The sequence below is a fragment of the Columba livia genome, chromosome 1 (assembly GCF_036013475.1).
Source record: "Columba livia isolate bColLiv1 breed racing homer chromosome 1, bColLiv1.pat.W.v2, whole genome shotgun sequence".
In the NCBI taxonomy this organism is placed as follows: Eukaryota; Metazoa; Chordata; class Aves; order Columbiformes; family Columbidae; genus Columba; species Columba livia.
Genome location: NC_088602.1, coordinates 69,544,289 through 69,682,619, shown reverse-complemented (window position 1 = coordinate 69,682,619; position 138,331 = coordinate 69,544,289). Strand labels below are relative to the sequence as shown.

The 138,331-nt window shown below is 41.2% G+C and overlaps 6 protein-coding genes across 13 annotated transcripts; 1 reads left to right on the top strand and 5 right to left on the bottom strand.

Annotated features, from left to right (window-relative positions):
* Nucleotides 1-20,609: 20,609 nt before the first annotated feature.
* Nucleotides 20,610-54,565, bottom strand: CIP2A (cellular inhibitor of PP2A). The gene is made up of 21 exons (XM_005514572.3): nt 54,274-54,565; nt 52,656-52,803; nt 51,444-51,556; nt 43,745-43,839; nt 43,005-43,101; nt 42,600-42,722; nt 42,302-42,447; nt 41,503-41,578; nt 40,138-40,365; nt 39,464-39,623; nt 38,476-38,617; nt 37,670-37,769; nt 36,698-36,816; nt 31,478-31,670; nt 28,372-28,446; nt 28,181-28,291; nt 27,507-27,703; nt 25,842-25,955; nt 23,802-23,884; nt 23,189-23,328; nt 20,610-22,126 (listed from the first exon to the last, which is right to left on the bottom strand). Exons 1-21 carry the CDS (start codon nt 54,373-54,375, stop codon nt 21,956-21,958), a joined length of 2,733 nt encoding a protein of 910 aa, XP_005514629.2. The 5' UTR covers nt 54,376-54,565; the 3' UTR covers nt 20,610-21,955.
* A 26-nt stretch (nt 54,566-54,591) lies between these two features.
* Nucleotides 54,592-99,566, top strand: LIPT1 (lipoyltransferase 1). Of its 5 annotated transcripts, none has more exons than XR_010469793.1 (4): nt 54,592-54,809; nt 90,573-91,848; nt 92,209-92,309; nt 94,114-94,796. XR_010469793.1 is itself a non-coding variant. In XM_065049886.1 (4 exons), exon 4 carries the CDS (start codon nt 98,359-98,361, stop codon nt 99,478-99,480), a length of 1,122 nt encoding a protein of 373 aa, XP_064905958.1. In that variant the 5' UTR covers nt 54,592-54,809; nt 90,573-91,848; nt 92,209-92,309; nt 98,103-98,358; the 3' UTR covers nt 99,481-99,566. The 5 variants fall into 5 exon arrangements, 4 of the variants coding, with proteins under 4 accessions (XP_064905958.1, XP_064905959.1, XP_064905957.1 ...); XM_065049886.1 differs by lacking the exon at nt 94,114-94,796 and adding an exon at nt 98,103-99,566; XM_065049887.1 differs by lacking the exons at nt 92,209-92,309; nt 94,114-94,796 and adding an exon at nt 98,103-99,566.
* On the bottom strand, nt 55,471-94,120 carry TSGA10 (testis specific 10). Of its 4 annotated transcripts, none has more exons than XM_065049878.1 (18): nt 93,893-94,120; nt 85,718-85,927; nt 84,956-85,021; nt 83,398-83,598; nt 82,748-82,903; nt 82,231-82,404; nt 81,980-82,057; nt 79,154-79,305; nt 77,619-77,734; nt 72,675-72,829; nt 71,404-71,459; nt 71,006-71,174; nt 68,598-68,708; nt 67,868-68,053; nt 66,378-66,580; nt 65,513-65,617; nt 61,801-61,935; nt 55,471-58,922 (listed from the first exon to the last, which is right to left on the bottom strand). In XM_065049878.1, exons 2-18 carry the CDS (start codon nt 85,880-85,882, stop codon nt 58,898-58,900), a joined length of 2,253 nt encoding a protein of 750 aa, XP_064905950.1. In that variant the 5' UTR covers nt 85,883-85,927; nt 93,893-94,120; the 3' UTR covers nt 55,471-58,897. The 4 variants fall into 4 exon arrangements, with proteins under 4 accessions (XP_064905950.1, XP_064905948.1, XP_064905952.1 ...); XM_065049876.1 differs by lacking the exon at nt 93,893-94,120 and adding an exon at nt 89,408-89,863; XM_065049880.1 differs by lacking the exon at nt 93,893-94,120 and adding an exon at nt 89,515-89,649.
* Nucleotides 99,567-103,226: 3,660 nt separating the features above from the next.
* On the bottom strand, nt 103,227-107,348 carry MITD1 (microtubule interacting and trafficking domain containing 1). The gene is made up of 7 exons (XM_005504675.3): nt 106,960-107,348; nt 106,671-106,772; nt 106,422-106,558; nt 106,253-106,339; nt 105,489-105,604; nt 105,074-105,134; nt 103,227-104,991 (listed from the first exon to the last, which is right to left on the bottom strand). Exons 1-7 carry the CDS (start codon nt 107,204-107,206, stop codon nt 104,896-104,898), a joined length of 846 nt encoding a protein of 281 aa, XP_005504732.3. The 5' UTR covers nt 107,207-107,348; the 3' UTR covers nt 103,227-104,895.
* A 7,319-nt stretch (nt 107,349-114,667) lies between these two features.
* LOC102084219 (lysozyme g) lies at nt 114,668-119,761 on the bottom strand. The gene is made up of 5 exons (XM_005504654.4): nt 119,558-119,761; nt 118,816-118,905; nt 118,007-118,203; nt 116,062-116,200; nt 114,668-115,268 (listed from the first exon to the last, which is right to left on the bottom strand). The coding sequence occupies exons 1-5, from the start codon at nt 119,562-119,564 to the stop codon at nt 115,135-115,137; spliced, it is 567 nt and encodes a 188-aa protein (XP_005504711.1). The 5' UTR covers nt 119,565-119,761; the 3' UTR covers nt 114,668-115,134.
* A 7,854-nt stretch (nt 119,762-127,615) lies between these two features.
* Nucleotides 127,616-131,237, bottom strand: LOC102084028 (lysozyme g). Its single transcript, XM_005504653.3, has 6 exons — nt 131,108-131,237; nt 130,548-130,621; nt 130,071-130,172; nt 129,612-129,808; nt 129,350-129,488; nt 127,616-128,328 (listed from the first exon to the last, which is right to left on the bottom strand). Exons 2-6 carry the CDS (start codon nt 130,579-130,581, stop codon nt 128,195-128,197), a joined length of 606 nt encoding a protein of 201 aa, XP_005504710.1. The 5' UTR covers nt 130,582-130,621; nt 131,108-131,237; the 3' UTR covers nt 127,616-128,194.
* Between the last annotated feature and the right edge of the window lie 7,094 nt (nt 131,238-138,331).

Below are 138,331 nucleotides of genomic sequence, written 5' to 3'. Positions count from 1 at the left end.
CATGGCCTTTTGGGGAGGATGGGGGGTGGGCTAGGGGGTTGGTGGAAATTAAGTCTATTGAGATGTAACACCTCCAGAAAACAAAAATCAAATTTATTGCACAAGGTGCATGTGATTTTAAAGGAAATTTGGTTATGTGAACCAAACAGCCTTCAAGGAACAAAGCAAGGATGAGAGTTCTCACATCCCAGTCAAGTACCTTAAATCCCTTTCTTGGGACACAGAGTATAAAAGCCAAGCCTATAGGCTTAGGTTTGGGATATGCAGGTGTTCCCCAGTTTACAAGCAAGGCAAGACAGTAAAGAAACTTAAGAATATATTGACTCTGTCTGAAAAGTGAATCACAGATAACGAACAAAGTAGGCATCAATTATAGTGAGTATTTTGCTTCAGGAAACTCATTTATAAGACCGAGCTTAGGCAATGCCTGGCCTTCTTATTGTAAACTAATTTTTCCTATAAAACAAGCACCATAAGTAACTCAGGTCTCATTTCATTTCAGCCCATAAATAGCAAAACAACTGACACATCCAGATTGATTTGCTTTTACCAGCATGGGTTGATATATATAAGTTCCCTTTGGTTTTAGCACAAACTGAATATAAAAGCACAAAGGAAAATAAATATTGTGGATAATGCCTGTTGGCCACAAGGGAAGACAATATATTAGGGCTTTAGAGAACTCAGTTCCAAGGAAACAAGTGGGAGCCAGAAGGGAGCTTATCCACAGCTTCATCAAATTCTTAGATAGCCGCAGGAGCAAGTGGTTTGGTTTATGACCAGGCAAAAAGAAAAATATATACTGCATCTGCTATTTTTAAAGCTGTTGTGCTGATGACTGGACAGTGACAGGTTGCACAGACAAAGTAGGTTTTTAAGAAACAGAGGGCTTTATGGAAGTGATGGGCTTAAAGACAGGAGATTGATGCGGCAGATCTGACAATCCAAGTGCTTTAGTGACCTGGTATTTTTAGCTTTTGGGGAATGCAACCAAGAGACAGAGAATCACTGCTGCTTTGCTAAGAGATATGCCCACCTCCAGACAGGCTTAAGTTGAGGAGAGAGCCCTCTGCTAAATCTAGGGGTGAGGTTTTCGGTCCTGGTCTGGATACATCTCTGAAAGGAACTGGATCTCCAGCTAAACAGCAGTGGTGTGTGTGATGCTCCAGCGCTCGGCTGACTCTCTTGCTCTTCTCACTCATTTCCTTAAACCAGAATTGCCTCCCACCCACCCCAGCCTGCTGCTTTGGAGGTGCTCAGTGCCCCACAGCATGGATGTATGCTGGTGTCTGATCTAATTTTCCATCTGACAAAAAAGAAAATAGAGCTAGTGATCCAGCTGCTTGAGTGAACAGTGAGTGAGTGTGTAAAGCTCAAGCAGATGCTGCTGATCACATAATTTGAAAGAAGGTGAATTACATCCATCACCCAGATTTATGGATGCTTGTTAATATGCTGTGAAGACTGGGAATGTGATTATTTAATCCCATGAGGGTATAATGCACTGATACTCTCTCCCTCCTGCTCTTTGCCTACAATGCCAGTAGCTTTACTTCTAAACACAATATTCCTATTACCACCTACTTTGCTTAGAAAGCATCTTTTTACAAATATTCTGTTTTCACTTACATTTCTTCTTCTGCTCTGCAAATATTCAGCTTTCATCAGTCCTGCAGGAACACCACAATCTCACTCCCACACCTCCCTTTTATTTTTTGGGGGCTGTAAACAACCATTTCCACAGCTGATACCAATACAATTTCACTGCTTGTGTCCCTTAGAAAGGGACACGGCCAGCACTGATTCAAACATTATCATTTTTTTTTCCTTGCTAGCCTGATGTGAATTGGCATTGCACATGTTATTCTTGCCTTTCTAGAGTTTATTTGCTTAGTCTTGATATGAACTAGGTTTGCAGCACATTTCCCCCAGATTAAATTTGTAACAGTGACAACCAAAGACATTTGTCTCTTGCAGGGGCTACTTTTAGAAAGGTTAATGCTGGTCACTGTTTCTAGGGAAACAAGGGACTTTGATAAGAAGCCCTTGTGACTAAGCTATTTTTAACAACATTACACTTTGGAAAGGAATGCAATAACATTTATCAGTTCTAGACACAGATAGTGTCAATATTGTAGTCTTATATAGAAAAGTTGGCACCTGGGATATGTAAAAACCCTGTTATGAACCCTCTCTATTTTCTTAGAAAAAAGGTCAGGCATCTGTGTTTTGACAAAAGCTGGCCTTTAAACTTAATAAAATGTGCACTGTAATAATCTGGCACTCCTGAAAAATAAGATCAATGAGATAGGACGCTAGTTCAAGATATAGATGCTTGTAGGGATCCTCTGAACTGCTCCATAAGCAAGCAGAAGGACTATCCTTCTGCCAAATGCATATAAGTGACTATCTAAAGAGACTGAGAACCAATTATTTACCTCGGGGTTTCTTTGGTCACTGGCCCCTGCTGCTCTTGCAGTCTCCGTTTAAAGGACAAGTGGGAAAGAGCCAAAATTATCTAGTTGGATGGTCTTTGAAATAAAAAGGTCACCCACATGGAAATAGTTTCAGCAGGAGAAAAATGTGGATGTTGTACCCAGCAGCAAATCCTGGACCATTCTCTACCAGTGGATGTGTTTTCTCTTGTGAGGCATCATGGTTTAATTCTTCAAGTTGCTGATGCCCCAAAGAGAAATTGGAGGAGGAGAGAAGCTCAGCTTTAAAAATAGTAGCACTGTGCTACATCTCTAAAAGATAAGAAAATCTGCACTGAATGGTACATTTAAAATGTGTTTGTGACAGCTGATTTGCATTATTAGAACTAGAGATTTTCAGGTTTCTGCAAGCCTTTGCAGAAACCCTTGCTGCAGTTCACATGGCAGGTAGTGGACATGAGTGTCTGCGACCTGAGGAGGTATCAGGAGCTTCTGTTCATGCTCCTTTCAGAATCATAATTTAAAACAGTTTCTTCCACTTAAGTCTTCACTGATAGCTACTGCGTGGTGTGATAGCATGGAGGAAGTTTAAATTTCTCTATGGAAAGCATCTGCTTTCATGCAAACATGCCAGGGGAAATAATTTCTAAGCCGCCAAAAATGTTTCAAGTGCCTTTTAAGCCGCAGAAATCCATGATCTATTGCCGCCAGTATGCAGACCCTTTAAACAGAACATCTCTTCCCGCTTCGAACGGCTTGAAATCACCAGTGACCGCGGAGAATTAAGGCAGAAAACCGCAGAAGGAGACGAGTCCTGTGTGATGAGGCACCAGCACCCTCCCCTCCTCACCCGGGCTGGGATAATGAACATTTCAGAGCTGTCACTGCTGCCTCTCCCTTGCTGACATTCGATCATTACGGTATCTTAAGAACGCTCGAATAGGTCGGGGTTTTAATGGGAGGGCTCGGCTTCTGGGAGCGAAGACTGACAGCGCTTTGAGAGGAGATTAACAGCACTGATAAATCAATCGCAAACTGACTCACAGCCCTCAGCAAAATAGGACGGTGAAAGTGGTAAAAAGTGAGAGCCTAATTAAATAAATGGTCTCAGCATTTTGGCTTTGTAGATGTACCGGAGAAGGGAAAGAAGGTTTTTGTCATGTGCCTTCTCACTCTTGTCTCTCTTTTCTCTCCAGATACTGACATTCCCCCATCCCCTCTGTGAAAAGTTTTCAGTCTCCAATAATCTTGAGCATCCCACCCTGCCCGTCAGGTCAGAGGGTACATAATGGCACATTTCCAAAATTACTGCACATCCTCATTGCCATTGCAAGTTTTGGGTTCCCCTCCCACCCTGCCACTAAACTGCTCTGCATTATCCATAAGCACTGGGCAAAGGCAGGGAGTTAAAAGCCCTAATAATGCATGTAAGTAGTTCAGGTTCATCTTTTCACTATTCATCAACTAAGCATTTATTTGCACGGTACGTCATCAGAACTACATAGCCCATTCACCAATTCGATTATGCCCTTCTGAAGCTAATAATCAGAAGTATTTTAGCCTTGATCAATGCAGAAAAGGAAAAGCCATAAACATCTCTCTAGGGTTCCTATTACGCAATCTGGCTTCAAAGACAGGGTACTTCATTACCCCTGCTTCAGTCTGTGGCTGTAATGCACTCCCTCTGCTCAAGCAGCCTGAAAACCACATTTCCATTTCAATAAGCGGCATTGCCCTAAAATACTCCTCGGCCTTCAGACACAACATATTCTAGTTCCCAGTGCAAGATAATTAGCCTTTCTTTGCATCTTTTGCATTTCAGCTTTGAGGATTCAGAGCCCACCTTTCAGGTGTGGGCAGAGCTGGGTACAGCCCACACTGATCACCTGGATTTACTGCTGTAGATGTTTCTTTTTCCGAAGAAATGGGGCAGGGGGAAGGAAAACATTGATGCCTTTTTAAACCAAGAAATTTTTCAAGTTTTTGCTTCTGTAACTCTCTAAGTCACAACTCAACTTTCTGTCAAGGATTGCATGCTGTCTTGTGTTTACCTTATGCCAAATGCAAAATGCTAAAAATGCAGCGACAGTTTAATTGGTGAGATAATTTCCACATGGGGATACTATATTAACATTGCAAGCACCAACAGAATAAACCCAGCGTGACTGGCATGATGTAAAATAGCAAGAAGGCACTGCAGGAGCCAAACTGTGTGAGTTTTTCAGCATTTATGTTCTGTAGGCAAAACCAAGACACTTTCTTTGCAAGCACAGCTACTATGGTCTGGTCACCTCTGCCAGGAGACTCAGTCAGCAAAGCTCCTTGAAAAAATAATCCCAGGGGGCTTTTTGTTTTGTTTGGGTTGTTTGTTTTGATTTTGGTTTGGTCTTGTTTTTAAAATCTGTTTCCAGAGGTATTACTTTCTACTATGAGCCTAAAAAAGCTTATTGTTTCTCACATGTTCTGATTTGATGCTGGTCAGTCAAATTTAGATGTCTCCAAAAATGGACATGACATCCTTCTCTCTAGCAGAAGTGTTCTGGAGCAACTGGCTGGTGTGTGCATTTAAGTGTATATATATATATATATATATATATTTATATATATGCATGTATATATATAAACACACATACATATTTACATGTCTGAGTGTACATCTATACAGATATAGATACATACAAGTATATAGATTTATATATGTGCAAACAAGTTTATTTTCTAACCTCTCTCCTCCCAGCTGTGATCCTCTGTGCTTACAGCTTCATACTAGGCAAAATGTACTTTTTCCCTTGAAGACCTGCTGAAGTGATTGTGCGAACAGGCTCTGTACTGCAGCCAAACTGTGGTGGACTCCAACAGCACTGCTGCACTCCCCCCATTCCCTGCACCCAGCTCCTCCTCCCCAGGCTCAGCAGCAGTGAGACACAGAGGCTGATGGCAGCCTCACATTTTGGCAGCCGAAATCCTGCCACCAGCAACATCCCTGCAGCACTCCAGGATCAGCCTCTTTTCTGCACAGGGTATTTCGGTTTTGCAGGATGAGCTCATCACGTCTAACCCCAGATTAGTTTCTGAGAAGGCATGGCAGGGTGATATTAGAAAGGGGTGAGCTGCAGCAAGCCAGGCTGCTGCAGAGTCTCTCTGCTTCAGCACTGTTTGGGGAGAGGTAAGGGAGAGAGGGCTGGGGGGACCACAGCGAGTAAAAGCCATGGTAGACCAACCAGAGAAACTCACAGAAGAAACTTCACACTTTGAAGAAAGGCTCTGCTATGTGTCTCGACCAAAACCCACAGAGAGAACATCACCAAGACTGGCCAGGCATTGCCTTTGCAGAGGAGGATGCCTTTGGCCCAACAGCCAGCAGCAGCTGAGATTTCCAGTGAGGTTACAGGCACAACTCCCTTTAGAGTCACACTAACTCCCCAGCAGCAGCTAATGATGTTGTTAAAAAAATTATTTTAATTTTTTTTTTTGTAATTGAATTACCTATTGTCTTTACAGGAGGAAAAAAAAAAAAAAAAAGAAGGAGATTATATTCCTGAAGCTTATTGCACAAAGCCGAAGTATCTGCCACATACACAGTTTTAGGCACTTTGGTCTCACACAATAATCTAGAAAAGAAAATGGAAAAAGGAAATGAAATAACATATTTGGTATGATGTTGCAAAGCTATGTTGCTGCAGAAACACTGAACAAGAATGGGAAGTATACCCTGCCTTAGTGGGGGCCTCTGAAGCTTTACTTTCCATGCTGTTGAGCTACCAGTATTTAAACACCAAATAATTCATTTGACAGGACCACTGGCTCAGTTCAAAACTCACTCAACAGAAAACCTCAGGTTTTGATCTATCCAGCCTTGCCCATAGAAACTAAAAGGCTGAGGGAGCTGGGTCTCTAGCTTGGAGGAGACTGAGGAGTGACCTCATTAATGTTTACAGATATGTAAAGGGTGAGTGTCACTAGGATGGAGCCAGGCTCTTCTTGGTGACAACCAATGATAGGACAAGGGGTAGTGGGTTCAAACTGGAACACAAAAAGTTCCACTTAAATTTGAGAAGAAACTTCTCCGTGAGGGTGACAGAACACTGGAACAGGCTGCCCAGGGAGGTTGTGGAGTCTCCTGCTCTAGAGACATTCAAGATCTGCCTGGACGCCTTCCTGTGTAACCTCATCTAAGTGTTCCTGCTCCGACAGGGGGATTGGACTAGATGATCTTTTGAGGTCTCTTCCAGTCCCTAACATTCTGTGATTCTGTGAAACTTCTCACCCGCAGCTCCATTTATTCAAACCTATTCACCAAAAGAACATTTTGGAATAGTCTTGATTGAAGAGCTGTTGCTGTGCTGCCCTGTGCATGCAGGTGGTTATTCATCTCACCTCTCTAGACGCTGTTCTGCAGGTCTGGTGCCTCTGCCTTGCCCCTGCGAGGGGAGAGAATGGAATCCTAACAATAACTCCTGCAGGGCTACAAAATAACATTTTTATTTACATAGCTATAGAAAGATATATATCATATTTTTAAAAATCATCACTGATGTTTTTCAGAGGATCCAAATTTACAGCAGAAGACTTAGGGGCAAAATTTAACACAGAACTTTGACAAAATCATGGGCTATTTTTTGGGGTATGAAAATATGCTATGGAAAAAAAGAAAAAGCTCTATTTCTAAAGTTGGATTATGCTGCCTGTTGGCTTTCAGGATATCCTGGTCCTGGTGGAAACTCTGGTTTTCCTTATTGTACTGCAGTTTATGAATAGGGATTTTCCAGAGCAGAAATATCTCTCCGCCCATCTTCACCCAAATGTGCACTAGAACCGCAGAGCTTAAGTTGCAGATGGTTTCCATTGCAGTGCCAGCATGGTCTGGATACCTACATTCACCATTATTGACACAGCTTCCTACTTCAAGATCTGCAATGCACACATCCTCAAGGGAAAGGAGGAAAACAAACAAACAAACAAATGAAGCACTGATAAAGAAATTACTGGCACCTTTCTAGGAAAGGGAAGCTGATTAAGGCAAAGGTAGGGGCTACATCCGTATAAACAACGAGGCCTTTAATTCGCACTGCTTTCTCTGAGTGGACTTGCAAAGCTGATGACCTTCAAAGAGGGTCTAAGCAGTGTGTTCATGATAACGCTATTGGACCAGGAAAACCCACCAGGCAATAGGGCTGTAATAGTTCGACAGCACCCTGGGAGTCAGAATCCCACTTTTCTCCATGGGGAGAAGGGCTTCTCACCAGATGAGTTGTCTCTTTCACATTTACTTGGTTTATAAAGTAGGAAGCTTACCTGTGTGAAAACTAGTGGCAAGTTGGTTTTGCCTGACCAGTTTCTGAATCAAGAACAAGAGGGGCAGATTTAAATACTGAAAGTATAAGGAGCAATAGCACTAAGAGGTACTATTGGTCAAAACAGAACAGGTAGATACATTCAGAGATAACAGCAATGCCCATTATGTTTCAAGTTACATCTCAGGGAAATTTGGCTTGCTCTTCATTGGACATTTTAGCTCCTTGCAGCAATCAGAAAACTATCCTGAATATACCTGAACTACTTGCAGTTTTCTGTTGCCGCACAGCATGCCTGTGCTTTGGCATGAAAAAAGAGCATGTTAACTGGAGTACGAGACCAATCAGTAGCATCTATCTCAATGAGGGAAAGAATCAGAAACCAAACATACAGATCCATTCCCCAGAAATCATAAACCAAACACTGTTTAAGACTGAATCCAACAGTGGTCACCAATTCTGTCCCATACCCATGCAATGCAGACAGGTCTTACTGATTTGATCACAATGTACACATACATAAAGATCAAAGAAAAAAAACAACCAGACAAACAAACCAACCCAAATACTCCCTCTTAACCAGAAAAGACATAGACTTTCAAGACTACAGCTTCAAGATAAGTTTTAGCAAGCATTGAAAAACAAGTATGAATGAGCACTTTTGTACAGCTTATGGAAAGAAGGTTGCAAAAGGACTGAAATGAAATCTTCCATTCTTTTCCTATTCCCTGTACCACAGCCTGTTTATTAGCAGTAACAACGTGTGACATGTCACACGGGGCTCTGCTGAGCTCCAGACCTCTGGCACTAAATCACTGATAAAGCCGTAACATGGAAAAAAGGGCCGTCCAAGTCCCTTCACCACAGCCAGGCTCTGGGAGTCAGCAATGCCTGCCATAATCCAGCTATCTCCATTAAGTGTCTTGCACCACCGTTATCAGAACCAGAAGCTAAAAGGTACCAAGCAAAGGAAAGATATTTTTGCACAGGGCTCTTTGACTGGACAGGGTTCCCATCCGACTTCTACTGTCCAGCTCAGCAGCCACGGGCTTAGCGAGGACACAGAAGCTGCTCATAAGGGTCTGCTGTCAAAAAGTAAGCCAAATAACAGACATTCAACCATTCCTTAACATACTGATACCATGTAGTTTTCCTTAGCATCACCTCCTTTCTGTCCCCACCCTCAAATAAGGACAAGATTATCTAGGAGCCAGCCCGTAATCTCGCACCACACCATTCTTTTTTTGGACTTGGGGGAAGCGCACAGCCGAAGGAGAGCACCAGGAAAGCTTGTCACACGTGGCTGTGCATTTGCAAAACAAAACACAAGCGTATATGGGCAAGAAAGAATAATTAGCCAATGCTGTTTCAATCTTACTCCTCCTTTATTCATTGCTGTCTTCAAAGACACCTCCTTCCTCCCCCAAAATAAACCCCCCCACTGAAACAACAAGATGGACACATCACCTTGGATATTTTAACAACCTGACAAAACATATTAAGCACTGACACCCAATTCATCATTCTCAAGATCCAGCACTTGTCACATCTATCAGAATTTCTTTAGACACCTGAAATACCAAAAAATGGAGTCTAGCACTTGCTAAGAGAGTATCTTCCCAGCCATAAAGGATTAGGGCCCCCAAACAAAAGCAAAGGTGAAAATTCTATGTGAACTTATGAGAGGAACAGATCATTAGTATTAAAAAAGTAAACACACAGAGGATATACTATCCTGCTGCGCCAATGGCATTTCCCATCAGCCAGTCTAAGTAAATCCAGCCCTGTATTTATGTGCAACTTGAAGAAAAATACTGACTAAGGACAGAATTACAGTTAGGAATATGATAAGGGTGCCATTACCCTCAAACCAAATATCACTGATCCAGGAGAGTAAGAGATTATATAAAAAGAAAATCAACTAAATTGAAATACGAAACATTCAGTTAAGGAGTTCAAAAAGTCTTCATGTTGCTGTATAGTGAGGACAGACTGTGAATAAGGCATCTGAGTGTTTGTATTCCTACAAGCTTTTTTAAAGCTGATTCCACCTTTCTGAAGCCATTGAATGAGTCATCACCAGCATCCATTCATTTTAACAAGCTTTTCTTTTTTTTCTTTTCTCGCCTTCAGGAAGTTCTCATTTCCAAATTACTACATGGAGACCGAGGTAGAAGCACCAGCTGGGGCTCCTGCACAAGATTTCTGGCCTTCTGTAGGAGCAAGGTGCTAAACAGCAGAGCACCAGCTGAAGGGCAGAGCTACTGGAGAAGCACAAGACAAGCAGTAGTTGCCAGTCCTCCAGGGACTTGCACCTATTTTGTGTGACTGCAGCCTCACAAAGCAGCCTGTTCCACTCACAGGTTTGCCTTTAATTTGCTGTAGAAAAGCTGTATTAGGGCTTTATTTATTTTTAAACATCCAAAGGAATGGTGTGAAGATCTTACTTTCCGAATGCTGCCAGCTCCAGACTTCTGGTGATCTCTGTGGTTGTGCCTCAGCCTCACCAGCTGGCAAGGTTTCAGTGTTACCACGGACACTTCAAGCAGAAACATGCAATCCACTCAACCACTAAGCTGTTTAAACTTTAAAGGCTAGAGCTAAGTGACACAGTTAATTCACCAATGAAAGTCTATGTGTGCCCTGTCTCCTCCATAAGATTGGCATTTCAGCCACGGCAGAAGGCTGGTAATAAGTTGCATTATCTCTGATATCATGGTGGACTTATTTAAGAATTTTTAGCCTGGCTGTATTCCGTATGCAAAATTAAATACAGTCATTGCTAACAACTTGGCTTAATTATCAGCTGATTTCTTCGTATACAGGTGGACAGAAGATTTCCATTATTTTTAATTATATGCAAAGTTCCAAGTGTCTGTTTTATTCCATTAAGATCATTCAGAACTCAGTAAAACCCACAAAAGCTTAATTATTTAAATGACATCTTTTAATTACTTTGAACTCGGGCTAATTAAAAGATCTGCAGATTGCAACAATCTAGTCCATTTTCACAAAAAGCAAGCCTTTACTTCTGCAGCAAATATGCTCCATTTTCCATTCAGAAGAAAGATCCTGTCCTATTTTAAGAGTAAAAACCTCCTCAGCCTGAACAGCAGAATTACAGCTGACAGCAGGTAAAAGAAGTTCTCTGTCAGTTTGGGCTCTAAGCTACAAACAGTCTGTTGAGAACACCCAAGTCCAGTGCTCTGACTTGCATGAAAATCCAGGCCCTGAAGACAGGAACAAGAACTTCAGCTGGAGCCTTTGGTGGTAACAAACAGCCTTGGCACAATCCCTGTCACCTGCCACATGTTTACCTGTTTTATCAGCACTGTGTAATTGGGGAAACCAACACCCAGCTCTGACAGCCACCCTGCAACAAAGTAAGGCAAACTGTATTTGCTGGGTACCCCACAGAAATGCCAGCTTCGGTAGATGACTTTAAAAAAAGGAAAATAAAATATTTTACTTTAAGACTGTGACCAATGAAAACAAGGCTTGTGGTTTTGCTATAGATCTCTCCCCACCTACAGCCACTTCTACCCTCACCCATCAATTCCAATGACTTTTGACAGAGGGAAAGTGACTCTGGTGACGGTCCCACAAGTCAGTACCTGGCTAGAAGCTGGACTCTGACACCAGCATGGGCAGAAGTTGCTTTTCTCACATTCTGTACACCAGACCCAGGGCAAACAAGCACCTCCATAATTTCTGAGGCAGCATCACGATGTGCTGGTTCCACCCCAGTGAAACAACCTCCCCAGGGACAGGGTGGAGCCCCCATCAGTGCACATTTTAAAAATGCGATTGGACAGGATGCTAGATAGTCTCATCTAGGCTCCCTCACCCACAAAATGTTGGACCGGGTGATCTTTCAAGGTCCCTTCCAACCTGGGCCATTCTACCATCACTAGGGGCACAGAGGCGAGGAAACTGAGGGCACTTTTGCATAAACAAAGCAAGGGCTTAAGCGGGAGGAAAGACCCAATCCCACAGTGCACAAGCTTTGCTGCCTTCAGTGTGCACTGCTTTAAGTATATGAAATTCACCAAGTCTTTGACTGGCATGAACAAAGTTGGATTTTCAGCACAACACCTTCACACAGCTGCTGGCATTGAGCTTCCTTCATATACAAATACGGTTAATGTACACAGCGATTGTCGGCTTGATTTCTCCCTTTAGAGTGAGTCATGCACATAGCCATAGTAACCAGCTTCTGCCACTGAGTCTTCCTTCTTTTCTGGAGTAAATTTATTTATGCATGGATCTGGGAAGAGGCATTTACATTTCTCCTGGTTGGAAGAGTGAGGGAGACCTGGCTCCGCAGTTCTGCAACACGCTGCAGAAATGACATGGAGTGACCTTGGTTATTGTTCTGTCAGTGGTTTTCCAGCATGTCACATGCGTCTGTTACCCACTTATCGACCCACTTGAGTCTATATAAATCAGCCAATATTCTCTTTGCTAAACAGGGTTATTAAAAATGCAACATTGCATGCAGTAATATCTCCAAACAAATTTAGCAGTCAAGGTATTAATAGTTTTAGGGTGCTGGAAAACCATTTTCAATGAGTTCATGGAGTTTCACAGCAAAACGGGTTTGTAGCTAGCATTCACATTGGCATTTTGCCTGCCTAAAGGAGCTTGAATGTGAGGACATTCAGCTTTTGATGTTCTAAAGATACAAACATGTCAGAGCCTTTAACACAAGATAACAAAATCCAATTTCACTGCCTAGATCAGGCTTTTTAAGTGCTGCTACCTGAGTGCTCAACACAAGTCCTAGATCTGATTTAAGCTTTATCCCTTTCTAGCTGGGTAAAAATAAACACATCTTTGTTACCCTTTATGGAGACAAAAACATTGCAAAGAAGGAAGTACATGTGTACTGTGAAGAAGTGAGCCAAGCAGCAAAGACTACCCCAAAAGGACATGCAGCAAGTACTACTTTAGTTGTTGAGCTGTTTATAGTAAATAGTGGTGTTTATATATAAAATGAATTATTCAGATGGTAGCTTGGACTACAGACCTGTGCCTGGAAGAAGGAAGCATCCTATCTCCTTCCCCAGAAAGGAGATTATAGAGACCTTGGCATAGAAAAATACGTAGAGACTAAGAAAAAGCACAAAGCTACTGTGATTTTTCTCTTCTACTGGTACACAGTGCCTTACTGAGTGAAAGGGAAGCTAGCCATGTGCATGAACTGTGGAAAGCAACTTATTTTAGGCAGCAGTAAAACAGGTTTGACCTAAATTGCTGAGCTTAACTTTACCTTGGGCTATGCACAAGTGTAAAAGTTACCAGAGCCCAGCTGGCATCATGTAAACCCACTGAATCCCTTACCTTATGCCTAAATTGTGAGGCATCATTGTAACTATGTAACAAAAAAAATACCAGTTTTTAATCAGTAGCATGAATGGACAAGGTTTAATATTTCAGTCCAACAAAGTTGTCATCCAAACACATTTCCTTGTTAGATTTGCCTGGGACTGACCATGTTTAATGAGTCTGGGAGAAATCCAGGAAAATGTTATCACTGGACAACAGACAGAAACTAATGCCAGACCTCAGCTACCTGATTTAAAATTTTTATCACACTTCGACACTGCAGTGAATGGAAAATACTTCTCAAAGATTATCACCACTCCTCCTGTCTCTCCTCTAATCACTTTCTACCTTAAGTTCTGAGAAAATGAAGAATTTTGGGGAGGTTGTGTTGGAGGGGACACTCCAGTTTCTGTAACACATGCCATCCCATGCTTACTAGCATGTGGGGCAAAAGACACTACTATGTCCTGCCTATCCTCGGCTGTAGTGTAATAGTTTTTTTTAAATTGCACATATCACACATGATGGTAACATTCTTACTGAATTTAAACACTTATATTTTAAACCCTTTCCCTTCTAACCTGAGACTTATTGACATAAAACGTCAGTTTTATCTCAACAGGATATAAAGATAGAGGAGGCTTAACAGGTATCAGCCTCCTATCAAACAGTGAATTCATCTCCTGGAGAACCTCCATACCTCAGAACTTGCACTCGCTTGGCATCAGCCAAAAGGCTTTTCATCATCCAGCAGTGGTTGTTTGCAATCCTCCTCGTGTGCAGATGTGGTAAGCTAATAGAATTGTATCTGCAGTTTAGGTCTAGCTTCTCTCCTTTCTTCTCACCAGCTCATGAATAAACATGACAGTTTATCATCAGGCCTTGAGTAGTTAGATTTATAATAAACATGGCTGGGGAGCTGGAGGGAAAGGGGGAAGCAAAAAGCGTCACTTGAGTACTACAGGCTCCAGAAATAGAAGTAAAATTGGAGGCTGTGCGACCTCGCTCCAGCACCTGTGTGCCTAAGCGCTCTGCTTCCAGTGATGTGATTAGATGCTATTTTATCCCTGGGGGCTCTGCCTCATTCTGCATATGAGATAGGCCTGCGTGGGGGGAAGGCAAAGTCAGGTGGTGAAGAAGACACTGCTATCTGCATGTCCCTTTTCACTCTGTTGCAGAAACTGCCTTCTGTGAGTCAGAACTGGGAAAAGAGAGATGATTTTAAGATTTGAGTAACTGCTTGCTGCATTAGTATGCCAGGAAGCTTCATCACAAAGTACCTGGTAAGCAAAGTAAATGGTAACCAAGCCATTTACACCAACCTTTAGACTGGAAACAACTATAGTTTTTTGTTTGTTTGTTTGTTTTCTGTGCAACTGGGTTGAAATCCTCTGATTTGCACAGAAATGCTGAGTGGAAGCACACGAAAGTACTGACTGCCAGGGCTGCAGCCAAAGCCACCAGAAATCATTATTTGGAGCTATAGAATGCAGATTTGTTCAAGTGCGCATACAGTGTTATGGAGTAACAAAGAGGCTTTCAACTTTTCGTATAAGGACCCCAAAAATTAGCAGTTGACCCCAATTTGCATCTTGATTCTCTTTTGGTAACATAAAGGTCTTTTCTAACCAAAAGGATTCTGATTCTAAGATCATTGAGTCCAACCGTTAACGTAACACTGCCAAGTCCACCCCTAAACCATGTCCCTAAGAACCTCATCTGTATCTTCTAAACACCTCCAGGGATAGTGATTCCACCAGCTCCCTGGGCAGCCTGTTCCAACGCCTGACAACCCTTTCCAGGAAGTTTTTTCTAATATCAAATCTATTATTTTTGGAATAATAAATACTGTAGAATTTGGATGTGCATGGTAACTGTATGTAGATACCATAATGATAAGTACCGCATGGAAGTGAATGGGTGAGAAAGGGCCTAAATGTTAGATACTTTACCTTCATCTGTTTCATACCTACATATTGGCAAAGGTGCTTCACGTGTACAGAAGCGTTCGAGCACCGAGGAACAGCACTACGTGCTTGAGCAGTCACGAGCTGCAGCCGTGTTCTGCTCAGGCAGGGAGAGGCAGGAACAACCTCTGTCCTGGCACCCAGAGAGCTGAGTAGCCTGTTCCCTCTCAGAGGAAAAAACAGCCACCTTGCAGGGCGGTGTGCCACAGCCAGCCCAAAGACTGTGCTCTGTAACAGCACCGTGCCTGAAAATACACAGCACTTCAGCCACAGACAGTAAATAGGTAAAGGAGTGACAACGGCCTCACACAGACACAATGGTGCTGTTCCCCAGCATATTAACATCCCCATGCCCCCAATAAAAACAACTTCTGCTCTTGCCAGTGAAAGGCAATAAAGGTATTTACTCGGTTTTTGCAGAACACAAGCAAGGCAACAGCACAATACCTTGAAGCATAATCTAAAGAGCTTTTCTGTGTTGAAGCAAACCATAAAACATACTGAAATGAACACAATAGCTCTCCAAGATTTCCCTCTGCCTTAGAAAGCCACAACAAAAGAAGTTGTATTGATTCACCTCATCTTGAATATAAGAAAGAAAATTAAAGGCTTCTTTTAAAACCTAGATTCACTTGCAATTGCTAGATACATGATAAAAATAACCCAAAGACATTTGTATAAGCTTTACCCTCAAGAGATAAAAAGAGAAACAATTAAGGTACTTGATATGACACATAAGCAAACAGAAATGGCTCCTGAATATGGCTCCCACCCTCCAACAAAGATTAAACAAAATATATTGTAACTGAGCAGCACTGGATTTTTTTTTTTTTCCCCTGAGGCTTATCATAAGCCTCTGGATTTTAAAATTACAATAGCCTTATATTTTCTTCAAAGGTTATAGGACTTTCTGGCAGTACTGAAAAAACAAACTGAAATGCAACACTTGAGTATCGGTATAAGCAAATAATATAGCCAGATAGTTTATTCTGGAGTAAAACTGAGCCAAAACGACAGCTGCTTGCTTAGAAAATTAGTTTTTAATAACTTAATACAGTGCAAAACCCTAAAACACATAGATAGCTCAGTTACTTAACTATTAGAGTATTTGCTCTCTCATGTATAGGCTTAGCTATGTATGGGTAAATCAAGGACTAGTTGTCTCTGCTGTGTGGGAGATCCCAGCAGAATGAGGCGCTTGTTCTCCATGCAGAGATAACCTTTTCAAAGATGTACTTTAACCTAAAGGAATAGGATCCTACAGGATTTAATCAGTGCCTATTAAGTGACAACCCACAGACTGGAGTTAGAACAGACTCTGTATCTCGAGCCAGTCACATTAAAAGAATACCACAGTTAGCTATTATACTGCAGTAGCTTAGCCAAGGAAATCTGGGATTTTTCCACTCCTACCAACTTCTTTAGGATCTGGTGACACATTCCCAAATATGCTTCAATGTCTTTTGTGCCATCTTCCTTCCTGACCCCAATATACTAAAGGTTTTCCATCACCTGCTTTCCTCAAGGTTGGGCAAAGGCTCAGCTATCAGTGTAACAATTTCAAATTCAGTTTTACAAATGTAACACCATGTATGTTTGATACAACCAAGTTGAAGGCTTCCTATCGCCATTAAAACTCCTTGCCTAGCCTGTGGTAAATTTTGCCCATGCAGTCCATCTTTCAAGCAGGGCCAGAGCCTGCACTGCAAGATAGAAGTTCTGTGGCAGGTGAACCCAGATTTCATTCATCCCAGACGGGTGCATGACCCCCAAACACTATCTTCTTTGTTTGTTTGCCCAGTCAACATTAAGAATACATAAGGCTAAAGGAGAAAGTTGCTGCCCCACCAGTTTTGTGACATTGTTTTCCCTTTTTGGTGTTTTTTTCCAAGCCTTCTGTTTGGAAGGGAAGATGCTCACAGAAGGAAAATGCAGCATGCATTGATGTCCTTACGCATTCCTCCTGGAAAAATGGGATAGCAGGGCAAACACCACAGAAGTTTTAATAGAGATACTCCAGTAGAGTCGTGTATTTCTGTTTGTTATGAGCAAAACAGCTAGTGTTTGCTCAAAACCCGTTATTGTTGGGCTACGTTGGGTTAGGAAGACAGACTGTAAACATATCATATAAGGGCTCCCATAATTTCCAATCTTCCATTTTCAGACAAAAAGCTAAAAACCACTAAAAAATCCCAACCAAAAAAACTAATCCAACCCAACCCAAACCCCACTTTCTAGACTCAAATGTGCATTGACAGTTCAGGTGGAAAGCCACACAGGCATAGAAGGAGACACGGACAGTTTCTAATCCCATGCACATGACACTAATGCTGAGTGTGTAACACAAGCATGGCTCCAGCTGGCTGCTCCCCCTGCTTCCCCTCTACAAGAGTCATCATCGTAAGACAAGATATTCCAGCTGACCAGTGGCTCTTCAGTCAAGACCATCACTTAACACCAGGTCAAAGGGCAACGTGTCAGAAGGGACACAAGGTTGTTCCTGAGGAAGAGTTTAACACGTTGCAGCTATGAGAACCTCAGGCATAGCAGATTCAAACACAAGCTGGACATAAAAACGAGGATCATACTACCTTGTTATTTCTGTTCTGAAGTGGTGCTTTGACAGAGGTACCTAATTTTTCCAGCAGTGACAAGAATAATCCAGACTGCCATTCAAGAGGTGGGGAAGCACCTCGCCCTGGTTGTCAGGCACGGTCTGGGACTCCCAGGATATTTACATCAACAGCTGCACGATTTTCATTGTGGCATAATTCAGCCTTAACTAGTTCTCATTTCTATGTACTCCTAGGAAAGCAGCCAATTTAGATTGGGCTGGGGTAGAAAGAGATGAGTGTGTCACTGGGGATATAATGCTAGCAGGCTGTTCCCAATTCCATCACGCTGCAGAAGGGAAATTGGTGAGAAGGAGCTGGGAAGGAGGCCTGTTTCAGATGGTGAACAAATCTGAAGATTTCAAAAGTAACCAGATGGGAACGCATGGAGGAGTTTATTTATATATAAACCAACTTTGCAAGGTTGAAAGCATTTTTTGTGAAATAAGTACTTGCTTAAAAATACTTGATCTCTGGCTGCTAACAATAAACTAAAAAAAGGCAGCAGAAAATTTCTCACGTCTTCACAAGAATGCTTAAACTGAACCTACAAGGTTGGGTGTCACAGTTTCAGTGGAGTTAGTCCCATTTTTGACCTGCCCTTACTCCAGAAAACTGCACTGCTAGAGCATTCCTGAAGAACTAGATACCTCTGAATTAAGAAATTTGTAAGCATAAATAGGACATAAATCCTTGCAAGCAGTTAACACTACAGAATCTGTAGCATAAGTGGTTTTTAGACTTATTTACTCAAATTTACATTTTGTTTATGCCATCTCTAAATAAATCCTATTACGCACAATCAGTACTAAATGCTTCCTGAAAAATCTATCAACAATCGTATCAGCTGTTCAATACATTGCCTGTTTGAAACAGGCTTACTTACCAGCACTTACATTTAGCATCACTTTCTACAGCAGGGCCACACTTTGAGTTTGCAAAGCTTGCAAGTCCTAGCACTTGTGCAGATTGTTAAATTCATCCCGAAGTTAAGAAAATTCCAGCCAAAGTTCCACAAGCCTGGGAGGAAAGGGATTTTTGCCTACATTAAGTTGCATGTGCTAGCACAAATAACACAGCGTAGATATTTTAGCCACAACAGTAAAAAAAAAGTAGTTATGTCTTGTTTATAACAGGGATAAGCATAGCGGGAGGACAATGACAGTATGGGAATTGGTTCAGGAAAAGCTTCATTTTCCATCTTCTGTGCAAGCAAGGATGATAAATTGCCCCTAATTCAAAAGTTAGAGTTCAGTTCCAGAGTCTGTTTTATCCCAGAGGTGGGAAAGACTCCACTGCTAGACCCAAAGAGCACACAAAAAAAGCTTCCTAATTTGACTTTGACAGAGACTCCACCAAGCAAGAACAAGCAGTAGGCACTGTCACTTGGAATCAGTAGTGAAAGAGAGGTGGAGAGCTGCAGAAGTAGGGGAAAATGAAAGCCTAAAATAAACCACCAGCAGGCAAGTGGCAAAAAAAAAAATAATCAAAGAATACAGAATTGAGACCAAAGAGACAGGGAGTGGTAAGATGAAGACAATATACAACAGATGATCAATTGAAGAGTATTAACTCCAAACTGTTTACTATCTCATTATTGCCCCAAAAATACACAAAAATTAACTGGAGAGCACAGAAAACACACACTACAGAAAGAGAAATACTGTTTTTACAGCATGATTTAAACAACGTACAAAGCTATATAGAGCCACACGCTGAATGGAGCTTCCTCTAGATTATGCAGAATAAAATGCAGCTACTTTCAGATAAGAAGTACTGGAATACCCAATATCAAGACGCAAGGTTGCTTAGAACTGACAGCTCAAGAGGATCTGCAGTTGTAAAACAGGCCATTAACAAACTGACATAATACACAGATAATTAAAAATTGACTCTATTGAAGAGCAATTGGTTGCGCTGGCGCCAGCTACTCTCTGCACTAAATGGGGGAGCCTGTAGGGAAAGAAAAAGTCCAATATCATACTGGATACAGTGTGCAGCAAGAATATTAAAACTGCACAGGGAACCTTTTTACAGAACTATTTTCAACACTGATAACATCAAGGCACCTAAAAGCAAAACCCCAGAATACAGTTATTTCTCTGCATGAAATAAGTGTAGAAGTCCACAGGGTTTCCACAGTGAAAAGAGCTATATGTTTTGAACAAAATTTAAACAGACATCAATTTATTTGCTAGTTCCATTAGCTGCTATTCATTACCAATTGAAAAAGCACTGCCAGGAAAGCACGCAGAAATGCTGTCGAAGTAGCTTGATGTGTCCATGCATTCATTTGCTGTGCAACCCAGCAGAGTTCAGCAGCCCTTGGCTTAGAACACCATACTGAAGCAGCACATTTTTCCAGGAGAAAAAAAAAACCAAACCAAACCATCAATATTTATACACCATGCTTATTACTGTGGATTTTCTCACATAAACTCCAAATATTTGATTACTGTTTTCTGGGAACACGAACCTTATTACCGCATAACCTTACTCTGGTGAGCAACTTGATGTTTTTACCCTCATTTCACCATTTGGAAACAAAGTCAGACCAGCAGTTAACAGTTTAATTAGCAACATGCAGGACATTTCCTACTTGGATTTCTTTACATGAGCAGTTTCTGGCAGAAAGGAAGTTAATCACATTTACTTACCCTTTCCTCATGACCAGGAGACTTGAACAGAAATCAACCCACATCTGCAAATTTACTTTGACACTAAAATTCCTTAACCCCTTAGACTGAAGTAAAATAGTCTATGGTTAATGAAGCTTTCTTTCCCAACTGAGTTGCAAAACACTAACAAATCCCCTCACCTTGGCACTTCCGGTGAAACTTTTTACCCTCCTAAACAGTGGCTGTATTTTATGCCAAAAGACAACCAAACCACATGTATTTTGTGCAAAGTTGGCAGTCATCCCTATAATTTACCTCACCTGAGAGAATACATAAACCACCAGAAACAGAGCAATTACTATGTTGTGGGTTTTTTTATTGCCCGCATCTTCAGAGACAAGAACAATGTCTATAAATCTTACCTATGGTTAACTTATAAAAAAATATATTTCAGGAACATGTTAAAATAGATACAATTCATCTGATGTTGTATAATTGCAATAGAATGTACAAGGCTGTACTTAGACATGAGTTGAATAGATTTGGTAAGAAACATCTCTTACACAACTGAAAAACAAAGAATCTCAGTATTTAAAATCTAGCCATTATGAATTATATACAAATGAAGGCAGTAATGCTACAGAAAAAGATATATTAGATCACCCAGAACTCTAGCAGTCCTATCAAAATACAGGTAATAATGAAATAATTCTGCCAAATGCTAGAAGACATGTTATTTATGTCCCCTGTAAACTAAGGACAGTGTTCTACCACTCAAAAACATGCATCAAATCCTAGTAATAATCTTTAAATGAAAGTACATTTAAAAAAAATACCAAAGTATTTATACTATGAATGGTATTTGTTATCCTGTTCATGTACAGCAGAAAATGACAATGCTGACAACAGCTAGCATGCACCAGACAGGACTGTCAAAAAAAGTGCAGATCTTTTTCAAAGAATGAAAGGAAGTGTTGTAGGATTAGGAAAGTATTATCTAGTTTTTAAGAAATATTTGTACATTCATGTATTTCATTTTAGCACGCTTTCCCTAATTGATGCTATTTCCTAAGAAGTCATTCAGCTGTGGTGTTCTACTTGCTCAGATTCAGATATCTTCATAATTAGAAATACCTCCACATATTTGCTACATGAAGTGCTTGCACCAACACACAGATAAACACGGCTTCCAATGTAACATGTTCTAATTGATATAATACATTTTATTTTGATGTTTGTACCTTAGACATCAGGAAGTAAGACTACACAAATAATAAGCGTATGCAGAAGAGTCAAAATTAACAAGATGAAACTATAAAAGCGCTTAACCTACTAAGCACACAGTTTGCCTGACAGTCAATAGAAGAATACACAGACAAAAAAGATGACAGTGCTATTTTGTATTATGTTTCCCTATATGTACACTTAGAAAGTTTAGCCACCAAAAAAAGTTGCATTTAGCTCCCAATACAGATGATAATAGTTCTACCAAGACCATCAGAAGATCTCTTTGCTATACAGTAGCTCAGTTTTTTCAGATCAAATCTTCCACAATTACTACTTTTTCTTCTCAATTGATAGCTAAGCTACTTTAATTTTCTTTTTTTTTTTTAAGCCAGATAGTATGCTAGCTTCAAGTTTAAAAATCTTTAAATATATTCATACACATCTACAAAATACTAAAACCTCAACAACAGAGCCCTACAAAGAGAGGTTCACTGTTTCTGTACTTAACTTCCCAGCACTTAGACTGTGAATCATTGCAATCATATTGGCGTGTCTGTTCAGTTCTTCCTTCTGTAGTTTTACAAGCGCTTCTTTTTCTTCCAAGCGTCCTTCCAACTGGGATTTTTGAACTTCTAGAGAAGATGCCTGCAGAAACAAACAAAATGTTATCATTTATTTCATTAGCAACTGAAAAACATACACAATACAGTGAAAGCTAAGTGGCCTGCTGGTCAATTTAAGGAAGTAATTAAACAGCACAGTTTTAATTTTAAAAGCTTATTTCAGAAATATCTTTCTCAGCTATACATTTGGTGCAAATGAATGATTAAAGCTACTGCCACATTTCAAAACATTAAATACCATGGGAAAGCACCAACTCCCACATTATCATTGTCCTATTAAACAGAAGTGTTCACAGTTAAGCCATCCACGTTTCATTTCAAGCCCCACACCAGTAAATATTTACCAAGAACAAGGGAAATATTTGCTATACAGCAGATAATATTGCCTGGAGAGATTAGCCTTTGCTTCCAGGGAATGGAAATACAGGAAGTGCTTTGCCGGTCTGCACATTTTGTGACTGCTGATCAGTTTGCATGTACAATGAATCTGTGCCTTGGGACTTTACCAGCAAGGACATACAGGCTGTACTAAAGTTTTGAGGATTTTGTTTTGGTTCTTTTGGTTTTTTTAGGCATTGCCTGGTTAACTCTGTTTTGAAAAAAGACGCTGTTTTTCTTAGAGATAGAAATAGATATTTTATCAGAATTTCAAAGATCAAAAAGAAAATCAGATGCATTTTGGTGTGTACATATGTAGCACTGACACCTTAATTGAGGACGCAAGAAAGGGCAGAAAGCAAGCCAATCCACATTTTACAGCAGTCAAAGCTAATGAAAAGGCGTCTCTTATTTAATATTGTACTACAATTGTGTTCTGGCTTGTTGTTGTTGTTGTTTTTCCCCCAAACGTTACATACTCACACACTATGCCTCAGAGCCTGACTGACTTCTTTTCTCCAAAATGTAAGCTCAGCTACTCAAAAGGTATACAATTAAAGCTGAGAGAATTTTTTCTTGTCTACTGCATAGACTGCTCTAGTTTCTTTAGCCACTTTATTACTGAAATTTTGATTTACCAGCTTGAGCAGTTCTATAGCTATCTACAATTCTGGTCTCTAGAATGCAGCTGCAAATAATTTCTTACCTTGATACTCAGTTCTTTCCTTCCTTGTTCCGTCTTACTTAATTCCTTTCTCAGAATATCTATTGTTTGTTCCATATCTGTTTTTTCTTTCTGCTGAGTTTTCAGTTTCTCTTCCAGAACTTTTATTTTCTGTTGCAAGGCTTAAGAAAACAAATACATCAAAAGATGAGTTGCCAAACTTAGAAAAGAGATACTGCATTGCCTAAGAAACAAGCGGTTTTTTTAGACTCTGCATGGCTGCTCATAACTGAATTACTGAGTAGTGCCACCTAGTGATAAGTTTCAGTGGTTGCATACAGTAATTTGCAGAAGAGTTAAGTTCTTTTAATTTGCAGTTCCTACAGAAAATAGTTCTAATGGACATGCTGACTGACACATGATGCTGTGCAGAGATTAAGTGAAATCCATATAGTTTGGGAAATCACGTTTATGTATCCTTTCAAGAAAATAAAAATCGATATTTGCTTCGTTCAGCTATTACGTATCCCTGGCTAACTTTAAGATTTACAAGTTACTTAGTAAGATATAGCCGCTTATCCAGAGCACATAACAACAACATCTAGTTGATCCAGTTAATTCTGTAGGTTCAGTGACCTTTAGGTGAGTGACTTACTTGCTATTTTGTCATCTCTCTCCTGTAGCTGTTGCTGTAATTCTTTTATGTGACCTTCAGTTTCTACCAACTGTGCAGCAGTCCTAAAATTGCAGAGGAATAAATTTTAACTATCAAAGTGAGATATGCCACCGTTTTTTTGTCCTAAGAAACTAGCATGATTTTTGTATCATTTCCAATTGCTGTCAGGAGCTTCATATCAACAACCTTATGAATTTGTGGGCTCTGAGTAGAGACAGATTTATTTTTTTTTCCATTTCCCCCCCCACCATGAAACAGTAATTTCCATTCTCTGATCACAGACATATAGTAAAAAGGTTCATACGTGGAGATTAAACACCAGAAACTGTTGCTTTTGATTACAGCCACAAAGCATTCAGAATACCATGATAGAACTTGAAATTGTCATTCAACCCAAGTCAAAATTCACTGTCATTAGTGACTGGGGAGGCTCAGGTTTTAGCTTTTAGTATGCTCCTGAAGTGACAATACCATTAGGAAAATCTGTTTAGGTCATCATCCATGCAAGCACATCTATGCATAAAGGTTTTCCAATACCATTCTGAACATCTTCCAGATTGTCACACAACATTCAGAGGGAAAAAAACAAAACAAACCCATCAACCAACCAACCAACCACCACCACAGTTTAGAAGATTGCCATAGCTCATAATAGGTCTGCCACAATCCTCCCTAATTAGGATAACATTTAGTTTCCAGCATCATTTAGTATATATAGGTACTGTCTTCTACCAGTATTATAGCTGTAACCAGAGCACTTCATACTCCGTGAAGCTAATTTGCTTTTTCTTCTACTAGTTAGCTTAATTTCTAAGGCGTATTCCCTCTGCCACTTGCCTTGAGTAGTGGCATCTACTGTCACTCTTGTTTACTTATTTGTCCACTTCCTATCTACCAGTTTCTAAGCTGCAGCCTCTAGCAAGAGATGAGGGGAGTATATTTGCATGGTCTCCATTTTATTCGTGGCAATTCAAGGATACCTAAATAATAACTGCTCCCCTGACCTGCCTTTAAAAAGGAGCAGCTTTCATCAGAATACCTCCCCAACTACACTGAGCTGCATATTACACCAGTGAAAGCAAGTATCTGAATTTATTCAGTAGCAAACCAATGTATTGGTAAGAAAATTTTTCCAGTTGAATCAAAACTCAAGGCAGTGACTTGGATTGCTCTGATTACTGACAAGGCAAGAGCCTGGAAGGATGAAGTGAACTTTGCAAGTAAAACCAAGAATAACATTTTATTTCTAAACTGAATACAAGGGCTGGTTATGAGCATATTTTAAAGATATCTTCTGCAAAATTAGGTATTAAACAACATTTTTCAAATCGGAACCCTATTCCCTTAGTTACATTGGTGAAAAGTACATCAGACCTCTATTTTTAACCATCCAGAAGGAAAAAAATATAGTTGGTCCTCAAGAAGACATAAGTAATGCTAGTTTTATGGTTGAGGAATGACATTTTATACCACAGACTGAATAGCAACTATCACTATTTCTAATATAATTTTTAAATGTATTAATACAGTGGCGTTGGTTTTGTTGTGTTTTTTTTTGTTGTTGTTGTTTTTGTGGGTTTTTTGTTTGTTTGTTTGTTTTGTTTTTCTTTTTATTTTCTGATCTGACAACTTTACAAAGAAACCTTGCAGGTTATAAGGAAATACGTGAAAATCTTTGGGTGAAAACAGCATTTAAGAATTCAACAATGTAAGATGCACCTCCCTCCTCCCCCACATGCACCCAAGAATTGGGTCACCTTCATGACCTACTTCCTACTGTCATTGAAGTCTGTGGGTATTCCCCACCACCACCAACCAATACAGGAGCAAGCCACTGAAGTCACTACCACAAATTTTAGTCTTAACATACACATATAAAGCAACCTGAAGCATCTTTCCCTTCCTCTAATTCCATTTCTTAGATGTTACTTAAAGCACAATTGAAAATTTGAGACTGAAGTGCTATTTAGGCTTACTGTTCATCTTCAATTTGCTTTAAAAAGACTGAATTGAGCTTACCTGTCATTCTGCTGCTTGAGTGATTCATTTAGTTTCTTCATTGTTTCCATTTGTTTATTTAGTGAATTGTATGTAATCTGTAGGTCTTTATATTGTCTTTCAGTTGTTTCATACCTACAAATGAATTGGGGGGTTATGGTTGAAACATAAGTGCTTTTGAAAAGCTTTTACTTTAGTAGTTTGTCAAATAAACATACTTGGCATTATTTGTGCAATCATCCCACTCAAGCTAAAAGGTGCTTTGGAGGGGAAGACAGAGGGAGTTGGTCGAGGACTTTTGGTGGTAGTTTGTCTGGGTATTTTGTTTTAAATGAACATACTTGGGGTGGAGGGAGAACACCAATACAAAACCAAAATCAAACCAAGCTTTGGTGGCTCCCTTACATATCCTTATTTATTAACAACCAGAAGCAACCTTCCTCCAATAGAAATTTCTTAGGAACTGCTAAAACATACAGATGCCTTTAGAAATTTGACATATACAAACTGTTATAAATTAGCTATTTGCAGTCATCTTTTAGGGACCCTTTGAGTCAGTCTATGATCTCCAGTTGTCTGGTGATACTAAAAACTGAACAGACTGAAGACAATGCAATGTGCAATTAATACAAGTTTATGAGGTAGGTCTCATGCCCTAGGCGAATGTTTTCCTACCAAAAGGAAAATTCTCTGCCCTGCTGTCAATTTTATGATTTTTTTTTTTTTAAGAAACCCCATATTTAAAATGTGCACATTATTTAGAAAGCAAGTTTTTGCTTTATAAAGAATCAGACAGCTATTTTATTCCTACTTTGGAGAATTTACTGTTATATACTAGATGCACTTCCACAGTGACCATACTAGCTACTTACTCAAGAAATCTGATAATGGACAAAAGTCTTACACGTTTTTCCTCCCTCAATAAATCCCTTATTGGCAGCAGTATGCCTTAAAAATTGTCTAATATGTCTGCTCCCATCATTAAGCAAGAAACCTGCTCTAAAGTTTTACCAGTTGCTTTGCCTTGCTGACACCTAGTGATGAGACCAATCCATGGCAGTGGAAAAGCCAAGGCTCTTTTAAGCCTTTATTCTTCCAAAGCATATTTTTATAGTTCAAATCCTTATGTACTTTTTAGGTCTCACATGTCCTTTTTCAGCTTGAGATGCCAAAGAAATAATGCTTATAAATAATTCAGGACACACACAGTGCTTCCTTCCTTCCTACCTTACTTTTACTTAGTTGCAGTCAAATCTCCTACAGAAGTTACCAAAGATGCAAGCTCCTGCCTTATACAGACATACTGTACTGACTGTTTCTCCAGACTATTTATAGCATGTTGTCAAGACAACATATAAGATCAAAGAAAAAAAGCCAAGAGTATGGTATAATACTAATAGAAAATAAGTGTTGTTATTTCCATTTCTTAGAGAACAATGTTCCCTTTCCTACACAGTTCATGCTAGTTCCTGAACTGGACCTTCAACATCTACAAGTTTACAGTTCTCACTCCATTTAACATATTAACTTCTAGAATGGCTTAAGTTAATCTCACTGACAAGCATACAGAAAAAAGAAATCACTTAAAAACATGAAGTAGCATGTAATGTTGCCCTTATAATGTGTTTAGCCCAGGAAAGGGCTTTATCACACTTTGAATATGAAGTATTTGCTTAGAGATCTTACCTCTGAAGAAGATCGACAGAGGATTTTTTCAGTATTTCATGTTCTTCAGCAACTGTTTGCAGTCTCCTGTTGTGTTGAAAGAGCTGTTCAATATCAGTCTGTGCTCTTTCAGATTCTACCTGCTGAGCTTTCAGCAAATCATTAAGTTCTTCATTTTTTCGTTCTGCATCCTTCAACATTGCAGCAAGAGTTCTTGCCTTTGAGTGGAAAGATACGCCCCATCAAAAAAAACAATTTACAATTACAGGCAATTCTGTTTCACAAGTCACTTTGTAATATGCATATTTGAAGCCATACATCTAAGAGTAAAACGCCATCAGCTACATTAAGAAATTGATTTCTCTCACCTAATATTAACTACAAATTAATTTGTTTACTCTAAATTCCTTTAGCTGCCTTTATAGACAGTGTGAGGGTAAAAGGAAGAAAAAAGTGAAAGATAATACATTTTAGGTATGGATTTAGTAATCTGCAGCCCAATCTTTATTATAACCTTAGAATGCAAAGGAAAATAAGATGTTTACAGTGAAAAATCAAGACTGCTCTAAAGTGCAAGCATAGCACACAGCTAAGCAGTATGAAGTTTCCACACATGCAATCACAGCTGAATCTCCCCAGCCAGTTTTTTACTCAGCCCTACCCCAGAGTCCCAGAATGAAGCTTCTGCTACTTACCTCAGACTCAGCCTGTGCTCTCTGACATCGGTACTGAGCCATCAGCCTGTCAGCCTGGGCAAGAGCCAGCGCCTTTGCTTCCAAAAGGTCTTGCAGCCTGCTTTCTTTAGACTGTACATAAGAACATTTTTCATTAACATTTTCTGAATGTAGAGGCAGCAATGTACCCATTCACATTAGGTCATACTCACTGCTAATGCTGACAGTTTCTGCTCATAGACATCCATTATGTCAGATACCCTCATATCAGTGATTGGCTCCTTCATCTGTGGAAATATTTTCCAATTACCAACACTGTAAATTAGTATTTACTTAGACAGGTAACATGTGCCTAAAGAGCTGAGTAGTTTTGTGAGCTCCACCTGTCTACTAGCTTTTCAAGTTCTTATTTTTATATCTGAGATTATCTGCTCAAAGGCATCCACCTGACTCTTGCAGAAAATCTGTGAAAAATTGAACTATTTAGGCTGAATAGGATTCAACTGCATAAGACTATCAGTCCAGCACTATGAAAAAATAACATCACCACTCTAAAGTGGTTCCCTTTGGTCTCATCTTTGCTGGAGAATTAGCAATTCCCTCATAGGACACCTAAAGTAATTTGCCCTAATATTAACAGCATGAAACACACACAGCTAAAAATTCTTCTTCATACTCTGTGGCCTTCTCACAACACACAGATTATCAGACAAGCCCCAGGAAAGTTGTTCTGAAAGGATACTATCCAGAACAGAACTTGTTATGTTAAGCCATTGATTTAGCAGAGAAAATTTATTTACCATATATGGCACAAGTCCTAGGTGTTTATTTGCAGATGACACCAAGCTGAGTGGTACAGCTGACACACCTGAGGGACAGGATGCCATCCAGAGGGGCCTGGACAAGCTCAAGAAGCAGGCCCATGCAAACCTCATGAGGTTCAAAGCTAAGTGCAAGGTCCTGCATCTGGACTAGGGCAACCCCCAATATCAATACGGCTCGGGGATGAAGGAATTGAGAGCAGTCCTGCAGAGAAGGACTTGGGGGTGCTGGTGGATGAAAAGCTGGTCATGAGCCAGTAATGTGCGCTTGCAGCCCAGAAAACCAACTGTATCCTGGGCTGCATCAAAAGGAGCGTGGCCAGCAGGTTGAGGGAGGTGATTCTGCCCCGCTGCTCTGCTCTGGTGAGACCCCACCTGGAGTCCTGTGTCCAGCTCTGGAGCCCTCACCACAGGAAAGACATGGACCTGCTGGAGAGGGGCCAGAGGAGGCCACAAAAATGATCAGAGGGCTGGAACAGCTCTGCTGTGAGGACAGGCTGAGAGAGCTGGGGTTGTTCAGCCTGGAGAAGAGGAGGCTCCAGGGAGACCTTATTGCAACCTTTCAATAAGTGAAGGAGGCTTCTAAGAAAGATGGAGACAGACATTTTAGCAGGGCCTGTTATGACAGGACAAGGGGTAATAGTTTTAACCTAAAAGAGGGGAGATGCAGACCAGCTGTAAGGAAGAAACTTCTTATAGTGGTGGTGAAACACTGGCCCAGGTTGCCCAGAGAGGTGGGAGATGCCCCATCCCTGGAGACATTCCAGGCCAGGCTGGACGGGGCTCTGAGCAACCTGATCTAGTTGCAGATGTCCCTGCTCATTGCAAGGGGGTCGGACTGGATGACCTTTAAAGGTCTCTTCCAACCCAAACTATTGCATGATTCTATAATTAAAACGTATGCCCTAGTCAAGTGACAGAGCTACTTGTTGATTTCAGGATATTTTTTCTTCGGCAATGTTACTGTAACACCTGTTTTGAACATCTGTTCATATATGCTGATGTGCAACCAAGTAATTGCTATCCCAGCTGTTCATACAATGAACACCTACTGAAAAGCTACCATCTCCGCAACATTTTGAACCATTATGTAAGTTCTGGTTTTTTTTTTTTTTTTTTGCATATTAACAGTAGCCTCCACATAGCTCCAGTTTATTTTATTGTCTGCAAGCACTTCAACTCTACATTCTTTTTAGATATTAGTACTACAGGAAAAGCTTCTACAAGTTTCCTTCACACTCTCTGCACAGTAATACTGCTAGAAGCATTTTCTCAATTACATTTTTACACACACTTGAGCTTCACACAACATAAGGAACACACAGAGATGAAGTACTGAACTTTAAGTGAATGTGAATATTGATTTTTTAATGGAAAGTTCTACTAATTAGAAGGTCTAAGAAAAGATTCAGTCAACAATTTATCAACAACTTTCTCCCCTCAATAATCAAAGCAGCTTTACAATCTGTCACATTACTGGAAGCTGCTACACCAGTGCTGTTATGCACCTGCCTACATTAATACATGCACAGCAGTGCACCTACAGACTCTCACATTCAGTCCTGAAAAAGATGATCAGTGGAGGCATACAGTAGCAGAGCACAAAGTAACACAATGAAGATTCATTTGACCTTTCCTCAGTATTATTCTAGCAGCTGACCGGAACTGGTAGCTTACCAAGATTCATTCTTATAATTTACAACAAAGAGAGGAGGGTTGCAAAGATAAGATTGAAGGCAATGCCACTCACACATATCAAGTCATTATCAGGCGCTTTCTGTTCATTTTCTCAATTTGCATACTGTCCAGCCAAAAGAAAATAGAAGCAACAATCCATCACTCAGTCTAAAGCAGCTACAAAGCAACTAACTTGCTTTGAACAGAGAAAGAGGAAATATATTCAGTATCTAACAGTATGGCCCACAAAGCAGCACATTGTATGTGGTGCCTGTTTGGGTGTCTCATTCACAAAGCACGTTGCCATAAAAACTTCCTTCTGAAGTAATAACAGCACCTTTCCAAGAAGGCCACAAAAACTGAACTGCAAATGCTAAAGAGTCAAGAAAAGGAAAATGTTTGTATGCCCATTTTGGCATAAAAGAAATGCACTATGCCCTTACAAAGCACCTTATGACCTCTGTTTCATCACAGGCTATCTCTTAGGAAGCAGGGAAGGAGGTTCCTTGTATGTGTCCCAGCAAACCTAGGCAGTTGCAACTACATCTGACAACTGCCTCCGCATCTGACAGCTAGAAGACTGTGAGCAACCCCACTGGGAAAGGGATCTCAATAAGGAACAGCCCGGCTTCTGATGTAACTCTAACTGTAACTGAATTCTGCTTAGGAGCTTAGTAAAAGGAACACATTCTAAACAGGCAGGAACGTAAACTGAATTCAACTGATATATGTGCTATAGCTTGACACTTGGATTTTAATTTCCACGCACCCCAGTAACAAAGTGTCAAATATTTAGTAACAGTATATAAATTCTACTAACCTCTAGTCCAGAGTGGAGTTTTTGTATTAATTCCTGAATATTCGAAGTTGTGAATGCATCACTTGAAGGACAGGATGAAGAGCATCTCACTGAAGTAACATTGGTCACAGTTGACTGCATTTGGATTCTTTTTGATGCATGATCCGTTTCTTGTTGTCTGTAAGCATTATTTGCTGCAATGCTTTCACCAAGCCTGTATAAAACATAAAGGCTGTTAAGGAAACCATCTGCTACAAATATTCTTGCAAGGACTGAGGATGAGAATAATTTTATAACATTTATTTCTCTTTTGCTGAAAACAGACTACTGGGAATGGTCACATTTGCATTATCACATAACGTTAAGACATAGTATCAGATGTGCACAAACTGTCCAGAGATACAGGAAGCAGAAGAAAATGAAAGGCTGTCATGGCTGCCACGGCTAGCCTAGAGAAACATACGCTGCACGTCACCAGAAAGGGCATGGTGTTCAGCTCTTCTTGAGCAGAACTGATCACATCATCATCTGTCTCTTGTTAGCTGGAAAAACAGGCTATTTCATTTGATGTTATTCAATTTAACTAGGCCACTGTTTATAAGCAGGAACACTGAGAGGGTATTTAGAAAGGATTATAATTAGGCATAAAAATAAGATTGAATAATGAAAAGGCAGAGTGCTACCAATAGACCTTTGTTTTCCTTGTCCACGAGGCTGTTTTACAATACTATATTGAGTACAGCACACTTAACTCGGTAAGTTTTAACTGGATTCTAAGTACGCAGATAAAAGTGCAACTGGTTAAAATTTGTATAGAGAACACAAAAGCTTAGACATAAGTAAGTACAGCACCTATATTCCAGTGTCTGTATTTAAATTGTGGCTGGTATTTTCAAGTCGGCTACTAATGACATGTTCCAAATCAGAGAGAATGAGGGCAAGAGCTGATTTCTGAGGCGCCAGCCAAAAAATCATTTCCCCTCAATAAATTCCTTAATTACTAAGTTATGCCAATCATTTCACTGAAGTGCTGTCTCAATTGCTTCCTAAGTGAACAGAGTATTTTTAACTTGCATTTATAGACATGTTATTTGGCTATTACACTGCACAATTCCAGACATACTAGATTGTACAGATCCTTTATTCCTCCAGCCAGAGCATTTGTTACCGGCCATTATAAACACATTTCCTATACCCACAAAATGATGTGATCATAGAATAGTTGAGGTTGAAAGAAGCCTCTAAACAATCTCATTCAACTCTCCAGCTCTAAGCATGTTGCTCAGCACTACATGCAGTAGTTTTGACTGTCTCAAAGAATGAAGATTCTACAGCTTCCCTGGGCAGCCTTTTCCAGCATTTGACTTCCCTTACAGTAAAAGGTTTATATTTATTTATTTATTTTATATATATATATATATATATATATATAAAGAAGTTTAAAATGTATTTTTTCTTACAGTTCAAGTTTGTGCCTACCTCTTGTCCTGTCAATGGATACCACTGAGAAGATTCTGGCTCCATCTTCTTTGTTCCTTTCCATCACACATTTATACAGATACATAAGATCCCTCTGAAGTCTTCTCAACACTACACAAACCCAGCTCTCTCAGTTTTACCTTGTATGACACATGCTTGTCCCTCAAACACCTCAATGCCCCTTCACTAGAACTCCCTCTAGTATGTCTGCATCTCTTGTGTTGGGGAGCCCAAACCTGTGCACACCACTCCAGATGTGGTCTCACCAGGGCTGAGCAGAGGGGAATGGTCACCTCCTTCAACCTGCCAGCAATACTCTTCCTAATGCATTCCAGGGTGCTATTTATCATCTTCACCATTCTTGAAAATAGAAGTTATATTTGCTTTCTTCTAGCCCGCAGGAATCCCTCCCAGTCAGCATTATTGTCAAAGATAATCTGGGGTGGCCTTGCAATGACATCAAACTCCCTAAACACTCATGGATGCATCTGTCAGATCTCATGGACTTTTGTATGTGTTCAGTTGGTTTAAGTGTTCCATACCCTGATCCTCTGCTACCCTTCCTTCCTCTAGACCTTCCCATGGCTCTCAGGGACCTACGATTCCCAAATGGCAAATCATACCAGTGAAGGCCAAGGTGAAAAAGGCATTGAGTACACCAAGCTTCTCCATGTCCTTTGTCATCAGGTCCCCTGTCCATTCAGCAGAGATGCACACGTTTTTCACAGTCTACTTTTTGCTGCTGATGTACTGGTAGGAGTCTTTCTTTTTGACCTTCACACATGTCACCAGGTTCAACTCCAAGTGAGCTATGGCTTTTCTAACCTCATGCCTGTGCACTTGGACACTCTATTTCTTCCAGCTAATCTGTCTCTGCTTCTGCCTCTTGCATGCTTCCTTTTTATATCTGAATTTTATCAGGAGCTCCTTCCAGGTCTCCTGCCACATTTGATGGATTTTCTGCTCATTGGAATGGGATGGACAATTAAGGCCTTGAAGAAAATGATCCTTTGGAAAGGAGGGGTGAAAGGGATGGGGTAGGAGTGGGAGGGGGGGGCAGGGGGAAACAAAAAAAAAACCCCACCCAAACAGCCCTCCTTGACTCATTTTCACCCCAGGGCTGTACATCATAGGGTTCTTCCAAGCCAACCATGAAAAAGAGGTCAAGATCTACTATCCTGAAGTACAGGGTTCTAATTCTACATTTTTTCCCCTGTCCCCTTCTCTCGGGAACTTCAGGATCACCATCTCATGGTCACTGCAACCAAGGATGTCAATGATCTTCACAACCCCAAACAGTCCTTCCTTGTTTGTGAGAAATCAGGTCCAGTAGAATGCCTCCTATCATCAGCTCCTCAATTCTCTATGTTAGGAACTGGTCAATGGCGTGCTCCAGAAACCTCAGGAATTGCTTGTGCCCTACTGCTACCTCTCCAGCAGATATCAATCAAGGTTGTTAAAGTCTCCTACAAAGACCAGAGCCTGTGAACATGAGGCTTCTTCCAGTTGTCCAAAAGGCTTCATCTACAACTTCTTTCTGATCTCACAATCTGCAGCAGAAACCCACTACAATGTTGCCCGTTTTGGTCTGCCCCCGGTCCTAACTCAAACTCTCAGCTGGCTTATCTATCCCAAGGCAGAGTTCCATGCATTCCCTCTGCTCTCTCATAAAAAGGGCAACTTGCCTTTCTGGCCCATCCTTCCTAAAGATCCCGTATCCATCCATTATAGTGCTCCAGTCACGTGAGCCATCCTACCACAAGTCTGTGATTCAATAGCCCTATAACAGCATGCAGACTTACTTCCAGTTTCTCCTGCTTCTTCCCAATGCTGTGTGTATTATTCTGTAGGCATTTCAGAGGGGCACACCACCTCAGTGATTTCCCAGGAAGAGTATGAGGGCTTTTCCCCCATAATATTGTCCTGTAGGAAATCTCATATTTATGTGCATATTGGAGTGACCCAGTTTTAGCTCTACTGTGATGATTGCAACGTTCCTCCTGTTCACATAAACCCAAACCCTTTGTTTTCCAGCCCAGTTTACTACCTTCTCACCTGACTGTTGGTCATCTTTTCCCCTCCCTTGTCGCCTTTAGTTTAAAGGTCTCCTCATCAGGTTGGCCAGTCCTTGATCCTCAGTCTCATGGTCACAGAAACCAAACAAAAACTGTTTCTGGCACTTCTTGCACAACCAATTGTTGGCCTACAGAATCTGTCCACTCCTCCTCAAAGCCTTGCCCCCTTCCTGGCAGAATCACAGGCAACATTACCTGTACCCCTGTGACTTCCAGCTGCCACTATCATGAGTCTCCGTTTCCCAGCCCAACAGGCATGAACTCTGACTGCCCTGCCTTTGGTATGTCTGGGGTCTCAGGCACTTGAAACTGCAAGGTCTTGAAGAAGGATGTGGTTAATCTCTTCCTCATCATCTCCAATACTCACAAGCTGCAGACCTCCTGCAGCTCCTTCACTTGACACCACAGATCCTCAGCAATTGTACACCTCCTGCAGACTAAAAAATTATCTCCTACTGCCCCAGTCCTAATAAGAATTTCTAAACAGTCCCTGCAGCCCAAGACTTCTGGAGCTGCATACCTCTTCTGCAACTCTATTTGGGCTAGCGCTTCAATTTGTAAGATTTATTTTGTACCTGTTTTGGTGGTTTTACAGACATTCCTCTACTTAAACAACATGCTCCCCTGCCCTGCCCCCATGTTTCTTTCCTTAAGTTTACAGCTAACTAGTTATACTGATATTGTTGATACATAGTACTACTTGATAACCATAAAGCCAGCATTGATGTTTCTAGGATGAACACAGTTTTAGACTTATGACTGTGTTCTTATCACTGGCCTGGTTTTGGGTTATGATTGAGAGGAGTATGATTCCCTAAGGTATAGAGAGGTTTTTGTTTTTTAAAGTTCTTATACGTGCAAATATGTTCAACGACCAAAGAACCACAATGAGGCAAATTACCATGATTTGGTTAAGGTCATCTTCCTTTACTTTTTCCTCCCGTATAATTAGTAATTCTGTCACTCTTCCCAGATAAGCTAGTTATGTCACAAACCTTTCACTTGAGAAAAGCAGCTCGAATACCAAAAAGACATCCAGTTTGGAAGTCCTTTTAAACAATTTCCATTTTTGTTTTTAAAAAGCTCTGCTAACAAAATGGGAAGAAGTTTCAGATTAGTTTTCTAGGTTACAAAGACTGTAATACAACTTAAGATTGTCTTGCATGTTCTATTACATCTACAGCATAAGGACCCCATCAAACACAGTATCTCAATATTTTTCCTGTACTTAGAACACCTTAAATATACTACCTGAATTGTCATCTGCCTGTGTCTTATCCTATTCTGTTCTTTCTTGGAAGTTACTGCAAAAGCGTAAGAAAGACTTTAAGAACTGAAGAGTGACATGTGTGACAAAGTTCAGTAGAGAGAGAAATCTGACAGTATTAGACATACTCCACATAGGAAGTTTCAAGAACAGACTTCAGACAAATGAACACTGAGGGACATAAGTCAATCACCACTATGTTCTCTGGGATCCAATATTAATTGAATATCATCAGCATTTGAACTAGTTCCTCTGGTGACCAAATCGCTACTATCTGTTAACTGCAGATAAAGAAGAACAAGACAATTTTTCTGAAGCTTCTGTCTCTGATGAACTGAAAGGTATATGTCAAGAAACATCAGTATCATTAAGTCCATAAAAATGTCAAATCCTACCAGACTATCACAAAAATAAACTTACACTGTGGCAGGAAAATCTGGTAAGGGTGCAGCCTCAAACAGTATTCCAAGTCCCACTTGGACTTGCTCTCTATGGTCTGATGTTAAAGCAAATGCCAAAGGTGTGATCAAGCGTTGATCCTAAAAGAGAAACTACTTTGGTCAAAACAAGATATAACAGTCAACAATAAAAATCCCACCCAGATATCACAATATCAAAGTCTATGAGCACAGAAGTGTTTTATTCAAAACTTAAGCTACCTTCTTAAATTCGCCCTTCTAAGTTTCTCAGCCTGAAGTCAATGGAAGAGAAGTGATTTTAAAAATAGTTTACACTTCAGGGTATTTAGAAATGTGTTCTCCCATTAAAGCCAAACGCAACAGGTAAAAAAAACTACTTTAATTCCTTCAGGTTTTCAATTGCTCGATTTCCATTATCAAGAGTCATAAGCTTAAGTCTTACAAGGATTTTCTGAGGAGCACGAAACTCTCACTGCTACCAACTAAATTACACAATTCCCATTCTTGAAAGAAAACCTTTCAAAAGAGCATGAAGCATTTGACTATCTGGATTAATTTTCCACCTACAAAGTAAATTGTTAAGGTACCAACTGACCAATTACACAAAGTCACAAATTAGATGTATCTATTTAATAGTAACCAACTCCACAAATAACTATATGCTCGTGCCAACTTTTTCTATTTTGCTATATTTAAACTGCAGTCCTAATAGAGTCTTAAAAGGACAATTCTTACCAGGCAGCTGAAGTACAATTTCACATGCATTACTGAAATAAATGGACTAAAAGCAACCTGCTTTTATTTTAGAATTAACAATGAAATAACCTCTAAGAAGTGTGCCCAGGGGACTATATCGTCATAGAAGTTTTACCACTTCAGAAATAAGCACACAAAACATTCAGAACTAAAATTACTGTAGTGCAATGACACCTTCCTCACAGATATGCTTCACAAGATGTTTTAAAAATCATACCTGTAAAATTTTGTAGAAGCTGACCTCCATACCAGGTACATCCTGCTTCAGTCTGCTCATCAGGTCAAGTGTTCTCAAAATAATATCAGCAGCAAGTTTGCTTTTAAACATAAAAATAGAAAATCAAAGTGGAAGACAAAAAAGGCAGAACAAGATTTGTCAGATCAGCACTGATAAATAAATTCAATCCATTTCAAAAAAATTAATAAATACCTTCACAAAGAAGTTGAATATGTCTAGCAAGGCAACAGTGCCAACACAGAGAGATCACCAAATTCCTTGACATGCTGATGAGTTTCTCCAGCATGCCCAGGATGGAAACAGTGAAGACTGAAAAAAGAGGCACTTTCAAGTTGAAAGTGAGAAGGGTTTAATCACAGGTCAAATTATATTTCACTGGGTTCTGGCCATATAACTCTTAGTTATATCAACATTCAAGCTAATGACAATGAGCTGAAAGAATGTGTATTCCATTTGTAGTGCAATAACTCCTTCCCCCTCCCAATATGTGATATTTTTGAACTCTGGTTGCATAAAATCAAAATGAAAAATTAGGTGCCATGAGAAGTTCTGGAAGCTTCAACTTGGATAAGCTTGAGCTACAGCATGAGCTTTAAGTTCGTTGTTCCACATAAATGGATTTCCAGCTTACACCAAAACCAGTATCCAAATGTTTATGCTAGGTTTTACTTACTAAGTTTGATTTAAATGGTACTTCCAACTACAATTTACTTTCCATTGGAAAAATATCACAACGGTCATACAGGTCTCACAAAATTGGATTTTAGATAAAGTTGTGTGCTTACCACATTTTAGAGTCCACTACTTTTGTTCCAAAACCAGTATCAATCCCACTATAGGTAAATTGATGTTCTATTAGAGACACGCACTGGCTGGCAGTCAGGACCTTTGAAGCACGCATTTTCAGTATGTCATCTCTACAGAGCAGTAGACTGAGTTAAGAATAAACTTAATATACCTATATTTAGGTACTAGCACCAAAAGGCAACGTCTGCTAATACTAAAAGACACGAAAGTTAGTGTACCAAAGGAGAAGAGCCTCCAAAAGTGCTATTAAAACACAACTACTGAAGTCATGCTTAACTCACAAGCCAAGTAACCCTCACTTTTCAATTAAAATTCACAACTAGGCAGAAACCAAGAGCTAAGGGAAACCACAATAAAATGAGTGGCATAAAGAAAGATGACGAACAAGAGGCCATGAGCAATCAGTTCCTTATACAAGAACTAGTTCTCTAGAAGTGAATTAGTAAAGAGACTTTTTCAACAGAAATCAGCTTAGATGCAGGACTATGTCCTGCAGTCACGTCCTCCTTACTACATGACACTGTGGACAACAAGAATCCAAAAGGAGTGAAAAACTGTATCATTTCACACTATTTTTCCATGTTTCACTGATGTAAGTTTACATATTTGGCTGGGAGCTGCATCTGACTTCACTATATGAAAATATTATACTGATCAAGAAGATGCCCACCCAAACTCCCCTTGCAATTACAACTGAAAACACTCATCTTCATCTTTGATCTGCAAAGTGCTTCTATACTGTTGAATAGCCACCACATTTTATCCTGCACCACTGTATTACACAATAATTTCAAAGCAATTAGAAAGCTACTTAAGGTCTTTGAAGATGACAGTCCTAAGTAAAATAACAGCAGCTACTGTCATTAAAACTACCAAAGTGACCCAAGATGGATATTTCTTTTAACATCTTACAGCAGATCATGTTGGAGAAATAATAAATTGCCAATAGGCAAACAAAAAGGATATTTGTCAGGACATTAATAGCCTTGACCATTCTTTCACACTTTTTCTTCACTAATAGCTCATCCACAATCTGTTCCGGCATCTGAAGATGATCAATAAGAACAGGCAGCAGAAGATCCACAAAGTGTTCAGCTGAGGTGCTGTTCCCAGTATTAATAACATCCTGTAATAAACACATTTTCATTTGTGTCAATATTTAAAACTAAAGAACCAAGAAGCCAAGCCTATTCTACCCCTTCCTCCACCAGCCTGTCTTCTAGCTTTCCTAGCCTCTTGCTATTTCAGGTTTAAGACTGCTGGTAAGTATCATACTGGAGGAGGAAGTTTAACAAAGAGTACAGAAACAGCAGAAACTTCCTCATTTCTACAAGTCCTAGAAAGCAATTATTTGATAGCTTTGTATCTGCCTCATGACTTCATGAACTGCCATATCTTCCACTTAACTTTCAAGGCAGACTTGTTTCTAAAATGCAGCGTGACTTTAAAAGAAATGTGCGTTTACAAAGTATGGAATTCTAGAACAGGGAGAATTTTATTTCTGGTATATTTCTACAATAACTTTTCAAGGCAAATGTTAACAGTTAATTGAAAAATCAATTAAAAACAAAACAAAACAAACAAACACAAAAAATCTATCTGCTAAGAAGCTCTTTAAATTCAATTATCAGTCTTGGTACCTCAAAAATCTCTTTGAATAATTGCAATGCTAGAACTGAACAGTCTTCAGAGCCTTCCAATGGTTGGTTTGACAAGTGCACCAATGCAACAGATGGCTCAAAAGTCTTTGAGCGAGTCGTAAATCTGGTATTTCCAGAGACCGGCAAGCCAGATGGTTCCAGTATTGCCTGCCGCAGGGTATGACGCAGTTCTATCACAGAACAGAAGGCAAGCAGCAGTTCTAAGATCTGTGTGAAGTGAATGAGAGTTCAAATGCTTTTAAATCAAGTACTCGTACAGAAATTTCAACTTTCATAGTACAAGTCTAAAAAGATACTTAAGTTCTATGCAACTCCTTTTAGCACTTTAAAGATTTCTGAAGAATTGCTTTCTCTCCTTAAAGCCAAGTCAGCAACAGAAATACACTTCATTAGAGTGATGAAGGCTTGGGACAGCCAGCATTCTGTGTATTGGTCTCCTTCATTTAAAAGAAAAAAAAAAAAACCAAGAACAAGAACAACAACAAAAACCCACCCCCACATGACTGCTGGCTACAGATCTAATAAGCAGTAGAAATGCACATACACTCAGAATGAAAAAAGCTTTAGAAGGGAAAATATTCTGACACACCAATGGATGCACATGTGTAAACTCTGAGACAAAGAAAAGCACCCTGGAAAGCTCCTCAGCGATATGTATTTCTAATTAAAACCAATAAACAACAACAACAAAATCACATACACTGAAACATCAGCATTTATCATTTACTATTATGTGAAATGCATCCATAAAAAAAGCTTAAGATGCTTTTTACAGATATATTTAGCCCAAATATTTTCACAACATTTCATATTTTAGCCTCTAGCAACATTTATTTAAGGTGGCAGTGAGACAAAGCTGAATGTGACAGTTAACTGCTTAACCCAACATGGCATTAAGTTGTTTGACTAATATAAAGAACTTACTCCTAAATATTTGAAATTAGCATCATCATTCCCTGATCATCATTTCAAAGTCTGAGTATTAATTCAAGTTTCAGGCAATGAAGTGGAGCGCACACTGCATTTCAGTAGATCCCCGAATTTCTTATTAGCTAAAGCACAGAAAGTGTTTATGTTGGCTTTTTGCCTTTATGTCTTGTTGCCTGAAAGCAGACACACAATCTGGCCAAAAAAACCCCACCAAAACAACACACCAGCTATTACAAATTCAACCTGTCAGCCATTTGAAGAACTAGAAAATACAAACTTGGTGAATACCATAGGTCATTTAAAAGTCATGAAGTATGTATTTAGATATTAACCCTCGTACACAAGGAACCTACAGAAGTGGAACTAGATTAGTAGTTTTACGCTCTTATGCTTGAACTGAAAAAGTATAAATACCTTAGATGACGAATCAGGATCCCTTCCATGAAGAAGGTCTAACACCTGACCAAGGCATGAGGTAAAGTGTTCATATCTGCAGCATACATAGAAAAGGAAAACAAACAAACAAACACACACCACAACAACATGAAAAAAGGGAATTTCAACACTCAAATATTTTTATGGAATGATGAATGCAAGTGTCCTATTCTCCTCCTTACCCCCAAACACTTTAAGTATAGTGATAGCTTTGGTGTCATTTCTATTTAACACAGCCTAAACTTTAAAAATGTTCTAAGAATTAGAGCAAATTCCTTAACATAAGCCAAGATTTACCAGCTGGTTTTACTGCCAGATTTAGATTCAAATTCTGCAACTAAATTCTGCTCACTGAATTTGCACAATGACTAGTCAAGCCCTCCACAGAACTACTCTGTAATGGCCTCCAGTGAAATTACTACAACTTCAACCATACTATTCCACTAGAAGAACATACAGGCCTGTAAAAGGCATGATAGCTATTGCTCACCTTTTCTGACCACTGATACTTGTCCAGACAAAGAATTACTGAACATAACTATTCAATATTGCTTGAGTGACAATGAAAAAACAGATTTTGATCCACACTTCTGTGTGACACTAGTAACGCAAGAATCCTTTAGTTTTAGGTACAGCAGTTGTAATCAACTAGTTACATTCAAAAAGCATCTAGGGAATTTTTTCCAATGCTTGGTTCAGAATACAAACAGCATACAGCAAAGAAACTTAACAAGAGCCTAGGAAAAACACCCTGCACTTTTAGGAAGTAAAGCCATACCTGGTAAGATAATCTGCAACTTTGGGGTTCTTCAGAAGATCCATGAGTAGATCAACAGAGTATTTTCTTGTTAAAGTACCATCTCCATTTACAACAATATTGAATATTAACTGAAATGTCTGATGGATATTTCGAGCATGAAAGAGCTGAAAGAAAGAAGAAAGTTACATACAGGCACATACTTTGCTGGGTCTCTTGCTTATTAAAACTACCTGGGCATCAGAATTTTATTTTGCCAGTGTGACTATCAGTTTTATCTACAACTTAAGAATAGAACAGACTTCAAAATATCACTTACTTTTTCTCCTACTTCTTCATTTAAAGTAAGGCTTGATAAAACTGAAAGTGCAAACACGACCATAGTCAAACTACTATGGGCCAGGAAACTTATTAAGGTGCGATAGAAACTCTTCACATTATTCTAAAGCAAAAAGGAGAAACATAGGCATTACAAATTTTATTCTGTTCTATAAAAACACAAACCTTACAGTTTTTACATATGTATAAATAAGCCATACAACTCATGAATAACAATATTAGAAATATATTCGAATTATAGCTGTTCTCTAGGATATCTATTTGGATCTGTTTAGTTATTGGCCCTGCAAAAAAGGCCATAAGAAATACAAAGGTGATTCCCTAGAGCACAGTAACTCTTTTGTCCTCAAGCTAGAGAATCATGCCACAAAAACAAAACTCTTACCAAAGATTTTATCTTAGTTTGAACAGGTAAGTTGTGACGACAGAGATTTGCCAGGAGTCCTAAACACGGTATCGTTACCTCATCTTCTGTGGATTGACTTAAAAGAAAAGTCCAGAAAGTCAAATAAAGACTTTTTATTAAAGCATCCAGAAATTAGTTACAAGTATTTGGGGGCTGGAGGTGGGGTGTTTGGGGGGCTCTCTATTTTGCTTCAGTGTGCAGGGGTTCGGTTTTGTTTTTTTAACTAGACACCATTCTGCCAAGCCAAGCAAAATTCAGATTGCAATCCCCATAGTGTGGGCAGTTTTTAACTGAGGACACCTGTAAAAAAAAACAGTATCAGGAACCAGTACTATCAAAGGTCCTTTATTGCAAGTGCTTTTAATAGTCACTAGACCTCTTAAAAGGACACTTGCACAAAACTCATTTAAATCTAACCTAAGTCTGTTCCTAATGACAAGCATGAATTTTTCCCTGATTCTTCTCTTTGACAGCTCCCTGGGGTATGGGGATGGGCTAGGAGGCAATTAATATCCAGTCACTGAAAGTCCCACAACCACTGCATTTGACAGGCTGTAACATGGTTTGCAAAGAAAAAAAAAATCTCTGTTTACTTCAGAGCAAAAATGCCACAGCTCAGTCTGGAGACCAGGTTTGTGCAATATGCAAATGGCCTTCAGAAAGTTTAGAAACTTAGCCAGGTATTTCCCATAAGACAAAACAACTGAGTACACACTTACACATGATGTACTAGAAATGAAATCAATTCATCGATGTTTGAACCAGCACAAAAGACGGGAACATTGTAGGTTAGCCTCTGCAGCAGCTGAATACTCTGAGGAAATAAAAAGTTGTTTATATGTGTCTTTCCTATAGCATCTCACTGAAGAATGTTACAAATTACAAAAGCTGGAACTGACAGGACAAATAACAAGACACCACAACTGAATTAATTTTCAGACCCTGTGGTGTTAACATAACAATTACACAAGCTGCTGTGAGCACATTAAGTGATGTCCTGCCACACTGTTGTACTTATTAAAAGCCCAAACAGATGAATAAGGTTTTATTTTGACAGAGGCATTACCTTTTTAGCCCAGCCAATTCTACCCTTTGCCTCGTCAGCAAGTTCTCCATTCTGTCAATGAGGAAGGGGCTTTGTCCTACTGAAAGATCTACAAGTTTCACTAAAATGCAAAAAGCGCTTTGCAACCTCTTGCAGAAATTATGCTTAGAGCAGGGGTATCAAACCCATTTTCACCAGGGGTCACATCAGCCTCACAGTTGCCTTCAAAGGGCCAAATGTAATTTTAGGACTGTATAAATTTGACTACTCCTGCATTTATACAGTCCTAAAATTACAGTTGGTCCTTTGAAGACAACCGTGAGGCTGATGTGGTCGACAGTGAAAATGAGTTTGACACCCCTGGTGTGGGAGATTTGAGGGATTTTCTTGAAATTAATGGACATTGTATGGAACTGAACAGGCGTCTGAGGCCTACATGTCCAGCAAGAGAACAAGAGTTGAGCAGCCTACATGTCTTACGTGACTTTGTACAACCTTGAGTAAAACAAAAGAAAGACTGTCTAATGAAGAAAGGAGTCAGCAAGTCAGCTATAACAGATACATCTTGCTTAATATTAGAGCTTGTGCAGAAACGTATAATCCAATCACCTATTAGTTTGTGGTGCATGAACAGCAGTTATTGACCAATTACGAGCAGCCTTCTGATGCATGGACAGTGCGTGGACAGGTCAAAAGACACTTAAGGAGAGTTGTAACAAATAATAAAGGGCTTTGCTTAAATTCACATTGGATTGTGTGGAGTCCATGATTTTTCACCTTCGCAAATGGTGACCCCGATGTGAGAGAATTTACAGCGAGGGGACAACTGCTGCTAGGAACGAGCCCCAGCTGGAGTTGGCATGGCTGGACCGTGACTGGGACGTGGTCTGTGGGCTGTGTGCCTTCCAAATGATTGCTGCAGAAGCAACAGAGGAGGAATAGAGGATCCAACATTGATGCAACAGACACCCAAAGAGGTGAGCAGTCAGGGGCAAGAGGAGAAGGGGCAGAATATATCTAAAGAAGAAGAAACAATACTGCGTCTCCTCTCGCATGTCCTCTCTAGGAGAGGGGTGAAAGATGATGAGAGTAACCTCAAAAGACTATTAATTTGGTGCAGGGACAATGGATTTCCTGCCGATCCGTTAGGAGCTTTTCAAATAGAGACTTGGGAAAAAGTGGGAACTGCATTGTGGGAGGTGATCAGTCGTGGTGAAAAAGATATTCTTAGTCTTGTAACCACCTGGCAACTGATAATTACTACATTAAAGCAGTTAAAAGCCAAAAAGACTGTTACACAAGGCACATTTGTGGCATTAAGTCCCACAAAAGAAGAAAAGACTGTTACGAGCCTTAGTGACTCAAAACAGGTATTTCCACCTCAAATACCAATTAAGTTGCAAGTTTTTGCTCGTGATCCAACAAAGTATTCACTCCCAGAGGAAGTGCCGACAGAGGAACAGTCTGCACCTCCTCTGGAAGAAGAATCATTGAAAAAACAGAGCCAGTGTATGAGGACATGGAAATTGATCAAAATGCACCGACCGACTTGATGAAGAAGAAACTATTTTATTCTCCTTTGCCGCTGCCTACACCGCCTACTCCTGAACCTCCAGTTCATCGTGGGTTTCCTGATAAGCCTAAATGGGCCCAAGAGCTTATTTGGAAACTGGAAGGTTTGGAGAGACAACAGATTCAACAAGCTTATTTAGAAGATCAAACGAACAGAGAAGACATGATAATATATAGATTGGAACAGAACATTTCTGATAAGCATTCTGGTGGGGCAGTGGGAGGTATAGGATGTACAGGAGCTGTGGGAGGTGCTGCGGGTGGCAATCCTACCATGAGGTGGCAGGGTGTTATAAAAAATGCATTGCTTGAGGAGGAAGTTTTACTGTCTGCATATCCAGTAATACTGGGGGTACAGGGAATGACAGGAAACAGAAACCTAATTACTGGGCTTCTTTTCCCTGGGAAATAGTTAAGGAGGCAAGGAAATCGGTCAAAGAACATGGAAACACTACAGCCTGGCTTACCATCCCCTAACATGACTCCACAGGAGTGGGATGTGTTAGTAATAGATCTGAAAGACTGTTTCTTTACAATTCCGTTACATGAGGATGATTATGAAAAATTTGCTTTTTCAGTTTGATCAGTCAATAAGCAAGAACCTATGAAAAGATATCATTGGATTGTTTTATCCCAGGGCATGAAAAATTCACCTACTATGTGCCAATCATATGTTGCTTGGGCGTTGGTGCCTCTATGTGACAAACACAGAGACTTAATCATATATCATTACATGGATGATATTTTGATTGCTGGAAAATCGCTACAAATTGAATTGATAGTTGCAAAACTAGAAAAAGAGTTAGGGACCAGAGGTATAAAAATTGCACCAGAAAAAATTCAACACACACAGCCTTGAAAATACTTAGGTTGGGAAATTACTAAAGCTACAGTTCATCCGCAAAAATTTACTATCAGGACTGACATTCAGACCCTAATGATGTTCAAAAAACGATGGCTGATTTGAACTGGATTCGTACCTGTTATGGTATTACAAATGATGATTTACTGCCAATTGCTAAATTACTGCAGGGAGGAGGTGGGGTCAATGCTCCACGTTCAGCAAATGCTGAAGTACAGCAAGCATTAGTGAACACTATGCAAAAAAACTTCCAATCATTATACATACAGATGGGATCCAGAACAAGAAATAGGATTAATGATTATTAATAACTCTGCACACCCTTTTGCTTTGATCATGCAGTGGACAAAAGAATCTGACCCACTCAGAATTTTGGAATGGCTGTTTCTCTCAATTCAACCCAAATGATCAGTAGTTACCAGAATAGAAACATTTGTGCAATTGATAATAAAAGGTCACTCCTGTAGAGTGGAAATTAGCAGAAAAGAACCAGATTATGTAGTCATACCTTTGTCAGCTGAATATTTGCAATGGGCATTACAGAATTCTATAGCTCTACAGTCTGCAGTGTTAGATTACTCAGGACCAATTTGAGTGCATTACCCTCCACATAAGTTTATGGGGCAGTTACGGACATTTCAAATAGAACAGATGCCTCTTTTGTCTATGAATCCAGTAAGAGGCATCATTGTTTTTACAGATGCAGGAGGTCATTCACAGAAAGCTGCAATAACATGACAGAAAAAGGGAGAATGGAAGGATCTTGTGCTAACTGATCTAGAGGGTTCAGTTCAACTCTTAGAACTACAAGCAGTAATTCAAGTCTTTAAGATGTGGGACAAACAACCTGTAAATGTAGTACGCGATTCACTGTATGTTGTAGGGGTTGTATTGCGGTTAGAAAGAGCAGTTTTGAAGAATGTTGACACTTTACTACAGTACAGGCTATAAACACATTGTTATTTTATCACTCATATCAGAAGTCATACAGGAATTGCTAGTAGCTTAGCTGAAAGTAATCAACACACAGATAAATTAGTTGCACCTGCTTGGACAGGTCCTTCTATAGACAGGTTTGCTCAAGCTCGTCGTTCACGTGATTTTTTTCCATCAGTCAGCTAGCATTTTACAGAAACAATTTAATATCCCTGAGACTGATGCAGGAAACATTGTTTTGTCCTGTGCTTATTGTCAAAATTGCTCTGGTGGATTTTCAGGAGGTGTTAACCCATGGGGTCTTGGGCCTTTAGAAGTATGATAAATGGATGTCACACATTTTGCAGAATTCAGACGTCTCAAGTATGTTCATGTTTCAGTTGATGCCTTTTCTCATGTTATCTGGGCTACTGCTCAGGCAGGAGAGTCTAGCAAATACGTCCAAAAACACTTAAGGGCAGCTTTTGTAGCTCTTGGTATCCCAAAAGAAATTAAAACAGATAATGGTCCTGGCTATATTGCTCAGGCTACTAATCAATTTCTATCCTTATGGGGTGTTACCCATATGACAGGGACACTGCATCAACCAACGGGGCAAGCTATTGTGGAACGTACACATCACACCTTACAACAGCTGTTGCAAAAACAAAAAAAGGGGGAGGCTGGCCTAGCACCTCAAGAGTGATTACAAATGATATATGTCATGAACTATCTTAGGCTACCCAGGGGAGAAAAGGCAACCGATGGTAACTCATGGTGCAGGTTTAACAGGAGGTTTAGAGCAAGTCAAAAAGGGACAAGCAAAAGTTTGGGTAAAAAATGGAGTTACAGGACAATGGGAAGGTCCATGGAACTTGGTAACATGGGGACAGACATATGCCTGTGTTGTTACAGGATCAGGATTGAGCTGGGTTCCAGCAAAGTGGATCAAACCCTGGCTAGAAAACACTGCTCAGAGCACAGAAGTTAGAAACAGCAACGAGAAGTGAGAAGCAGAAGCATCGTCATCTAGTGGTGAAACTGATTAGATACCTAACATACATGGGATAATATTACTGCTTTGATTATTCATCCAGAGTTCAATGACGTTATGGATTTTGCAATGCATAGTAGGCATTACTCTAATAGTGCTAAACATAAGCAATGCTTTTTGGCTTCCTTCTCAGCCAAAGACTAACATTTGGATAACTTTAGCCAAAATGATGGGCCAAGACTCAATCTGTTTAGCTACTCCATCTCCGAGCAATCCTATTTCAACATGTTTGGTTGGTGTTCCACTAGATACCTGACCTATACTTGGAAACAAGAAACAATTGGTTGGTGGTAAAAATGTGACAGATAATTGGGACAGCTGGGTTGTAGACCTACCACAAGGAGGTTTGGAACCTCAAGAAATTGAGTTACTAGGATCAGTAAAAATGGATTTCTGTCTATATTTCTATTATTCAGGAAAACACTTCTCTCTCATGCAAGTGGTAAGCACTTCATCATCTGTATATCCCAATCAGAGTTTTTTGTGTAATTATACTAGTCCAAATGTATCTAGGGCTACCAACATTCCTTTGAAATTACCCCCAGGAATTTTTCTAATTTGTGGAGATAGAGCTTGGCAAGGAATTCCTTCCTACATAAAAGGAAGACCATGTTCTTTAGGGAGACTCTATTGACTCCAAATACATCAACCATTTTAATGCATAAGAGAAGAAAAAGAAGCATCCATGCCTATAATAAAGATTGTAAGGATAATATACAATTTTGGGGAAAAGGTGAAACTATAGCATCTTTTATTTTTGCACCTGGAGTTGCAGCAGCACAGGCTTTGACTATGCTTAACAAATTAGGATGCTGGTTAGCAAAACAGACTAACGCTACTTCTTTGGCATTGTCTGGACTTCCAGCAGATACAGATTCAATTAGGCATGCTATGCCTCAAAATCGTGCTGCCATAGATTTTTTATTGTTAGCAAAAGGGCATGGTCATGAAAGCTTTGATGGAATGTGTTGAGTGAATTTGTCTGATCATTCTGAATCAATTCACAAAGCAATTAGAAGGTTAGATGACATGACCAAGAAGTTAACTTATGAAGACTGGGTTTTAGACAAGTGGTTGAATGTTTGGGGTATTACAGGATGGAATAAGGATTTATTGAAAAATGGTCTAATTATATTGATGGTTGTTTTAGTAATGTTAATGCTTATTCCTTGTATCTTACAATGTGTACAACGTACAGTAGAAAAATCCATGAAAGGTCTATGATTGGTTCAAAAACAAAAAGGGGGAATTGTGAGAGATTTGAGGGATTTTCTTGAAGTTAATGGACATAGTATAGAACTGAACAGGCCTCTGAGGACTATGTGTCCAGCAAGAGAGCCTACATGTCTTATGTGACTTTGTATAACCTTGAGTAAAACAAAAGAAAGACTGTCTAGTGAAGAAAGGAGTCAGCAAGTCAGCTATAATATAGATACATTTTGCTTAATATCAGAGCTTGTGCAGAAACGTATAATCCAATCACCTGTTAGTTTGCAGTAGCTATTGACCAATTACAAGCAGCCTTCTGATATGTGGACAGCCAGTGGACAGGTCAAAAGATACTTAAGAAGAGTTGTAACAAGTAATAAACAGCTTCACTTAAATTCACATTGGATTGTGTGGAGTTGATTTTTTGCCCTCGCACCCCTGGCTTAGATGAAAACAAGTTTGCTGTGAAGCCTGCCAGAAGATCTAATTGTAGTTAAGTCCTTCATACAGCATTCTTTCAGTACATAACATAACTGAATTAATATGAAGTTGATGTACACAAATATGACAAAAATCACAGCATAGGATAGCAGCTGAAACAAAATCTCATCATATAACTTACAGGTCTTATCACTGGATCTACTTGGTGACTACAAAAATTTCTCCCACTGACTGGCAAGTCACCTTGATCCCTTTATCTTCTCCTACTCCAAGTGCTTTGACAAACAGACAAAATGTGAGAAAAGTGTCCTTTACTGGATTATTGACTCATTTTGCACAGATCAAGGCCAACAGAACTGTTGGCCAAGTAATTTTCCATTTTCCCTCTCAGAAAAGAGAGAATAGCCAGCAAGTACTTTCTGAAAGCTCAGAACCTCATATGAGAAAGCCTGTGCATATTAAAAAAAAAAAAAAAAAAAAAAAAGTTTTGCCCAGCCTTACTCTGGAGACATTCAAAACCCACGTGGACACCTTCCTGTGTAACCTCATCTAGGTATTCCTGCTCTGGCAGGGGGATTGGACTAGATGATCTTTTCAGGTCCATTCCAATCCCTAACATTCTGTGATTCTGTGTGTAATGCACAGAAAGGACATCTTAACATTGGTAAAGTCAGGCTGTGAGATAATAAGTGTTCACAAAAAATAATTTAAATGCACAACAATAATGTCTGCACTGGGCTCCTACAAGTCAGCTTCCACTGCCACAGCCCCTTGTACTCACTGGCAGACAGCACTGAACAGAGAGCAGGAGGCACATGCACCCTACAGACCTTCCATGAGGACTGGAAGCCACGGCTCTCGTTTCACTCCTTCACAACTGCCTGTCAAAGAATTGATTAGACAAAAGCATCTCCAAGCTTTTGTCATGAACAGTAGGAGAAATAACAAAATACCTCAGCTGGAAAATAACTTCCCAAGCTCTAAAGCAGTGATTTCTTGAAATAACTTCAAAAAGAGGGGATTTTGTTTGACTGGTTTTCTTATGTTGGGTTAGTTTTGTTGGTTTGCTTTTGTTATGTTCAGTTTTTTGCTTTGTTTCAATTAGAGTAGGCAAGAAGCACAAGCAAGATTAAAGACAGAATACAAAGAACTCTATGCAGTTTAAAGTCCTGTCATACAAGCGTCATACAGCAAACAAGACACACAGCTAAGACCAACTCCCTATTTCAGATCGAGCTTCAAAAGAATTATTACATGCACGTGGTATAATAGATACTATATAAGAGTAGACAAATTTAATTAAGCATTAGTTCCTCTTACCTGTAATACAACTGGGTCACTGGGATTCGTAGAGCTTCGATGAACCACGCCTGCCAGCACACTGGTCAGATTGTAGGTATCCTGAAGAGCTTCTCTAGTCTCATTGTCTAAAGCTGGTATTTAAGAATTATTAGCAAAATAACCCTGTCTAATAGCGAGCAAGCTAAGGAGAAGCCAAAGTCTTTGAGCAGTTTTTCATGTATATTTAAGCTTTAAAAGCTTGAAATAAATTCTCTCCATTTCTTGCTTCACACTGTGCTGGGCAAGTGGACTAAAACTGATACCTTGAGAGGGTTATTTAGCAAGAGTTAAATTAAAAAGCCAGTTCTGCTTAGGCAGTCCTAGAAAAGATGTAGCAAACAAGGATGACAGGTAAAGCAACAGATCAGTTGGAGAGCGACTAATTCTTAACATTTTCCAGACCCAACAGGTTGGAAAAGGTAGTTTCAAACCCCAGCAACCAATATAATTTTACAGCAACCGTTTCAAAAACCTACAAGGAAGCTTAAAGAGGCTAAAATCTCCAGGAACCAGAAGAGAGATAAACAAGAGATCATCATGAAGGACTCAAATCTTGAATAATTACTCATATGTGATGAGAAACTAAGTAGGGAAGGGATAAGCTTTTTCCTTGTATAGGTAGCCTACATACATAGGTTATGGTGAGCACAGAGCTCCCTGAACAATGAAGTCCCAATCCTGTGAAATGCAGAAATAATGCACCTCAAGAAACAAGTTAGAAGCAATAGAACATATTTTGTAGTTTGGAAATTTGATGCACACAGGACCAGGCCACTGGAGAGCCCAAACTGCTGCCCAGCAAACACTCCAATGGGAGAGGTAACTGAGGTGATAACAGTTGTTCATGTAACATGGCTTCTCCCTCTCTTTACATCCCCTAGGCAGGTTTATCCATTTCATTAAAAAAGGTAGTCTCTTCAAGCTCCAGAAATCAAGGAAGAAAATTCTGAAAAGCATAGTCATCGCCATTTCACAGATATGACTTAAAATCTGCTTCTCACAATGACTCAAAATCTTATCTGGCCTTGTACATACTGCCAGTTGGCTCAGAACATGCACTCCACTACAAACACTGCCTCTGTCTCACCTTGTGTTTTTTCCAAGAGGTTCATCACCCATGCCACAGAATCAGCATCTGTCTCGCCCTCCCCTTCCCAGACCAAAGATAAAAAGTTCAGATGCAAACCTTACCCAGCTGTGATAGCAAAGTAACCACAGACAAGGTGAGAGATGGATTTGTATTGGCATCGTCAAGGAGTTCTACCAGGCAACTGAGACATTCACTTGGTAGAATCTGGTTTGAAGCAAATAGTCGTGTAAGCTTCAGTCCAGAGATAACCTAAAGGGAGAAAAATAACCTTAATTACTCAACTGCAGCAAAGCATTTAACAAAAAACATCAAAGCACAGGTTTTGCCCTATTTGACAAATTGAGGATGTTAAACACCACTCTAAAAGGACATTCACTGGAAAAAATTGAAAAAAAAAAAAAACTGGTTTTCATTCCCATGGATACATTTCCCTTTCTCTTGGAGAGTACCAAGTTTACATTGTGATCATTTATAACATATTGGAGCTGCCTTTGCTTGCATGCTGACAGCATCCATAGTAACAGCATTCTTCTTAATCTCATAGCTCTAGCAGAGGAATAGTTCCTATTTCTTCACATACTGAACAGAATTAATATCAGGTTACTCTTCCTACATTTAGCATAGATAAATGATAGGGTTTATTTTGAAAGAACCACCAAACAGATTTCTCAACACAAACATTTAATAATCAGCCTTCAGCTCAGCCCAACAGACTGCTTTCCACAGACACAGACAGGAACCCAAAGGTGCATGAAGGACAGGCTGTAACAGGAGCTTTCAGAGTACTCTGTGCTTGAGACAAGAAAATAGAACCTGAGTTCAAGGAAGCCTCTATAAAAAGGTGCTGAAAATGATGCATCTGCCCATCAGCACAGGTAGGCACAAGTTACACTCGAACAACAGAGGAACATAATGTTGGTTTTGCATATCCCTGTATATCTCTTTGCAATAGATACAGGAGAAAGTTCAACTGAACGCTAACTTTTTTATTAATGTTTGAGCAATTAACAAGTAAATCTGTATTGGAGCTAGGTACCTGGCAGATTAAGCAATTCAGTCAACGTGTCAATCTCTCACCACACCATGGTCCCCAGGCCAAGGTTGTACACAAGGCTCTACCTGGAGCTCAGACCCCCTCAGCAGCAAACCCCTTTCATTATGTGTTGCATGAAACTGGCAAACACCTGATACAAGACAAGCTCATCCATCAAACTGCATTTTTAAAGTTGTGGAATTAAACAATCCTTGAGGCTCAGAATTAACAGGAATATGAGAAAAAGTCCCCCAAAGGGCGCACTACGTGCTTCACCTGCGTCCATGTAAACATGTTGCACGTTTCCGTAAGCACACACAAACAGCGTAAACCACTATAACGGAGTACACAGTCGTAGTCCGGAGATGTGGCTGAACACTGAAACGGCCACCAGCTCCTCTGCCAGCCGGGCAGCAGGCGAGTGTCCCCATCTCCAGGCGCTGAGCTCCGGGGGAGGCCGCGGGCCACGCCGGGCCCGCAGCCCCGGGCGCCTGCAGCCAGCCGCGGTGCAGAGTGCCCGGGACCCCGGCGGCTCCATGCCCGCGCTGCGGTCGCCCAGGGCGGGGACCGGAAAAAGCCGCCCGTGCCCACAGGCCCGAAGGGACACCACGGCCACACGAACAGGCCCGGCCGCCCCGCCCCACGCCCGCTGCCGCGCGGGAGCCCCGACCTGGCGCCGCTCTCACCTCCAGGCCGCGCTGCAGCAGCGCCGCATTAGGCGGGGTCTTGGCCGTCCGGTACTGCGTGGCTGCCAGGAGCAGGGACTTCATACAGCCCGAGGCATCCATGGCGCCTCAACCCCGCTCTCAGACCAGGCAGCCACAAGCAACGCTCGGATTTCCCGCCGCCGCCATTTTGAAGGGAGCAGCCACTGAAAGGCAGCGGCCGGAGCCCGCGGGGCTGACGGGAGAGGCCGCGGCGCCGCGTGGCTGCAGGGGGAGGAGCCCCGGCGGATGTCGCTCGGCAGCCGGAATCGCGCGTCTGGGCTGCGGAGCAGGAGGAGCCGCTGCTTTAACACGTAAAAAAACATCCAGGATGTGCCTCCACTTCGGTGGGTGCCTGCGGCTTCAGGGCTCACGTGGGCGAGGTAATGCACGCAGTTCGGAAATGAGAGCTTCTTCCAGCCCCCTCCTCGGGCAGGCAACTTCAGGGGTGAAGATGCTGTGGGATTCCGCATGTGCCCAGAGCCCTGCTCTTCCTTGCTGCTGCCCTCCGGATCCAGGTCAGCCGTTCCTAGCGCATGCACGATTTGAGGTGGGCGGGCGGGCAGCAGGTAGGCTCCCCTCCTGCTGTGCTGCCTGGGTGTCCCTGGCTGCGTGTCTGCCGGGGGCCGGGGAGGCAAGAGCAAGAGGGCCAAGCGGGCGGCAGCCAGTGCAGGCTCCTGAGCCCCAAGGAGAAAAGGCCAAGGGCTTTCGGCGTGCGGTGCCGGGCCAGGTCGGGCGGAGGCGAGAGCGAGAGAGCGAGGCAGGTGCGCGGCGCCGGCGGGCGGGCGGTGGGAAAACCGGGGATCGAACCGGGCAGCCCACACATCTCGGGTCCGGCGACCTGGCCGCTCCCCTAGCGGGATCCCGCGGCCGGAGAACGCACGGCGCCCCCTACGGGCCTCACACCGCTCTGCGCGCCCGCCCACCCGCCTCCGGGGGGCACCCACCGACTCGCTGCCTCCCACCGCCACGCCACGCCACGCCACGCCGACACCGCCCGCCTCACAGCCCCAAATGCTCCTCCCACACACAAACAACAGCCTCTCGTCCCCTTTATTTCCCCCGTCCTCCCCGTCTGTACACCACCTGCAGCGCCGCTACAACCCCACCTGCCCCCCGCCAAAATACATACATGTAGGAAACAATTACTTAGCTAACATAACAGGCTCAGGTAGGATCTTTCAGTAAAGCATATTTTATTAACGATTGTGCAAAACTGGGTGTCCTACCTAATGATCAGCACACGCAATAGGGCAAAAATCCCCTGCTTATATTACTCTATCCGCAGATTCCCTCCCCTGTTCCCCATTGCCTGGGTACCGCAGGGTTTACAGACTGCCTGACACCTGCCTCAGTTTACATGATTCTTTCATCTCATTCAAACAAAACCCTTCCCCTTATCAATCTATGTAAAATATGGATTCTTGGCTCTTTGGCTGCTCTTCCCTCTAGATTAACTTTTTTGAAAATAGAGCAATCAGTTTGCATTCCAGGATTAATTTGAAGAGACTTTGTTTTACATTAAGGATTACAGGCCCTGGTTGTCGTGGGGGATTTTAACTACCCTGATGTCTGCTGGAACTCAGCCAGCCAGCCAGCCACAGTCCAGGAGGTTCCTCCAGTGCATTGATGATAACTTCCTCATGCAAATGGTGGATGAGCCGACTAGGAGAGGAACGCTGCTGGATCTCATCCTCACTAACAAGGAGGGTCTGGTTGAAGCGGTAAAGGTTGAGGGCTGCTTTGGCGGCAGCGACCATGAGATGGTGGAGTTCAGGATCTCATGTAACAGGAACAGAATAGCAAGCAGAATCGCAACCCTGGACTTCAGTAGGGCCAACTTTGGCCTTTTCAAGCAATTGCTAGGGGAAGTCTAGTGGAAAGGGGTACTTGAAGGTAAAGGGCCCAATACAGTTAGTTAGCATTCAGGGATTGCTTCTTCCAAGCTCAAGATCAGAACATCCCAACAGGTAGGAAGTCAAGGAAAGGAACCAGGAGACCTACACGGTTAAACAGGGAACTGCTGGGCAAACTCAAGTGGAAGAGGAGAGTTTACAGATCATGGAAGGAGGGACTGGCCACTTGGGGAGAATATAAGGCTGTTGTCAGAGGGTGTAGGGAGGCAACTAGGAAAGCTAAGGCCTCCTTAGAATTAAACCTTGCGAGAGGGGTCAAGGACAACAGAAAGAGCTTCTTCAGATACATGGCAGATGAAACTAACACCAGAGGCAATGTAGGCCCACTGATGAATGAGGTGGGTGCCCTGGTGACAGAAGATACAGAGAAGGCAGAGTTACTGAATGCCTTCTTTGTCTACTCTGTCAGAGGCTGTTCTGAGGAGCCCCGTACTGCTGAGACCCCAGAGGGAGTCAGGACAATGGAGGAGTCTGCCTTGATTGATGAGGACTGGGTTAAGGACCAGTTAAGCAATCTGGACATCCATAAATCCATGGGTCCTGACGGGATTCAACCCTGGGTGCTGAGGGAGCTGGCTGAAGTCATTGCTAGGCTACTCTCCATCATCTTTGCAAAGTCTTGGGAAACAGGAGAGGTGCCTGAGGACTGGAGGAAAGCAAATGTCACTCCAGTCTTCAAAAAGGGCGAGAAGGAGGACCCAGCTAACTATAAATCAGTCAGCCTCACCTCCATCCCTGGAAAGGTGATGGAACAACTTATCCTTGGTGCCATCTCAAGGCATATCAAAGATAAGAGGGTCATTAGGGGCAGTCAACATGGCTTCACCAAGGGGAAGTCGTGCTTGACCAACCTCAGCCTTTTATGAGGACATAACCAGGTGGCTAGATAATGGCAAAGCAGTGGATGTGGTCTGTCTTAATTTCAGTAAAGCATTTGACACCATCTCCCACAGCATCCTCACAGCTAAACTGAGGGAGTGTGGTCTGGACGATCAGGTAGTGATGTGGACTGTGAACTGGATGAAGGAAAGAAGCCAGAGAGTCATGGTCAATGGGACAGAGTCTAGTTGGAGGCCTGTATCTAGTGGAGTGCCTCAAGAGTCGGTACTGGGACCAGTATTATTCAATATATTCGTCAATGACTTGGATGAGGGAACAGAGTGCATTGTCAGCAAGTTTGCTGATGACACCAAGCTGGGAGGAGTGGCTGACATGCCAGAAGGCTGTGCTGCCATCCAGCGGGACCTGGACAGGCTGGAGAGTTGGGCGGCGAAAAATTTAATTAAATCTAACAAGGGCAAGTGTAGAGTCTTGTATCTGGGCAGGAACAACTCCAGGTTCCAGCATAAGTTGGGGAACGACCTGTTAGAGAGCAGTGTAGGGGAAAGGGACCTGGGGGTCCTGGTAGACAGCAGGATGACCATGAGCCAGCACTGTGCCCCTGTGGCCAGGAAGGCCAATGGCATCCTGGGGTGTATTAGAAGGGGGGTGGTTAGTAGATCGAGAGAGGTTCTCCTTCCCCTCTACTCTGCCCTGATGAGACCACATCTGGAATATTGTGTCCAGTTCTGGGCCCCTCAGTTCAAGAAGGACAGGGAACTGCTGGAGAGAGTCCAGTGCAGGGCAACAAAGATGATTAAGGGAGTGCAGCATCTTCCTTATGACGAAAGGCTGAGGGAGCTGCATCTCTTTAGCTTGGAGCAGAGGATACTGAGGGGTGACCTCATTAATGTTTATAAATATGTAAAGGGTGAGTGTCAGGAGGATGGAGCCAGGCTCTTCTAGGTGACAACCAATGATAGGACAAGGGCAATGGTACAAACTGGAACACAGGAAGTTCCACTTAAATATGAGAAGAAACCTCTTCACAGTGAGGGTAACAGAACACTGGAACAGGCTGCCCGGGGTAGTTCTGGAGTCTCCTACTCTGGAGACATTCAGAACCTGCCCAGACACATTCCTGTGTAACCTCATCCAGGTGTTCCTGCTTCAGCAGGGGGATTGGACTAGATGATCTTTGGACATCCCTTCCAATCCGTAACATTCTGTGATTCTGTGACATAAGGTGCAGAATTTCTGAGTCATCTCCAGTATGTACGGAGACATAAAAATACACATCTTCATAGATGGATGTCAAAACACTGGTATCTGCTGGCATTACTATCTTACTTATCCAAATTAATAAGTCATTCAGGTTTGAAGGGAGTGAAAAAACCTCAAACTCTTCCTGTCTTGAGATGGCATAGCATTCTCTGAAGTATAATACTCACATAGTTCAGCAAAAATAGATCGAAATTAGAACACCTGAATATATAGATACTTTTCCCCCTAATAAAGTTTCACATTTTTCTTTCCCTTTTTTCAGTTATATAAAAAAAACTTTTAAAATTATGCGCACTTTTAAAATAAAAGCACACTGTCAGTAAAGTTGATGGAACTTGCATTTGGTTCTTTTGGGTTTTTTTCCTGTTTACTGAGATGAGCCATCTCACACAACAATACAAGAGCTAGGAGAGGGGTGAGAGAGGAAGTGGTCTAAACTGAATTCTTCCCACTGAACAACATTAAGAGTGAGGAAAAACCTGTGCAAGCATTTGTGAAATAGATTTAATGAAATTTAGCATTCAGCAGGGAAAAATGATAATTAAGTAAGCATTAAACTTTAACTCTCCAGATGTTGTGCTGAGTCTTCACAGCCCATTGTCCTTGAAATTCCTAGAAAGAAAAATAAATCTAATTGGTTTCATGTTCAGTGAATACAGAAGTACATTCTGATGTTTCCATATGCAAGACTTCTAGGTTTTGATTCTGAAAGCACTTTGAGCAGGCTTCCTTAGTCTCTTCGCCAGTCAATCCGTATCATTTGAAGGATTAGATTTTGTTGTTCGAAAGTGTTGTAATGCTCCTTGAAATGAAAAGCAAGCTTTGGACTCCTATCACTTTAGAAAATCAGACAGAAAAGGTCCTTCCCACTAAGTCTGCAAGACAAAGTACAAGGCACATGCTTTTCACTGAAACAAGGAGTCCGGTGCAATAAAGATGGAGAGAAAGATGGAAGAATAAGAAAAAGTTACTGTCCAATTTGCTTCTGATATCATGTTCTCAATAAAATAAGAAGGTGGCTGTCTGCCTCATCTCCCACCACTGTCTGTCAGCTAAAGCAGCACCAAGACACTGGGGAGCAAGAAGGCTGTTCATGGTGGTTCCAGCCCTGTTCTCTCATTAACGCTTCACATACTGCAGAGTCGGACATCAGCTGTGCCAGAAGCCTCTCTAACAATGAGTTGTTGCTTCTACAGTATATTTTTCAGTCCCTTGTAACCTGTCTGCAAGCAATTGAAAAATGAAATGTCACCTCCTGGAGGAGTATTTCTGCTGGTATTCTGCTTGAAATCCATCAGGAACATACAAGTAGATCATGTTTCATCAATTCCCCATATATATATATATATATATATATATATATATATATATATTTAAAGTCTCAATTCTGTGATTCTGCTGATGATTACACTCAAATATGTGCATTAATATTCTTGCTTTTACTCTCAGGCCATATTTTACATTGTTTGTTCTTTTGTTCTGGTCTCAATGAATTTTTCTGAATCTTTCTAGAGTTAGCTGGTTGGGAAATGATTTAATCATTCATAAATATTTCAGACATTTTTACTATTCTGTCTTTTTCTTGATACAGACTCAGAGTTCTTGATATAAAATTTATCAAGAACTTTAGTATTCTGGACCTTGCAGCACTTACCCAGACATAGGTAAATCAAACGCAAATCACACAAAGCAGACTGACCCAGATTCAGATCTCTGCTCTATCTCAGGAGAGCCTTATCAAACAGGCTATGGTGTTCAACACTGTATCACTAAACTACACAAACCTGATAAATTCTTTCCAGCTAAGCTTTTAAAACATAGCACGGACTGCCAAAGTTTCAGTTTTTATTGCACAGGCTTTTTAATGAAAACAATTCCAAACCGTGTAGTTTAAATAAGTCAGTAAGTAAGTCTGAAGCAACGCTAGTTCTTTACCACTTAGCCAAAAAAGTATAACAAAGAGCTGGATGAGGAAAAAACTTAGGAATTATATTAGTATCTTGAGCAGTCAAAACCAGAAAATAATTAAGCAGAAAAAAAAATGAGTTCATTTGCACACAAAAGACACATTGATTTAATTGAGAAAGATTTAGTTTAAACCAGCTGATGATTTTAAGTGAAGTATTTATACCTGGCTCACACATTTCACTTTTAGTCCTTCCTTGAACTCATTGTTCCCTAATAATATGCAAAAGCATATTATGCCACATAAGGCCAGTCAGGACAAAACAAAAACAAACAAAAAAAGGCAAACAAGAACAGAGTTGAATTCATAATCTAGTTTGTAGAAGATTAGTCTTGATTTGGTATTTAGTCAGACGTTTACTAATTAGAAAGGAATTCTATAGCCTTGAAAAGGGAGTAATACAACTAGAAAAAGCACCATGATCGTTAGTATCAGTGCAGCAACTACATGGATTTATACCGCTTTTTATATGGTATCAAAAATAGAAGAACGTGTTATGGTAATTAAAAGTAAATTATACCATGCAAAATGATACAATGCTTATTTGAAAAAATGTTAAGAGCTATGCTGTTCGCCGACTAAGGAGGAGTAGATGTGGTTCTGTGAGAAGAATTAAGATTCTCTGTAGTTGCTATCAAGGACAGGCAATAGCTACAAAATCAGTCTTGCACAGCTGTGTTTTCCTACTAAGGGTACCAGAACCAGCTCACTAACCCAAGGAAACTTGTCTGGTATTCTTGGGACCTGTGTATTTATAGGAGCCTTGGATAACAAAGATTAATCAACTGCCAAAGGTAATAATCTCAGTTAACGAAGTATTAACATAACCATCTCAAAAGCAGAAATTATTTCCTGCAAGTCATGAATTAAAACTTTTCCTCCTCAACTGGCAATTTTTTTAAATGCATGTTGCCATCAATCTACCAAAAAATGTGGTGCAAAAGCATACAGGCATGGAACATGAACCTAATCTGAGACTAAACTGACAGGGGACCAGCTGCGTATTGTGGAGGCTCCATTTCACTGATGGTTAAAAGGAAAGCTGGGCTTGTCCCTCCTCAGGGTTACAAGTATTTGAAGACTTGTAGAATGCATTTGTATCTTGTAAAAAATGCACATATAGAGAGTAAAAGCTATTCTGAAAACTACTAGAAGAAGAAGGGCTGAATAGTTAAGAGCTTTTATGTAGAAAAGAATATTTACATCTACACCTGCACAAAATGGTGGCAAGTCAAGTAGAGATTTCCTGTAGCATTATTTCTATTATTGTTTTAAGAATTTATGACTATAGCATCCTGGTGCAAGTAGTTGCTCTTAACCACATAGTTTTGCTGCAGCTCAATAAAAAAAAAAATAAAAGGAGTATCATCGAAAGATTGTTGTCCTGAATCTTCTTGTAACTTTTCTTGGAGCAATGTAATTCCATAAAATTCAGTAAATATTTCAACAAGAAATATCACAGTTCAGTATTTTTTTATTACCCCTCTTCAGTGTTTGGAACTTAAGTGTTGTTGAAGCACTTACCCTTCCTGGGACAAGTCCAGAGACCAATCAGGAGGTTGATAATGGGAATGGTCAGGTGATGATGTTCTTAATGTAGAGCCTAACTGATATGAGACTGCATGATTCTGGCGTCGAAGCTCCTGTATGGCACGTTCCCTAAATAAACATTATTTTACAGTGAGACAAATAACTTTTCAAAAATCATCAACATTATCTCACAGTCATAACTTTTTTTCTATTTGAGATTGTCAGGTTTTAAATTTTATTTCACTTTAAAAGGAGATGTGTTCATCATATACTCTCTGAAAGAATTTGTGACTCTCTCTGTATTACTCCCTTACTCAGGTTTAGTTCTACATATTCATTGTCTCTCTTTTCCCTACAAGACAGAAGCTAGTCATGGTTACTGCTGGTTAAGCTCTAAAAATTATGAAAACTCCAGCAAGAGCCTAATTTTAAGGTTATTCATAAGTCTGCAACATAAGGACAGTCACTAAAATCAGCAATGATATTAACGTAAGAACAGTGTTGCTTGCGGTATTCTTGTGCTGCTAGAGTCTACCTAAAGTGCTCTGGAGCTGGTGGATATTCAAGAGATGCAGGACACCCCAGTAGGAAAGTTGTAAAAAAAAATGGTAGTTTAGTCATTTTGACTGCAGGAGGTGGGGGCTGGATACCAGATCAATCTGTGACTCCTGCATCTGGGTGTACAGGGAGGAATACATGAGATTTGGAATATTTTGGAGGTACGTACTCATGTGGGATCCTGGTTTCAGGCTGCTAATCGTTTACATAAAGAGAATCTAGTCTGGATTGGACTGGGAAACTACTAGGAAGAGTGGCTACAACAACCCCTGCGTTTCAGTGTAGAACCCCAGTAAAACCTGGACAATGGTTCTTTATAAATGAATGGGTATATTGGGAGGATAGCATTGACCCAGGCTGGAAGAAGGGACTGCATGTTGTCCAAAACCTTGTAAATAAAGGTATAACCAGGACTGCCTCTATGGCATTGAACTGAAACTGACTCCAGTGTGGCTTTGCCATTACCACAGACTTCCCTATGGAGCGGCCCCCTGGAGCAGATCACCCAAACTTGCAGGAGAGGGATCAGATCCAGCACCAGCTCATGGAGCTGAATCTAAAGGCAAGAAAAGGGCTCACTCTAGCAGCAGGAGCCCTGTGAGACAGGAAGAGTCTTCCACCCAGCTACCAACATCTCACAGTCTTGTGCCTGGGGAGGCATCAGATGCTCTGTAAAGACTATGGAACCAGACTTGCCTACACTGACTGCCAGTCTTACTAGCATTATTGCTTTTAAGGGCTTTACTATGCACATGCTGGGAACAGACTTTTTAGCAGGGCCTGTTACAACAGGACGAGGGGTGATGGTTTTAAACTAAAGGAGGGCAGATTCAGGCCAGACATGAGGAAGAAATTTTTTACAATGAGGGTGGTGAAACACTGGCCCAGGTTGCCCAGAGAGGTGGGAGATGCCCCATCCCTGGAGACATTCCAGGCCAGGCTGGACGGGGCTCTGAGCAACCTGATCTAGTTGCAGATGTCCCTGCACATTGCAGGGGCTTGGACTGGATGACCGTTGAAGGTCCCTTCCAACCCAAACTACTCTGTGGTTCTATGATTCAATGCCGTACTGGCTTTAATGGTCAAGATGGTGCTGACAATGGTGAGAAGTCAAGAGCGCATATGCTTGCAGCTCTCACAGGTAATATCCTGCTGTATAATACTGAATTTAGGTACAAATGTAGCAAAACTGTGACCAGTGGGGAAAAGCAACCATGGGCACGTTTTTTATTTGGTAGGAAACTGGGGCAGGGAGAGGTACAAAGGCAGCAAAAAGGAGGGTCAAGAAATAAAAAGCAATAAAAAGATATGCAAGTCATGGGCTTGGGGTTGTCCAGGGGTATCTGACAGTCAGTTCCTGTGCTTGGTCACTGGAGCCACAATAGGGCAGTATATCAAACCTGTTGTCCCACAAGAGTCCAAACTGCTTTTGCAGTCAGGAGGATGGAAGCCATGGGGAGGTGACTGGTACAGAAAAACCCAGACAGATGAATCAAGCCTCCTGGTATCACTGTGTTGGTGCTTATTCAAGGCCTGACAGTGTTAGCACTTCCACCTCCTAATTTCAGGCATTATTTCATTCTGCACCAAGGCAGTAAATCAATATGACTAGCTAAGTCAGTGTTACAAGGATATCATCTACCCACTTGTTTAAATCGACAACAACAAAAACCGGCCAGTATTGAGATCTGCTACTTCCATTATATACTATCTCGATACTGACTTTAATTATAGTATTTTTCTTCTCTGGCTGATTTTCTGGTTTTCACTTGCCAGCACCAGAAAAATAGATTGGCTGTAAGAAGCCAACCTGGAGCTTGAATCCCTTTCCCTGCAAGGAAGACAGATGTCTGCTCTTGTAAAGCAGGAATTTCTGAGTAAAAACAGAAAAGTAAATTCTTGTAACCTTTGTTGGACATTGAAGGGACACTGTTTTGACTTTATTAAAAAGCCAAAAAAAAAAAGAAAAAAGCTCTAGCCTTTCAGACAGCTAAATCTAATATCAGCCTCAGATTTTTATAAGAACATTTCAGTTTTTGCTATCTAATATTTCTGCATATTGTTTTTGCAACTGACTTACAGACTGCATGCTGCTTTCCAAAACAATTTAGATAATTATGTTTGTAATTCTCTTGAAGCAGAAGAGAAATTCTTCTCAAGAATGAAAACTGGCAATCTTTGCCTCAGCATAGGCTCATTCTAATATTTGTTTTGCTAACCAACTGTAAAGTAAGTGTTGATATTGTTGCAATTATAAACAACCACATGAGTAACAAATTATCCTTAACTAGGAGAAGAGATTAAGTAAGGAGGCTGATTCAACCTTCTGCCAATGAACACTTCAAGAACACTTGCAGTCGCTACCAGGGAGCACCCATAGACCATGAAATGGATGCATTCACACAGTGGGAGCAGAGAAACAACAGTCTAAAGAAGAGAGAGTTTATTTTAAAATAAAGGTAATCCCATATTAGCACGCAGTCTGGCTCTTTCTATGCAGCCGAAGAAGCACAAATGATGCCACCTTTTAAATGAATTTGTGTACCTAACACAAAAGTTCAGCAGTTTTTGCCATGACTTAAGAATAAAGGATAATCCAATTTGAAATTGTAACTTACACTGAGACATTCAAGAAATCCATCTTTAAAAGACCTAACACCAGGTATAAAGATGCCCCCTCCAAAACCTATGAGAGCACAGAGTATCAAAGTAATTTGCTACAATTAAACAAGACATCTGATTCTTAAACCTGTGCTATAGTTGCATCGCTCTGCTTCTTTTCGCCATCTCTTTTACAACCTGGATTCTCACTATACATCAAAACAGGTATCCCTATAAATAAGCAAAGACGGACAAGCATCTTCAGGAAAGTGATCCATCTCATCCTAGAACAGGCAACTCCAGAGGGCAGTTTATCTCACTGTATTGTTCCATGTGGTATAAAGGGAATCTAGACAGCTAACTTAGCATGTGTAACAGCTACACAGACTGAATTCAGTGACATGAATAGCTCCTGAACACACAGGAGATGTAGAGTGGCGCAAACCAAAACTTTGCTGTTTATCCTACTAATGAGTCTAAGTCTTGGTACTATTTTGCATTCACACCAACTAGATGCAGGAAGCATAATACAAAAACATGTACTTGCCTTTCAAAGCGCTCAGTCTCCAGCTGTCTTTTGGTGATAGCCAGTTCTGACTCTAGCTGAGCTGCTCTGTTTCTGAGCTGAGTAAAATCTTGACTCTGCACAGCACTGTAAAGTCCATACATTTTAATTAGATAATTAAGGAAGTGGAGCATCTCTCTTATGAGGAAAGGCTGATGCAGCTGGGTCTCTTTAGCTTGGAGAAGAGGAGACTGAGGGCTGACCTCATTAATGTTTTATAAAATGTTCATATATAAAGGGTGAGTGTCACTAGGATGGAGCCAGGCTCTTCTCAGTGACAACCAATGATAGGACAAGAGGTAATGGGTTCAAACTGGAACACAAAAGGTTCCACTTAAATTTGAGAAGAAACTTCTTCTCAGTGAGGGTAACAGACACTGGAACAGGCTGCCCAGGGAGGTTTTGGAGTCTCCTACTCTGGAGAGATTCAAAACCCGCCTGGACGCCTTCCTGTGTAACCTCATCTAGGTGTTCCTCCTCCAGCAGGGGGATTGGACTAGATGATCTTTTGAGCTCCCTTCCAATCCCGAACATACTGTGATTCTGTGAGACAGAAACTATAATCCTCTGAGTATGTTACAAAATACAATTATCCAAAATTAAAAGGGCAGCTATACCATGCAATTGAGATGAAGAACATTTTCTTTGGAGTAAAATATAACACTACACAGAAAAGTCTATCAGGGTATAGCTGAGGAATCAGAAGCAAGTTTTAGTATCTTCTGCTGTTAAAGCAACCAAGGTACTTGAGCCATTTGAAAATGCAGCTAGATATAAAACCATCTGTATGTATATACACTTGCGAAGAATGAAAAAACCTGCAATATTTTCCTGGCCATTTACTCACAGTTTATGTTCTGCTAAAGAAAGCTGTTCCTTGAGAAGCTGTATTTCAGTGTCTTTTTCTTGCTTTGCTCTTTGTGCCTGAAATCCTTTATCATGACTGGACACAAGCAAAGATTCCAGGTGTTTCAAAGTTGCTCTTTCATTTCCCAGTTGCTTTCTCAGCAGCTCTATTTCACAATGGGATGACACACACTTGCTCTGCAGCTAAAAAAAGATTTTAAAGTTTTATCTATCTATTATGGCAACCTCTTTTTTAAAAAAGAGTCTGGGATTAATGACCAAAATTCTCTCTCACTCTAAAATGGATGAAGTCAAAATCTTGTGTCAGATTTATAAATTCACCCAATGTATATATCAGCATACAAATGTACTTGATAGAAATAACAAAATTCTTTTAAATACACGGATCAATGGATACAGACTGTAGACAGAATCATTAAAGGAGGGAAGGTCTACATTTTGTTGAGGCAAGAAACTACTGATTAATCACTTACATGCAGGAAATGACACCTGGTATAACAAACCAATATCTGCACCTCCAGCAGTGTGAGATTACACTTACTTTACTTAAAGGAGCACACAATCTTCCTGTTTTGCCACTGTTAAGTTCTCCCCCACTTTCTGAACAGCAGCAGCCTAGTTCCTTTTGAGTATGTAACAAGCACAGGTAGCCCTCAGTAGCCTATGTGATATTTGGGAAGCAGAGATGATCTACAACAAATATAATAACAACCCCAAACCAGAAGATAATTTATATGTTCACAACGTATTTCCAAAGCCATGCTGTGCATTTCACTTCAAGTTCCTGAGATTTTGAAGTGGGAAGATCTTTGGGACACCTAAAGCGGTGGAAAAAAGGTTGTAAAGCTGGAAGCAAGAAAAGCAGAGACAGGAATATAACAGGTGACAAAGCTCTAGGTATGTTTCAGGTATGCTGTGGAGTTGCACGTGACATTATGACTTCAGTCATTCCAAACATGAGAGCATTTTGTAACTTTTTTTCCTTGAAATATGCTATTATTTTAAAATATTTTTTTCCAAGTGTGACCAATGGAATTCTAGTAATGTTATTAAATAAACTCAAACTCCATACCGTTCATTTTAGCAAACACCTCTAAAATATCAAAAGTGGCATTAAGCATCATTTTAATCAGCTACAGGCTTGGTTTCTTCTCCCAAGTAGCAAGTGATAAGACAAGAGGAAATGGCCTCAAGTTGCACCAGGGGAGGCTTAGATTGGATATTAGGAAAAAATTATTCACGGAAAGGGTTGTCAGGCATTGGAACAGGCTGCCCAGGGAAGTGGTGGAGTCACCATCTCTGAAGGTGTTTAAAAGGGGTTTATATGAGGTTTTTAGGGACATGGTTTAGTGCTAGAGTGAGGTTATGCCTGGACTCGATGATCCTGAGGGTCTCTTGATTCTATGATTCTATGATAATACTACCAGACTATTTCAAGGGTGAACTATGGAAAGAACGATTTCAACTTACTTGCTCCATCTCGGTTTCAAGAGTCTCTATTTTCTCTTTCAACCATTGCTTCTCAGACTCCGCACTGATCAGTGCCATTCTGACAGAGCTACAATCTGTTTCTGCTCGCTGCCATTTCTCTTCCCAACTTTCTCTTTGTTCACAGGCTTTATGATAGTTCTCCAAAAGCTCGCAGTTCTCTCTCTCCTAAGACATAAAGCTTGTTTGTTTAATAACTTACAGTAAGCTTCACAAAATAGGGATATCTATACATCTACATGTATGACATGGCAGTGGATGTTCTCTTTCCATCGAAAACTGCCATTTAGCCAAACTATTGAGAGACTTCTCAGGAACCAGTGTTTTCTTCAAGATGGGCACATTTTAATGCTCACGAGACATCTGTTAAAAATGGCTAAATTAACATTTCAAGTATTAGGTATAGCAATATATCGCAGAAATATTTTTTTTACTATTAATCCTGTATGGTAATAAAGTCAAAAGAGTCCCAAGTCTCTGTACTATTCACTGTCTGAATTCTTACGTTTAATAAACACACAGTGTAATATACTTCCTTAACTGTGTACTGCAAAAACAGTTAAGAAAATGTGTTCAAACTATTAAAAACATGTTAGTAGAAAACAAATAAGTTTTAGCCAGAAGGCAAATTCTTCCATGGAAACGTAGTTGAAATTTCATTTTTTATTAAAACAACAGCTTTTTTTAAAACACGTTTACTCCATATACTCACTTTAGACTTCAGTATACCCTTCAGCCTGACAATATCTGTGTTTGAATCCTGTGCTTTCAACTTCACATCATCAAGCTCATTCTGGTACTTTGCTAGTTTTTTATATAGTACCTATGAAGAAATATTTGTTCCATAAGGTTAAAGTATACTGTTTGTACCTTTACCAAAAAAATAGAATTAGTGTGTATCTAGCATCTATGGCTCTATTAAGTAATTATTTAAATCTAAACCATATATATTTCTATAAATGAAATTTTGCATATGTCAAAAATATTTACATTCTTTGATTTACAAATAATGCTAAATCTTCTAAAAACTAAGAAAAGTGTTAATAAAAGAACATAGCAGTTAAGAAGAAAAAGACTTTTAGCAGACTTTATATAGCAGTTAGGTGGCCATAACAAAATAGCCTGCCCCATTTAAGAAGCAGGGCTGGGAGTCAGTTCCCTCTTTTTTGCATGTCACAGTCTCTTAAAAGCTCACGTTTGAAAAAGAAGACAGATAAAAATAGAATTAACTAATTAAGTGGTTATCTCCTAATCAGAAGAAATAAAGGCACAAGTATTAAGAGAATGCACACAGTTCTGACAAATATTGCTTGAGAAACAGAACAGAGTGAAGAAAAAACCCTGCAGAAAGGCTGTCTTGAACTGCCCTCTTCAGAAACTCTTCCTTTCTTACAAAATTCCTGTGAGAACACTCATCTGCAAGAACCAGTACATGGGGGGCGGGGGGGAAGAAACAGGGTGGTGAGTGGGGGGTGGGAGGGAAGTAGGCTATGGAGAAACTCATATTGCGAAAAGGCTGTGAAGTGCTGAGAAAGGTTCAATCATAGAATTATAGAAAACCAGGTTAGAAGGGACCACTCAGATCACGTGGTCCAACCTTTCTTGGCAAAAGCAGAGTCTGAACTTTTTCAATAGGCTGAACCAAAGAAAAAGCAATGCTACTTTAAATACTTTGGATGTCACCTAAATTAATGGAAGAACCTAGAGGAAACATTATGTATTACAGAGGCAAGCCCATTAAAAAGTAGTTGATCCTGTGAGGCTAAGTCCTTTTGTTTCTAACTGGTTCTACAAGTATCCAGGCATTGCAAAGGAAACCATGAAGCTTTCCAAGGTAGCCAGAAGCAACAGGAGGCTGCCTTGCCCCACCTGACCACATCTGTATCAACTGTGATTCTGAGAGAAGATAAAGAACAGGGATTACCTGGAATAATCTCTTTGAGCAATCCATGTTTGTAGTGACACTCACTGCCTACCTTTGGTGGTTAAAGCTACCAAGACCTCGACTTTTCTAGCATGCTCAAGGAAGGTGCTAAAGAGAAAGATTAATGTGCTTAAGAGAAGAGTTATTTAGCATGGGAGTTGTCTCACCTAATTTTTGCAGCACAGAATTAGGCATCTGATCTGAACTAGTTAGCTATACTTTATAATGAAGAGAGAGACATGTAAAATGAATCACTTTAAAAACTGAGATGGGATGAATCTCCTTCTGAAGGGCTTTTCTTCACTTAAAAATAAGCTTTACTAACTTAAAACTTTTATATAGCTAAAATCAGGTGAAGTTAATCTCCTTCAAAACTGGGTAGCACTTTTAGAGAAAAAGAAAGTGAGGCGAGCAGCAAGTATTTTCAAAGACAAAGATATCCTAAGCAGTAGAATAAGTGCAGAGAAGAAAGAGCAAGTATCAGAATTCTAAACTGTGGCAAGAAGTTTGACAAAACAGAGGAAAATCAGAACATTACACAGTGATGAACTACTACAGATATTAAGCTTAATTTCTAACTGCTTAGAAAATACTTTGATGCATGAACGTCATGTATGCATAAGAAAAGACTTAAGTTTTAAGTATTTTAACTACTTTCATTAGCACGCAGATAAATAACACAGTAGATTATGTAATCCTGTATTATAACCAAATATTGCCAGCATTTTTATCCAAAAGCTGCTTTAAGGGAATGTAAATACATGCAATACTATTAATAAAGTTTTGAACCTTACTAAAATGTGTACTGTGTTAAATTATTAGCAAGTCAAATTCATAAGCTTCTAAGTGCTCTGGGCCAGTCACAGCACAATGTAAGAAATACTCACTGCCTCCTTTATAGCACTTTTCCATATAAGCAATACTTATAACTGCTACAGTGTTTTTACAAGAATATCAGAAAAAAAGAGAAAACATTAATTAGCTCTTCTTCAAGATAAACACGCAAAGCATTACATATGAATAGCTGGTCCTTTTTATAAATGCGAGCTCAGCAATAAGGAAGAAATCAGAGTTTGAAAAATGAGCTGAAAAACTAGTTTGCAGATTTACTTCAGATGAGGACCAAACAATTCTATGCACTACTTGAAAAATACACAATTTTCCTTTTTATTCAAAGGTTCTCTGTACAAATATACCTGATTTTCTTGCTTAATATTACAAAGATGCTCTTGTAACCTGTCATTCTCCTGAGCTAATGATTCTCTGTTCTTGTTAGTCTCTGCAAGTTCTTTGTTGGTTTCTTGTAGCTGTTGATGCAAACTGGTGATATCTTTCTCACAGATACAGAGTGCTTCAGCAGATTTTCTACGCAGCAAACAATAAATACTTCAGGTATGAAAATACCGCTCAACCTAAGACAAATTATAGCTTTTCTAGTGGTTAAGTTTGCAAGTCACGAAACAAATCTGTAATATTTCAATATTTAATAGAGGTTTTAAAAAAATTATACAGTAGCATATCCTATGATTCAATTTTTGAGTTAATGTTATAAATTAATCAAAACTGAATAATTATCTTAACATCTTATCCTTACTTTGTAGAATGCTCCAACTCAGTAATCAGAATCTTCAAATCTGAAATTATTTTCTCCTTGAAAAAAAAATAGAAAATTAAAAGAAACTTCTCACCATTCCTCAGTACAAATGGGAAAAAAAAAATCCTTTTATTCAGCTAGCTGGTTAATTTAACTATTTAATGAAAAATGGATTGTGATTTTCCAAGTTCCATCATGTACTGTTCAAAGCTGAAAATTCTGATAATCTAATTTGGCAAATAAAGGAACAAATATTTATATCTTCTGCAGAATATAATAGCTTTAATTAACCTTTGTAATATTTGTGGTTCTAAAGGTAGCATTTGGCTCACATTCCCAAAACTAAATGATGTCTTCTATCTATTAGAGAAGTTATCACAGCTTTTCTACAATGAATGAAGTACCAGAGCCTGGTAGTTTGTAACTGATAAAACAAGAATTCCATCACTACAATTCAAAAAGAAGGTAGTGCAAAGTATATTACTTCACTCCCTTGTCTTTGGATCCAGATATTAAATGAAGCAAAGACAGGCTAAGGAAATGTGTTCCACTGGAGACTCTAAACTGGATACCATTTTACAGTTTACAGTTTTTAAAATGCAAAGTCAGTGCTTATGGCAAGATGATTATAGCCAGTCCTGCAACATCTTTTCTTTAAGATTTTGTTAAAATGAGTTCAACTTCTTGGGATAGCAATCACAACATTTAAAAAGTACCTTCTTCGGTTTATCCTAAATCAATATCCAGATGACTTAAGCTGAAGTGGAAAACAATGGTTCAGAACTAAGAACTAAGCAGCTTCATTATATAGTTTGAAATCATACTGTGCAATAAACTGATGACATTTTCATAAGTAAACTAGTACCTTACGGTGAAAAGAATATATTTCAGATGCTTCTTCAATGACAACAAAGGCAATATTTTTGGCACCCTGCATGTCTAACATCAGGGGACCCCAATGAAGAATTTAGGAAAATTTTATTATAAAAAAAATATTTTATTGGCTAATTTACTTTTCTCTGCATCAATAAAGTACTTAAAGTCTCCTCTCTTGATAAGTATAAACCATACAAAACATCAAACATGAGATGCTCAACACTGCTCAAACCTGCTGCTGTTGAAGTCAACATGAGTTTTATTGTCGCCCTGAAACTGAAGCAGAACTAGGTGAGCACTGAGCACTGTTGCAGATACCATATAAGATAAATGTGATGACCCAAGAGATCCTTTCCCTGTTTATCTTTTGTGACTATTTACATGTTAAAACATACTTTAATTGCCAGGCTTTCCTCAAAAGTAGCAATCTTCTCTCTTCCTTCTTCCACACAGTCTTGCAAAGTTGCCTTCTCTTTATCAAGTTGTGCAATTGTTTCTTTCAAAGCACAGATCTCCTCTTTTTGTAGAAGACTTTGTCTTGAAAAGTTATCTGGACACAAGCAGAAAGGTCTCATTTTTATTAATTCAACCTATCTGAAATAAAAATTATTTTGATACACCTCTAAAGCATAAAAGAACATGACAAAAGCTTCCCTTCAAGACAACACTGAAGCATGTACCTTTTCAAGACATATAAATAATCCAACTAATACTTATAGAACTGCATTCTTCCTTAGATCAACGTATTAAATTACTTGGCTCAAACCAAATCTATCTTTAAACAGCAAATGTTTAGATCATTAAAAAATAACTTTATCAGGTATTACAACAATAAAGGCTTAAACAGAAGTGCAATGCACAGAAGTAATATCTAGACTACAGTGGGTAATGACTGATGAAATAAAAGATAGATATCCTGGTATTAGCCAGTTTTTCTGAAATCCTTTTAAAATCTATTTAAATGACCTTTATGCAAAAGTAAGAGTAATGCATTTATAGAATTCAACACCACTTAAAAATTACAAAGGTAATAATGAAAAAAACAAATCTGCTCACTACAAAATGAAATTCTAAAAGATGTCTCTCCCTATCTTCATTTAGCTAGCAAAGTGTTATATACTACATTTACCTTTAAATGGTCAGAGAATTAATCCTTTTATGATCTGCCTGCATTGTATTCAGAGAGGAGAAACACAGAAACCCTTGTTACAGTGAACCTTAGATCTCATAAAAACCATGCAGGCTGCAAATTACTCCTTAAATATCAGTGTAATTGGGATAATTGAATGATACTTATTAACCACTTCCAGGAGATAAAACATCCAAAGTAAAATGGTCTGCAGCTCAGTCTTTCAGGGACATCATAGCATATATTCACATTCTTTTTTTTTTCCACAGAACTTCTCTCTATTTCAAAACACAAGATGAAAGGTGCTTAAATTTCCACTCCATATTTTTGTATGCATGGTTCTGGAACCTGCTAAGGCAGCGTTCAAACCTGGCTCTAAAGAAAACTCTGATGGAGCAACTAATCCTCTAAATCATTGCCAGGCACGTTAAAGACAAGAAAGTAATCAGTAGCAGTCAGCATGGCTTTACCCAGGGGAAGTCATGCTTGACCGACGTGACAAACTTCTATGATGAAATGACTGGCCTGGCAGATGAGGGAAGAACAGTGGATGTTGTCTATCTTGAGTTCAGTAAGGCCTCTAACACTCCCATAAGATACTCACAGATGAACTGTTGACATAGGGCCGGATGAGCAGCAAGGTGGATTGAAAACTGGCTGACCAGCCAGGCTCAGAGAGTGGTGATCAATGGAACAAAGTCTAGGCGGAGGCTGGTAACTAGTGGTGTGCCCCAGGGGTTAATACAAAGTCCAGTCCTGGTTTATGGCTTCATTGATGATCTGGATGATGGGGCAGACTGTATCACCATGAATTTTCCTGATAATGCAAACCTGTGAAGAGTAGCTGATACACCAGAGGGCTGTGCTGCCATCCAGAGGGACCTTGACAGGCTGGAGAAAGGGGCAGACTGGAACCTCACAAAGTTCAACAAAGGGAAGCACAAAGTCCTGCACCTGGGGACAAACAATTCCAGGCACCATTACACAAGTTGGAAAGCAGCTTGACAGGAAAGCTGAGGTTCTGGTGGACATCACATTGAACATGAGCCACTAATGTGCCCTTGCTGTGTAAAACACTGGGCTGCATTAAGGAAAGTATTAACAGCTGGTCCAAGGGAGGTGATCCTTCCCTTGTACTGAGCTCTGGTGAGACACACCTGGAGTGCTGGGCCCAGTTCTGGGCTCCTCAGTACAAGAGACACTGACATACTGGAGAGAGTCCAGCAAAGGTCCATGAAGATGACTGAGGGACCGGAGCACCTCTCCTATCAGGAAAAGATGAGAGCTGGGATTGTTCAGCTGTGAGAAGGCTCGGAGGGCTTTGTAATTGTATATAAATACCTGAAGGGAGGATGCAAAAAGCACAGAGCCAGGCTCATTTCAGTAGTGCCCAGTGACAGGACCAGAGACAATGGGCACAAACTAAAGCACAGAAGGTTTCCTTGAAGATCAGGAAGCACTTTTTTTTTTACTGTGAGGGTGACCCAGCACTGGCACAGGTTGCCCAGGGAGGCTGTGGAGTCTCCTTTATTGGAGACATTCAAAAGCCATCTAGACACTGTCACAGGCGACCAGCTACAGGTGGCACTGCTTCAGAAGGGAGGTTGGACAAGATGGCCTCCAGAGATGCCTTCCAACCTCAACTATTCTGCGATTCTAAGCAAGGGTGTGTTTTTACCATTTTGCACAAAGATCAATTGAAAATGCTATCTGATTATATTGAATGTACAAACTGTGACCTAAATTTTCCAGATAGAAAGTATTAAATGACAAAAAACCAATGATGGAGTGCTGCCACAGCTGTGAGTGCTCAACATTTCTGAAAATTAATAACTAAAGTCTCAAATCAGGCACTCTGTAAACAGATAAAATAGTGAGCAATTCTGAAAAGTTTGGTTGTGCACCACCCCAAAGTTCTGATGTGCAGAAATCAATAGTATAAAATACTGCATAATAATATTCAACAGTTTAAATAGTGCATTATTTCTCTTTCTGCAATTACCTGCTTTATTCACTGTATTTTCGGCTAAGGAGAAGATGTGACAGACAAGTTGCTTCACTAGACAACAGTGATTTACTCCCTACAATACTGTGCAAAAGTTGCAGCAAGGATCCTACAGAAAAACACCACATGATAGTGTAATTAAAAACAAACCCATAAGTTAAAAAAACCCCAACACTGGGGTTTATTCATTAAGTAGTACAGACACCTTAACACTAGCATTCCCAGCTTCTTGGTGTCTGTCTCCGAAATAAGTTACTTTTGTGAAAAACAAAAACCACAATTTAGATTCCCATCATGTGTCACATGACATAGAAGACAAACCATTGGGGCACTAAACAGCTGTTCTCTTTGCAGACAAGTACTGGAATGAGACACTTTGCCAAGTTTACATTATTTTGCTGACAAAAGAAGGTAATTCAAGACTTTGAAATCCCAAGTTCCATTCCAGACTCCAAAAGTGAAAAGGTTCTCTAGTGGGCACACACACTTTCTATCTTCTGCAGTTCTACCTCTCCAAGAAGAAAGATATCATTAGCTGCTCTTCCTTTCTCTTCACCGTGGTCAGTCCCAAGTCTTACAGTTTCCCAAATTCCTAAATCCACATTTTCCACCTCAATCTCCTTTTGCTTCCAATCTTTCTCCTGCTTTCAACTTCATTGCCCAAGTCCTAAATATTCTTTGTGTAGCTGCTCATAGGTTCTAGACATTCTGCATGCCCAATAGCTCCAAGTCCTACCCACAATCTCTGAACTAGTTTTATCCAGTTTTAAGAATCTTTCCAGTCTTTTTAACTACTTTATACGAGCTATCCTCACTGGATGTCTCTAATCCTTCTTCACTCCCTCCCCTAACTTTATTAATTTTGTATCTCTGATTTCTTGTGTTGCCCCAGCTTTCTCTGCTGCCACATCCACACAGTTTCTTCATTCACTGACTCCCAGTCTCACTGTTTCACACTTACAGTCTCCTCTGACAACAATCCTCTTCATTGCAAATTCTCATCCAGCCAATATCCTTACCATTCACTTCTCTCCTGGCTCTTTATTAACTTCATTTCTACCTATTTTACTAGGATTATGGTGCCTCATCCAAACTGTGATCTCAGTATCCTTTCCTTATTGATGCTGCAGTTAAAACCTCTCAACTTTGTTCTCTCAGAACATTTTCTCCCCACACCTGCAATGCAGTTCCTTTCCTTTGGCATTTTCCACTGTTATCCCTGTGGTGACAAGATAATAGCACAATACAGACAGTCTTCATTAATTTCAAGATTCTTTAACTGGATTTGCCTTACAGTAATGAAGAATCCTAATGAATCTAGATTGGAACTTGCTTCAGTCAGATGATATGAGACCTCAGATGCCAAATTCTGAGAAGTGTCTATTCAGCTGTAATGAATTTTTTTTTTTTGAGACTTAAATATGCCTAATTTGGACACATTGCCTGGAAATCATCAAAAGCATGCAACAACACACAGACTGACATGCCTATCAAACATTAAGTTCCTGCTTTACTGTACTGGGGTATAGAACTCTTAAAACAAAACGCAAGGACTTTAGCAGCGTAAGGCAGCTCTAGCATTAGATGCCATTAGCTATAGCTTAGCTTTATTTTCCCTTCACAAATTCAGCACTGCATTTGAGAACAGATTACATCAACTGCATCTACAGAAAATATGACTTGTAAAACAATACAGTTGTAATTTTGGAAGTAAGAACATATCCCTTGGCACTACAGGAATAATAATTCCTGTATCCACCTCCTTTACTCCCATAATATTAAAAAGGTGCAACCTACAATATAGCATACATATTAAAAAGGATGTTTTCCTGACTCCATCATCATCATCATCATCTTATGATGCAGAGAGGTGCTACCACTGCCTTAGTGGATCATAAATATAACTGAAATACTCGGATACTCTACATTGGTACCAACACACATTGTTCAGTTGACACTATGCAATATCACTAAAACTTAATTTCAAGAGCTTTAATTGCATAATTCTAAAATGCAAAAACCTTCTAATAACGAAAGAAAACAGATGTTTTGCACTTGAAATGTTTAAACTGCCAACAGTGTATTTATTTGCATTCAACATTTTTTTCTTTCAACCCATAAGGAAAAAAAAAAAAAAAAGAAAAAAAGTGGTAATATAACAATTAACCTATTGAATTTTATTACAAATCTGTATCTGTCACTCACCAATTTTTTCTTCTAAAAGAATAACTTTCTCTTGGGTAAGCTGCATTTCATATTCTGTCTTAATAAGGTTTCGCTGAGTCTCTGAAAGACTTTGTTCTGTCTTTTCATTCAATAAACTGGAAAAGAAGAAGCATTAACAAGAGAATTCAGAACTTTACATATATTTTTTTTCCTTTTTGAAATGCCACTAAAATTGCAGAAGTTACAAAAAAGCATTATTCTTCTGTATATTTTAGATTATTTGGGATATTTTATTAATTATAATCTCTAGATTTTAAAGTGTGAATACTCCTACAAAGAATCACAGAAAATTAAGAAGAATTCTTTACAATGTAAAGAAGGTAAGAACTTATCAAAAAATTATTAAAATAAAAATAATCACTTAGGGCATACATTGGAATGCTTGACCCATTTCAATTTATATCCACGTCATACATTCAAAGCATGTAAGCAATATTAATGAGTCTCAAACTGAAACTGAAGAGAACTATCAGCCTGGCTGAGAGAAGGCAGGAAGAAAAAGGCATTTTAGTAGCAGCAACTAATCTTCAACAACTTATTTTTTACAGCATTCATAAATCTGACAACTTATTATAGAGCAGCAATAATTTGGGACTGGATTTGCAGAGGAGTTTATGTTACTTTAGAAACCACAATGTCCTTAGAAAGGTATTGTGGGCCAGCCCAATATTGCACGCTAGCACCCAGCACTCCCACCAGTCAAAATCTAACAAATAAACCTACAAAACCCATGCATTGACTACACCAGTCACTTGTAAGGACACATAGGTTTAGGAGAATATTTGCCTAAGGAAATTTAAGGAAATACAAAAGGAAAAAGCCACAGTATCTTCTCTTGTAGTCTGTTCACTCTGTAGCCTAGTTAAGTCTGCGATCTAGTCTGTCTTATCTCTCTGCACAAACTTCACGCATGCTTGATGAAGTAAATTAGTCAGTAAATTATCCTTTTTTATCTTGCACTCACTGATCTATGCTTTCTTCCCTAAAAGCTCCAATTGAGTTTAGTCCCACTATATGCTTCTGAACATGGTTAGGAACTCCAGTTGAGCAGCAGGCCATAAACCCTTTGCAAGGCTTCGGTTTTATTTCTTCTCATGAAAAGGCTCCAAGAGTAAGAAAAGGATGTTTGAAACTAACTACGTGTGACACTCATCAGTTTATGCATTTGCTTGTCTCTATAAAAACAACAATAAAAAGTGAAAAAAAAATTAATTCATACACAATTCATCCTAACAACATAAATCCCTGCTGTTTCTAATAGAAAGCCCCTAACTCTGAGTGAATTTTACTTTTTCACTAAAGATAGTTTTCAGCACACCATAATATCAACAAGCCAAGAACATTTACATATAAATAAGCAATGAGGAAAACAATCTAATTCCAAAAAGAAGCGTGGTTCATAAGAACAACTATCATAAATTCCTTTCCCTTTGAGCTATATATCAGTTATGAAAACATATGAACATAGGCTGATGTTACTTATCAAACTAATGCAATTATATACTTTTACTTACCTAAGTGAAACATATTCAGCTTCCCGTCGGTTCAACTCAGTTTCAGAGTCCAGTGCTCTTCTTGCCAATCTTTTTATCTCAGTTTCCAGAGAATTAATGGTGTCTTTCATTAGCATCACTTTGGACATCTGTTCCAACTGTTCACTATCTAACTACAAATAAAATTAAACATTAAATGCCAAAAAGCACCTTATTTACACATATAATTTCTCCTATTAATTCACGTTCTGCTCTGGGTTTAGTATGAATATTTTACTGAAGATAAATATCCAAGTATTTCATTTACACAGGGCCTGACTCCAGGTCTACTGAAGGTAGTTGTCAAACAGCTGAAATGTGATTTTTACTTCTGTTGAAGGTCATCCTGGATGCATTCCGATGTAACGTCATTTAGGTGTTCCTGTTCCAGTGGGGGATTGGACTAGATGATCTTTTGAGGTCCCTTCCAATCCCTAACATTCTGTGATTCTGTGACAATCAATTTCCTGTGTTTCAGATCTCTGGGAATATTTTAATTTATTAATATAAATTTTAGGCTGGTAATTATGCCCAAGGGCAAAAATGTTCAGCATTGATCAGCATGAACAGTTTTCAGTGCAAAGTAACATAACTGAAAACCTTATTATGAGTCTAGGAAGGGAGAAACCACAGTTCGGGACACAGCACTACCAATGATGGATTTAGGCCTCTACTAAGTTTTATAGATAACCCAACAACTGGCTAGAGAATTCACTGTAACGCATTTGTATAAAGCACTACATGACAAAGTTACCACAATGAGACCTTTAGATCAGGACCTAGAACAAACAACAGGTCCAGAAACTCTTGCACAGTCTTCAGCAAAGTTAGTTTGAAATATCCAGTTAAAGAAAGCTGCCTTTCATTATTAAAATCTTTACACTTAACATGTAAAGAACTGTCCTTTCTAAATTGTTTGAAACAGCTATTTTAAGGTAAAAAATTCTCACCTCATCCCTCTCCTCCTTTACCAGCTCTTTCAGTACTAATTCCTGTGCTACTATAATCAAGATCAGACTGCTGAAGAGCAAGTCAGTAAGCCTTTGGTATGCATTAGCTTTTTCAATACTAGTGCCATAAATTGAATATTGATGTATAGCCCTCTAAGGGTATGAAATGAACTGAAGAAATAAGATGATGTACCTAAACGAGGACTATTCCCAGTATTCACTACACATCACATGTCAAGTGTGTGATAAAAGTTAATTTACTGCTCAGAGTGCTCTGTGCTATTTGAGCCTATAGTGTTATTCTTCACCATAGACACAGTCAGTTTAATATTCTAATATTTGGAACTATGCTTTTAAGCATGGTAGGATTTAAAAGGCTGGAAGAGAAAGAAAATGAACCAGAATTTATAAACACAAGATCTAGAAGAAAGATACACCACAGAAATCAATGTTAATCTATTTAAAAATCAAGCCTTACCAGGACTGTAAATATATTTAAAATTTGTATTCATTTTATTAATGTTTTCATTTTCTATTTTAGGGTCATATGTTCACAAACAACTGCACACACAAGTAACTTAAACCATATTAAATAAGAACTGTCAAAACAGGACAATTACATTTGGTTTTGGAGCATCAGGTTTTAACAATATGCAATCATAAGATAATTCACATTGGAAAGGACTCCAGGTCTCTACTCTAAACTCCTGCTCAAAGCAGGGCCAGCTCTGAGGTCAAGTTCCTCAGGGCTTTGTCCAGTCCAGTCCTGAAAATCTCCAAAGCTGAAGACTGCTTGACTGTCCTCATGGGATGTAAGTATTTCCTTATATTCAGCTTGAACCCTTCTCATTTCAACTAATGTCCATTGTTGTTCATCCTTCCACCATGCGCTGCTGTGAAAAGCATCTTTATGACTTCTTGATGACTACTGGCACGTAGGACTTAGGTCCCCCTTAAGCCACCTCTGCTCCAGGTGAAACAAGCCCAATTACACCAGCCTCCTCTCATACAGAAAATGTTCCAGACCCGAGTATCCTTGGAGCCCTCCATTAAACTTGCTCCAGTTTGGCAATGTCTTTCTTCTACCATGGTGGCAAAACTGGATGTGGAATTCCAGATGTGGTCTAAGAAGTGCTCAGTAAAGGAGACAATCACTTCCCTTGAGCTACTGCCTGTGTCCTGTTCACACAGCCTAGTACACTCTTGGCCTTCTTTGCCACCATGGCTTATGTACAGCTTGCTGTACAGCAGGGACCTCCAGGGCCTTTTCAGCAGAGCTGCTCCCAAAGCCATTGGTCCCCAACTTGTATTGATGCCTAAAATCAGACCTAATCAATCCTAAATTCAGACCTTGGCATTCATCCTTCTTGGACTTCATGAGGTTCCCATTGTCCATTCTTCCTACCTGTCTTGGTTACTGTGGCTGACAGCCCTGCTCTTGAATATATCAACAGTTTTCTCTAATTTGGTGTAATCTGCAAACTTTATGAGCACACATTCTGTTTCCTCCTTCAGGCAACTAATAAAGATGTTAAAGAGGACGGACCTCAGAACAAATCTTTTCGTGCTCCATGTTAACACTTTCCAGGCCACATACAACCCATTAATTGCTACCTGATAAGACTGACCATCCAATCACATTGTTCCCCATCCAGCTGCCCACCCATCCGGACCATGACATCTGAACCTGGATACAAGAACACTGTGAGTAACAGTGTCAAAAGCCTTGCTACAGTCTTGGTAAATGCCCTCAGCCTGTTGTTCCACAATAGAAAGCAGACAGGTTGGTCCTGCAGTATTAACCATGAACATCACCTGTATTACATTTACAGTTCCACAAATATTTATTCACCCTTACATTTTTAATAGTAGTTTCTAGCTCTTCAATCCTCTGTTCCAAATGAGCCTTTTCATTCAATGCAGTCTCCTGAGAAATCTGTATTGAATAACAACAACAAAACCACAGATAGAACAAGTCCAGCCTCACCACAGACGTGCAATGCGATTAACTCTCAGGATTAGAGTAGAAATCTTTAGCAACTTTAATTACAATACTAAATAGTTTTCATGTTAAAATAACCTTGGCAGGGTGGAGGGAAAAAATCAAACCTTTAACTGCTCCCTGAGGCTGTCACGTTCTGTAGTCATCCTTTGGAAATCTGACAGTGCTATATCCCTTTCTATCTCCACATGTCTTAACATAGCTTGAGCTGTCATGGTGCTTTTAGGACTCCTAGGGCATTTAATCACTTCCTGACGAAGTCGGGAAATCTCTTCCTGTGCCTGTTTTTAAAAACAGCGGTATAACAAAAAGATGGAATATGTTATGTAATATATTACTGTGACATATAGCTGGTAATGCAGAGCATCCCAAAAACTGTGCAGTATTAAAGACGAAGTAATGATTTGTACATATACTCTTTGATTCAGGAAAACATTCTTAACTCAGGACAGCACTTACAAGTTTGTATTTCACTTACAGATTCAAATCCTGAATTTCCAAGACATTTTTCTATTTTTTAAATCAATGCTTTGCATTTTTTCTGTTTTACGCAAAACCAGGATTTCTTTCTTGCACAAGACCTTAAGTTATTTTAATTAACCATACAAACATAAATAAAATTACCCGTTCATAAAGATTGACAATCTTGTCTCTCTCAGCTGTTAAAACTTTGATGTTACCCTGAATTTCTGCCACATGGCGCTCATATTTTTTCAGCGTTGACTTCAGCTCTTCATGTTCTCTCAATATTTTCAAAACTTCTGCATCAGAACACACTCTCTTAAAGAATAAGGTGATATAAGGTTAAAGTAGAGAAACAAAGCTTGATACACTTTCTCATTATATCTGGTTTGGAGATTTCTATAGAAGATTTAGTAAGCCTTCGACCTAGCAACTTCTAGATTGTCAAGACTGTACATATATATTTCTTAGTAGCAGAGACCAGATATACATACCATTTTCTAAAATACACTGAATACACTAAAATACATTACTTTGAGCAGCAAATGTCTATTACAAATGGTACTGACAGTCATTAATAATTACTTAAAATGTAAGCGCTTGTCAGTAACCATTTACAGTGATATACACACACACAGTGTAATGGGGCAGTTAAGTTCACATTATTGACCCATTCCCATCACATGCATCCTTCTGTTTACAATAAATTTATTGTTCTTCCTGGTAATTATGGCTTTGGTAGCTCAGCATAATATAAACCAACATTTAAAAAAATGCATTTCTCCTCTTCCAAAATGTTTTCACAAGCTCACCTGGATGGATGAAAGTTTTTGTGACATGCTGCCACAAGTAGACGTTTGCTCAGGACTTGAAAATGTTTTTCTAAGTACCTTCAGCAAATTCTCAGTGTGACGCTTATAGTAGTCTCTGTCCTCTTCCAATGTCTTAATAAAGGCATCAAGCCTCGATGGTGACTTCCCTTCATTTATTTCAGCTTCTGTTTGTATAATAACCTGCATTTGCAAAAATGAGAGAATTCATTCACTGAAATAGAACTTTCGTAATGAAAGAGACTTCCATTGAAAATGGATAAACATATTCTTCAAAATGAAGATGAAGCAGATATCTAATCAAAATAAATATTCATGTAATGCTTTAAAGTAACTTCTGATTGTCTATATTTTCTCTTTTTTGTTATATTGTAGAATATGTTTGAATGTCTTTCTAAAATGCATCTAACAGGACAGAAAATGACATAAAAGCTAAATGTTAATTATCTTGAAATATATCTGTTCAAAAAGTAGGTTTGTATTGGCATATCTAATTAATTTTTAAATAAGAAATAAATTAGGCCAATAGGTTTGCTCAAAATCCATGAAAGGTGAATTATTGAAATCGAAATAATGTGCAAGTAAATATAGTTGAAATCCAGGAAGTTACGTAGGGGCCAATTCCAAAGTTCAAAATTGCACATGAAATCCCTCTCCATTACTATCTATCTGGATAGATAGTATCTGGACTCCTGAAAGTTTAAGCACTGTAAATTTATTATTTTTGTTGGGACGCACACAGAAGTAGGTCTTTAGATTCCTGAAAATTTATAAATTAATCACCTAAATTTCTAAGTGAATATAGCTCTCAAATCCCAGACTTTCTGGCTGAAGGATCAAAGTGTTTCCAGGGTAATTAAACAGTAAGCTCTAAATGGTCAGTGTTTTTTTTTTTACCAGAGAGGGTTTGCAGGATTGTGGCATAAGTTCAAACATTTTATAACATGCAGGAAAGAAAAATACAGCCCCTCCCATCCCCTTGAAATTAGAGGCAAATCTTTAAATTACAGGAAGAAATTATTATCTTGAACACATTAACAATTCCCTATCAATCTATACCGGAAGCAGGTGAATCAGTCCACTTAATAAATTCAAATGTTAATTTAAGTTAAATTTACCACTGGCAAATATTTCTACAATTATATCATTGTATACATTTCAAAATATTCCAACAGTATCATTACACCTTAAGGAAGACAGAATATTAAGATATAATTTTTAAAGAAACACTGTTACTTCTTTCTGGTTTGCAAGTGACTTATAATGTATTCAAAACAGTCGCATGCAATTTTGTAGGAAAAAAAAAAAAGAAGATTCTCAAACCAAAATCATTACAGGCTAGTTGCAAAACAGAAACAAATTCCCATCCATCTAGAGACAAAGAACTACAAATGAAAACAGATATGTTTATCCATTCTATATCTTGTCTGTTATCAGTGAAAATAAAGCATACAAAATTCACTTGTACAAGTATTAATTTCATGTGGGAATGGTCTGTTTTCATAACTGCATATATATTAAGGATGCATGTTTAACTCACAGACTTCAGTGTTTTCACCGTGTGTTCCAGCTTCTTTATCTCTTTCTGCTGGTGTCGAATTTGAATCTACCACAAAAAAAATGAGAGCAAGAGATGCATTAATTTTGTATAATAATGACTGCAAATCCAGCATTTTAGCTCAACTGTTCTAGTCCAAAGGAGAATATTGTATGTTTTCTAGTTCGACTTGGCTGAAAACATACTATTTAGTAACAATAAACTTAATTTAGAAGAGAATCAGTTAAAAGTTTTATTTCAGATGCAGTCCAGGATTAGAAAAAACAGTAACAGTTAAGTTACTCTCAGGTGAGCGAATGAAAAAGGAAGCATGGGATACCTTTTCCCAGAACTGTCTTACCAAGGAACTTTTGAAAACAGGGATAGTTTGACTATAACTATGAGATAAATATGCAGGTACACTAATGGCAAACTAAGAATATGCTTTCTCCCACCTGACTACTACTAAATAATGTAATTGCATAGCACAGAATGCAATTTTCCATTATCCTGTGAAATGAAAAACAGTTTTCACTGAATTACATTATTTCCAACTGCAAGTATGATTTTAATCCTTGAATCATTCTACACTTTAAAATTACCACCCTGGCCTGAACCTACTCCTTTATCCCACCAAATATTCTTCAAAATAGAGATGAAAACTACAAATTCAGCCCAAAATGTAAAAACAAACAACAATAAAAACAAAAGGTCCCCATAATATTAGCAATCAACATTAAAATATTAATTCTAGTAAGTAGATACCTTTGCTTCCTCAAGGTCCTTATCAGCAGTATTGAAGAGCAATTCTTTTTCCAGCTGCTCAGATAGTTCACCAATTACAGCCAGTTCTTTACACAGATGATCATTTTCACAAGTGAACCTATCCACTTGACTTTCCACCACTTGCTTCTTAGCAAGCAGTTGCATGACATGTTGCCTTAGCTCATAGTTTATGTTCTTCAGGTCTTCAATCTGTGAGGACAAGACAGAAGAAAGTATTTTATGTTCTCCTCAAGGATTTGCAGGAAGTATTTAATAAGAAGAAGGACTTTATACTTAACAATACAAAAATCAGTATATGTTATTCACAAACAAAGAATATGCACACTACTAGCACCATTTTGAACAGATTAATTTTGAAGGGTTCTGGACAACAGAATCCAATCCTTATTGTTTATGCTAAAAACTATCTCTACCTGGGCTGCCGCTACAGTTATTCTCGAATAGTACTGTGAGAGGAAATGTCTCTCCAGGCCTAGTCTCAAGTTTCCAACACCCTTAACTCACTTACTGTGGTTCTGTTAGACCTTACGAATGCCCTTCAATCATCCTCTTTGAGTTGGGCCCATATCATTCACACATACATCACAGAGGCCAGCAGAAATGTAATGGATCATTTATTAATACTAATTCATCAATTAATAAAATATTAATAATTTCCATGAAACAATGTTGACTTCAAAAAAATATTATACAGCCTTCTTGTAAGAAACCAGAAGTTGCTAACTATTTTGGTACTATCAGCATACTGTAATGTCGTAGTCCATAGGAGCATTACAGCCTCCTACAGCTCTTCTGTTTTCTGAGACCTCAGATTTCTAAAATCCCAGCATAATCACTGTATGAATACAGTACAATGCAGAAACTCCATTGCTTGCAGAGGCTGATCCTGTAATGCATGAGAAATCAGTATCACTGAATACTGAATTCTGCGAGATTCACTTCATTCTAATAGTCAGAGAGAATATGCACACTTCAGGCACTCCTAGCAGTGCATCTTGAATTATTTAGAAAGACCTGAAAGATGCTTTGTAAAATAGGGCTTTCTGGGTGGCCTCTGTCCTGTGACATTCTGTAGTAGTTAATTTTGCCACTTTTTTTCTGTTCAATAGGTATACAAATATATTAGGAGAGTCAGTGAAAAAATAATGACGTTATTTTCATTGTTTATTTTTATGTTTTGATCAAGCCTGGTACAGCTAATGCTACTGAATTAATAACAAGGCACAGTTATAAACCTGAAAACATGATAATTGTGGATTGGTTGAGCGAAAATTTAAAACAAAATAACCAAAAAACACACCCCAAACCAACCAACCAATCAACCAACCTCCAACAACAATAGCACACCACAGAAAGTATCCACAAAGGTAAGCAGAGACAGCATCTGTACATCTGTGTTTTGGGATCCCTGTATTTTTATTAAGTTATAAAATATGTGAAAAATACAGCTCTGGTGTTACTGGAGGAAGTTCACAATGATGCCTGCTTTACATGGTAGGAAGAAGAGTGCTAAGGAAGGGCAGGGAGGCTAAATCCTACTGTGTATCTGAATGTACAAACACTTAGAATGACAGAATTGTCAAGTCCAAGTCACATCTACACCCTCGTGCCTCAAGTAACTGACTATACCCAAAGTGGTTTTCTTGCTTCATACAGCCAACCTGTATCATATCTTAAGGGTCTTTAAGCTAAATGATTCTATGAGTCTATGATTTTCCCACCTCATCTTCTTTTGGATAACCAAGAAAGTTCTGGCAAGCACTTAGAGATACCATCTTAAGATTACAAAATTAAGCATTACTGCATTCTGCTCCAGCTCATGACAGCTTGTTCCAGCAATATTAACAGGGGAGGAGAATGCTACCATTTAACTACCTAGGCACAACAGGATGCAGAAAACCATGTTTTTGTACTTCAGCTATATAATGAAACACATGATAAGAAGAAACATGGACATATTATAACTTATGGATCTTCTCTATCAATTAGCACCTTCTCAAACATAGAGCAAGACCAGAAATATTTTAAGTGCTCAAATTCTGTTCAGCTGAGCTGAACACAAGGCTATGGAGCTAGTTATCATCAACTCGCAGCACTGCTGCTTATGTTTCCTTACAAAGCCACAAACACTTTGAAATACAAGATAGGAAGGAAAAGATGGAGTGCTCTCTGGCAGCTTTCTTCAGAATAACTATGATAAAGGAGGGTCACCAGAATGAGTCCCTCAGAGAAAGACGAATGAGACACAGTAAGGCAGGGCGAGTGTCAAGTAGACCAGTGCCTCACAGTGCAGAGTCTGCTCTTGTCACATGGGAAGTAGCCCACAGGTCTAACAACAGAATATGAACATTCAGTTACCCCCCAGCAGGAAGTCATTACCATCAGCATAACCACAACAGTTTCTCTCCATGCTCAGATTCAAGAGTCTCAAGTAAATTTAGGGTAGCTGGTTCAATGAGTTATATATTCACAACCATAAAGTTGTGTATGTATCTCCTTTCATCATCTGCTTAACTGCCCAATGGAACAAAACCAAGGTGCTGGAGGCTTTTCGTCACTACCACAGAACTCTGCTCTCTCTATATATAGGCCTCAAGTCACGCCAAGTTCAGATTGGGTATTAGGAAAAAATTATTCACAGAAAGGGTTGTTGGGCATTGGAACAGGCTGCCCAGGGAAGTGGTGGAGTCACTATCCCTGGAGGTGTTTAAAAGGCATTTAGACGAAGTTCTTAGGGACATGGTTTAGTGCCAGAGTTAGGTTAGGTTATAGTTTGACTCTATTATCCTGAGGTTCTCTTCCAACCGAAATGATTCTATGATTCTGTTCTATGATTCCCCACCACATTCACCTTCATCTGAATCGAATCTCTGGTCACCAAGTATTAGTATGACCATCAGTCTCCAGGTGTTTTTAAGCACCAATATAAGTGATAGTTTTGTTTAGAGTAAGCTGACTTAATTTGGGGTACCTATAAAGACGAATTTCTAGAAAGTGATTCCCACAATCAATTTCAGGCATTTCCTAAATTAATCATGCCCTGGGAGTATCTCTGACAATAACGACAGCCTAAATGTCTATTACAGTCATCATCACCATTGACAGATGAGGTGAATCCCATCCTAATATTCAGTACCTCGCTGAGCATTGGGGACTCAAATTTACAGACAGAATACATAGTATTTGCTCACTCCCAATACTACTTTTACTCAATTTGTGGAAGAGAACTTTTTGAAAGATGTGATATTTCCTAAAATAACTATTATTTATGCTTGCCATGAAGTGGTGAGATTTAACTACAGCTGTTGGCACATTTCACCATCATCCTCCAAACTGCGATAATGCAAACCCCTTTGCAACTGTGACAAAACTTCACACTAAGCCCACTCTAAGTTTCACGCAGCACTGAAGACCCTTGCACGACCAAAAGAACTCGGAGTTAGGAAACTTCTTGGACTGATTAAGTCTCCAACAGTGCTTTTGAGTTCCAAGTACTTCAGTGATCAAACATTTCAGGTGCTCCTTTCCTCCTTACTCTCCACAGCGCACACAGCACCCGCACCTGAAACCTGCACCGCCGCCCTCCGCACCGCTCGGCCCACACCCCTCCGCGCCGACCCCCCGGGGCAGCCGGTCGGGGCGCCGAGGCAAATCCCCGCCGGTCTCTACCTTGGGGCGACTCTCCGCTCTCCCCCCGCGGCGCTCTGGGGAGCGCCGGGCGCTCATGGCCGGTGCCCGGGCCAAGTGAGGCCGCCGCCGCTGACCCGCGCACTCACCCGCCGCCGCGCCCGCTCCCCGCCCCAACCGCTGCCTCCCTCCGCGCTCCCGACAACGGCCCGCTCCAACCGCCGCTCCAGCCGGCCGGGACGGCGGGAAGGGGCAGCGCAGCGCGGGCATTCGCCCACACGTCTCGCCAGCTCTGGGAACAGCCCGCCGGGCTCTGCGCCAGCAGCGGCCCCGCGGTGGGGCCGAGCTTTCCAAAGGCGGGAGGCGGTTCGCCTTCTCCGAAGCTTTGGATGCGGTGTCCCAGGGGCTCCTGGGGAAACTGGGGCGTTCGGGGCTAGACAAGTGGTCTCTGCGGTGGGTGGGGAACTGGCTGACAGGCCGCATCCAGAGGGTGGTGGCAAACGGCTTATTTTCAAACTGGGTTGCCACTCATTTGAGATGAGTGCTTTGAATACAACTATTGTGTTTCTTTCTAGTTAACAGGTCCAAAGTTATTTAAGAGGCTGAAGACATTCTGAACAGCAACAGATGGGGGATGATTTAGAAGTGCAGGTCTTCAAAATGAAGAGTTACGTGTCAGGAGTTAAGCTGAACCAAATAACTGTTTTGAACCTTAATTATTCTTGAATCTACATTGAAAAAATAAAAGTATGTTTCTGGATATAGATGCTGAGTAACAGTGGGGGAAAAAAGCCTAATCCAGAGAGATTATTGGAGGATTTTCCAGTAAATAAAATGGATTATTAATCTAGTACTAGGAGAAATCCTAAAGTCATGGGAAAGAGTGAAATGAGGGGCAACCTGTCACAAGCAGAGTCCCCCAGGACTCAATATTGGGCCCAATACTGTTTAAATCTTCATAAGTGATCCAGATGATGGAATCAAGTGTACCCTGATGAAAACAAGAGGGAAATTTTTCACTATGAGAACAATCATTCACTGGAATAATTCCCCCAGGGAACTGGTGGATTCCTCAATGTTGGACACTTTGAAGATTCAGCTTGACAGGGTGCTGGGCCATCTTGTCTAGACCGTGCTTTTGCCAAGAAAGGTTTGACCAGATGAACCTTGTGGTCTCTTCCAACCTGATATTCTCTGATTCTTCCAGGTAGCTGAGTGAAAGCCTTGGCTAATCTGGATGGTCGTGAGAAACCTGGACTCCAGCTCTGTACCCTAAGGAAAAGCTATCCATAACCACTACATTCTCACAATATTACCCTTCCCCATGAGGCTGTTCCACTTCCTTGGGCTGGGAGCCCTGCAGGAAAGAAGCCAAGCAGCTGTGATGGATGTACCAGCTTCTGGCTCAGTACCAGCACAACAGCCTAGCTAAGTAGCTCTGTGTAGTGAGCATGCAGTCTCTGTGCTTTTATTCTCTTTAATCTTGCTTTTGAAGATGATCATAATACCTGTTGTCCTTACAGATGTGTATGACTGAAACGCTAGAGGCAAAACCAAATGAAATGTTAGAAAATAATCCCAAAAAATCATTTAAAAATGGATGAACTGTAAAATATTGTACAAAATTATCAGTAAAACACTTTTTTCCCTTAATTTAGATATAAATACTCATGACCACTGCCTCTGTAGAAATTTTCATTATTTCTCTACTTGGTTTCATCTTGGGAGGTTTTTGAGTAACTCTTTTCTATTAAAATTAAACTTTCAGATATCAGGTTTATGACTTATAGCATAGCTCCTCAGTAAATGTTACTAAAGTCAAGAAAAGGTGCTCATATTTCTTTTTGGTTATAAATACAAATTGATGTTGTGTGACTGGTTGCTGCTATATCTTTTTGAATGGCTTTTTTATTGGGTGGGGGGAGCTAAGCCAAGCCTCTCCTCAAGTGACATAATGTTCTCTCCAGACCTCGACAGATAAAAAGATGACTTCCTCAAATAACAATTCTTCATAGTTACGTGGGGATGAAAACAGGGATGTGGGTGAATATCACAGATTGGCATAGTCTGACATATGCAATAATACCTCCTATTGTTGGTTTGAGTGGAGTTTGGTTTTAAAGCACTGTTAACCACCTTCAATTCAAACCTCCCTGGGCCCATCTGCACACATGAAGCATAGGCCTCACCCCTGATTAATCTGAAAGCCTCAGAGAGAGGCTGCACAAGCAGTGCTTCCAGGTGAGATTTCACAAAGCCACGCAGCCACACCTTGTCACTCCACCCCCAGGAGAGAAGAGAGACTTTCTAAACTTGCCACAGCTCATCAGCTAGGATAGACAGTGAGATCAGGGAGCTCAGCTGAACACCTCTACTTTAATGAGGTTCATCTCTTTCAGAAACTAATATCCAAGGAGACACTTCTACAGATGAAAACTCCAGCAATTCCTGTACTGGCTTGACAAGAACAAAACAAGTGTTAGGTAAGAAAGACTTAATCTTGTGAAAATACCCTTCCTTTAATTAAACTTTCCCTTCTACCCAAACCCCATCTAATTTACATATCTATTTGTAAGAAATATGTGTCAGTTGTATTGTCCAGAATAAATATTACCTTTAACATCACACTTGTTTCTTGACAGTATCAAGCATTAGCTTCACACATATAATAAACCCCAGTCTGAACTCATTCCCACTTTTTAAGCCTAGGACTGACATTAACTTGTTTACAAACATTGTAAAGTTAAAATGTCAAGGTATTACAAGGATAATTACGCTTTTCTTCATTCCAGTAACAAAATCATATGAAATAAATTACTTGTTATGTTTTCTTACACCCCAAGAGAGGAGTTCTTATTTACAGCACCTCTAGCTGCACATCTCTTCTTGGAATAGCACAGACAGGGATAAGACTGGTGCCTTTGAAGAAAGCTACGTGAAAAGGGTAAGGAAGCTGCATGAATCCTGTGACTCTTATTGCCTGCTCATGTCTGGCATGGATATAAACAGTCTTTGAAAGAGGCTGCTTTAGGTAGTCCCAAAGTGAAGCTGGCACACGAGAGAAAATGTACTTACTCTCTTCCCTGTTAGGCATTAACACAGATTCTATATTCTGGAGACAGTGCTGAGTAAATGACAAGGGCTTTTTGGCAAGCTGCCACTATTAAGTATTCATGGATCGTGGTCACCTTTTTGGAAATTAGGAATAATACCACTGAAATGTGATTCCCACCCAAAGACAGACGAGAAACTGGAAGATTTTTAACTTCCAGAAAAAGGGCAAGAGAGACAGTCATTTTCTTTTCCTCTCCTCACCCTGCATTTGGTATGTTGGAAATAATCACAGAAGATTCTGCATTATCATGTTTGCCTCAAAAAGATATGTGAAAATATAACATTTCAGGTTTTCGTAACTTTATCAATATTATTCTTCATGAATATTCATTTTAGGAGTAAATTTATATATTTTTAGTTGGCATTGTTCTGGTATGTCTGTGGTTTTCTCTAAGTGATGTATGATGAGTTCTCTCTTATGTGTTAATGCTGGTTAATGTTTTGCAGAACAGTTGCTTTGCTTTTTGTGTACCAAACAAAAATTTGTTGATCAAAGAAAGAACAAAACTCATAGACAGAATTGTTTTCAAAAGCAAACCTAATAATTGCTGTATTTTGCAGGTGTGTGATTTATAGGGTTGTGGTTAAGATGTAAGAAATTTTAAGAGTCCAGTACAGAAAGGTTTTTATTTAGGTCCACAGAGAAGATGGCTTTAGTACAGCTTTGCACTACCTCTGTTACATTAACCTCACCCTCCAAAACTCACAGCTTTCTACATAATGCAGTCCTCACTAGACTGAGTGAAGAGATAAATAAATCATGGCGTGTACACTGTATTCATTGGGAACATATCAGATACTACATCCGGAAATTTGGGACAAATTAGGCCAGATATTGAAACATCATAGTTTGTTCCAAATTACCTTGATTGTTGGGGGTAGGGTGGGTGTCAAGGATGTGTTTCTGTAACAGAATGTGCAGCCTGTTTAAGGAATCAGAAGGACATTAGTCCTGTTAGCCAATATAACAAGGTAGAGATGTTTTCTTGTGTTGATGTTAATTTGATAGGCTTGCCCCTTTCTTGTGTTTCCAGCAGCAAAAACCAAACAAACAAATAAAAACCCCAAACAACTTGTTATTAGAGTAGTAACTGAGACGGGTGGTGGGACGTTCAAGCAGTTTGCATTGCCAGTGATGTGAATGCAGTAAAACATGAATGCAGAATTGCTTATCGGATAGCTGGACCATGAGACTTGAACCAAAGCAATAGTATAAGTCCAGCTTATTTACTGGCCCCCGAAGAACAAAGTCCTCCAGTTGTTACAGGGAGGTCTGTGTTCTAAGGTGGTTTTAAGGACTGACAGAAAATGGGGAAAATCTCTCTAAAATTAGTTGGGAGAATGTTATGTTTCTAAAAAAACGTTTAAAAATGTGAGATTTATGATGAGAACAGAGCTAAGGTGGCAGAGTACCTCTTACTGCAGAAGTCCAGTTGGCAAGCTGGATATTTGAAGTCAAGTCTAGAAAGGTATTACTTGGGTCCACCAGGAAGACGATGGCAGCTTTGTTAAGACTTGGTTCAACCTCTCTTCTGCTAAGACAAGCCTTCTTCCCTCCTCTTGCCCCACTCACATCTTCACGCATAATTCGGCTTCTGCTGGAGCAAATGATGAAAGTCATAAATCTTCTGTAGGCTGCTGCCTGAGGCTCTGTGAAAGTTAACATCAGCTATGCAGATGGAGGTTGGCCTCAGACTTCCACCACAGGAGAGCAGCCCAATGTCTTTGGAATTCCTGCACACAGAAGCTGAACCCAGAGTTGCATTCCTGAAATACCAGAATAAGTGTCTGTCCTGGTTTTGTTAAAAACAAGACCAGTTTCTCTTTTAGTGAATTTCCCTTTCAGCTAGGTTCTTCCAAGTAACTGCACTTTTCTGAACTTGGATACATGTTTTTCCAGACATAGCAATGGTATGCAAGGTCACTAGTAAGAATGCACGTCCCATAAGTGAGAGGGGTGCATTTGCAAGGAGGAGCAAACTGAACAGGTGACTAAAACTAAGTGTTCCATCACATCCACGTCATACATCATATAAAGGCAGGAGATCACGAGGGTCTCACTCTCTTCGACTATGGCCGGCATCTGGGGAGGACCCTGCCAGCCATACCTGCAATCTGAGGCCTAGTGACAGATCCTGCATCCGGTTCCAGTTTGCCGCAGAGTCCAACCCAGGACTTTCAGGTGCCTGCCCTGCAGCTGCTGGAGCAGTGCTGAGCTGTGCCAGGATATTCAAGTTTGGTTTTGTATATTTTGTATTATTTTCTCTATTTTATTAGTAGCATTAGTAAAACATTTTAAACTTGTTCCAACTTGGAATTCCTCTCTCTCTTTGCCTCTTTGCTCTGTTGCCTTTCCTTAGTGAGGGGGGGGGCTGAGGGGGAGGGAAAAGTGAAGGAGTTGACAGAGAGCATCTGCCATGGTTTATTGTCGCCCTGCAATCAAACAGTGACAGTGTCATTAATGTAGGTTTTGCTGAATTGTACCATGGGATAACTCTATATTCTGAGATTTTATGTGTATCTCTCAGGATCTTCTGCTGGCTTATAATGTAATACAATCCTCTTTATAAATTCATACTTCTTGCTTACTGCCAGAATATTTCTAATTATGTTGCTGAGTTTATCTTCAAAAATAGCCATTTTTCAAGAGAAGTATTTGCTGTTGCATGTCTATTTTATCCTTCAGTGCAACAGAAACAGACACACGACATTTTTACCTGTCCACCTAGTATTCTGTACACTTTACATTTTTAGCAAATTCTAGTTCTAATTAAAAGAACAGAATTGCCTTGGTTAGGCCCACAGTTTTCAACTTGGAAAAGAGCGTAACAGCACACAGTATGTTTTAGTGACACCCCGTGGCAAAAATGGAGGAACAACACGCTACAAAGTTCCAAGAGTGCCAAAACAGAAACAAATGGTCCTGTGTTTTGTTTGCTTTTTATTAACTTCAGAAGTGCCACAAGATGCATTTCACTTTTGCTGACCAGTGCTACAGTGCCCAGGTTCACTTTTGCATTCTGTCAACTGCCTCAAAAGCTGATCTTCCAATATTTGGAACACTACCTCAACACATTTTTATGGACAAATTCTATATGGTTTTTACCCTACGCATTACAGAGTAGCTTACCCCAGTGAAAAGTTATCTCCAGTCTAGTTTAGCAACAAGCTATGCCCATTTCAAACTGCTTAAAGTAATTAACAACTTTTTTTTCTTTTTTTTTTAGTGTGATATTACAACCTGCCAAGTGCAGGGCCATGGTGACATATTTGTTACTCTTTTCTCGCCCTACTACATCCACACATTTCTTTTAAGAGTTGGGTAAGGAACTGTCCTGCTCTTAATGATCCAGTTCTTCAGTAGGAAACAACCCCAAGCTCACATCTTTAATCTCTGGAGCCTTTTACCCTTTATCCACCTTCTTTTCTCCTTCACCTTTCAGGGAATATAGCTGTTCTAGTACCTTTTCTTCAATCAGAAGGTAAAGGCAATTCAGGCCTCATCATAAACAGTTTTCTTTATTGGTAAAGCAAGCATATGAACACCTCTTACCCAAAGCCAAATCACTCCTCAACTAATTTCACTGTTTCAAACAAATAAGGATATTGACTTGGTATTTCTTCCTAAGCTACCTAGAGCTGGAAGGAAGAAAAATTACCTGTAACTGTTCCTCTTCAAGAGCAATAGTCTATGTGAACTATCACAACCCACTGTCCTACCCTTTCTCTCTGCAATTCTTTCACATCTTTGGACTCCGATACTGAGGAGGAATGAGAAATAAAGGCATGAAATGTATCACTTATGAATGCATGCACACCAGCAAGAGGTATATAGCACATATTTGCCCATATAGATACTACTGTGCATAAAAATTTCAACTAGTAGTGCTAAGTGTTAGCCCACAATGTAAATATAGACAACAGTTATTGAAGAAGAGTTACAGCTAAGGTCTGGACGACTTTAAGAATGGCTTAAATCAATGCAAATCTGAAGACAATCTGCTGTATGCAGTACATCTTTAATTATCTAGTCTGTCCATTTCCAGCTTGTTAATGAATTATGCTATCAACATTTAGTTTCTGTATGTTCACAAATGCTGTGGAGAGTTTCTATGTATTTGACAACCCTCTGTGCATTTGTGTTAACTTGTTCAGTCTCCCTTTGAACTGATGAAAGCTTCCAGCACCCAGAACATCTTGTAGAGAGGAACTGCACAGCTGGGTCCTGCACAAAGAATCATCCATTTTATCCATTGTGCATCTGCCTCTTTGCGATGCTCTGCAGTTAGCGTTGGGAGAGGTCGCAAAGGTTTTTCTTTAATATCACTTACTATTTTACAATCTCTTACCATAGGCGGTGTGTTTTTTGTTTTGTTTTTACCAGGCTGAAGAGCTTTAAGTCATCAGCACGTAGCAGAGCAGCTGACCATTCTCACCCCTTCTCACGTCCCCCGATCATACCCCGGCCCGGCTGCGCTGGGAGAAGCGGTACCCGCAGGCGCCGCTCGCCGCGGTGCCACCAGCTGCCCTCAGTTCCCCCCGAGCAGCTGACGGCCCCTGCACCAACAGCGGGGCGCCGGAGTCCCTCGCTCCTCTCTCCCTCTCCGCCTTCACCCGGGCGGCAGAATCACGAACCGCCGGGCCGGATGCCCGCCCCCGGCACCTCTAACCCCGGGAAGCGGAAGACGTTCCGCAGCGCGCTGAGGGGCCGCCGGCGGGTCTGCCCGCGCCGTGAGTAGCGCCCGGCGACCCCGCGCAGGGCCGGCAGTTGAGGGGAGCGGAGCGGGGGCAGCGGGTGCGTTGCCTCCGTGCAGCCCCGCAGGGGGACCCGCTGCCGCCCAGGGGTGGCCTTGGTTCTCGGGAGGAGCCGCCGTGGGTAGCGGGACACCCGCGCCAAGAGCAAAGCGGCGCCCGGGACGGCAGCGGGTGGTAGCGGCTCCGGTGACTCCGCGGGGCTCGCCTCGACTTTCAGTTGGGCGCTGCTGGCTTCAGGGCAAGAAGCCGTATATATACTACTACTATCTCTTTAATGTTTATAAATATATAGAGGGTGAGTGTCACAAGGATGGAGCCAGGCTCTTCTCGGTGACAACCAATGATAGGACATGGGGCAATGGATACAAACTGAAACACGGGAGGTTCCACTTAAATTTGAGAAGAAACTTCTTCTCAGTGAGGGTGCCAAAGCACTGGAACAGGCTGCCCAGGGAGGTTGTGGAGTCTCCTTCTCTGGAGACATTCAAAACCCGCCTGGACACCTTCCTGTGTATCCTCACCTAGGTGTTCCTGCTCCGGCAGGGGGATTGGACTGGATGATCTTTTGAGGTCCCTTCCAATCCCTAACATTCTGTGATTCTATGAAGCCTTGGCCTGGCTGGCTCAGCACTGACCCCACAAGCTCGTGAACTTGTTGCACCTGTTTTTTCTGATCAGATCAATGAAAGAACCAAAACCAAACAGAAAACCCAATAAACCCCAACCAACCAAACAAAAAAAACATAACAAACCTGGACTGCTAAAGCTAACTTTAGTAAAATACACAAAGTAAAATTGTATTAGCAAGACTGTGTTGAGTGAGGGGAAAATACACTGTTTGATTCCATTTCTTCCTTTGTTCTTTCAGGCACCAGGCTGCTCTGACAACCCCAGCTTTTACGTTAAACACACGTCGGGGTTGGAACAGCATCACAAGCTTCAAGAGGAGAAATATGCCTTGTAACTCACATCAGCTGGGGAGCGTTGATGCATTGGGAAGAGTGGGACTGCATCATGACAGCCACTAGCATTTCATTTCTGTCACAACAGCAGGTTGTGCACTTGCCACATTCAGCTTTACCAGACCAAGTATTCCTTCCATCTGCTGTCCATTTATTAAAAACATGGTACTCCGGTCATCACTAAAGAGCTGCCTTCAGCTATCCTGCCTCCTCAAGACTCCAAAAGCTGGTTTCAGAAGCACAACGAGTGGAGGCCTCATTATCCAGTCTACATCTAATGATATTTACCAAAATCTAGCTGTGGAAGACTGGATCCATGACCACATGAATTTAGAGAACCGACAGGTCCTTTTCCTTTGGAGAAATTCCCCTGCTGTGGTAATAGGGAGACATCAGAATCCCTGGCAGGAATGCAACCTCAGACTAATGAGGCAAAAAAATATAAAACTGGCCAGAAGGAGAAGTGGAGGAGGAACAGTTTACCATGACTTAGGCAATATCAATTTGACTTTCTTTACAGCAAGAAAAAAATACGAACGAATGGAAAACCTGAAACTAATTGTGAAGGCATTGAAAGCCTTGAGCCCCCAGTTAGACGTACATGTCACTGACAGATATGACATCTTGCTAGACGGGCAATACAAAATCTCGGGTACTGCTGCAAAGCTGGGAAGGACAACTGCTTATCACCACTGTACCTTACTCTGTAATGCAGATAAGTTTGTTTTATCTTCTGTGCTAAAAAGTCCTTATAAAGGGATAAAAAGCAATGCCACTCCTAGTGTGCCTGCCTCGGTGAAAAATCTCTTTGAAGAGGATTCTAGTTTAACTTCTGAGATGCTCCTGGATGCCATTGCTGAAGAATATGCCACACAACACCAAGTAGATCATCATATCACCTTAGTAAATCCAGCTGATGAGACTGTGCTTCCTGGAATTAGTAATAAAACTAAAGAACTACAAGCCTGGGAATGGGTATATGGAAAGACACCCAAGTTCAGCATTAGCACTTGTTTGAATGTGGTCTATAAAGATTCTGTTATTGACGTTAAAGTAGATCTGGATGTGAAGCACGGAAAGATTGAAGTCTGTAACATTGATCTGCCAGAGCAGTGGCTGCCACCAGCACTGTGCAGTGAACTGGTGAACAGCTTTACTGGCAGTAAGTTTTGCCCAAATGAAATCACTACACTAGCGACAACATTACTAAGAGTGTGTCCACAAGATGATGAGATGCACAGCAGGTGGAATCTGCTGTGTGAGAGTATGACAAGGTTAATGTGACTTGCATTTTGAAAGCGTAAGTTAAACTTCTGCTGCTCTTTAATTTATTGAAAACAAAATTAAAACATTAATTTCTACAAGCTGAATTTTTCTCTTATTAGTCATTAGAGCTGTTTAGTCTTGTTGTTTTGGTTAACATTACGTACTAGCAATTAATTTTCACACTGCCTGTACCTGAGGTTCCCAAACTGCAGGATGTAAGCCCCTTAAATAGCCTGCAGCCCTGTATGGCTCCATGATGACAGACATCACTGCTGCTTAAATCAGGGAAACTGGTGGAGGCATCCAGAATTGGTGTTGTGGCAGAGGAGGTACAAAAGGCTGACACAGATGGGCTGGGGTAGAGGGACAGCTGCTGCTCTGCTGCTGTGCAGGATCCCCCAGCCTGCATCCCGCTCCTTGCGAACGGTGGCTCAAAGTCCACGTCTCAGCCCCTAAGCTGTGTGGAGAGGGATGTGACCCTGGTTTCTGGTAGAAAGTCCTTTCTTAGGTGCTGCTGGTGACCCTCTACCTCCCTACAAGCACGGTAGTAAGCTAAGCTCACCACTGTGTAGTGCGTCAGTGTAGTAGCTGACCCTAGGTTTCCAGTAGCATACTCTCAGATGTCTGTGCTTAAAAAAAAAAAAAAAAGAAATAAAGTTAAAAGGTAAAATAAAAAATAAATTGAAAGGTACAGCAAAGAAACTGTCCAGACTGAGTGCCTCTCAAGGGGAGAGACCCTGAGACAAAAGAGGCTTGGGCTTTTAAACCCTCACAATCTATGCACCTGGTCTTCATGCGTACTTCACGCACTGTTCGCATGCCTTCTGCTCCAATGGTAATTCTGGGTCTGCGACTTCTTTGTTTCTTTTTGGATTCTCTTTCTCTGTCCTTCAGGCAACTTTTTAACTGTTCTCATCTGAATTTTTTGCAGCCTCTGCTGACAGTTTCCTCTCTATCTTGTGGTACTGGTCTTCAAGGCCCCCATAACCAAGCAACAAAGTTAAGTTCACAAGATGTGACCTGGAATTCCAGCGAGCCTGGCCACTCATGCTAAGTTTGGCTATTCATGCTAGAATAGGTTATTCAAACAAAATCATACAGCTAAAATAATAAAATACAATTAAAATGATAGTTTGATTAAATGCATTCTGCAGCAAGTTCCAGCCTGGTTTAGGGCTTTTGTCTATGCATATGCAAAAGCAAGGGAGGGTTAGGAAGTTCAGTGTGGGGGTTTATGTGATGAGGGCAAGAAAGGCAAAGTGGGACAGAAGCTGCATGTGCCGCCTTTGTACCTGCACTGCCTGGCACAAAGCTGGGAGTCCCTGCTGCCATAGTTACTGCTGTCTAACCTAAAAGTGGGAATACTACATTAGAAAATAACTTGCAAATACAGATTGAGGAGCAAAGGCTTCCTTATGTTATCACCTAGGAAAAAAATTGCTACTGAAAGGCAATAGTGAACTGAAAATGACAGTTTTCATGTGAAATAAAAATAATAGCTCAGTATAAAGTAACATCATGAAAGAAAGGCTCAAGATGTATTGTGCTGTTGTTGCCAAATAAGCAGAATGCAATTTTGATCAGGTTGAAACAGATGCAGTTTATTGCTATAGCTGTAGGAGAGAACCCAGAGCAGCAGTGACAGACTTGGCTGATGTGAACTCTGCCCAAATGAGGTAGTTACAGAGTTTATATACCTTTATGTTATACACTCTTTCTCCACCAAACTGCCCTTGAATAGTAGTGTTAGTTAAATACAAAGTGGGAGGTTCATCTAGCAAAAAAGGCATAAATTCACCCTGTCCGAGGTGTGAGCACATCAAGGTAAATTCCATTCATGGCACAATAAATAGTAGAACCCACTTTACATAGGCGTCTTTTCCTAGGTGGTTAAATGGGGTGGTAGGACTTAAAGCATGGTATCTAGAACTGAGGCGGATGGTTTCAAAGGGCTTGTTCCCAGATAACATAAGGGTTGTCCTGAAATACCAACAGTGTTTACTACTTCTGAAGATGAAGGAACTGCAGGAAAATCAGAGGCACATAAAGTGGATTGAGAAACACCAGTATCAATTAGGCAGGTATATAATTAGGCAAGATAAATAAAGACCGGTCCGGCCCAAAGAAGGTAAAGTAGCAACGATGTTTATGTCCTTTGGGTTGTCATAATCACATTTCTGAGGCTGTGGCATGAAGGAAGAGTTGGGTGGAAAGTTAGGGTGACTGAGTCCTGCTGGACTTAAAAGACTTACGATTGGGTTGCTAAGGTCATTCTGATTTCCAGTGTCCTTGTTGTCCACACAGACAACCCTCAGCAGGGATTTCAAAAGGTCCCTCACCTTTCTGAGCTGCACTAAGGGGGTTTTGGCAGGGATTAGTCTGCGATCCTCCCAGGTGAAGCAGGGCATATGAATCCAAGTCACAGCACCAAATTCTGTCATAGAATAACTGGAATGCAAGTTTGATCAGGTCCAAACAGCAGCGGTTTATTGCTATGAGAGAGAACACAGAGCAGCAGAGGGACTACCTCTGCTGATACGACCTCCGCCCAAGTGAGGCTGTTACTGAGTTGATATACTGCTGGGTTATACAACTCATTCTTCATGAAACCATCAAATAAGCACCATGATGTGGTAACTAACAGTGGCCACTGAAATTCTTCAAATAAGGAGGCTCTAAGCAGATTAGGAAGCCCTAAGCAGTCTCTCCTTTTATGAATACTTGCCTCTTTTGCTAATTAAATTGTGCTGACCAGAGGAGACCCTTACCTGCAAATATTTAACAAGTGAGGCCTGCAAATGGCTGTGAGGTGTTACTATGTCCCTTCCACACTGTCCCCTTTACAAGATGGCTGGTCGATCGGCATTCAGGAGGAGGAATTTGCATTGCTGAGGTGACCTGCCTTTAGCTAGGGAGAGCAGTCAGTGGGGGTGAATCCAGCCCTTGGCTGGGATTGGCAGCCATACTGCAGGGCTGAAGGACAGACTCTGGTAGGGAAGGTGGCTTAAGGTCATCTCCACTGATTGTGCCAGGAGGGACAGTCCCGGCTGCACAACCCAGGTGATGACCTGACATACTAAGTGTGAGTGGCAGCACAGAATATGGCCTGGAGTCAGTAAATTGCAGAACTGCACTCTCAGATTTCTCTGATAATTTTTTCCCTGCTCATCAACACCTATTCCTCTTCACACCTGGTGTTCATACTGGCAGTGAAAGGAACTATTCAGAAATAAAGGGCTTATAGGTAAAAATTGCAGTGCGGCACCAACTGGGACGTCACTAAAGGCTTAGCTGGACATAGGTACAGATACCACATATTCATGAGATCTGCAAAAGAAAGCCATGGTCTTAGCTACTAATTTATAGTCTCACTATAAAACAGAAAACATTCTGGCAATGAAAAGGCTGGAGAGGGAAGACCATGCTTGCCTTGTGTGGTATTTGTAGAGGACCACATCATAGGAGCTTACTACCAGAACATACAGGCATATTGTATTACAACGTGGAGAAAACATAAAGATTTTTATTTCCAATTGAGTATAAGGATTTATAGTTGATCTATAATATTTAAGGTGGCTTTTTATTTTGCCCCTGTGTGTTTGAAATGGCTGGACTATGTTAAAACATACAAAGCTTGACATTTGGGAAGCTTACTGAATTTACAGTGAACCTTCTCCCAAACATGACTGATCTATAAGGCATTACCCAGCTTCCTTGAATTACCCTATGTAGTGCAGAGAAGAATTCAAACAGAGGACTAAAACTACAAATAATAAAAAATAACCTTTATTCCCATTAAAAATAGGCATATATTATATACAACTGAAGAAATCTGATGACAATCACCAAAAACCTAGTATCACAGCAGCAAGCCAGGGAGCTTCTATGGAATGTTTGAGGGGACTGACTGGTCGCGTACAGCTTCTGTGGCACATATATTATTCTTTTTGCTGATGTAACACTGAAAAGCTGACACATTATTATGCAAAAGGATAAAGAAGGCAAACCACTGGCAAACTGTGACCCAAAGAACAAGGCAACGACCAGCTCTGTTTCTTCTTGATAGCTATGGAGTAGATTTGTTGCATTAGAAGCAAGAATAAAAGGAAAGCAGCATTAGATGATAGAAGGTGAAAGAACAATAAAGCAAATAATAAAAAAATGATCATGAAATAGACCAGCCATCCAGAAAAAGAAACATAGGACAGAGAAAAAGTTCTAGCACTGAACATGCTACTAGAATATGGAGGCTTATTGTATTACAAAATACAGAAAACGTAAGGCACGTATCAGTCCTGAGGCTGAAAAGACTTTGATGTGACCTGTAAAAGAGGCTACTGCCTGTTTTTCATGTCAGAATACAGGACTTTGCTGGATTTGTGCTGACAATGATCGAGAACTCATGTGTTAGGAGAAAAAGCAGCAGCAGCTCAGGTGCTACCTTCTGCTTTACAGAGGATTAAGTAAAGACAAGAAAAGACTTTGTCTTTCTTCCAATTAGCACATTCCTTAGAATCATTATTAATAACAAAGTTTCAGGGTATCCAACTTGTGGCAGAATTTTAAAATAAATTCCTATTATTTAGGGGACTATCTTAGTAGCAAGGAAATAGGTTACTGCAGTTCAGACTGGCATGACTAGCTGGAAAGACAATAAACGTGCAAGTCAGGGAAAAGTTTGGCAGAAGATAATGCAACCTTTCCACACCTAATGCTAAGGATGGAAACCAGGCATATGACCATGTATCACAGAATAAAAGAACGTACGCAAGTGATGGAGAAAAAATACAGCTGTTTGCATCCTTTCCAACCCAACATCCATCATGCAGAGACAAATAAGATGACCCTAAAATGTCTCTATGCAAGGAGTTTGGAAAATTGTATGTTATATTTGAGGTTACTAGTAAAGTCTGCAAAATCAGGTATTACGGGTTTGACCAAAACACACCATAACAGTAGTCATGACCAGAATACAGGAATTAAAGGAAATAAATAAGGCTGCTTATAAAAGAGGACATGTGGCAGCCCACTTTCAAATGTTTGTGAGGCAGTCAAATAAAGATTAAAAAACCCCAAATTTGCCTCAAGACAAAAACTAACAGTAAAAATAGCAATGACAAAAAACGAGCCTTTGAGAGACAGTATTGAGGGTCTGTTATGAAACCAAGATAAAATTTAGACATGGATTGTATTAATTAAGATTATGGGAGATAATTAAGATTACGGGAGAAGTACAGTGGAGGAACTGTATAGTTGTGCTTTCTCACACTGAAAAAATCTCAAATGTTCTTAAACCTATAGATTATAAAAGCTGTGCTAGACTAAGCACTTAGAGGCGTTGCTTCTAAGGGTGGACAGCTGGATTCAAGCAGCACGTTCCAGCCTTACATTTTTATGCTTATAAAAACACTCATTAAAAGCAGTCATATCTGATCACATTTTCTTTATATGTTTGGTATGAAAGACATCCACTGTTGTTTCATGACAAGGTCGCAAGTCAAAGTCACAGTATCCAATGCTGAAATGACCCTGCAGAAATTAACAGAATTGACATGGTGAAAATACTATCAGCTCTTCTACAGAATAAGTTAAGAGGTCAAAGCATTCTTACCAGTGGTTTCTTAAAATAATCAAGACCCCTTCCAATCTTAATCATCCATCCATTGTTGAATCTGTTGTAAAAATTCACAAATTTGAATACTATGAGTATGCTGAATAAAAAAAGTTATATCCACAAGATGCACAAGCTCCTTGTTTCAGTCACAATTATTTCCTAGTGTAGCTGATACCTGTATGGACACTGTTCTGTATAAAGAGACATCTATTATGTTCACAGTTAGAACACAAACTATGGAGAGCTGATTTTATCCAGTGAGGGCCACTGCCTTTCACTTTTGTTAACCACAGCTGTAATTAGAAGTTGTTCCAAAAGTAGTCCGACTTCTAGTTTTCAACTTGTCTGGTTGTTTGACTTAAGTAGTTTGACTTCAAATAACTGGCATTCACTGATTTTTTATATCACCCACCTAATTTCTCGATCATGTATTGAAGAAGAAAATGTGATATTCAGTGTTATTCCATAATTTCTCAATGATTGTTGTATTTCTTCCAAGCCACTTATCTGCTGACTCCTCCCACTACCCTGTTAAAAGTAAAAATAATGTGTTTTCCTTTTTTAATCATGTATTCTACTTCCGGCCACCTCTTCCTAAACTCACCAACAAAACCATTTTAGTAATAACTTAAACCAAAAGGAAGTAACTTGGATGAATGCAGATTTGCAGTTTCAGAGATAGGATAAAAAGCAGACATTACACATACACTTGCTAAGGAATGCTGAGGAGGTGCTCACTCTCAGCTCTCTGAAACTAGATACCTAATACTATTTGAGCCAAAATAAATGCAGTGATAGTTTGAGAGGTTTTAACTCATCAAAGCCTCTAAAATGACAACTATATACAGTTCCTGGAAGATAAAAAAACATGTCTCAATAGATGCTTTGGCTCTGATGACATTTTCCGTAACAAAACTTTCACAAAAATATCTTTTCCATTTAAGATTCTGTTTACCAAGAATTTGTTAGAGTAATGAGAAAACTCTTAACTTATAAATTGCTTATATTTAACTCCCACTTCTTATTTTTCTTTTAATCTGTGTCTTCTGATGAAGGCTCAGTCTAACACATACTGGTAAGTAACAACAAATCTATATTTAAAGACATTGTATATACATATTTGCATGTGGTAACACCTGATTATGGGGAAATAGAAACCAAAGTCTAGACACTTACTTTATCATAGGAAGTGAGGAGGTGGATTGTTTTCACCTTGCACGGCCCCTTAACTAGCATCTCACAGAATCGTAGAAAGTTATACAACTGCAAAAGTGTTATTTAATTTAGTAACTTGGAACTTTTTTAGTAGTTACATCTGTATTAGTTACACTGAATATCTACTTGCCTGATGAACACTCCTAATGTACGGGTCCTCCACCCAAACTTCAGAAAGAATCTCAGTGAGGTACTCTTGGAAAACCTTTTCGTAGCTGAAACCTGTTGCATTGTCCTCTATCCTGATTTGCTTATGGTTTTTGCCATCTGAAAAGAAGTCTCTCTTTCAGTAAACATCATGACATAACTCCTGCCTTAACTGCAACGTTCACATGACAACAGGTATTTAAATGCAAACAGGTACACCCCAGCTCCATACCTTGTTTCTCTTTTTCAATGTGTTTCTTAATGTCTTCAGCTCTGGTCATGTACTCGGATATTCTCCTTCGGTAACGCTGCTTTTTGGCCTCATCCTTCGTGGCTGTGGATCAAAGGCGCCCAGGCCAGCTCTCCTCAAGGCAGGGGGCACACACCCCCAGCGTCCCCGCCAGCCGACAGGGGACCGAGGCCGTCCAATGCGGCTCGTGTCTCCTCAACGGCTGTAGCAAACTGCTGCCCAACCGCCCCTCACCCGCCCAACCGCCCACCGCTGCCGCCCCGCCCGGTACCTTTCACCACCTGCAGCAGGAGGTCGATGCCCTCCTGGTAACACACCAGCGACTCTTGGAAGCGAGACGCCAGGTCCAGCTCCACCGCCCGCTTCACCGTCTCCGCCCCGGCCCGCTCCAGCGCGACGGTGCCATCGCCCCCCGCCCGCGACATGGGCGCCACGGCGCGGACGGGGACCGGGCCCACGACCGGGAGCGGCACCAGGCGGCCACGCCCCGGGCAGTGCCGGGGGGGCACAGTACGCATGCGCTCCGCTCCCCCCGCCTCCCGGGGAATAGACACGGGCGCGGAGGAAGAAGGACGGGGTTGTGTCTCACCGTTGTCCTTCCGCCAGCGCGGGACTGAAGCGCCGCGGCGTCGGTTCCCGGCCGGAACGTTGCGCACCGAGATGGCGGCCGCTGCGGGCCGGGCCGGCCTGGGGCACACAGCCGCTTGGAAGGTGCTGGCCCGGGCTGGGGGTTTCTTTGGAAACAACCTATCGCTGGCGCCGCCCCTCTGGCCGTGCGCGACCACTCGGCGGCGGGGCCTCCTCGTGCAGCGGCGCGGGACGGCCGTGTGGAGGGGGACACGGGTGGCAGGAGGAGCCGAGCGGCGCGGTGCTGGGAGCTTCGCTCCCCGTCCCGGGGCGTCCCCGCCGCGGGGCCCGGTCGGTGTCTCCCCTGAGGGGAGAGCGCGGCCGGTGGAGGGGCCGAGGAGCTTGTGGGCGCCCGGTGTCAGCACAGGCTGTTCTTCAGCTACCCAGAGATGTGATTAACATGAGATATGTGCCCTGCCGGCCTGAGTTTGGCTACGTAATCTATGAAGAGCTATGAGGGAAATGCAGACGAGTTGAATCCTGCTCTCTTTGCAGGTGCTGGGGAAGAGGATGGAGGGGATGGCACCCACAGCATGGGTTCGTTGTCTCTTTACCAGGTCAAGGATTCCAGACTCGGTACGTGCTTCAGTAGCCAAGAAACTGAAAAATAGGGGTTAGACTGCTTAATTCTGTGCTCTCTGTGGTGTGATAGACTTCTAGAGGCTCTGAGATGCACAAGTGTGCTGAGTGGAGGGCAGAGCCCAAAGGGTTGTAGTGAATGGGGCTGTGTCTGGGTGGTGACTGGTCACCAGTGGTGTTCCTCAGGGCTCAGTTCTAGGGGGACAGCTCCGTTTGGTGTTTTTATCAATTATCTGGATGCAGGAGTTGAATGCACCATTAGCAGGTTTGCCGATGATACCAAACTGGGAGATGCTGTCAAGTCTCTCGAGGGACCAGAGGCATTGCAGAGGGATCTACATAGGCTAGAGCATTGGGCTATGATTAATGGCATGAGATTTAACAAGAACAAATGCCAGATTCTGCTGCTAGGATAAAGTAAGGCCGGGCACCAAGTATAAATTGGGAGAGGAGTGGCTGGAGAGCAGCCCTGCAGAAAGGAATCTGGGGGTGCTGGTTGACAGCAGCTGAGTGGGAGTCAGCAGTGTGCTCTGGCTGCCAGGAGGGCAAACCACATCCTGGGGTGCATCAAATGGCATAACCAGCAGGTCAAAAGAGGTGATTGGCCTGCTGTATTCATTGTTGGTATAGCCTCACCTCAAGCCCTGTGTGCCGTTCCGGGCCCCACCATTAAAGAATGGTGTGAAGGTCCTTGAATGCCTCCAGAGAAAGGCAACAGGGCTGGTACGCCTGTCCTGTGAGTAGTGGCTGAGGACTTTGGGCTTGTCTAGTTTGGAGAGAAGGAGGCTGAGAGGCAACCTCATGGCTCTGCAGCTTCCTAGGGAGGGGAAGGGGAGAGGGAGGTGCTGAGCTCTGCGTCCTGGGAATCCAGTGATGGGACACGTGGGAATGGCTCAAAGTTGTGCCAGGGGAGGTTTAGGCTGGACGTGAGGAAGCATTTATTTACTAAGAGGGTGGTCAAACACTGGAACAGGCTTCCTAGAGAGGTGGTCGATGCCTAAGCCTGTCAGTGTTTAAGAGTCATTTGGACAATGTCCTTACCAGCAGGCTTTAACTTTTGGTCAGCCCTGAAATGGTCAGGCAGTTGGACTAGATGATCATTGTGGGTCCCTTCCAGCTGAAGTATTCAATTCAATAGATAACTAAACCCAACTGATATTCTGTGATTCTCTGATGAGAAGTTTGACTTACATTTTAAATTTTTACATTTACATTTTTAGGTTATCTTTTTGCAAGTTACTGTCTAGTGTCAGTTGACTCTTTTCCTTAGAATTATTCTTAACGCCTGTGAAAAAAGTTACCATTCAGAGGCTAAGCAGAGGCTCTTCATTGAGATGCATGTGAATTAAGTGCTGTGCTTGTATAGGGTGTTGTGCCTGTATTTCTGTACAGTTACACTGCCAAATGCAGGAGTTAATGTTAATCAGCAAACCCATATAAAAATAGTTTTGACTTAATGTTACAAAAGCTACATTTGAGGTCACTTATTAGTGCTCTGACCTTCTGAAAAGAAGGACAGCTAAACATGTAAGAATTTTTACCAAGGTTGAAGTATGTTTTAGAGAGTTATTTTGTTAACAATAATAATAATTCAGATATTTAGGGGAAAAACATTGTTTTTGTGAACTTCTTATTCTAGGTATTTCAGCCACGGCCTGGAGATCACGAAAAGTATGGAGGTGACCCTGAGCAGCCCCACAAAATCCATGTTATTACTAGAATTAAAAGTGTAATTGGTCGCCCATATTGGGAAAAGAAGATAATACATGATCTTGGACTGGATAAAGTATGATTGCTGTTCTTTATATTTATTGTGTACATCAGAAATGTAGAAATATAGGGTAGAATTAAGGTGATGAGGTGTTTTTTAAGGACCTCGATTTTGCAGTCACCAAACTTGGATTGTTTTACAGCTGCTATAAATTTAGTTGAGAAAATGATGATGTGTTTAAGAACTGAGAGGAATGTTAATTGCAAGTGCCCTTTTAGTGGGAATTCAGAATATCATTATGTGGTGTTGCTCTGGATGCCTGAGGAGAACTTTACTTTGAGAATTCTGCTAAAATAATAAAAATAGATTTGTAAATACTTTGAATTAATTTTTTTTTTCTGTGGGTCACATTATTCAGATGTTGCAAATACGTAGATAAGACTAGTTTGTTAGTGAAAACGCTTCCAAATCCAAGACTTTAAGAATTTGTGTCAAAGGTGTTTTTATCAAAATTCTTTAGGCCAACAACACACTGTGTAAAGATTCATCTAGTCAGTGTTATATTGCAGAGAAAAAAATGTGTGGTTGATCAATTTAAGATCTGAAGCAAGCAGTCTTTCCCCTAAACTTTATAGTATTTTTAACAGTTGGAAGAAATTTGAATATATTGATAATGTAATGGGAATGAAGCTGAATTTGTTATTTTACCGGAATAGAGTTTGATGAAGTTTTGATTTCATATTTTCATATGTGTTCTTGATGCATGAGATTTCTCTAAATATTACATTTGCAAATGTGGTTTATATTTTTACTGACAGTGTGAAAAGTTTAGTAAATGGAGATTTGGGGGTTGGCAATGCATTTATAAAACCTGTTCTATACTTTCTACAGGCACATCAGCCAAGACTGCACAAAAATATCCCTTCTGTGAATTCCAAACTGAAGGTTGTTAAACATCTGATAAGGTTTGTTAACTATTTGTTTAATGTGGAACACAATGTAACTCTCTTCTAGTCGTAGGACTTCACTAAGCAAACTCTTTTGTCTGTAGAATACAACCACTGAAACTACCTTACGGGTTGCCAACGGAAGAGGAAATGTCGGACACCTTTCTTACAAGCAAGGGAGAGCTTGTCATTAAACGGCGTCTGAAACCTGTGGAGCAGAAAGAAATTAAGCCATAAGATGTCCTTGTTGGATTTATATTTTATAAAATAAATAGTTTAACTCTTGAGTTAAGAGTTTGTTTATTAAATGTAAGCTTAATTAGTACACTGTCTGGTATGAGTGATGGAGGTGACACTGCTTAAAGAAGGATTACATGTGGATTACATGTGTGCAAATATAAAATTCAAGATTGGTAATGTTTGCCTGAAATATTAAATGAATGATAGGCTTTCTTTCCTTGTGTTTTAACTTTGTGGCTAGATTACTGCAGTTTATGGCTAGTTATGAGAGAAGATGAAGTCAGATAAGCAGAGAAATAAGTAGAATAGATTTAGCTATTGCTGGTGAGGGCATTTCCAGCTAATAGTAAAGGTTTGCAATGACAGTGCATGACTTCATCTTTATTGTGTGAAGGAGGGAACTGGAGTTGAAAAGCCCTCTGTTTACCAGTTACACAAGAGCTGACTGGCTGTCCACCGAGAGTGTCATTTGGTTGAGGCAGGCATTTGGGGGACTTACCTTGTTAACCAGCTCTCACGCTTGTTCCTAAGCAAACAGTCTGTCACCTAGACTCCTCTGTAGCTTAAAAAGTACCTGAGCTCCCTGCTTGGGAGTAACAGAAGGGAGTGATTCACATCTTGGTAGGTTGTATAATTTGTCTTTCAGGAATTGCACTGTCTGACTTCATATGTATTTCTCAATCCTAAATGTTTAGTAGTACTAGCCTAAGAGCTGCAGTCTATGTGAAAGCTGATACTTGTCCTTTTCTAAAATTGCAGACTTTAGAAATCTGGAGACCCTAAAGCATGCCTCTGATGCAAGTTAGTAATGATGGGCTGCAAGCTTATAAAATAACAGTTTTTACTGAAGGATCTCAAATAGTACTGTATGCATATTTTTATTTACAGTTTTAAGAATTGTGGCCAAAGTTAGCAAGCCGCTTCTGTATCTAATGGTAAAGCAGTTTTCATTCCAGCGAGCATAAATTGCATAGTTTAACAGGCTGTGAGCCTCTCCCACGCTACACACGCTGCAGAGTTAATCTTAATGACTGTATGTTGTGAGATCAGAGGGATACAGTTGCTGAAAATGAATGTTTATCCTTTCTGCATGCTTGCAGAGAAGAGTAAACACTAGTAGGAGTGTTCAAAGGAACAGACATATTGATAGAGGAACATAAAAGCTGAAGACACTGTGTGCAGAAGAAAAAGAAGGAAAGGCCATGGTAATGGCATTGAAAAGTAATGGCTTCTAGGGGCCTGCTGAAGGCAGAAATGTGAAATTGAGCTGAAAAAATATCAATTTCTCAACAAGCTACAGGCTATGGTTGGACAGATGCAGAAAATAACTGCTGTCAGTCTGAAGTGTATAGATTAGCAAGGCAAAAGTGAAGCAGAGAAATGAATGTTGCTTTTCTTCCCTCCCTGCTTACTTCCAGCGTCTACATAGCATCTTGTGCTGCAGTGTGTTACAACTGCAGCCTCTGTGGGGTGGTGACCATGTTCCCACAGGGAGGTACTCAGTAAAGCTGAAATTTCAGCCCTTTTGAAGGACCATGTGTAGTGCGTTGAAGGTACGGGGCACGATTAAAAGAGGTGGCACAGGTACTAGGGCCCAGAAAATTAGGCAAATGGGTCTTGTTGCTGAGGGATAGCTAATACAAGTCTTGTAGCAAGCTTGGTGGCCCGGAGCACCCAAACCACAATTGCTCAGCCTTTCCAAGTACAATCAGGATTTGTGTCCATGGCACTGCAGCCTGGTGAATCTCCAACAGAGGGAGTGCTGCCAGTTCTGTCATACACAGAATGTGTATGGGTATGGATCTCCTATTCATTATACTATACAGATGCGACAACCTTCAAAAGTACTGCAGTGTAAACCAGAAATAATGTGCTAATGAAGAAGCTTGCTTGGTACTGTGCACAACATAAAAAGTGTGTGATAAACTACCTTAGTTAAAGCAGAGCTAATAACTGCTTCCTAAGTACAGAAAAAGGAAAATGCTTTAGATAGTACTTGTTATTTCTGGGTAAGATTTAGCTACAAGAGATGCTTACAGCTGTCTTTAATTGACAAGACGGCAGTTTTCATGGGAAAGGAAATAGTGCTTTCTTAAGATCCTTAATATATGTGTGGGTTTTGACATTTCCAAAATAGTATTTCCTCCAAGGTCACAACTGTCATACGGTCAATCTCCTATCCCAAACCTTCTGTCTATAAGCATACTTCCTCTAAAGATTTGCTGTCAGCTCTAAACCCTGAACCAAGAGGGTGCATAAACAGCATGTTTCCACATCTTTTCATTAATGGAGCATTGGAAATGCTTCATGTAAATTGTCATGAAGCACAGGTAAGAGATGCCGCCTTTTTGTGCAGGGAACAAACAGGCTGACCTCAGATGATGGCAAAATACCTGTTGGAAGGTGCCTTGCAGGTCTCTAGTCCAACCTCCTGCTCAATGCAGGGCCAGCGCTGAGATCAGACAGGTTGCTCAGGACTTTGTCCAGTCAAGTCTTGAAAACCCCTGAGGACAAGGACAGTGGAGCCTTTCTGGGCAGCCTGCTCTGCTGTTTGGCTGTCCTCATGGGGAAAAGGTTATATGCCAAGTACAGTCTTTTACCCAGTCTGAGCTTCTCTTCTTTGAGCTTATGCCCCTTATGCCTTTGTCATTTCCCAACTTGCACTACCAGGAGGAGCTGGCCTGGCTCCGTGTCCTCAATCATCCCTTGCAGGTAGGCACTGTGGGGCTGCTGCGAGGTCCACCTGAAGCTCTCCCTTCTCACAGGACAAGTGCTCCAGCCTCAGCCACCTTGGTTTCTCTCCACGGAGTTTGCTCAACTTAATTGGTCTTTCCTGTGTCAAGAGGGCCCAAAACTGGACACTACTCTAGGTGTGGTCTAAGTACTTAGTAGAGGCGTATAATCCCTTCCCTTGGTCAAGCTGTGCTTCTGAGCTCTGAGCAACCTGATCTAGTTGAAGATGTTCCTGCTCACTGCAGGGGGGTTGAACTAGGTATCTTTAAAGGTCCCTTTCCACCCAAGCTGTTCTGTAATTCCGTGATTCTCTTCATGCAGCCCAGGGTACCCTTAGCTGCCTGTGCTGCTTGGGCACACAGCTGCCTCATACTGAGCTTGCTTCTTGGATAGGAACCATTGGCTGTGTCTACCTGCTGTAGCATTTAAAGTATATTCAAACAATTTTTTGGTGCAATATATGGTAGCAGTGTGGAAATGTGCTGTTTTAATTTAAAAAAATCTATTTCTGTGCTATTGTTCTGTTACAGGTTCATTTACTGTTTCAGATTTGGTAATTCATACTGCAGTGTGAGTAGATCAATACAATACAATTCTAATAATAACATCAGGATAGTATTAGTTACAGGTACTCTATAAAAGTGCACCATATTTAAAGCAAAAACAACCCCCTGTACTCTTTGTTATTAATCCTTTTGCCCCTAGTGGTACGCTTGAGAGTTCTTTTTAACCACTCTTAACCACGTTTCTCCCCTATGTCTTGAAATGGCTGAATGAATCCGACATCTCTGAAGCTAAGGCTTCCAAAAGCTTTATTATATGATTGATTAAAAGGATCTGTTTATTGTGCATAAACTCGCATCATATTTTATAAACTATACGCCACTAAAACCACGATGGAATGTGCCTATTTTTACTGCACACCCTGCACTGAAGCTATCAATAGAAGTATTCATTAGAGTAGCTCGAGTTTTATGGATTGTTTGCAACTGTAAAGGCTAAAATGGAGTAGCATCAAGGGCAAAAGAATGCCAAGGATAGGTTAGCATTTTCCCTCCTGTTACAAGAAACAGCCACTTTGTGGTCACATCACCAAAGTTAAGAGCAATTATTCTGAAAGGATATGATACACTGATACACTCTTCTTGTAGATTAAACATATATGATATTTATTGCAAATATCCAATTCCAAAGTTGCAAATTGTTAACAATCAGATTTGTACTGCTGTTAGACACATGTATTTACAGATAAAATCTAAAGCAAATAAAATCTTGTTAAGCAGCGTATAACTTTCTTGCAGCATTAATCTGCTGCTTGAGAAGCTGCAAGCACAGATGAAAACTCTGCCTAGATATTCTCATGAAGTGAGATAAAAAAATAAATGGCAAAAGATAGGTTGCGGTTTGGATTATTAGTAGTGTTATCTTTTAAAGTTTGTTTGTTTGTTTTAGCCTTAGCTGAAAAAATAAATCATTGAAAGCTTGCACTTGTTTCTGGCTTTATTGCCTGCTCCCATTCTAACTGTTTCTGGGGGAGAAATCCAGGGTTTTTAAAATTAGAAGCAAAGTACACAATCAGTGATTCAAATCTAATAATTACTCAGATATCTCAATATCCATTTCTCTTATAAAACTTGGCTCTTGCAACCACGTCATTGGCATAGTCATGGTGTGTTGTGCCAATATCCATCCTGTCGTAGCTCCGGACATTGTTTGCTCCCGCGTTATAGGCTGAGATCCCACCTGAGGTGAAAGTGAAAGCAACACACAAACAGAGGTGAAACTTCGTCAGTAAATAACCAACCAAACAAAAATAATAACTTACATGCATTGCTTTAGTTTGTAGCTCTCTTTTCACCAGTGTTGTTGGCCAAAGAATTACTATTTCCAGCTCTTTTTTTCTCACTGAGGTGTTCCTTTTATGTTTTAACTTTGTGAAGAAATTATAATTTCCTTCTTTACATCCAGACTTGGTTTTCATTGTCCCCTTGCTGTATTTTGCTAATGTTAATGTTTTCAGTTGCGTGACTGTTTCCTTTTGTGCATATTTCTTCACGCCTACCCGCACATATAACCGCAGACACCTTTGTATGGTAGTTGAAATAAAGGGACCCAACCATAACAATGGCTTCAGCTGTAATCAGCTCTCAGGAATATAACCATATTTCCTCCAGAGAGGACCTTACATTTTCAAAATTAATGTGTTCGTTCTTCAGAGTTGCTTGGATAGTAACTTTTTGTAGGTGGGTATAGGAACACAAAGCAAGTGAAATGGAGAGAGGAAGAGAAAACCCACCCTTACTCCTTGCAACTGAAAAATGTCGTGATATTTGCCAAGTTTTCCAAAAGCCTGCTAGAAAGCTAACCAAATCTTATTCCTCTTTTTCTTTTAGTGAGTATTAAAGAATATTGTTCCACGCTTCAATAAAATGAAGAGAGCGACAGGGTGTGTTTACTTTTCTGATGTGCATGGTTATACAGCATTATCACTCTTGACTTTTATATGTGTGAAGTGTTTTAAAGTTGACAAAACTACCTTTGAGCTGCTGTTCCTTTGTCCAAGTTGGGAATTTCCTCTCAATTTCGTTTATCATCCCGCATAAAATCTCTGTGCCTTGCGCTATGTGCTCTTTACTGTCCCATGACCCGACGATCTTATGGTACCGTTTGTCAACCTGAAAGTGAGACAGCAATACCAGCACACCAGAAACCCTGCTATTTATCCAGAGCTCTTCATTGTTTACAGGCTGCCTGTATTCATTCTGATCTTTAATCTCATCATTTACCTCTTTTATAATTGCATAGAGGAAGCAAGCTCAGCTCAAGGTGCAGGGGAAGCCAGCAGATGTGTGACCAGCAGACTGTCAGAGCACTGAAGAGGAATGCCTGCCCCACCTCCTTGTCTGTCAAGGTCTTAAAAAAACATCACAGCTGCTGCTGTAAAAGTGACGGGGTACAGAAAGCAGAGTTACTGCTGCTTAAGCTTTTCCAGCTGAAAGGGAATTGCTCCTTGCCTCCCCAGCTACATCAAGGGTGGGAAAATCCCTGTTTCATCTAGGGAACTCCCTCGCATCTCTGCCCCAGTCCTTCTCCCTCTTCACCTCGTATCCATGGGGTAGTAAAGCATAAGTCTGAGGAGGCTGGAGCTGTTACAAAAGCAGATCCCAACAGATACAGCAAATGTTTAGGGACTGCATGAATAAGCACACAACTTGGCAAACCAGTAAGGCATGAATGTAGGCATGAATAATGAAGCAAGATCTCCCACTAGCCAGGGCCCTGTGGTGCATGTAGGGTAATTAACCTGACTGTGTGTAGCTGCTTAGTTAAAAGAAATGCTTTCTGAAACAAGACTTATTATCTAAAGTATGAAATAGGGACAATTAATCTCTTAATTCCCAAGACATTGCTGGGAAGCAAGCAGTGGTTTCACGGTGTAAAAGCAGCCTGCTCATGCCCTGACTCTCAAAGAATCGCAGAATGTTAGAGATTGGAAGGGACCTCAAAAGATGATCTAGTCCAATCGCCCTGCCAGAGTAGGAACATCTAGATGAGGTTACACAGGAAGGTGTCCAGGTGGGGTTTGAATGTCTCCAGAGAAGGAGACTCCACAACCCCCCTGGGCAGCCTGTTCCAGTGTTCTGTCACCCTTACTGAGAAGAAGTTTCTTCTCGTATTTAAGTAGAACCTCCTGTGTTCCAGTTTGTATCCATTGCTCCTTGTCCTATCATTAGTTGTCACCGAGAAGAGCCTGGCTCCTTCCTCGTGACACTCACCCATTACATATTTATAAACATTAATGAGGTCACTCCTTAGTCTCCTCTTCTCCAAGCTAAAGAGATTCAGCTCCTTCAGCCTTTCCTCATAAGGGAGATGCTCCACTCCCTTAATTATCTTTGTTGCCCTGCGCTGGACCCTCTCCAGCAGTTCCCTGTCCTTCTTGAACTGAGGGGTCCAGAACTGGACACAATATTCCAGATGTGGTCTCACCAGGGCAGAGTAGAGGGGAAGGAGAACCTCTCTCTACCTACTAACCACCCCCCTTCTAATACACCCCAGGATGCCATTGGCCTTCCTGGCCACAAGGACACAGTGCTGGCTCATGTTCATCCTGCTGTCTACCAGGACCCACAGGTCCCTTTCCCCTATACTGCTCTTTAATAGGTCATTCCCCAACTTATACTGGAACCTGGGGTTGTTCCTACCCAGATACAAGACTCTACACTTGCCCTTGTTATATTTCATTAGATTTTTCCCCACCCGACTCTCCAGCCTGTCCAGGTCTCGCTGGATGGCAGCACTCACCAGGGTCCTTCCCCTGTGCCAGGAGCTAACAGCTGAGTGAGCATCAGCTTTATTCTGGCCAGAGAGTTGGCTGAAAAAGTTTAGGGTGTTGCCTTTCAACAGGGCCCCTGCTACTCTTCTGACTTTCTGCTTCAAAAGAAGGATAAAGTTTGTGGTTTTAAGAAAGTTGAGCATACCTGCATTAAACCAAATGCGTTTCCATGGTCACCCCAGCCGTCTTTCAGCACTGACCCAGCATGTGACTCTCGAGAGATAATACCAGCAATCACAGCTGGATCAACACACTTGCTGTTGCCAACTTCTGTAATCTTGGCTTTGTATTTCTCCATGTTCTTTAAATCTTTTTCTGCAATCTTCTCTGAGGCAAGAACTCCTACAACACAATGTGCATGACTTTTCCTTTCGTTTTTAAAATTGGAAACAAGCTGTTCTAACAGTCATTATGACCGAGCTGACTTTTTGAATCCTTCTGAATCTATTTAGAGAGAAGCAATGATAGAATTGACCCATTTTGCTGAAGGGTAAGTGCCGAAGAAATTAATACACAGATTATATAAAATATGGTGGGCTTTTTTTTCAAATAGAGAGGGTGGTTCTCTAGCGTGCAGACTAAAAGACAGATCTTTTTTTAAATCTAAGCCTTCGGATGGATTAGTCCCAGATTTACTTCCTTTTAATTCAGAACTATAATGGGGAAATGTTCAGAAACTTAGGTCATGAGGGCAATACTCTTAAGGGAAAAGGAGGCTTGATGGCAGGGGTTGGATGCACCCAGGAGACCTTGCATTTTCCCTGTGATGGTTTACAATATTGTCTCAAAGGCAATTCTATTTGCAACATAAACTTATGTGTCCAAGTAGGATCTTTATTGGTTATGGAAAAATCAGCTCGTGTGGCAATGACTGACGGCCAGAGACCGTGATCCATATGGGTGTGAACTTCTGCATAGATACAAGGGGAGATGAACAGCCCAATCAGCACCTACCTGAGTAGCTCAGACCTTCTGGTTTCGCAGTTGCCTCTGAAGCTCCAGTTGTTTCAACATTCAGTATATTCCCATAATGACCCAAACAGCCTAAAAGCAATATTTATAACCAGATGTCAAGCCAGCATGGTGTGTGATGCATGCCATTAAAATGCTTTCAGATCCATGACTGAAACCCCTGGCATCATTTTGATAGTAGTGCAGGATTTGTGCTAGCAGATGCTGTCACAGTATAGTATGCTCTGGAAAGGATTACCTTTTGGTTGTACTAGCATAAAGCCACAGTGTAGCTGGTGCTTTGTGTGCAGTTAATTTCCCCTAATTTTAGCTTGCCTAAAACTTAGCTGTCTAGTCTAAGCTTGTGACTTGGGCTGCCTGCATAGCCAATGGAGGAAAGCATCTCCAAAAGATGTTTTTTCTATTTTAAAAAAATAAATCTGTGAGAGTCAAAAGAAATCCTATAGTACTTACTGGCTCCAGCTTGCTTTTTCATAGTACCATCAACAAGAAAAATCGAAGAGAAACATCCTTCAGTTACATCCATTACAATTTATCTGACTTGTAGTTTGTTTGACTTGTGATTTATCTGCATTTATCCGTTGTCTAAACACACGGTTGCAGAATGGAAAACAAGCAAACAGCAACTGAGTAGAACAATGCTAACCTGAGCCTAGCAGTTAATGGAACACATACTTTGGTACAGTGAATTATTTACAAGAAATATTAGACAAACATCACAGACCTGACATGTTTGCTGCAGGATGTCTCCCCACCTTCTCGCCACACTTCCTAGAGACAAATGGGCTTTTTATCAGCTGTCAGTATTTTGGAGCAGCTGACTCAGGGCACTTCCCACATGCCTCTGTATTACGGGAAGCAGGAACGCCTAACAACTTCTTTTACATCCGCCCAAACACAACAGGGTTTCTGCTCTACAGCACAAACACAATTACTTTTTTAAAAAATGAAATACCTTTTAATGTAGTTTTAAACCCCGTTGCTAACACTTTGGAAGTAGGAGGAGCCTTGTCTGAAAACAACTGCCCCCCTTCAGTTGCTGGGGGCAAGAACGTGCTGACAGTGGGGAAACAGGAACCTGCGTTTTTGCGTGTAATAAAGTTCCTGCAGCAAAAAGATGACACAGAGCTGCAACTGCTGAGAACTTGGATATGCAGAGACTATGCCAGGTCCCTGTTGTTATCCCCTCTTCTGCAGCGACAGCAAAGGTGAAGGCACAAACTCAAATAAGTAGGGAGCATGGATCAAAGCTACCGTAGCTGCTCAGCAGTGAGGAAGAAAGCCGCTGGATGGCAGACCTCCCTGTCACTGCTAATCCATCCTGACATGCTTCTCCCCCACAGTAAATTTTGTGAGGGTGAAATGCTGGTTTGCTCTTTCACGTTTTAAGCTGGGGAATTCATCCCGTGTCATTGCACTGAAAGATTCAGATCTGTAAATTTTTCCTGTACTGTTGATACCTCCCATAGAGAACCAGCTTGAAAAAGTCACAGCAGCCCATGCATGGAGCTCTTCATGCTCATGATTATGAGTTTAAAGACGGTTGAAGAAGAGGGAAGTATGTCTGGTAGGAAGGAAAACAGATATGGCTCACACAGAAGTGAGATAAAAAAAAAATGAAAATTCAAAATACCACTGAAGATGTTTCACAAACCAATATCTCCAAACCGCCTGTGCTATCATTTGCTTATTGCTGGAGGACAATCGTAAAGGATGTACTAATTTGCTTCTGCTCCCTCACAGTAATTGAGGCAGGCAGGTAGATCTCCCATGTTTTCTGGAGCCCTATTCAGAAATTATTGTTTAATGACATATGCATTCAAAGTCTCACATGTCCTGGGAAGTATTTTCCTCAAAAAATCTGTATTCAGACTACTGGGGAAGAATGGCATGTCCGCACAGTGGTTCATAACAACAGCCCTCTCACCTCCGTAATGTTGAGCAGGCTGCAGCTTGTAGGCTCCAGCTTGGGAGCTGCCGCAGGCTGTGGGCTCCAGGGACAGAGAAATGGCTGTAGCTTTTGTCAACGCTCTTTGCAGCATCTCTCACTTGTCCCATCATTTGCTTACCACAGAGGAGACAGTACATAAGCCATACCGCACTGCCATCTCTCCTGCTGTGCCGGGGGTACAGGTTGTGGCTTTGGGCAGCCTCAAAAGTGCTCCAAATTGTAGTTTATGTCACAGAATCACAGAATCACAGAATTGACTGGGTTGGAAAAGACCTCAGAGATCATCGAGTCCAACCCTTGGTCCAACTCTAGTCCATTTACTAGATCATGGCACTAAGTGCCAAGTCCAATCTCAGTTTAAAAACCTCCAGGGACGGTGAGTCCACTACCTCCCTGGGCAGGCCATTCCAATGCCTGACCACCCTCTCTGTAAAGAATTTCTTTCTAATACCCAGCCTAAATTTCCCCTGGCAGAGTTTAAGCCCATGCCCCCTTGTCCTATTGCTGACTGCCTGGGAGAAGAGACCAATCCCCACCTGGCTAGAACTTCCCTTCAGGTAGTTATAGAGAGTGATGAGGTCACCTCTAAGCCTCCTCTTCTCCAGACTAAACAACCCCAGCTCCCTCAGCCTCTCCCCATAGGTCTTATGTTCAAGTCCCTTCACCAGTCGTGTTGCTCTTCTCTGGACCCGCTCCAGCACTTCAATGTCTTTCCTGAACTGAGGGGCCCAGAACTGAACGTCCTGGATTCCCGCTGTACCCGCTGTGAGCTGAGGCATTCAGCAACCTCCAATTCAGATCCAGCTCATCCTCGTTTTTCTTCATCTCTCAGAAATGCTACAAAAAGCCCGTTGGAGTGTGGATCTACCACAAAAGTTGGTCTCATGTGTTGACCTCACCACAGGGTACCATGAGCCAGCCCCATGGGCTGTGGGTCACCCCATGGCACTGCAACACCAGTGCTTCTTTTCTCCCCAGAAACCGCTACTGAATTCAGTCCATTTTGTCTGTATCCCCACACTGAAGGCAGGGGCATAATCTGAAGGTAATGGATATACACATACATGACTGAAGGAATAATTTAACTTGTTGATTATCTGTCAGGAGGGGAAAAGCCTGACAGAATGAGTCGGAAGAGGGGGAAGAAACCACATCAGTTAAATCTGGTTTCCATGTGTGGGAGATTTATCAAGACAGAAACTTACCTATAAACTGAAAATGTTTGGTGTAAGAACAGAGATAGTAGCTGTGGTGGTAGGCTCTGGCATTTTTGTCCTGGTTTTGTTAAAAAACAAGTTTCTCTTTTAGTGAATTTGCCTGTCAGCTAAAGCCTTCATATTAGCTGCATTTTCCTGGAGAACCAGACACATGTTTTGGTAAACATAGCAATGGAACGCAAACTTATTGATGAGCATGGATGGACATCTCGCAAGAGGGGCAGTGAGAAACAGGTGACCAAGAAACTGACCAACTGTGTATAACATCCCATTCACGTGAATACTTCATATAAAAGTGGGAGATCACGGGGATCTTGTCCCTTTTCCTTCTTTTCCCTTTTGCTTATGGCCAACATTAGGAGAGGACCTTGCTAGTCATCCCTGTGAACTGAGGCCTAATGAGAGGCTGAATCCAGTTCCGGTTGGCTGCAGAGTCTAATCCAGGACTTCGGGTGCCGGCTCTGCAGTTGTTGAGACTTTCAAGATTGGTTTTGTATATTTTGTATTATTTTCTCTGTTCTTATTAGTAGCATTAGTAAAACATCTTTAATTTTTCCAACTCTTCTCTCTCTGTCCTTCTTTCCCTCCCGATCGCCTGTCCTGAGTGGGAAGCGGGGAGAGGAAGGGGCAAAAGGGGGAATGGGGTAAGAGGAGGTTAACAATACATCTGCCAGGATTTATTGTCACCCCGCAATCTAAACCCTCGACAATTTTTCAGAAGCAGATCATGCATTAGTTGAGAGAGATTCGGGGAGTCATTTCTCAGTATGGGAGTTGCATGTCGGCTCATCTGCAAAAGCTTTGTCTGAAGACGTTTAACCCATGTTAAGCTCCTGAGAGGGCAGGCGAGATCACGCAGCCTGGGACAGGGTGGCTTGGAAGTGTTTTCAATGGAAGACACAGCAGTGATAAACGTGCTTTTTTTTAAAAAAAAAAATTGGTTGCAGAGATTAATGAAATTTAGTTTACTTTTAATTAGTGTTTATTTATTTTATATTTAACTGCTTTTGAACTGTATTAAGATTTTCTTTAACTGTAGGAGCATTACTTGACCTGTTTCTACTGGATTTACTACTTTTGCTTGTGTTGTCCTTTGGTGTGCCCTGCCTGGCTTTGCAGGATTTTTGTTGGCCAGAGAAACAGTGACCTTTCCTGAGTCAGAAAGTGGAGGTTGGGTAACCCTGTTGGGAAATGTTTAAACAATTCGTGAAGGCAGTTGTGATTTGTGTTTCTTTCAGCTCTTGTTAATCTTCAGTAAGGAGAAGGAAGAACCTCTTCTCGTAAAATGAAACAAGTCTCTCTTTCACTCTAGTCACTCAATATTTGAGAATGTTAGCATACATATAATAGGAGTTGTCTCTGTAAGGGGGAGAGACCCAAGGAGGTCAAACAGGACCTGTCTGACACAAAACAATGTTTAAAGTAGCATAAATCAAATTAAGAACATGCTTTAGGCCCTTCCTGCATTTCATAAAGAATCACACAAGCCCAATTGTAATAAAAATTTTGAGTGGATTATTCTTCATCTGTTTTACTGCTGCAGACTTGTTTTAGAAGCACCCATGGCTTCTTGGTGTTGGATGCCTGATTAAATATAGTCAGATCAAGTAGTACTTCTTCCACTTCACCACTTGTGATTCTCAGCTACTGCTTTGGTTTGTTTTTGTTTTTTTTCTTTTCTGTAATAACGGTTCATATTTAGGAAATTAACTGAAGACACCAGTGTAGCAAAGCTCAGTTTTATAGTTTAGCATTTAAGCAATCAAAGAGATGTTAAGCCTGACAGTGCAGATCCAACAGAGAACTGAGAGAAGGCAAGCAGTGGCTGTGCCTGTTACAGGAAAAAAGTTACACCACACGTTTCAAAACCCTGCTGTTTTTATTTTTCTGGTTTGGTTTCAAAAGTCCTCAGTAGTTTTTGCAGAAGTTCTACTCATCCCAATAGCAGATACAAAGCCCCATGCTGGAGAGCGCAAATAGGACTGGGACATGGAACTTACACGAATTGCACAAATTTTGGTGTCTTTTGTAATAAGTTCATTTTTGTAAGCCTTGGGTCTTGCAAAGGTGAGCTGAGACTTCATATAAATTCTCAAGTATTTTGGAAGTCTTGTTCGTGACCTCACCTAAGTACAGCAAAGACCATTCTTATGAACAAATGGTATATTCTATATCTATATCTATATCTATATCTATATCTATATCTATATCTATATCTATATCTATATCTATATACTAAAGAACAATACTTGAATGCTTCATATTCATTGCTGATTAAAAATGAAAGCCCCAAATGGGAAACTACATGTATTTTTGCATTTATGTATGTGTACCTGCTCTACTCTGTCCACACGGATGTGGCAAACCTGTTTACTTCTTCCCTTTTCCTGGCTGTCTATCGCATAGTTTTAGATGCAAATACCCACCCATATCATGTTTTTTCTTGTCTAAGCCATCCCAGTTCTGCAGGTGATAGAGACTAAATCCCCTCCCTAGCTATGGGAGATAAATCCTGGTGTGTGGAGCACATCCCACCTTGGTGGCACAGATGGGGAGAAGGTGAAGATGCCACGTGTCCACATGGAGAGATCTCTGCAGTGGACATATGCTGGGAGGTTTGCAGCCATCTCCATGTGTACATAAGGAGGACCTTGTGAAGATACATTTTAAGTCAATTATATCTTTGCTGAGGCAAATTATAAAGCTTTCTAGTTTTCTTTTCTGAATCGGAAACAAAAAGGCAAGATGTTTTGACACGTATTTATGATATGACTACTGGAAAACTCTGCTACATCAACGGTCAGGAGGTAAAAAATACTGAGGTGCTCACGTTTAACTGTATTTAAATGCACAGCAACCCTCACCTCACCTGACACTGGCCATATGGGCTTGGTGGGAGTTAGTATGGAGATTGGCAGTGCTAAGACCTTGCCTTCAGATTTGCTACTGAGGAATTTGATACAAGGTATGACAAGAAACAGTAGCTTTAAAACAGGTATGTTGAACACAAGGAACTTCATAGCAGCTCTAGCTGAAGTGTCAGCAAGGTGCCTTCCAGCTAATGGAACCTGTGGGTTGGTGAGCTGTGGGAAAGGGACATCACTCTGTGCTGGTCCCAGGAACAAGTGGCATGAGGCATCTGCAGAAGTGCTTGATCAGAGTCAATCTGCAGGAGTAATGGTTCCATCTAAGAGTTGAACAGTGATCAATATTTGCTACCTCTGAGTGATTTGTGTAGCCTGCATTAAAAAAAACACAAGAGTTTATCACCTGGGTTTCCAAGGGTATGCTGTCAGACAGACACTTCTCCAGGGTGACAAGGCAGACACCTCCCAATCGACTTTTCCGTGCAAACTGCTCACAGCACCACACGGGCCGTGGTGATGATGCCAAGCGGGATCTTTCCAAGTCGAGATGACTTGCTGGGGCAAGTCCATAGTTACAAGGCAGGTTCAAGAGCAAGCCAAGAAGGAATGTCAGCGAGGCAAAATCAGGATTAGTAGGATACAAAGCCAGGTGCAGACTGACTTTCAGTGCAGCTCAGATCAGGACTTAGGGCAAGATTATGAACTTAGATGGAGCTGCTGGGGCAACAGGCAGAAGGTGCATGGGAGGGGAGAACAAATGGGGCTCATCATAGTGTGATACCAGAGCTGCCCTTCCACGCAGGCAGCCAGACCCCTGGGAGAGAGAGAGAGAGAGAGGAGACTGCAGAGCCCCTCGGTGTAGTCAGGACCCAGACGGCATGGTCACCCCAAAGCTGACTCTTCTCCAGGCTGAGTGGACCCTGATCTTTCAGCTTCTCATGTGTCCTGTCCTCCAGCCTATGACCAGCTTGGTGGCTTCTGCTGGAGTCACTTCAATGTGTCAGTGTCCCTCTTGTGTCAGGGAGTCCCAAACTGGATACCAGGGTGGTCTCACAAGCATCTAAGAGAGGGAAATGGCTAGACTTTTGCTAATGCAGCTCAGGGTGCTCTTAGTCTACATCTCCACGAAGGCCCATGGTGTCCACCAGGACCCTGAGGTTCCTTTTTGCACAGCTTATTTTCTAGCTGTCTGCCTCCCAGCCCATACTGGCCCGTGGGGTTGTTCTGTCCCAGGTGCAGGGCTTTGTCTTTGTCTTAACTGACAGTCATGGAGCTACCATCAGCCCATTTCTCCAGCCTCTCCAAGACCTACCAGTTGGTACCATTTGTGAACTTGCTGGGAGCTCTCTCTGTGTCCCTAGTCTGAATTGCTGCTGAAGACACAAAGCAGTGCTGGGCTGCAGGATCCATCCCTGGGGGATGCCACTAGCAACTGGCCACCAGCTGGACCCTGTGGCACCGACCATCATGCTTTGAGCCTGGTGACTTTGTAGCCAAATTTCTACTCACCTATCCAGCCTGTATGGGAATATAGCGGAAGAATGGCAAGGAGGTTAGTTAAATGTAAATACACTCAAGTGACTTGCACCTGTCTGTAGAAAAAGCACATACATCACACTAATTGTTTTACTGACCTTGTGTGCTTGATGAGCAGAACCTCTGTGTTAGATAACATAGGCCTGTGAGAAACTCTAGGCACTTTATCACTTTGTCTGAGATTCCTGCTTTGTTGTGAGAAAGAGCGGGAGGCTGCACCTGCCTGAAGCCTTGAAATACAGGTGAGCTCAGCAGGCCCAGTGATCTTCCAGCAGGGCTGAACTGACCAGCGCCTGTGTCCCCGCTGGTGTCACCTCTGCCTGGGAGCTCAGGTGTGGCTTCAGAGATCCCCCAGTAGAGAGGTAACTAAAACAAAACTTGCTCTTTGCAATGGATTCGTGGCCTCTGGCTCTTCTTGCGATGTGCCTGCGTATGTGCACACACAGTCCATATCTCACCAGTCTGTCTATAAGGATACCACCCCAGGTTGGGGCAAAGACCTTGCCAGGTCAACGTACACCGTACCTGCTCCTCTCCCCTTTTCCATAAGGTGGGTCATCTCATCACAAGAGGCAAACAGGTTGGCCAGGCGCTATTTACCCTGTTAAAATTCATGCTGGATGTTTTCACCATGGTCTCTAATGGCTCCTGGGAGGATGTGTGTCATAACTGTGCACCGTTAGTGGCTTTGGATTGCATTTTCCCATCTGTTTAAGATTATTGCAACCAGTGGTTTTCCTAATTATTGTGACATACAGTTGTTCCCAGTCCCCAAAGTTGTGCTTGTCATAGAAGGATAAAAGAAATTCCCTCAGCAAGCAAGTGGATGCTGGTGAGACAGGCAGGGCTTGCACTGCTTGCTGCCAGACCAGAACCAACTTTTCCTTTGGCGCTGGGGAATGAGCGTCACTCAGTCCTGCAGGCATCTACTCCTCTCCTTTTGTTGCCTTTCTACCCTCCCACCCCCAAATTAGTTCAGTTCCAGGTCTAGAAGGAATAGGAATACCAAAATATGCCAAACTTAAAGACTGCTGTTTTCCCAAGTGTCATTATTCTTTCTACAAGCAGCAGAGAGGGAAAAGAATTTTGTGAAGTGCAAACATGTATTTCATTCTGTTCCCTTCTCAGTTTCTCTATCTGCCTAAAATTAACATTGTACTTATCCAAACTTCGCTAACACGCATGACAATATGAGTACATTGGAGTCCTGCTTCATTTGCTAGTAAGACTTTTATTCAGTTTCTGTTTGCTTATTTCTGTATGACTGAAAACATCCATCTCTAGCCCATGCATTTATATGAAAAATTAGCATTCAGAAAAAAAAAGACTACTGTGCAGCATAATGTAAATATCTAGCAGCTTCAAGAATATAAATCATGAAACTAATACCCAAGGAAGTTTTTTGCCTTTTGATCTCTTAAGAGAATGACAGATTTTGGCAGAAATGTATATTAAGATCTGGAAGGCAGCAAATTATCAATAGCAAAACAAGATAGTCCTCGTTACTCAGAGAAATGTGGAAACAGCAAAAAACAATTATTAAGATTTTGGTAATATTCCCTTTGTAAAATCCAAACCATACTGCTTGTAAAGAAACTACATGACTGGTCTCTTACTGAATATTGTTTTAAAAATTCAGAACTTTAGTCTTTGGATTCTTATTCATGTAAATCATTCCTGTACATTTGCAGCTGTATGGGTTTGCAGGGTAGAGCTGCTCGGTGTCTTGGCTCCTTCAAGGGTGTCACGCAAGCGATGGTAAGGAAGTTACTCAGTAGAGATTCCCAAGTCTAGTATCCATGTTTCTTGTAATACTTGGCTCGTGCAACCACATCATTGGAGTAGTCATTGTGAGTGGTGCCGATGTCCATTCTGTCATATGTTCGAACATTACCAGCACCAGCATTGTAGGCAGAAATCCCACCTGAAATGAAACACCAAAAGAAGTCATACAGACTTAAAAAAAACAAAAAAAAAAAACCAAAAAAAACCCCAAACACACAACTAAAAAAAGGGAAAATTCCAGCCTGATGTGTTCTGCTTTTGCTGGTTTTGAAAGCCTTCACTTATTGGGATTTCAGAAGGGGAGTAGGTGGCGTTATCAGAGCTCCGCTGACTTAAGTGGGTCTCTGCAGACAGCTTACAGTTATTCCTAAATCCGTCAAAACATAAGAAAAATACCTGAGGTTTTATGTTCACAAAAATTGGCAGCTTGATGAACTTGTACCATTTACCTGGCCCAGCACAAGGTCATTTATACTAGGCTTGTTTAGAACAGAGAAGAATAGAATAATTAGTATATCATATCCAGCAGCCTCACAAATTCTCACTCATCCTTGAAAAGTATTCCTCTTAAAAGAGGGTTAAAACACACTCATGCATTGCATTTAGTTTGCCTTGCAGCTGTGTATATGCTACTCCATATGCCATGTTGAAAAGCAGAGGTGTCTGAGGTGTCTGTGGACAATCCCACCGTGGCACCCCAGCAGTCCAAAGGTCTGAAGGAGGCGGCTTTTCCACATTGTGCAGTGCAGTTTTGCAATTCCCTGAGAGCAAACACCTTGTCTCCTTTGTCAACAGAGACATGGAGTGAACTGCCGGCTCCATTCAAGTAAATCACAGAGCTATTCAGTTAGCCTGAGTGGCTTTAAGAGGCTCCTCATGGTCAGATAAGTAAAGCTCAGCTCTTTTATAGACTAGATTTCAGGTGTATAAATATTTGCTGTGTGGTGGTGGAAATTCAGTGAGAGTGCCATACTAAGGAAAGGCAAAACCAACACAGAATTGAAAAAGCTTGTTTTTGCCGGTGAAATAAAAGAGGGGTGAAAAGCTAAGTGACAGCCTGTTAGAAATGTGGTTACTGAGGAACATGGGAACTAATTCAGTATGTTCTTGTCCTAAAGTTTTTCTTCTCTCTTGGACAAAACCTGTGGCCTGTATCTTACCTTTCAGCTTTTGATCCTTTGTCCAGCGTGGGAACTTCCTCTGCATTGCCCTTATCATAGAGATAAGTATGTTTGTGCCCTGCATAAGATGAGCTTCGCTGTTCCATTGTCCCACAGGTCTATGTGAGTTTTTGTCAACCTAGAAATATCAAAACAACAAAAAGAAGTCATTTCCCTGCTGTAATGGATGATGTGTTCAGAAGGCTTACTTTTATTTATGTGCTATTTGTCTATCAGGTTTTAGTGCAGTAACAGCAAATACCTGCATTAAACCAAATCCATTTCCATTGTCACCCCAGCCATTCTTCAGTACTTTGCCGGCATGAGATTCCCGGGAGATGATGCCAGCTATCAGGGCTGGTTCAATGCAGAGTTTTTCACCAACTTTCTTAATGAGTGTTTTATATCGATTCATAGCACCTAGGTCCCGTTCAGCAATCTTTTCTGAAGCCTTAACTCCTGTAAATAAAATAAAAAGTAAAGATATTTGCTTTATAACTTTTTAAATTCAGAATCGTCTCTCACTTGTCTCCTCCTAATACAAACAGAATTACATCAAAACTTTGTTTTCCTCACCTCTGGGAGGAGGTAGATCATTGCCTACAGGGATATTACTCAGGTCCAGCAAGCTAGTGTGCGTTCAGCACTTTGGAAATGTGAATTATTTGGGATTATTGTGCCATGGAGCAATGGAGTCATCTGGCAGAAGGGGGATACTCACCACAGTAGGATAAACCCTCTGGCGCTGCAGTTTTGCACGAAGCCCCAGGGGTTATAATTCTGCTTACACTGCCATAACAATCCGTGCGGCCCTGGGAGACACCTGCAGAGGCAACACAGAGAGGCTCAAGCAGTGAAAACCTTTTGTGACTACAAGTAAAACCCAAGGGGAGGACGCACGCCCGAGAATGTGGGCTGTGGGGCATGGGAGATGTTCAGGAGATGCTTCTGTCACTCCTTGGGATGGAGAGGAGGCGACGTCCTGCCCTGCACCCTGCACCCACCCGTCCCTGAGAGACCACCCCTCCTTCTGCAGGACTCAGAAGGGGACCTGAGCACTCTCTCCTCCAATAGAGTCTAGCGGCAACTGAGATTTTGGGGAGGGGTCAAGAGGGCGCGTCAATGTCTCCTGCTTCTCAGCCCCAGGAACTGTGTCCCCAGCTGCTTGGGGTGATGCAGCAAGGGACGACAGACTTACCCAGGAGGGCAGTGAGGACAAGCAGCACGAGCATCGGGTACGTGGCGTGGTTCTTCCCAAGCACACAGAACAGCCTGAAAATCAGTCAGTCAGCATGGGCAGACATGAATCAGAGAATCATAGAATGGTTTGGGTTGGAAGGGACCTTCAAAAGTCATCTAGTCCGACCCCCTTGCAACGAGCAGGGACATCTGCAACTCGATCAGGTTGCTCAGAGCCCTGTCCAGCCTGGCCTGGAATGTCTCCAGGGATGGGGCATCTACCACCAAACTGAGCAACCTGGGCGAGTGTTTCACCACCCTCAGTGTAAAATGAAGACATGAATATATCTCACTGCTTGCCGAATAAACACAAAATCTCTTTCTGAGCTGATAAGGTGTTTCTCTTGGTTGGATCAGCTAAATTTAGGTGACCTAAATCCAGAACTACAGTACAAATAGAGGAATCCTTATTCAAGCAGGAATCTGATGTAGCAAAAAGCTGTAGCCCCTGGGCTACCAAGGAGATGGTATTGCTGAAGAGAATGAAAAGAGTTCCCGCCCTGAGAGGTGGCATCTTACCTACTTGTCTGCAGCTCAGCTTCTTGCACAGGACTGGGGTTTGGGGAAGTTTAATTTATAGGTAACGCTAACTTCTGTTCTGTGGTAATCCAAGGCTGTGATGAAAGGTATTGGGCTGTGGCTTTGTGATACTGAACAGCACTTTTTTTCTAATGTAAACAGAACCTCTTGCACCATAGACATTGGTGTGGTGGCAAGTATGTTCTCGGGAGTGGCATTTCTCAGATTCCCAAAGGGAAAAAAATCCCCACCTTATTTTTCTGTGTGTCTCTCCACCTACAGCTTATATTGCACACCCTGTTCCTGGAGGGAAGCACAGTTAAGGTTGAGCTAAAGACCCAACATCCAGCTGTTCTGCAGGTGTTTTCCCCAGTTCCATCTCAGCATCCTGGGTTCTGTCCCTGCTGCTCAGGAAAAGAGGGCTGGGACTGACCCTTAGGTACATGGCATAAATGGTTGTGCAGCCCTACCACCTGGGCCAGCACTCTCCTGAGAGGATGGCCATGTCCATGCTGGTGACCCATCTCCTCCTGCCTGGGGCAGATGCTCCAATGATAGGATGCTCTGCTGACATCACTTGTCAGCAGAAAAAAATAATGATGCCTTGTCATTTTAGTTGTTTTTTTTTTTTTTCCATAATATCTTTTAGCATCTCTGAAATTATTCAGGAACCCTTTGCCTCAACATTTCTCTCTGCTGTGAAGGGCAGAGCTTTCTGGCATATGACTGCTTGCGAGTAGAGGGACTGTAATGAGCCAGACATTTTCTATCACTGAAACTCTGCTACCTGGGGACAGATACCAGTGCTAAGGATACTGGTGTCATGTTAGCTAGGGGTCATTTGCCTGTGGTTGCCCAAGTCAGAGGGTCTTGGAGACCCTTGCTTGTGTCCACCAAGTTCCTTGCTTGCCCTTGAGAGGCCTCTTCCTCCCTCTGCTTCCCAGCCACATTTCTGCACACTCACAACACTTCCCCTGCCACCTCACATGCCAAAAATACCACAAGGGGGAAAAGTATCACTCGCTGTGGTTGGGAGAGTCTGGTTAGTGTTCTTCTAGGCTGCAGTCAGCCTCCAAAGGGTGCGCGAGGGCAAAAAGTGAAGTGTGGGATGGCTTGTTGGGCGCAGCTTTGTTAGAGGTGGGACTGACTTGTTCTTCCAATGCCTTCCTTAGCAAACCTTACGTCCTTCGATGGTGTGGATGCATGGGGTCTCAGCCCACCTCCAGCAGCATCTTCATGAGATGGAGCCACTGCTCAAGGCTGGCTGTGACGAAAGGAGTGACACGCTGCTCCCCCAGGTTTACCTAGGCAGAGGAGTATCTCATAGACCTGGCATATTTGCTTGAGGAGGTCGATATTTTAATATTATCTCTTGGAAATCTCACAGAAGGAGAAGCTGACAATGAATAGTAGAGTGGGAATTTCCCTCCACTTTTAGTTGGAGCAAGGCAAATAACACTGAGGTGGTTATTAACTGTTTGCTCTGGTCACTGGATTAGCTGCTCTGCTCCCTGTCTCTGTCTTCTCCGAGGACCCCTCAGGCCCCATGATTTCACCTTTCCTGCGGGGCCTGTGCTCCTGTGGTGGGACCACAGTGCCGGCTTTCCCAGCTGCTCTGCTCTCCTCTGCCACCACAGTTTATTGTCCCTGGTGGTCTGCAGTCAGAGGAACCACAGAATCACAGGAATGAGATGACTCAAAACAACCTTCTTAAAATGTTGCTTCTTTACCTCTAAAAGCCAAGCTGAGCTTTGTGGGGAGAAGGGCTACAGATGCCAAAGTGCCACGTAATATGCTGGGGTGAGCTGTTTCAGTCCGGGCCCATTACACCTGGGTGGGGGCATCACTGTTTTGCTGATTTTCCCCTGCCCAGCCCTTGAATGACTGACACCAAAACCAAGTTGATGCTCCCAGAGCCAATGCAGGGAGCTCCTCTGTGTGGCAAGCTGTGCAACATCTGTGTGAGCAGCTCCTTTGTCATCTCTCACCATGGGTGTCGGGAAGGTTACACCTAAATTTTCCATCCTCCCCTCCAGCTGCGTCTTCACAGAGCCACAAAAGCACAGAGTGACTGAGGTTGGAGAAGACCTCAGGAGGTCTCAAATCCAACCCCTTGCAGCACTAACTTTGAAGTTACATTGGGTTTCTCAGGGCCTTGCACTGTCAAGTTTTGAGCATCTCTGAGGATGGAGATTCCCCAGCCTCACTGTGCAAGCCAGTACTGTGCTTAACTACCCACCTTTATCTATTTATTTATTTATTTATTTATTGGTGAAAAACTCCTTTTCTTCTATCAAGTCCCAATTGGCCTTGTTGCAACATGTGACTTGCATCTGACCCTCTTCCTGTGCACCTCTGAGAAAAGTACGACTCTGTCTTCTCTATAAACTCCTTGGAGGTGTCTGGAAATGTCTCCCAAAGCCTTGTCTTCTCCAGGCTGAGCATAGCTAGTTCCTTCAACCTCTCCTTGTATAACTTGTGCTTCAGCTTGGTGGCATGTACTGCCCTACAGCACATCAGGGTCAATCTTATACTGGAGAGCCTAAAACTCAGCACAAGTGCCAAGTAGATGGGAGGTAACACTTCCCTGGACCTGCTGGTGATGCTTTTCTCAATGCAGCCCAGGAGGCTGTTGCCCACCTTTCCTGCAAGGGTGCACCACACACTCGTGGACAACTTGTTCTCCACCGGGACCCCCAGGACTTTGTCTGCAGAGCTGCTTTCCAGCTGGCCAGTCTCCAGCATGTATGGATGCCTGGGGCTTTTCCATCCCAGGTGTGGCACTTTCCAGCACCTGTAGTTGAATCTCGTGAGATTCCTGGCCAGCCTGTCCGCATTCCTCTGAGCGGCAGTCCCGTCCCACCAAGCACCTGTGAGCTTACTGGGAGTGTCCTCTGCCCTGTGTTGGTACTGAGGACACCAAGCAGTACTAGCTGCAGGATCAGTCCTCAAGGTATGCCACTGGTAGCTGACCAGCAGCAAATCTTTCAACTGTTGGTCACCTGCTTTTGGACACAACAGTCCAGCCAGTTTTCAGGCTCTGTATAGAGCAACCTGACAGTCCTGCTACTGAAATAGCTCGGTCATGCGGTAAGTGCCTAACAACTACCTATAGCGTGTATAGGCAGGGCCACAATGATCCAGCCACTAAATAGTATTCATGAACTATTGGTAGGGAGCTCTTCACCAGTCACAGCAGGCACATGGGAGAGACAACTCAGGTTTACCCAGAAACCAAGCTGCAGGGCATGAGATCAGATCTGGCACCAGACACTCTTTTCTCTCCTCTGTCTGTCAGGAGAGAAAGATGTCTTCCAGCAATGAAATGCTGCAGGGCAGATATCTGTGAGAAAACCTGATCCCCTATACAGCCCCTGTGGTTCAAGCATGCAGCCATGTCTTGTTACAGATTGTCTTAATTTCTAAGGAAAAGGCACAAAAAATGCTGCCAGGATTTATATTATTATGACAGGAATCTATATTCCTGATTTCTGTACCTGTGCACACACCCAACACCTTCCTGAACTTTGCCAGTTCCTTGATCTGAATCAACTGAGATGTGGCTGAATAGGCAGGTTATTCATAAAATAAAACCTAATTTAAAAGACAGAAATGGGACCAATTTTCTCCTTGCTTGCCTCACAACAAGAAACCTTTCCAGTCCTTGGAAATGAAGTGTTTCTGGAATGCCAAGGGCTGTAGCAGGGCAGGTCATGGGTGAGGACACAAGAGTCTTGGGTCACCTGTGTCCTCGCTGTGTGGGTTTTTTCGTGCTCTGGAGCACTTCTCTCTCCTTAGAACTAGCTTAATAAGGGCAGGTTAAGAAATCTGTGATCCTTATTATACCTTCAGGGGAGAAATTAGGCTGATAAAAGCTTCCCAAAGCAATTAAGCCCTTTTAAGCTGTGGAAGGTTACCTAGCCTGTGACAGGGAGGTGGATGCTCTGGGTGCAGGATGCTCTGGGTGCTGGGAGCTCCCACACTGGGGTAAGGTCCCTTGGGGGAAGGGAAGGGACTTGTAGACAGTTGAGGCATGTGAGGACCTGGTGGAACTTCGTGGATGAGAGGAGCAGCCTAGAAGGGGTGGGCTGCACCTGAGCTGCAATGCAGCCAGGCTTTGGCACTGGAAATTAAAGAGTTTGTAGGGAAGTGTTTCCACTAGAAGCAGGGGAAAGGTGACAGATGCAGAAGAGTACCTGATTTGGACTGATGTGATCTACAAAGTGGACATGGCTGACATTCAATTTATCTCTGAAAAACAAACAAACAAACAAAAAACAGGAGGGAAATAAACAGCATGATCACAATAAATGAGGAAGACAAAATAGACAGAATACAGTGGCAAGGGTTTGGCATGTGGAATATCAAGCAACGAAGTAAGGGAAAACTTTAAAGTACTTCTGCATGGTTGCTAGAGGCTTCAAAAACCAGCCAGGAGCACCCAAAGGCCTGGTGCCAAATGATAACCCTGAGGTAGCAGGCATCTCAGAGACTTGGAGGAGGCTAGAGAACCAATGAGATACAGCACTGCCAGACTTACAGGAATGACAGGGTAGGAGTTAGACGCAGAGAAGTGATGCCGTGTGAGAAGGATAAAAATGTAACAGCATAAAAATATTACAGGAAAAGAGAAGCACCCTAAAAAACTGTGTGTGGAAATCCCAATCACTACTGATAAAAATGCCATAGTAGGACTGTACTATCTGTCCTTTATGAGGACACTGAAAGCGGTCAGTGAGACAAGAGAAGGAGTAAATACAGGATGGTGGTACAAGTGGGAGCATGCATATAGGCCAGTTCAATGCCTCATCAGGATCAGATGTAGAAACAGAATTTTTCGTTGCAATAAATCCTTGCTTCCATAAAGAGCTGGTCTGGGAACTCACTGAAGGAAACACGAGAGAGTGGTACAAGGGCTTAGTTTGAGGAGTCCTAGAGGGAAACTGCTCTAAGGTTGCAATCCTGTTGTTCTGTGAAACACCCAGTGAATGTTGCATTGCTTCACTACCCTGTAAGTTTTTTGCAGTATCTAACACAAATCTGCTGACAAACTCGGTGCTACTTGCCCTGCACTCAAGGGGAAGGCAAGGACATGGGTCATTGCCCTCCATTTCTTCTGCACGTTAGAAAGTCGTAACTGTGTCCTCTTTCTTTTTTTTTTCTGGAAAGAAAGAAAATCTATTTTTTTTTCTATAGACTGTACCTTCCATTTGAGTTGCAGTTGTCTTGAGCACGTTTTTGTTGGTGCAACAGGCACAAACACTGTAGCCAAGCCTCACTGATGCTGACAGCTGAACAGCTGACTTACCCCAAGTGCTTCATACACACTGCTACAATAAAAATGAATCCCCAAAATGGATTTTCAGTCTTCTTTTTTTTCCCCGCCTCTCCAACTCCCCTGGCATTGATTGGTTTGGTTCCCATTGGAACCCTGAGCCCTTTTTGTGGGATGGTTGCCTGCGCTCTCTGCCCCTGCTTGAGCTCTTCGAGTGTTTTGCACCCATGTTTACTTTATTTCAGTACTTTGATTTCTAACTGCTTTTCATAGTCTTTAACCATTAGCGGAAGCGCTCATGTTCCCTCTCAGTCTAGCCCATGGTTTGATAGCTCTTGTCAATTATTATTTTCTGACCACGAATTTGAAAGAAACTGGTGTAGGATAGACTTGTGCGGCTCCACTTGAAATTCTCACCAGATTGCCCACAAGCTGCTGATTAACAGTGTTTTTTGTACTTATCTTGAGGTCCTTCACATAATAGAGCACTTCAGATTGCTGCCGAAAGCCTTATTGAGCTCATTATATAGCACAACTGCAACTTCTCTCTTGGGCACTTGCATGGTGAGATAAGGACTTTGTTTGGTCAGAGGTGTTTTTTTCCCTGCCAAGCCAAGCTGCGAGAATCCTCCTGACTGTTTCTGGCTGCTTCATCATCACCCAGGTACTCATGAAGCAATCATTCAATCCTTTACCCTAGCATCTTGTCCAGCGTTGCAGCCAGATGTCCTGGTCTGTGATTCCCCGGACCTTTCTTTCCCCTCTGATTCAGCTTTTCTCTTCCCTTGTCTGTGCTTCTGCTTTCTTTTTTTTTTGACATGTTACTTGGTGTTACACCATTTACTTTCCAAGCTGCTTGTTTTTAACAGGCCACGAGTCAAAATGGTGACCAAGAGTGTAATCACAGCAGCCCTATGTACAGATGTGTAACTTCCAGTAACGTGGACATGGGCGACAAAAAAAATATTGCAGGAGAAAAGCAATCTGAACTCAGTATTTATCAGGAAAGGTTTTGCTCAAATTTTAAGGCAGTGTATCAGTGTTAAGTTCTTCTTATATATTTACTTCTCCTTGCCCATTTACCAAGCAGTTATATTTCAACTGATTTTCTGCAGAGGTTTTCCTTACTTGCTACAAAATGCTGATATCCTAAAATAATATTTGCAACAAAATATGGAAGGCCTGTGATCAGGACTTTTAAATAAACTTTAAAGAGCAATAATGCTTCATGGCAATGCTGCACAAGCCAGCAGGCAGGTCTGCAGTCCCTTGGGTGTTGCTACCATAACATGACGCAGCAGCTTCATAGAATCATAGAATTGTCTAGATTACAAAAGACTTCTAAGATCATCACATCAAACCATTAACCTAGCACTGCCAAATCCACCACTAAACCATGTCCCTGAGCACCACATCTACGTGCCTTTTAAACATCTCCAGGGATGGTGACTCAACCGCTTCCCTGGGCAGCCTGTTCCAATGCCTGACAACTCTTTCCAGGAAGAAATATTTCCTAATAGTCAATCTGAGGCCATTTCCTCTTGTCCTGTTGCTTCCTATTTGGGAGAAGAGACCAACCGCCTCCATGCTACAACCTCCTTTCAGGTTGTTCCCCTCAGCCTCCTTTTCTCCAGGCTAAACAGCCCCAGTTCCCTCAGCTGCTCCTCATCAGACTTGTGCTTCAGACCCCTCACCAGCTTCGTTGCCCTTCTCTGCTCTCTCTCCAGCACCTCAATGTCTTTCTTGTAGTGAGGAGCCCAAAAATGAACACAGTATTTGAGGTGCAGCCTCACCAGAGCCGAGTACAGGGAGACAATCACTTATTTGATAATGCACGCAAAAATTGAACTCCTGAGGAGCTCACAGGGGCACAGAGATGGCAACACCAAGTGCTGGTGACAGGGAGCTTGCTGACAGCAGTTAAAGGTGACATGAAGAGAATCAAAGAA

Coding starts and splice junctions, on each gene's coding strand:
- CIP2A (XM_005514572.3), bottom strand. CDS start 54,375: ATGGATGCCTCGGGCTGTATGAAGTCCCTGCTCCTGGCAGCCACGCAG. Junction 52,804..54,273: donor TGCTGCAGCGCGGCCTGGAG/GTGAGAGCGGCG, acceptor TTCTCCCTTTAG/GTTATCTCTGGACTGAAGCT. Junction 23,329..23,801: donor GAGAGATGACAAAATAGCAA/GTAAGTCACTCA, acceptor TGTTTTCTTAAG/CCTTGCAACAGAAAATAAAA.
- TSGA10 (XM_065049876.1), bottom strand. CDS start 89,848: ATGCGGCCTGTCAGCCAGTTCCCCACCCACCGCAGAGACCACTTGTCT. Junction 71,460..72,674: donor AGGAAAGCCTGGCAATTAAA/GTATGTTTTAAC, acceptor TTTTTTTTCAAG/GAGAAAATAATTTCAGATTT. Junction 65,618..66,377: donor TCTTTAGCAGAACATAAACT/GTGAGTAAATGG, acceptor TGGACTTTACAG/TGCTGTGCAGAGTCAAGATT.
- LIPT1 (XM_065049887.1), top strand. CDS start 98,359: ATGGTACTCCGGTCATCACTAAAGAGCTGCCTTCAGCTATCCTGCCTC.
- MITD1 (XM_005504675.3), bottom strand. CDS start 107,206: ATGCGTACTGTGCCCCCCCGGCACTGCCCGGGGCGTGGCCGCCTGGTG. Junction 106,773..106,959: donor CCTGCTGCAGGTGGTGAAAG/GTACCGGGCGGG, acceptor TTTGATCCACAG/CCACGAAGGATGAGGCCAAA. Junction 104,992..105,073: donor ATTATTTTAAGAAACCACTG/GTAAGAATGCTT, acceptor TAATTTCTGCAG/GGTCATTTCAGCATTGGATA.
- LOC102084219 (XM_005504654.4), bottom strand. Junction 116,201..118,006: donor ACGCATTTGGTTTAATGCAG/GTATGCTCAACT, acceptor TCTCACTTTCAG/GTTGACAAACGGTACCATAA. Junction 115,269..116,061: donor AAAGGAACAGCAGCTCAAAG/GTAGTTTTGTCA, acceptor CTTTCACCTCAG/GTGGGATCTCAGCCTATAAC.
- LOC102084028 (XM_005504653.3), bottom strand. CDS start 130,581: ATGCTCGTGCTGCTTGTCCTCACTGCCCTCCTGG. Junction 129,809..130,070: donor AGAGGGTTTATCCTACTGTG/GTGAGTATCCCC, acceptor TTTTATTTACAG/GAGTTAAGGCTTCAGAAAAG. Junction 129,489..129,611: donor ATGGATTTGGTTTAATGCAG/GTATTTGCTGTT, acceptor TGATATTTCTAG/GTTGACAAAAACTCACATAG.